This window comes from Eptesicus fuscus, chromosome 5, assembly GCF_027574615.1.
Source record: "Eptesicus fuscus isolate TK198812 chromosome 5, DD_ASM_mEF_20220401, whole genome shotgun sequence".
Lineage (NCBI taxonomy): Eukaryota > Metazoa > Chordata > Mammalia > Chiroptera > Vespertilionidae > Eptesicus > Eptesicus fuscus.
The window spans coordinates 22,339,674-22,481,068 of NC_072477.1; the positions used below are offsets into that span (position 1 = coordinate 22,339,674).

The following is a 141,395-nucleotide window of genomic DNA, read 5'->3' on the forward strand; positions in this document are numbered from 1 at the left end:
CTAGGACCTGCCATCAGGCTTGACTTTGACTCAACAGAAAGGGGACAAGAACAGGGAGCCAAGGTGTCTTGGCAGCCGCAGGTCGCTCTATAAGCTGCAGGATGGCCAAGGACGCGGCCAACTCCACTAGAGGGCGCGCGCCTCCCCAGGCGACCTTCCAGCGCTCGCCCGCGCTGTCCCAGCTCTAGCCTGCACCCCGGCGGACGCCCCCAGTGGCCGGGGCGAGAGGCGAAGGGCCCGGACGTCGGTCCCTACGGTCCTGATCCTGTCACGCCGCTCTTGGTACCTCTCCCGGTCTCCTTCAGGCCTCCGAGGCTGCAGCCCTGGCCACCCAACCCAGAGTTTGCCTCTGAGGGCAGGGGCGGGAGATAAATTCGGGACCGGTCAGCAGCTCGAGCTTGCCCAGGACAGGAGAAAGGTAGCTCCGGTGCCGCTGTTACTGCAGGCGGCACCTCCCGTACCAGCCCTCGGGTCAGCCCTGAGCCACCCCCCAGCTACTCATGGGTTAACCCCCCTCGCCGCCCGCTCGCTTCGCGGTGCCAAAGTGGGTGTTGCTGGAATTCCTCTCTCCCTCTCCCGTAATGAGGGGGGCTGAGCTGTCCCTCCGAGGAGGGGGCATGGTGTGGATAAAAGAGACGAAAAATCAGGGAGAGGTTTCCAAAAATAAAAACCTTCCAGTTCCCCTTCGGAAGGCTACAGCAAGAGGGAGAAGGCGCGAAGGTGCAGCAGCCGTGCGCTTCTAGCTGGGGACCCAGCGCGGACGCCGGGCGCAGGGCGCGCAGCCCGGGCCGCTCTCCCGCCCAGCCCTCGGGGGCCCCCCAGACGAAGAGAAGCGGGCCGCCCGAAGGGGACCCGAGCGCAGCCCGCCGGCGGCCCGGGGAACCGACTGCCAGCCCCGGACTCGCCCCGCGCGCACGGCTCTGCGGTGGCCCCCGGCGCCATGAGGCCGCCGGCCCCAGCCCCCTGCCCCGTGCGCACCCGGTGGAACCCCTGGAGGAGCTTCCTGCCGCTCACCCTGGCTCTCTTCGTGGGCACGGGTCGCGCTCAGAGGGACCCGGTGGGACGATTCGAGCCGGTTGGCAGGGACGCGAGTCGGCTGTGGCGCCCGGCGGGCAGCCGCCACGCAGCGGCTGCAGCCAAGGTGTACAGTCTGTTCCGGGAGCAGGACGCGCCCGTCCCGGGCTCCCCGCCCGCGGAGCGGGCCCAACCCGGCTGGGGGAGCCCCTGGAGGCCCGCCGAGGCCGAGGCCAGGAGGCCGCCCCGAGCGCAGCAGCCGCAGCGAGTCCGGCCACCTGCGCAGACCTGGAGAGGCAGTCGCCGGGGCCAGCAGCAGCCCGCGCCCCGGGCAAGGGCGGCCTCGGCTCTCCCGCGCTTCGGGACCCTGCAGCGGCCCCGGGCTGCGCCCCCAACCCCGCCACGAGGGCGGCTCACGGGGTGAGCACTAGAGGAGAAAGCGTGGGGGGCTGGGGGACGAGGGCTGGGGCTGTGCGCTCATTCCTGGAGGGATGTGCAGGCGAGAGGAGAGGGTGCCGGGCTGTCTCCCCGTCCCTCTGAGCTCAGTGCTGCGGGGAACCAGCACGAGCCGGGGCCTGGAGTCTGACCCGCTTTCCAAAAGTTGAGGGGAACGAGAAACACAGTCCTCACTCTTTCGTACCGGCTCGCCGAGACCCGACGTTAAATCCTTTCCTAATGCGCCTCTTCACTGGCCCGCCCTCAGCCAACCTGTGCTGCTGGGGTGCGGGAAGCAGACTGGGCATCCCAGGTGCCTCAGATCCAGGGGGGCTGAGCGGGCACAGAGCGCAGGTGGGTGGAGGATAAGGGGCGGGGGGTGGGGTGGGGGGGCTCCAGAGTGTGAAGACAGATGCATCTCTGCGAAGGGGGCTGGCAGCGAAACCTGCGCATGGGGACCCATGTTTGGGTTGGGCGCAGGTTGGCCTGGGTACACGGGTGGTTGGACGTGGGAATGGGCGTTGGCTCGGGGGGCACTTTGGGTAGGAAACCCGCCCCGGGGTGGCTGCGGCACAGCGGTGACCTGGGGGAACGGGTCTGTGTGTCTGCCACTTTGCAGGGCTAAGGTTCTTCCCACCTCTCCCCAGGCACCACCCACTGCCCGCCGGGGGGCGCCCTCGCAGCGTGGGGCGGCTCCTCAGTCGGGCGGGTCATCCTGGCTGCCAGGCGCTGGGCCTTGCCTGGGTGTATCAGGTGTCTCCAGGACGGAGGGCAGAAAGCCTCGGGCAATGCAGGGCTGGTGGGGAGGGACCCGGGCAGCCCTTTGGGCCTGGGCCCGATGGACCCATTGGGTTAGTCCTGGAGCTCAGCAGGGAGGGCTTGTACCCCCAGTTCCATCCCCAGGACCTGCCGAGGGCCTTTGCCCTGGCTGTTTTCCTTGGCTGCACACTCTTCTCCCACGCTTCGGCAGGACTCCCTTGCTTCTTTCAGATCTCTGCTCTACTCCTGCCTCCCCCCCGCCCCCTTTGCCCTGCTTTATGTTTCTTCATAGCACGTATTCTCATGTGACATATTATGTATCTGTTTGTGTTTCATGCCAATGTAAGTTCTATGAAAACAGGCTTTGTTAGGTTCATCGCCGTGTTGCCATTGCCTAGAAGCGTGCTGGGTATATGTGGTGCTCATTAAGTGCCTGTTGAATGAGTGAATGAACTCCCTGCTGCCCGGGGAAGGCCAAGTTTAAAGCCGGCGGGCAGCAGACCCATGACTGCCAAGTCACTTACACACAGAATCAGTCAACGATGGTTAATGAAGCACCTTCCGTGTTTCCGTTGTTTTCTTCCTTTTCCTGACCCGTGCAAGTGAATACATGCTGCCCAAAAGCAAGTGTGGGGAGCATGGGATAGGGGATGGGTTCCAGAGAAAAAGGCATTGTTCCTGCTGGGAGAGCAACTCAATCACGTATCATCGGTTGGAGAAATGAACAGATATGTACCAGGAGTGTGCTTTTTAGTACCAGAAGCTTCATGCTAAGTATAAAGGAACGGGACAGTTGTGGCTGAGGAGCTCAGAGGACAAGGAGGCCCTGTGAGCTGGAGTCCCCGGTGCTCGATGGGCGGCGTGTGGGGAGGCAGAGGGGAGGTGGCAGGAGTGGGGCCTAGAGGTGAAGCCCTGCCCAAGGACAAGGGCTTCTCACTGTTGGCATTGGCCTAGAGGCAGGACTACAGTGGAGCCATGGGGTGAGGCTGGGAGCACAGGTTAGGCCAGATCATGGAGGAGCTTATACTACAGGCATTTAGGTGAGGGTTAGGGGGAAAGTGGGGTAGCAGAGGGTAGGGGCGGGAAGGTGAACTATTAGAAGTCATGAAATGAGGTAGTGATGAGCAAAGCAGATTGTCACCGCAATAAGGCCGTGCACAGATGTGCACAGGTGTGTAAGAACATGGGCTGGGTGCCACCCACAAGCACCTGCTGTATGCAGATGGAGACAGGATATCACATGCCGGGTTTGGCTCCTTCCCCAGGTTATTTTCTGCAGCTTTGATAAAGGGTGAGTTCCTCTGGCACTCCAGCCAGCCACTCCAAGTCAGTTGGGGGGTGGGGTTGGTTGAGTGGCAGGCTTGTTAATGGGCTTTCTCTACCCAGGTCTATTCTGGTTAATGGCTCCTGGCCAGGCTGACCTCTCTGGCAATTTCTTGTGGGCTCCTTAGGGCCAAGGATCAAGTGCCACCTGCTGGTGAAGATTGGAATAACATTACTACTGCTGGGGATCGAGATCATTCATTCATTCATTCATTCATTCAACAAATATTTGGAAGGCCTCCTATATGCCAGGCACTGTGCTGGATGGTGGGGATACAGCAATGGCCAATCCAGCCTTTGTCTTCATGGAACTTGCAATGTAGTGAGGATTTATTGCCACAACAAGGCAGGGCAGACACAATTCCTGCACTAATGAAATTTACAGTCTACGGGGGATTTTTGAAGCCATTGTTTCTCAACATTCAGAGTTTCATGAACTAGCCTCAAGGCATAATGCCTTCATAATACTTTCCTCTTTTATCTCTTGCTTTATTATTTTTCTTTAAATTTATAGACTGTTAAAATAACAGGATTTTGTGTTTTACTTATTTTAAAGTATTTTATATTATGAAGTTTTGTACAAACACACAAAAAGGTGTTAGATATAATATAACTCACAACCCAGCTTTATCAAACCTTAATATTTTGGCACAGTTTGCTTCTGATTTTTTTAGTTGACATTTCTTCTATAAATTTGCCTCCAGCTCTACCCTAAATTTACTTATGATTCCAATGTATGTTTTTATACTATTACTGCAGATGCATGCATCCACAAAATAACAATTTCTTTTGCACATTTTAAACATAGATAAGTGATGCCATGCTGTATTATCCTTCTACAAGTTGCTTCCCTCCTCCTCATTAGAGTTTTGAGATTTAAAGATGTTAATATAATTAATCCAAGTTTATATTCATTTGAACTGTTGTATATTATTCCACTCTCTGAATATACCACAGTTTATTTATCCATTCTCCTGTTTTGGGACATTTAGATTTTTTTTTATTTTTTTTTTTTTTGCTATTACAAACAGTGCTTGACTCATTTTTCTACATAAATAAATTCATTTTCAAGGAAACTTGGTATCACTATCATAAGTTGAAAATAGTACCACTCGTCATGAAGAGAAGATAACTGTAGGAAAATTGAAATGAAAATAAAATGTTCTCATATTCTAGTCAGACATCATTATCTTAAGAAGCTCAACCCTGTGGTGTGTTCTCCCTGTTAAAAGGGGGACAGGCAAGTGTTGGGGGAAGGACTCAGCCTCAGGCAGATTTTTTTCACTGACCTAATCAGGCTAGAAAAATCACTGAAATGGGAATCACTTTCTCACCAGGTGACTCAGAATTGTTGAATGCTGTGATTGTGGAAACCTAAAACTCGTCTGCTTTTTGGGAAACACTAGATGAAGTGAAACAAGGACGTATTAAATGTATCACACGTGTCAGGCACTGTGTTAGACTCTAGAAGCACAAAGAGGAATAAGAAAGAGCCCTCAAGGTAGTCAAATAAAACCAACATCCTGAGACAATCAGTACTAAAAGAGCACAGGAAATGGAGAATGGGGAAGGCTGGGTAGATGTCAGGGGAGGTTTCACACAAAGGAGGTAACATTTGATTTGGAAGTCTTGGAGTGCAAAGGATTTTAATTGCCAAAGGAGAGAAGGAAGGCATTCTAGGCAGAGAGCAGCTTAAGCAAAGGCATCAAAATGTGACCACAGAGAGTGCAATTGGCAGATGATAGTCTTTCTGTCCTCGGAGGATCACAGCCTTGGTTATGGATGTCATGGAGACAAGGGAGAGGTGATGGAGACAATTAGACTGCAGAGGCAGGTGGGGGCCTGGTTAGCTTTGTAGAGGCCAATAGAGAACCATGGGAGGTTTTTAACAAAGGATTAGTCTGGTCAGATTTGTTCCAGGTGGAACAGCAACTGTCCCAAGCTGTTAGCCGGAAGTGCCCCCAAGTGTTGAGCAATGATGCTGCATATTGGGCTAATGTTTGCTGAGTGGTGTCACCTGGAAGGTTGGGCTCTTATGATCGCTAAGGGGGACTTCCCGGGAAGTCAGACCACTGAGTCATATACTCCAACTAGTCAGGCTCATTTGCTCTCACTAGCTGGGCAGAGCCCATTGAATGGCCACCTCCCTGGGCCTCTACTCAAGACTCCAATACTGGCCTATAAAGGACCTCAGAGGCCCTCATGGAGAACCCGAATCCCTCTTGAGTACCTTTCCAGTCTCAAACTGCTCCTCCCATCCCCACTGCCTGGCAGCCTTTGATTCTGGAACCCTCCCGATGGCCCTGAGGGTTCCACCATGGGCAGGCAAGGGAGACTCCTCTGCTGCCCTCCTACAGTCAGCTGCAAAGCCATCCTGAGGTGACAGCTGGCTCAGGGGGCCTCCGTGGTCAGGGCTCCATGCCATGACCGCCCGGCCAGGCAGGCCCCTCAGTTCATGCTATCTGGGCTCCCAGAGGCCCTAGTTCTTAGAAAACTCCCAGGGAATGCAGCCTGTTTCCTTTTGAAGTCTTCCTGGGCCTTTATCAAAGCTGCTAATGGCACATTAGCCCAATATGCAGCACCATTGCTCAACAAGGGGTAATGACTTACAAATTGGTGGGTAGTTGCCCCCTTCTACCAGGGTACACATTCAGAAACCCTGGGTATGAGAACTAGCCCCCTCCCCCGAACCGGGTGCCTGGGCCCTGATGGGGAGGAGGCCATCATGGAGCCAGGAAGCTGCTGAAGGCTTCGAGGTGGCGGAATAGCACAGCCCTTGGCTGGGAGGACATTCTGGGAGCTCCCTGGAGGTTGGGCCAAAGGGCCAGGAATGAACCTCAGCTTTTCCAAGCTGCAGGAATCTATTTTGAATGTTTTGGAAGGTTCCAAAACCACACAAGCCTTGGGGTCCACTCAAATGTCAAACAAATTCCTAAGTGGGAGCAGATGCTCACCATGCTGGCCACAGAGGTCACAGGGACGGCCCCCTGCTCTGTCCCTCGCCTTGACTCTCCGGCTCTGTGCCTTGGCCACCACGCTCACCCTGAGTTTCAGTGAGTGCTCGGTAGACGATTTCTGATGCTAATGATGGGGTCCAGGAAGCCAGGCCCAGGCTCAGCCTGAGCCAAGGAGTCAGGCTCCCAGAGGTCTTCCCCAGGAAGAGCCCCTCTAGGGAAATCACCCAGATCCGGGCATTTGGGTCTTTAGATGGAGAGTCAGGGCTGGTGACACCTGCTGGTGCTGCAGGGGGCCTTCACTGAAAGCAAAGCTCGGGTGAGTTGGGTGAGTTCCCCAGTGGTTAGTGCAGGCCAGTGTTTCCTATGGGTGGCCCCAGGGCCAGCACCAAAGAGGAGCTGGGAGAAGGACGGTGTCCCATAAAGTAAGTTCCATCGGCCTGCCCAAGTTAAGACAGAGTGCTCCTTAAGCAGAGGCTGCTTAACCCAAGTCCCCAGCCCCACCTTCCTAGCAGCTGGCCCCCTCACAAGCCCTGCTGAAATAGAAATGCTAGGGCCCAGGGCTCAGTCTTACTGTGTAAGCCTGCCGGCGGGCCAAGGCTCCCCCCAGTGTGCATTTGTGGGCAGGTGATGCATATGTATGTCCTTCAGACAGTTTTATGTGTGTCTTCCTGCTCCCCTGGGGTTGTCAGCATTTGTTGGGCAAGGACTGTGGTGCTTATTTTTTGGTGAGAGGCAATGTGAAGTTGGAGCATGACTTAGAGTTGGGCCAACTCAGGTTTGAATCTGGCTCTGGCTCTGGCTCTCACTTACTGTTTAGCCCTGGCAGGTGACTGAACCTCTCTGGACTTGCTTTTTGATCATCGTCATGATCACTGTCATTATTGACCCAGTGGGCTCTGGATTGTACAGATAGAGAGAGTGAGGTTCCCCAAAGTCATGCAGAGAATGACAGTCGGGATTTAATATTAGATCTGCAGGATCCCAAAGGGCTTGCCCCAGGCCAGCCGGCCTCCCTAGGTAAGGGGGACAGTCTGCACAGCCTGATAAGTGTTCTGCAGAGGGCAGGACCAAGAGCGGGGCTGTGTGAATAGTCCCTCTCTGAGCATCCTTATACCTGACCCCGTTTTGGTAACTCCACAGGAGGAACGTCTGCGGGGGAAAGTGCTGCCCGGGATGGACAACAGCAAACAGCACCAACCACTGTATCAAACGTGAGTGCCTCCTCCCCACCTACCCTTCTCCTTCTCTCTCCTTCGAGCATGGGGGCTCCAGACCTGGAGTGTCTTCCCCAGTGGCGCTCCTCTCGGGAGGCAACGTGCCCTGGAAGGGAGGAGATTATAAAATGCCTCAGGCTGAAAACAAGTTCTCAAATAAAAGCCCCACTTAGGTTTTTTAAGCTTCCTACATTCCCCTCCTGCTGTCCCACTGTGTGGGTGCCTCACTGGCAGTGCCCGCAGGGTTCCTGAAGCGCCCACCCCCCTGTGGTTGTAGGATGTGGCTGGCCCCAGAGCCTCTGCATTGCACATTTCCCGGGCACCATTCACGCTGTGTCCTATGGGAATCCACCCTCTGGCCCTGGCCTCTGTCCGGCATCCTGCCACATGGTCCGATGTGGCTCTGATCCCGTGTCTGGAGCAGTCTTCCTTTGGACTGCTCTGGGCCCGGCAGGCTGGCCCAGGTGAAAGAAAAGAAAAGAGAGTAGTCTTCTTAGTTAGGTGGGAACCAGGGAGTGAGGCAGGAGGAGCCAGGCAGCCTGCACCCAAGCCTCCACTGATGGTGTCAGAGGCAGTAACAAGGGCAAGAGCCAATACCCAGGCAGTGCTCACTTTGTGCATGGTGCAGTTACATTCCCCTGCGGTGGGTAGTACCGTTAGGCAGATGAGAAAACTGAGGCATAGACAGGTCACTTGCTCAAGGTCACATGACCTGGAAATGGTAGGATTTGAACTCCAGGGTCACTTTTCTTAAAAAAATTTTATTGTTTTTTTTATTGATTTCAGAGAGGTAATGAGAGAGGGAGAGAGAGAGCCAGAGAGAGAGAGAGGAAGAGAGAGAGAGAGAGAGAGAGAGAGAGAGAGAGAGACATCAATGATGAGAGAGAATCATTGATCAGCTGCCTACTGCATGCCCCACTCTGGGGATTGAGCCGGCAACCTGAGCATGTGCCCTGACTGGGAATTGAACCATGACCTTCTGGTTTATTAGGTCCACAATCAACCACTGAGCCACGTCAGCCAGGCCAGGGTCCCTTTTCTTAATCACTACACCCTCCTGGCAAAATACCTTACTTTCTGGGCCTCACTTTCTACATCTGTGTGGGGAAGACAATGAACTACTACTGCCATTACTACCACTACCACCACCATCACTGCTGCTATTACGACCACTACTACCACTACTACCACTATTACTATCACAACTGCTACCACTCCTGCTGCTACTACTACTGCACTACTAGCTAATAGCTTGGGATTTACTATGTTCCCAACCCTGTGCTAAGCTCTTCACATATATTATTTTAATTAAGCCACTCAAGTTAGTTGGGAAACATGGCCAAGGATATTCTACCCCAAGTGCTGGAGCGAGGGCTGGATCCAGGCAGTCTGACTCCAAAACCCCACACTCTTCTTTATGGAATTTTGTTCCCTGTAAACACCAACTGAGGCTGGGGCCTTCTGGAGTTTGGAATCCCCACATATAATGACAGATGTGTGGGTTTCAGGAAGCCCCTGGGATCTTTCTCTCTCACACCCAGGGCCCCTCTTAAGCTTTCATCAGCTCCCCACATCTGTATGGCATTTCCAGGATCTCCCCGCAACTGTCCCTCCTGGAGCTGCCACCAGCAGGCCCTAAACCTGGCTGCAAGGCCTCAGTCTCACCAGCACCCCTTCCCGCCCAAGGACAAACCCCTGGGCCCTTTGCAGTGTGAGGGTATCCAGGTGCCTGACAAAACTTACCGTGTTCCCAGGCCTGATGGAGGCCCTCATCTCTGGTTCTGACGCCCCCTCCCCCAAGATGGGGTGAGACAGGGACAAGATGGGGCTGCTTCCACCCTGTGGGGATGGGGATGCTGGCTGGCCAAGCTCTTGGTTCTGTCTCCGACCTCATGGCCTTGACCTCTCCCAGTCAGACAGTGATGCTCAGGCAGAATCTTGGGCCTCTCTAAGGATCTGCAGATAAGGAAATCAAAACCCCAAATTCAAAAACAAGCAGCAAGACACATTGTCTTCCTGGAAATTCCTGCCTTTTCGAAGACCCTGGGTTAGTGTGGGCTCTCAGAGGACAGGCTGTCTGTGGCTGGGGGGAGAGGGGTAACTCATGATTTTAAAGATGAAGACAGTGAGATGCAGAGAAGTGGTGACTAGCTCAAGGGCATACACCTCATTAGAGGAGGATCTGAGACTCAAAATCAGTGCCTTCCCTGGGCAGAGAAGCCAGGGATGTGTGTAGCAGGTAGTTTTATGCTCAGCAGAAGCTCTGGTTTTTGATATATTTATTTTTAAAAGCACCCTAGGTGATTCGAGCCAGAGCCGAAGACACTGAGAGTTTGGGGTTACTCATAGGAATATCTGCCTTGGCGGCAGGGGGGTGGTGGAGGACAACTCAAATTTGATTGTTCCCCTGAATCCTCTGGGACCTTATTAAAGTGCAGGTTCTGATTCAGCACATCAGGCAGGGCTGAGAGTCTGTGCTTCTAACAGTTCCCAGGGGATGCTGCTGCTGCTGGTCCAGAGACCACACTTTGAGTAGCTGGGCCTTGGGAGACTCGGGAGGCCTTGGAAGGGACTGGGGTCAGAGTTGGGAGGAGGGCTGGAAAGCTTTAGCCAGCTTCGCAGAGAGTGTTGCTGAGGTTTGAGTTGAAGTTGGAGCAGAGTGGCTTCAGAGGGGGTGGGCTTCTCACCAGCTACCCGAGAGGTCTGGGCACGGGCCTTGCTCTGCCCTCCAGTCCCCCGAGTTCTCAGTTTCCTGACTTGCACGTGATTTTCCAGCATCCGTCTCTGCCAAACTGGAGTTTCGACATTGGCAACTCGAAGTTGGGTGAGTCTGCAGATTGTCAGAACCAATGTGTGTGTACACCCTCGTGCCCCAGCAGGGGGCTGCCCCAGAATGCTGCCAATCCCCACTCCCCGCTGGGGGGTCCTCAGCTCCTGTTACTTCCCCTCCCGGGCCCTCCCACCCTGCAGCTCCCTGGCCACCCCCTGACCCACGCACACAGGCTGGCACTTCTCCCGGAGGAATTGCCAGTGGGCGTCAGCCTTTCCCACTTGAAGTCGGCTTGTCCACTGAAGGTCTGTGTGCTAATTAGCTGGGCCCTGTGCTGCTTGCTTGTTGCTGTTTCTCTGCTAACGAGCCTAACGAGAACCACGTGGACAATGGGCGTTGGCTCTGGACGACTGGGTCCTGGGCTCTGTAGAATGTAGGGCTCTTGGCTGCACACCCTGTCAGCTGGCTCTCCTACCTCCCCCAACGGTTTTCCGGCTCCCTCTCCCCTCCCCACAGCTGCCCCTCTGGCTGGAACAGAGACTGCCGATGCCCCCGGAGAATGCTCATGACTGTCCTAGAAGTTTCACACATGTGGGGTGACTCCTTGGACAGCAGGTGGGAGGGCTGACAAGGACGTGTGTGTGACATCCCGCCAGCCCCAAAACCGTGTGGAGACTCGGTCTGTCCTCTGGCGTTTCCCAGAGATATCTGTGGGTCCAACTACTGCCTACGCACAGGGGATGATGGCCCGAGCCCCTGGGGCCACTCCCTGCTGCCTCTTGCCTCCTCTCACAGAATCTGAAGTTGCGGTAACACATCAGCCCACCTCCCTGGCGGGCCCCTTCTGTCACCCCTGCCCAGTCACTGGACTTCGGGGAGCCACTGTATGTGTAGGTGGCCATTGCTGGAGCCACAGCTATTCCCTCCACCTTGGCGGAGTCCTCTCGCCTCCTCTCACCTTGGTATCTACCTGTCCTTCTGTGGCTTTGCCAGCTCTGCCGTGCGGTTTATGTATTTATGCATTTGTGGAGGGTGAGGACTGGGGCCTGCCTGGCCCACACAACTGAGGGGAAGGACTGTAGAGTGTGGGGTAAGTGGGTCCTGTGTATAATTAGGGCTTTTGGAAGATTGTCCAGTCTTCATCACAACCCCAACACACACACACACACACACACACACACACACACACACACACACACACACTGGGAAGAGGATTTGAAGAAATCTTTAAATTCTCATTTATCTCAGCCTAGCTGCCCAGGGGCAGGGGCTGTCCTAGGGGTGGGGAGGCAGAGGGAGTCCCTGTTGTTGAGGAGGGGCCTAGGTGGATCACTCCTTCCACACCCCAGGTTTAATACGAAGAGCGTGTGCTTCGAACTCTGGTGCCAGATCCAAGGAGTGGTGGGTTCGAATCCCCGCTCTGTGTCCTCAGGCAAGTGACTGGCCCTCTTTTGCCAAAGAGCCTCATCCATGCAGTGGGTATAGTAACCTATATGGAGTTGTTTTGGGGAGATTATTAATAGTAATAATAATAATTATTGTTATTATAGCTCTGTAGCTCTTAGTGTGAGCCAGGACTTTATGTTATTAATTTTTAATCCTCACAACAACCTTATAAACTAGATTTGATCTTTGTTCCCATTTACCTTTGAGGTTAGCTATTTGTCCCAGTCTTCGGCTGGGAATCAGCAGAGCCTGGAAGTTTAGCTGTTGTCTTCATCTGGATCCGGGAGACTGTGCTTCCGGTCTGGGTTTACTTAGCTACGTGACTACAGGCAAGATGCTTAAGCTCCCTGTGCCTCCATTTTCTCCCCTGTATAATGCGACTGATATTAGTCTCTGCCTCACACAGTTTTAAGGAACGAATGAGGTAACTCACGCCGAATGTTCAGTTCAAGGCCTGGCATGTTCTATGTGCTCTATCCACATTTGGCCTTGATGTTGAGAACAGGACTGTGTCTCCTGGCCCCCAGCATGCCGCTCGGTAGCAAGTGTTCACTGGACACAAAGTAAAAGCTCAGTAAGTATGTACTGAATAATACAGGGCCTAGCCTGGGTCTGTGCTGGGGCTGTTCTAGCCCTCCTGCAGCCCAGGTCTATCAGCCCTTCCAGAGCACTCCCCACGGTGCTCAGGAGTCCCTCGGGAGATCCTGGAGTGGCCTGGGCATTTGCTCCTGCCTCCTCGGTCCAGAGCCTCTGCATGGCTTTCATTCTGGTCCACATCTCAGTGCTATAAGGACTCCAACCCTTCTGATCTGGGCTTCACCTTGAGTTCACTGGGGGAGCTTCCTTAGCCCACTTATCCCAGCCCTATAATGACCTCAACCCAACAGTTAAAAACCCCAACTTTGGAGCCAGACGCCTTGAGTTCAAACTTTTGCTTCATCCCTTACTAGCATGGTGATCTCAGGCAACTGCTTGGCCACCCTCAGCCTTAGTTTCCCCATATGTCAAATGGGGATGAGAACAGTACTTACAGCAGTTATAAGAAGGAAGAAAAGAGATCCAGGTAAAGAAATCAGCCCAGGGCCTCATAATGGTAAGTGCTGAACAAACGTTCGGGAAAAGGGCCAGAGCAGGGTTGTGATTGGCAGGTTCTTCACTGACTGGTTACCAGCCACCAGGAGCCAGGGTGGTGGAGAGGAAGGTAGGAGGTGGCTCCAGGGAATAATCACATGACCTCAGTGAGATCCAGCTGACACGAAGGGTGCAGTCCCAGCAAGAGCATCATCCATCTCTCCCCCAACCACCTATGGGCACCTTAGATCTTCCTGGTGAGCAGGTGCAGCTCCTGAAGATCTCACTTAGAAGATGTTCTTACCAGGGGCCTCCTGAAGCCGGGTCTGTGTCCTGTTGACAGCAGCGTGGCGCTGGCCCTCTCTACCTACTTGGCTCATGTTTGTTAAGGGACCAAGTGGGTGAATGATCTCCTGGGTGACCTGGTAGTTTCCTCCTGCCATCCCTAGCTGCTGCTTCTCACCTCCTTGGCTGGCTTCTCGTTACCCAGCATCTCAATGTTGGGCCACCCCAGGACTTTCCCCAGACCTTCCAAGTCCCCCACACAAAGAGGGGGCCATGGGAGCCCAGCCAGCATTATTTGCTCCCCACTACTGACCACCCGTAGGGACTATGCCACATAATTAGCATGCAACAATGATAGTGCAAAGCTCTCTGTGCCAGGAGCCACACTGAACACTTCAATCCCTTCACCCTGTGAGTGGCCATCATGTCACTCTCTGTCCTGCCCCTCCTGTGTCCCCGCTGCTGCTTCTCTACCCAACAACTAAACGTGGCTTCCCAGAGCCGAGTCCTGGGTCCTCTCCGTTGCTCTCTCGCTGCACTGCTCCCGGAATGATCTAATGCATTCCCGTGGATGTAAACATCGTCTCCGGGCTGACGACGCCCAGATTTATATATATCTCCAGCCAGACCTCTCCTCCGACCTCCAGACTCCTTCGTCCCGCTGCCTACTCCACATCTGCTCTTGATGCCTCCCAGACATCCCCACCCCAACTTGTCCAAAACGAACTTGTGGCTTCCCTCCATTTAAGCCAGCTCCCCTGGCAGGTCTGACCCACCCTGGTGAAAGGCATCGCCCTCTACCTGAATGCTCAAGCCAGACACCTGGGGGCCCTCTGAGACCCTGTCCTCTCCTTCAAGCTTTATAGCCAATCTGTGGTGAGCCCTGTTTGTTTTACTTCCTGAATCTCCGGGGAACCTGCCTGCTTCTCTCTGCCTCCCCTGCTGCCTCTCTAGTCCAGGGCCCTCTAGTCCAGCACCCTCTTCTGGGTGATGGCAGCCTCCGGTGGACTGCTTTCCTCCTGCCCACCTTACCCTCCGGCTCTTTCTCCGTAAAACATCCCTCTCTGAACCTTCCTGCTGTGGTGTAGCTAGCCTGGTCTCTCAGCACTCAAACCACCCCCCTCCCCCATTCCCACTCGCCGAATCCAGCCTGGGCTCCTGGATGGAATGTGCTACCTCCGGGCTGTTGCACATGCCGCTCTCTTGGTTTGCTTTTCCTCCGCTCTTTATGAGGCTGCCTCCTTGCCGTCTTCCCAGTCTCCATCTCAATCTCCCCTCCTCACCACTCAGTCTAGAGCTTCCCCCTTCGCCCACCAGCCCCATTATTCTGGATCTCACCTCCCGCCCCAGCACTGTTTCCACCAGATTTCTGTTCTTCTGCTTGTTTACTCGCTTGTCTTGTGACAGCCTCTCTAAGTTGAAAGGTCCCTAAAGAAGAGGACAGTGTCTGTCTTGCTTACCATCTTAGGCAAATAGTAAATATCGGATGCGCAACCATTTCCTAGATGAGGATGCTGAGGCTCACAGGAGTGAAGAAACGCGCCCAAGGTCACACGGTTGGAATTCAAATGCAAGCAAGGCCACTGTCTCCTACACACTCTGCCCTGGCCTGGGCTGTGCTGCCAGTGGGGATGGTGCTCTACCCTCCGACCTTCCTGGGCCCTGAGCACGGAGCTGGTGCTGCTGTAGAAGGGCCTGGATGGCTCCCTGTCTGCACACAACTCTCTTTCGTGCCCTGGAGCTGCTCCGCTGGAAAAGACTGGCCCCCAGGCTCGTCCCTGATGGGGGCTGTCCCAGCACCCCACCCTACCCTTCTCTCATCTACAGGGACCGCTCTGGAACTATGGTCTCCTTCCAGACAAGGCCCTTGGGGCTGTGACAGGGTGGACAGTCACTCTTCTGCTTTGGAGCAGGAGCTGGAGGCGAACCCATGCCTCAGCCCGGGGCCACAGCCCTGCCCGTCGTCCCCCTCCTCATGCCTGCTAGAGCCCGTGGGAATTGGGGCTGCTCCCTGGCCCTGGCCTCCAACTGGCCCAGCATCGAGGCATTTGTTAATGCAATTAGCAGGGCGGTCCATGCAGAGGGGCTGGGGGCCAAGGTCTGACTCACACCTCCCTTTCCTCCCCTCTCTCTGCCAAACGGTAGAGGCCCGCTCAGCCTGCCAGACAGCGTCTGCAGAGAGCGCGCGAGGGGCCAAGAACGGCATCTTTCTCTCATTAGAGGCTTTTATGTGAACACAACTGCTATTTTGGAGCCGGGCGCTTGGCTGGCCCCTGAGCCCCAGTGCTGTTCCAGCCATCCTGTGCTGCGGCCCCAGCACAGCTGTGGTGGGAGCGGGGTGCGTCCTTCAGGGCCTGACTTCTCCCACTGCCTGGGGGCTTGGGCCTGAGGTCAGGGCCTGAGGACACAGACCCTGGGCAGAGCTTGGGAGTGTAGAGGACGCGTCCCCAGGTGGATTCTAAGGTGTGGGAGCCAGACAAGGATGGCCTTGGGGACCTCTGACATCTGGTCTCCTTTCTGTGAGGGAGGAATAGGGTAGCTCTGTGGGTAGGTCCTAAGTGGCTCACTGACACACATTTTAGAGGAGATGGAGGTTTAATGGGGGAGCAGCTGAGCTTCAGGTGTGGGTGGGGGGGTGGTCTGGGCCCAGAGTCTGATCTGGAGTGGAGGTTCATTTTCCAGACAAGAGGGGGTGGCATTGGAGGCCTTGGAGGAGGCCACAGGCCTGAGGGGACCACTCTGAAGTCAGTGCCTCCCCTAAGGGGTTATAGATGGAGGGAGGAGGTGTCCCTGGGCCCAGGAGAGAGATCTGATGACAAAAGCCTTCCCTGGTAGGTGGTAGCGGGTGTAGAGAGGGGACTGGCTGAATTTAACAGCTGGAAAACAGCCCTGCCTTCTGGACCACAGGGCTTGGTCTAGCTCTCTAACCAGAGCCTGCGCTGACATTGCCTTTCTCTGGGAAAAGGGTCATGGCAGAGAAGTTCAGAAGCCCCCTTGCTGCTCCCATTGGGGTTATGGTGGATTTTTAAAGCTTTGCAGTGCTGTCCAATAGAACTTTCTGCGATGATGGGCATGTGCTATCCTCTGTTCAACACGGTGGCCCTGAGCCACATGTGGCCATTGAGCCCTGGAAATGTGGCTAGTGCAACTGAGCTGAATTTTGAATGTTATTTAATTTTAACCAATTTCATCTTAAAGAGCCACATGCAGCTCGTGGCTGCAGCGTTACGCAATATTGGACAGCACAGGTTTCAAGAGTACGAAGTACTTTCCCATCCATGATCTCTATTGAGTTTCACACAACTCTTGGAGGCAGGAATTATCAGACCTACTTTATGGATGAGACAACTGAGGCACCAGTTGGAGAATCTCAGTGAGATGAGACGTGCCCAAGGTCACGCAGCTGGGATGTGGCTGAGCTGGAGTCAAACTAGATCCCACTGACTCCCACCCCTGTGTTCTTACTGTTACCAAGTGGTTGATCGCAGAGGTTCTCAGCGAATGGTAGGAGCAGCCCACATGGTGGGAGCGCTTTCCAGAACCTTCCCCAGGCCTGCCCATTCCAAATTTGGTCTCCTCCCAAAGGTGGGGGTTTTGTGTGGAAAATCTGAGCAAACCTCTGCTTGGTTGTTTTGGAGCAGAGTGAAGGTAGAAGGGGCACAGCCAGAAGGCGGGGGGCTGGAGGAGCAATGCCTTCTCTTTCTTACTTTCAAAGCAATTTTGAGAGTTTTCTTTTTGTTCCCCTTTCTTTTGGCATGGTGCTAACTCCATAGAGCTGAACTCCCAAAGCTGAAACTTTCCACATGCCCAATCCCCAGTGAGGAAGAGAGTGCCAGGAGAGTATGGAGGAGTCCAAATTATGAATGGCCAAGGCCTGGCATGGGCGAGTGGGCACAGGGAGGCTGGTAACAGCATCCATCACCTTTCGGTTGTCTGAGGATGCGGGCTTTCAACAGGGAGGGGCCAGGGTGTGTCCTCGATGGCTAAACATGGACATCGTGGCATCATGCTTGATAACCATTCACCAATAATCAATCAAGCATGGACATCGTGGCTTCCTGCTTCCTAACATTGCACCAATACTCAATCAATGAAGACTCACTCAAGCCACATCCCCCATCCTGGGGCCATTTCTCAAGTGTAAGGCACAATCTCTGCTCTTGAGGAAAAATGGAAGTGATGAGGCTCTAAAAGTAAAACATAAAGACTTCTGGGCCCACTGTGTTTGGGAGTTTTTTCCTCTTAAAGTCCCCACAGCGCCGCCGCATGGAACTGTCTCTCCCGGGCCTCGGCGTTCCCTTACGTGCTTTTAGCAGCCGCTGCCATAGGCCATTCTGAGTTGGCTGATTTCCTTTCAGATCCTTCAGTTTTGAAATAGGTGCTCACTTGACAGAGGAATGTTTTGCTTCAGTCTCCTTTAAACAAAAGGATACGTGACCATGATTGCCCCCTCCTTCCCAAAGTGTCCCTAACTTTTGGATTTCAAGCACCAGTCAAATATCCAAAAACATCTTCTGCACCAAAGTACAGTAGCCAGCTTTCCACTTGGAGGGTGTTAGAAAAACAAGCTACCACTTGCCATCCATCTTTAATTAAAAAAGAACATTTTAACAAATCCAGAAGAAGAAGAAGAAGAAGAAGAAGAAGAAGAAGAAGAAGAAGAAGAAGAAGAAGAAGAAGAAATGATATAATTTCAAATTAAAGACATTTTTAAGTGGGGGGAAAGGCATTACAAAGAGCTCAGGAAACTGTTTTTATTTCCCTTATTTTATGGTGGACCAGTAAAAACTGTCGTCAGAATGTACCCTTTCATAGGCACTTGGGGCCACCATTTGGGGCCATTTTGAGGTGATTTGCGGGGAATGGAGAGAGAGGAGAGGAGTTTATGCTCCAATCTCATAATGCAGAGGCTCAGCTCAGACCCAAACTAAAGTGTTTACTTTAGTGCGGAAGTCAGTTCTTGCTGAGACTTATGAAAACAACTCAAGAGCAGATGCAAATGAAGTCCGGGAGGGCTGGCTCAGCACCTCTGCAAACCTGAAACTTGCTGGAAAATCTTTCTTAGAAGATCTGATCCAGAAAGGTTATCTTCCCACGGAGGTTTTTCCGCCAACAAACCGGCTGGTTTGGAACCCTTTTAGGATTTTTATTTACCACAATGTTATATACATATTAAATGCCATGTTTATAGTCCCTCCTCCCCAACTACCCATTTTCCATGAGCTGTTCGTTGTACCAAGCGAAGCGTGCCAACCCTGCTCTGCCTGAGGACCTAACTCCCTGCATGGCAAGGGGCTTCTGTCGTTATGAGAACCCACCACGCAGGGCAGAGCTTCCTCCACGCAGGACCAGTCTCGTTGTCTTTGCATCCCCAGCACCCACTATGACCGAGAGGGTGCTTGCTAACTGTCTGCAGAATGTATTGGCAAGTAAGGCAGAACCAGAAGTAAGCGAGTCACCGTGAGTCAGGAATTTGGAGCCTTGGGTTTTAGAGAACGGAAGATGTTAAAGTCAAGAGTGGGCTGTCCTCAGAGCCCAGGAAGGGAAGGGAGGAAGCTAGATTGGTTCCGAAAGGCCATCTTAAAGGCAGGGACCACCCACTCAAAGGAGGAAGCAACACCTAGACTGGGGACTGCTGCATGACCTCCTCTCGCCCACACCAGGCTTTGAGTCTTGGTCAGCAGAGAGGGGTGGCTTTGAGGGACTAGGCGTGATACAGCGTTTGTGGTCCACATAAAACCACTCAGGCCTTCCCTTTCTACCCCCTCCCTAAACCGGGCAGAGACCTGGCCTGGACATACCTCCTTCCGCAGTGTTCCTTGGCCCTGGCTTGGCTGTGGGGCTGGTCTCCAGGGAGGGGGGTGTAGTGACAGGGACCTGGCAGAGAGTTAGGTGGGGGCTGCAAAGTCTGCCTCTGCTTCCCTCACTGAATACCCTCCCACTTGGTCGCCAGACCCCAGCCTCCCTGGGCCGCGAACAACCCCTAGAACATTCCATGTTCCTTGCAGCCTCCAGAGCTTTGCGCTTGCCTATCCCTCTGCCTGAAAGAGTCTGTCCATATTTTTGCCCGTCCACCTCTTTTGCACCAGTCACATCTCACTCTTCAGAGCAGCTTCCTCTGACCACTCCATCTAAAGCGCCTGATTGGACGCAGACCACTACATCACCCGGGATACCGCCTGAAACAACATTATGCTACTGTTTTCTTGTTTCTTCTTGGTTGTCCTCACTCGACTGCAAGCTCCATGTGGGCAAAGACGTTGTCTGTAGTGCCTAGCACACAGTAGGGGCTCAGCAAATATTTGTTGAATGAATGAGTGACAGACGGAGGAGACACTGGGTTTAGAGGATCCAGCATGAGCCTGACTGTGCTCTCCTGGGTTCCCACCTGTTCCCAGGGGAGGTCCTGGGAGAGATGAGCAGGGCCCAGCACTCCAGTGTGTGCTTGTATATGACTCTCCCTTGGTTACTGGTTACTGGAGGTGACTCTGATGTTGCAAGGTGATGAAGGGCAGTGAAGAGAAGTCATGGCCCCTGTGGCCAGTGGCTGCTGCACAGTGTTGGCTTGGTGGAAGGGGTCCAGGTCAGCCCCACTTTATCCCCAGGCTAGACCCAGGGCCTAGGAGATAGACTCCTTCCAGCTCCCAGTCAGGAGTACTGCCACTTGCTAAGCAGGGTGGGAGCTTCAGAGCAGATGATTTCAAAAGAGGAAGAAGAGGAGGGACTGTCACGCTGAAGACTCTCAGTATCCCCCAGCCTCCTTAGCCCATCCTCATGTGATTCATGAGAAACTGAGATTCAGTGAGGTCCAGATCACATGACTCATGGGAGACCAACAACTCAAACCCGCAGCTTTCAGGCCAGTGTTGAGCCCTTTCCCATGAAACAGACTCATCATTCATTCATTCATTCATTCATTCATTCATTCATTCAGTATTAATTGAGAGTCTACTCTGTGACAGTCTCTATTCCGAGTTCTTGAACTACCAGAGGGAACAAAACAAAACATCTGAACTCTGCCTTCATGGTAAAGAGACAGACAACAGAAAGTGGGCTCTTGAGAGCAGAGCACAATGTCAGGAGATTCTGCTGGGGGTGGCGGTGTGAGCGCCTCCACACCTCTGGTCATTCCCTCTTTGGTTGTCCAAAGATGACAGGCAAACCTCCCTGGAGGCCTGTGGGTGGCGGGGGAGGGAGCCTTGGGAGGCCAGGGAGCCTTGGGAGGCCAGCAGACGGCTTCCTGTCTGAGTGGAGGAGGCCAAGCAGCACAACAAGGCAAGGGGCCCTTCTGACAAGTGGGTGTCAGGCCCCCTGCCCCTGCCCTCACCCCTCTCCCTGTCTCCCTAGCTGTGTGCCAGCCGCCGTGCCAGAACAGGGGCTCCTGCAGCCGGCCCCAGCTCTGTGTGTGTCGCTCTGGCTTCCGCGGAGCCCGGTGCGAGGAGGTCATCCCTGAGGAGGAATTTGACCCCCAGAACTCGAGGCCAGCTCCCCGACGCTCAGCCGAGGGTTCACACAACTTGCGCAGGAGCAGCGCAGCCAGAGAAAGCACAGCAGCGGCCAGAGCACGGCCACTGACACCACAGCTGCCACCAGCCAGGTAAGTCCCCTCCTCTGGGGCTTCTTCCTTAGGACCATTTGGTGACAATCTCAGAGCTGCCCTTCCTTCCCCTCTCCCTGCCCGCACCAGTGGTGTGGAGAGCAGGAGAGCAGGGGTTGGGTTTGGGGCTGGCATAGGCTTTGCCAGGTTGAGGTGGACATGGGAGGTGGGAGGTAGAAGAAAGCTGAGGAGAGCATGTCCCTGGGACCAGGCTCTCTTGTTTCCAGTCCTGGCATTGCCACTTCCTAGGTGGGTGACCTCGGGCAAGTTACCTCTCTGATTCCTCCTCAGTGGGGTGGAGACAATGATGATAACCGTAATCATGGAGTTGCTGTAAGATTAGATTAGTCAACACAAGGAAAGGGCTTAGCACAAGGCCTGGCACATAGTAAACTCTTTATAAATGTCTCGCCTTCTCCTCCCCCTTCTCTACCTGTGGTCTGGGTGATGCAGGAAGGACTCGCCACCCAACGCTAACCTTTCTCCTTGGAGGGGCCAAGCAGGAGCGTGTGGGGGAAGGGAGTAAAAGAAAAAGTGGGCAAAGGGAGTGTTCACGGGCAGGGTTCCCTGGCCTGCTTGCCAGCTAAACTGGCTAGACTTCTTCTAGCGCAGGACAGGAAATCTGAACTTTGTAAACTGGTCCATTTCTAGAGAGCTGTGTTTTCCTTTTGGTTTCTCAGGTTAATTTTTCCATTCGTTTTCTACTTACTTAAGGTCTTTGTGAAATGTTGCAACCTTGTCTTGCTGAACTAAGGGGAAAAAGGGGGTTTGCCCTTTGGAGGCCAGGAGAACCGGGGAGAGAAGGCTGATGGGGAGGTTGGGTCCCCAGTGGAAAGCTCGGGAGAGAAAGGAAAGGAGCTTGAGATTGTCTAGCAACTCTGAAGAGGGGCCGGGCTGACCAGGGTCTTGGTAAGGTGGGGTTCCAAGGCCTGACCATCCAAGCACGTGGTTTCCAAAGGCAGCCAGGAGCAGAAAGGGCTGAAGGATGAACTCAGGTCCAAGCCTAGGGAGCTCCAAGGTCAAAACCAGAAGAGCCAAACCCTTAGGCCCAGGCCCAGGGATGCTGGGCAGAGAGAGGGGCAGAGTTAGGTGGACAACACAGGGGCAGGTGGGCAGGGCCTGAGCCTTGTTCTGATTAGTCCCAGCTGAGGGTCCCAGGTGGCGGGAAGGCACTTGAGGGAGCCCTAGTGGTACCAGCTCCAGGGCCAACCAGGGGCAGGGTGGGAGCAGAGTCCTTCCAGGTGAGCTTCCCCCAGCAAGCTTTCTTTTGGCTTGTGTGGGGGAAGCTCAGCTGAAAGGACTCTGCTGCACTGATCTTCTCTGTGTGTGTGAGTGTGTGTGTGTGTGTGCGTGTGTGTGTGTGTGTGGTGCGTGCATGCAAGTGTTGGAGGGTGGTTGTTAAGCAGGTCATTCTCCACTCACCCCCTTGAGTCAGAGCTGTGACATCCCCTGCCCCATCTTGCCAGCCCACCCTGCTCCTTGCATTCTTCAAGGCCCATTCCTGCTTTCTCCAAACCTCCCCTTCCCCAGTCACTTCTACCCAGCTGCCTGCCTTCCTGCAGCACACACTTGGCATGCATCTCTGTGGGTCTGTGCCCTGTGTCTGCAATCAGACTGTGTGGCCCGCGCCCTGGAAGGCAGGGACTCCGTCTCACACCCTGGATTTCCCCACAGCTCCTCCCATGGTCCTAGCTTATAGAAAGCACTCAGTCTGCATTTGTACTCTATCACTCGGTCCAAACTGAAGACTTGGCATTGAACCCTCACCCCGTGCCTGGAACTGAGGGCCTGGCTCAGAGTGCAGGAGGAGGGGAGGCCCCTGCCTCCCTGTGTAGCATTTTCACTCTGCCTTGGGGTGGTCTGTTTATTTGCTCACTGGACCAGGAGCTCCTGAGAGCAAGACACTGTGTCCCGCTCATTTATGAATGTGGCCCTGGTGCCTAACATGGCAGGTGCTTAACCAATAGAAGTTGAATGAATAAATGAATGAGGCTTGATGCTGGGGAGAGGAGGAAGCTGGGAAGAAAGGAGGATGAGCTAGGGAGCCCCTGATCTCCCAGCAAAGGTTTCACATGTGAAAGCGGTGCTGGGGAGGGGTGGGACGCGGCGAAGGCCCAGGGTGAGGTCCGTGGCCCACAGCAGGGCCACCCTCTTTGAGCTTCACAGGCTCCCTGGCCAGGGGCTACTGTGATGTATTTAATGAGCTGCAGCCTCCAGGCCAGCAGTCTCTCTGCTCTGGGACCTCAGTGCCATGAAATCTGGGAAAGTCCGAGTGGCCCGCTGTCGGCCCAGCTGTGTTTTGCTTTGGGAGGCCAAATCCTGCTTGCCTTGTGGTGTCAGACATTTCCTGTGAGCATAGCCAGGTTTCCCAAGCAGCCGCTTGCCTCTCTCCTGGTGGCAACTTGGACAGGCCCTCGGTGTCCAGCTAGAGGAGTGACATGACTCAGGGGCATTCTAGGAGCAAGAGAGGGGTACAAATGTCCAAGATGGGGGAGACACTGCAGGGGTTGTGACAGCCAGAGGCCCTCTTTAAGAGGGAATTAGATGGAGGCCAAAAGACTTGTGTCCCAGAAAGAAGATGAGAAGGAGGGGCCAGGAGAGTCTGAGGCAGAAGGCAGCACGCCCTACGAGAGCCAGACATGGCTAGATGTTGTCCAGCTGTGGCCTGGGCTGACTGCTCCTGAGCTCTGGGTCCAGGCTTGTTCCCCAAGTCTAGGCAGAGGGCCTCCCCACCTGGGGAGCAAGAGCCAGGCAGTTGAGGAAGGGCCTTAAGAGATTGGGGAAGGGCGTGGTTACAACAACCTGAAACCTGCAGACCTGGGAAAACAGTGCTTCTCGGTGCTTCTGAGCTCTGCAAAGGGAAGTGAATCGCCTGGGAACTTGTTAACATGCAGCTTCTGATTCAGCAGGTCTGGGTGAGTGTCAGGTCTCAGGTGATGCTGCTGCTGCTGGTCCGTACACCTCACCTGGAGTAGTGAGGGTCCTAGCCTGGGCTTTTGGACAATCCTGGGTTCCAGTCCTGGGATTTACTTACTACCCATCAGCTGTGTGATATTAGGCAAGCATCCTGACCACTCTGAGTCATTAGTCTCTACCTGATAGGATTGCAGAGAGGATTATATGACGTCATATGGTGTCTGATTTGAGTTCGTGATCAATACTCGTTAACCATCAGCTGGCTGGTTCTCTTTGCCTTGGGGACTTGAGTGGATAGAAGACTGTGGCAAAGAGCAGATAGAAAGCCAGGGTGCATACATATGGCCGTGCATGTGTGTGCGTGTGTATGCACATGTGTATGTGGGTGCAGACCTACTAGCAGATGCAGCAGTAGCACCAGTGGTGGCTTTGTGTCAGCTTGGTTGTTCCATAAGGACCAGTCTCATCGGCTTGATGGCAGATGGGGTCAAGTTGAGGTTTAACGACATTTCTCAGAAGGGGAAGGACTTCCACTGGGTTTGCTCCTTAGCCTGACCTAAGTCAACCAGGACTTACAGGTTGAGCCCTGGGGACATCTCAGCCTGTTTAGTCAGTACTTGGGCAACACGGGCCTGGAAGACAGTGCTGAGCAAAGCAAACGGGATGGCGGGGAGGTGTCTGGAACATTGTGGACCCCGTGGTGGTGGCTCTCAGTGGGCTGCTTCTCCAGAAGCCAGCTCTTCTCTTCATATCCCCTGGATTAATTTTCTGTGGCTGAGACAACAATTTGCCACAGTTCTATAGTTCAAACATCTGATACTGGTCTGATCAGGCTAAAGTTAAGGTGTCACAGAGGCTGTAGGGGAGAATCTGATTCCTGTTCATTCAGGTTGTTAGCAGGATTCAGTTCCTTGCAGTTGTAGGACTGAGATCCCTGTTCCTTTGTGGTAGCCTCTACAAGCTGCCCACATTCCTTGACTTGTGGCCACCTTCCTATCTTCAAAGCTAAGCAATGGCAGACTAACTCTTTATATTTTGAATCCCCTCTGCTTCCTCTTTGGCTGAGTCTCTCTCACGGACTCTTGTTTTCTCTACTTTAAGGGCCTATGTGATTACATTGGGCCCACGTGAATAACCCAATTTAATCTGCCTATTTTAAGGTCAGTTGATTAGAAACCCAAATTCCATCTGCAATCTTAATTTCCTTTTGCCATTTCGTGCAACATGTTCAAAGGTATAACACCAGAGGACAAAGATCACGGGGGCCAGGCACACCCACCCACTGCAGCGCATTCCAGCTCGGACCCTCTGTCTGAAGTGTGACAGCTCCATTGTCAAGGGCTTGCCACGAGGGTGGCCCTACATGATCTGACGTCAGTTCTCACCACTTGCTCTCCTCACTCACTCTGTTTCTGCCACACCAGCCAACTGGCTTTTCCCCAGATGTGCCAGACATGCTTTCACCTCAGGGCCTTTGCACTTGCTGCGTCCCCCTGGAACGCTGTTAGTGTCCTAGGTCTGTCATAACAAATTACCACAGACTGAGTGGCTTACAACACCAGGAACATATTCTCTCACAGTTCAGGAGGCCAGAAGTCCGAAATCAAGGTGTTGGTGGAAGCTCAGAGGGAGAATCGGTTCCATGCCTCCCTCCTAGCATCCGTTGGCTCCCGGCGATCCTTGGTGTCCCTTAGCTTATAGCTGCATCACCCTAATCTCTGCTTCTGTTGTCACAGGGTCCTGTGTGTGTGTGTGATGTTCTTATAAGGGCACCAGTCATTGGATTTAGGATCTACCTTAATGCAGTATAACCACCTCTAAACCTAACTAATTACATCTGCTAATTCCAAATAAGGTCACATTAACAGGTTGGGAGCTAGGACTTCAACATATCTTTTTGGCAGACACAATTCAACCCACGCCAAGCACTTCCCCCAACACACATGGCTTGCTTCCTCCCCTCTGGTCTTTCCTTCTCAGTGACACCTGGAGGCTCTACCAGGGGGACCCAGGCACCCCATCCCGACAGAATGGCAAGGGATATTCCTAGGAGATTGATGACCCAGAATCAGAAACTAGGTTCCTGGGGAGAGGGCAGCTGGGCACAGAAGGGACAAAGAGTTAATGACCTCAGCTGGTGGCCTCCAGTTTGGCTATTCAATGTCCCCCATGGGAAACGTGCTTATTCCCCCTTTACCGCTTCCAAGGTCGCAACAAGGACATGAGATGCCTTTCACCAGGGCAGACCTTGGCTGTCTCTGACAGTCTGGCCTCAAGTCCTCCCTGGCAAGGCTACGATGGGTTAAGCAGCCGCATCTTCGGTGCTGTGTCACACATTCCTGGGGCCACTGCGTGGTGCCTCCCTGCAGCGTTGACTCAACCCTGTAATCCGGACTGAGTCAAGCTTTTGGACTTGGGAATCTGGAGTTGATTGCTTTCCTTCCTTTTCTTGTCTTTTTTTTTTTTTTTTTTTTTGAGATCTTTTTTCTGATTGTTTTTATTTTATTTTATTTTTTCTGATTGTTTTTATAACTCTGAGCCCCAAGCTTGCCCCCTGGAGTTTTTCTGGAATTTCCCAAGCCTTAGGACCTTGACTACACTTTGAAAAGACTTAGAATTAGGGGACCCAATCTTGCCTCCGGCTGGGCTACTAACTAGCACAGTGACCGTGGGGACTTCATTCCTAAACCAGTGGTCGGCAAACTCATTAGTCAACAGAGCCAAATATCAACAGTACGATGATTGAAATTTCTTTTGAGAGCCAATTTTTTAAAAACCTAAACTATATAGGTAGGTACATTGTTATTAACTTAATTAGGGTACTCTTAAGCTGGCCTTTGCTAAAAACTCAAGGGGCCAAAGAGCCGCATGTGGCTCTTGAGCCGCCGTTTGCCGACCACTGCCCTAAAACTTAATGTCTCTGCCTGTAAAATGCGAAGGATAATTCTTTGCTCACTGGGAGGTCGTGAGGATGCACTAACACGGTGTGGGTGAAAAGTCTGTGAATTATTGTAATTCTTCAGCAGGCCTGACAGTGGGCTGAGGCATCTGCCTAGACCTCCTATACACGAGTGGTTACTCTCAGGAGAAACTTCTCACCGAGGCCCTGCCTGGCCCTCTTTTAAGGTTTTAACCTCAGGGCTAACCGTAGCCGCTGTAGACACCAGGAGCTGTGCCTCAGCCATAGTCTCTGGGATGGTCCCCCGCAGCTGTGCAGGGCCCAGCCCGTGTGGCTGTACATGGTGACCCTTGACCTGGCCCCTTCCCGGAGGGAGCTGTCCCCCATTTTCCTGTTATTTAACCTCCGACTTGAGAGTCCCCGTTTGGCTCTCTTTTTATTTTCCACTTTCTAACATGACATGATGTACTAATTATGTTTTTTGTCTGTTTTTCCCCAACTACAGTATGAGCTCCTCGGGGGCAGGGATCTTTGTTTTGTTCAGCTACATCCCAGGCTCCCAGAGCAGCGCCTGACGTACAGTAAGAACTTAATAAGTAGCTACTGAATGAACGAACATCCTGTCTCAGTGCATCCCCAGCTGCTGCCCGGAGCAGAGACGGCGGTCTCGGGTCCATTCCCTCCTGAGCTTGCACTCGGCCCACCCCCTAGCATGCCATTGATCAGGAAGGGGCTCTCCCAATGCCCCCAACCGGTGGGTGCCCGCCCACCCTGTGCCTGTTGGCCTCGGGGGTCATACTTTTCTCCTAAGAGTGACTGCAGGGCAGCCAGAGCAGGGCTTGGCAGACCCTTCGGAGTGCCGGGAGTCTGGGGCGGGGCTGTGGCATCTCTGGGCCTTAGAAGAGTCCCATGAGCCCCTTCTCCGGGGCTGTGGGTTTGGCAGAGGGGGGCTCAGAAGGGAGTAGTCAGAGGGAGATGCTCATGCCGGGCCTCCAGCCAGAACAAACGGACAGGGCGCTGCCGCCCCAGGTCTGAGGTCACGGAAGCCCTGCTGCTGCTTTGGAAAGAGCAGAGGGACCTGTGCCTCAGTGAGAACTTCCTTCACTGCCCACGGGATGGGCAGGCACCCTGGGTTTGCAGAGAGCTCTGGGAGTGGAGACGGGCCACGTGAGGGTTTATGCAGGGTCCCTTGGCGCTCAATCCCTGCCCACTGTGCTCATCTCTGGGAGGAACTGGGTGCGTCCGAAGCACCCCATTCCCGCGGGGAGAGGGGAAGGCAGGCTGTTCTGTGCTGGACCTTTTAGTCACTGGACACGATAGCAGGAGGCAACTACCACTTCATAGTCTCTGTGACATACTGTGCGCTGCGCAGCCTGTGCACCTGTATGTGGGGACCCTGGGCCCGGCTTCTTCCCAAAGGGAAGGTCCCCCACAAAGCACGTTGTTCCCAGGCCGTCCTCTCTGGCTGGGTTTAGCTGCAGAGGCCCCTTCTAGGTTTCTCTAAAAGGAAGGTGGCCTCTGGGACTGTTTAGAGTGTTAATGTGCGCCTCTCCAACCCCCCCCCCCCCACACACACACACACACACACACAAATACCTGAGACCCATGGCGCTCAGGGCCCGGGCAGGGCACAGCTGGCTGTAAGGTACCTGTGTGAATAGCAAGAAGACATGGGCTCCGGGCAGAGGCAGCTGGGCACGCAATCTGGCCCTTAGGTCACGAGGAAGGTGGGGCCCATGTGCCTCTCTGTGCAGCAGAGCCTGGGAGCCTCCTCCTTCTGCCATGCTCTGCCCAGGGCACTCACCTCCGGGCTGGAGAAGATGCCAGGCTCAGGCTTCTGGGTGCTCAGGGGAGAAGGGGGCCCGGGCCTTCTTGCTCCCCCCAACAAAGCAAGTGGGCAGATTCAAAGGAAGTAGTACCTGCTTCCTGCATACTTGCCTTCTTCCCTCTCTAAGCTGGAACATGGACATCTGGCCTAGATGGCCCGGGCCAGCCCCCAAATCTCTGATGGAGACTGCAGACCCCCTTTTTCAGGACTCTCCCAGAGCTGAGGATTATCAGGATGCTTCCCTCGGTGAGGTGCCAGAGGGGGGCTTCCTCCCAGCCCAGCCCTGGCCCCAGCCCTCTACAGTCTCTGACGTAGGAGCTGTTGGCCTCCTATCTGCCCACGGCTGCAGCCAAGTGATGGAGAAAGCTACAAGCCTCTTCCTCTCCTACTTCCCCTTCCTCCTCATCACCATCCACAGGGCTCGCTGCACTCTGCTCTGAGTTTCAGGCACTGTACTCGATGCTCTGCCCTCCTCTCTCCTCTCTTTTCCTCTCCTCCCCACACCAGAGTCACCAGCTCAGTGACATCCGGGAAATGGATGTTACACAAATGTCTTGTGGCCAATTATGTTGAGCCCAAGTACGGCATATACATGGAGTGGGGTGTGGGGCTCCACCTGCCGCTGGGATGGGGCCAGGCACCCAGGACCAGAGGGGCAGGGAGCCTCCCGGTGCTCACCACAGCCCTGACCTAGCCTCAGCCTAATGGGGCGCCTAGAACTGTGGCGACAGTGGTGAATGTTTGGGCCAGGACTGCGTGGGGCTGAGGTTATGGTTGAGGTGACATTCTCTTTCACAACAGGGTGGTGGTTAGGGTAACTTTGGTGTGGTGTTAGAATGAGGTTATAACCTGAGGGTTGTGGTTAGGGTTGGGTTAGGGTTATGTCACAGTAGAACGGAGGACTGTGGGTTTTTCCAGCATGGTAGGGTTGTTATTTTAACCTATCACTTATGAGCATTATTGAGTCAGCTGGCCTACTATGCGAAGCACTTTACAGGCTCCACCTAATTTAATGTTGGGAATAATACGGCATCGTGGTTAAGAGCATGGGTCATGAGTCAGACCTCAGTTTCATCTGATTCTGTCGCTGCTTAGCTGTTTGATACACCAGGGTGTCCCCCAAAATATGTATACACACTGTAGCAGCTCATAGCTCCATTTTGAAAATGAAGTGCATTTTAATAAACACTGCCTTTATAATCATTCCAAGTGCGTGTATACATTTTGGAAGGGCACCCTATATCTGAGTTTCTTCACCTCCCTGAGTCTCAGTATACATTGAGGATGCGAATACTGGAGAGAATAAAATAAAACACAGGGTTGCAGTCAGAGTAAAAGAAAATACCGTGGGTAAAGTGCTAAGCCACATAGCTAAGTGCTCAATACTTGATAGCTTATACCCTTTCTATCAGGAGTCCCAGCAGGAAAGAGATGACACCCTCAGTGGGGACAGTTTGATGAAGGGCCTATCTGCAAGGGCACAGACAGGATTAGGGGAAACAACAAAGGTTGGGGTACCCAGGGGTAGCTGTGTAGGGAAAGCCCTTGCTTAACCCTCCAGGTCTAAAGGGGACAGGGAGCAGGGGCTACTGACAGCCAGAGTGGCTCCAGCCATTGGGCCACGACAGGGCTGTGGCCTGTGGTAGAGGAACACAGCCTCCGCCCACCCGCAGTGGCCCCTCAGGAGAGAGCCGGGGGGGATCCATACCTCTGCTCCTTGCTGGGTCCCACGTGGGCCGGGGCAGGTAGGAGATCTCCAGCACATTGGCCAGGCCCCACAATGACCTGGTGAGGAGGAGACGCCTACTGCCCCACTCCACAATGAGGAACCTGAGACAGGGTGACTGCCGCCCGGCTCTGCTCAAGACTCTGGAACCCATGCGTGCAGTCCTTTTGCTAAGCAGCCCCTAGCACAGGTGAGCTGAGACAGGTGCAGACCTGCTAGCCTGGGGTGGGGGCTGCAGAGGACTGGGGCCGGCATGGCATCCAGGGTCTTTTTCAGGAAACTATGGAATGTTGGCCCGCGCCTGGAGCAGCATTCCCCACGGCCATGTGTGGGGAGCTTGCTGGGTCATTAAAACATTAATGTATGCAATTTCCAGCATCCAGCTTGAAAAAAATAGTAACAACAAACATTTCAAGCTTGTGGCTGTACTCATAGCATTCGACTGACCTAATCCTCTAGGATTTTTGTTTGAAAAGAAAGAGTTAGGGAGAGATGAAGCAAGGAGGGAATGGAAAGACAGTTAATACTCATTCTCAGATGCCTCAGGGAATGTCTGTCCCATCCGGTAGCTTTGTGCAGACCGTGGCTGCTCAGTAATGTCACCTCTGGGTTGGTGGTGGTGGTGATGGAGGTTGGAGGGTTGTGTGAGAGAGAGAGAGAGAGAGAGAGAGAGAAGAGAGAGAGAGAGAGAGGTGGGGTGTGGGTGAAAAGCTGTGCTGAGAGGTCATGGCTCAAAAATCACGATGGATTTTTTTCAGGTCCTGTGAATTTTCCTTTTAAGCTCAAGGTTTTCAAATATATATCAGGTTTCACCCTTGTTCACAACGTAGAGGAAGTCTCAGATGCATGTTTCCAGTAGTTTTTCCAGTTACGCTATGTTTCACTCTGCCACCACTTAACTAATTTGCCACCATCAGAAAAGGAACTGTACGTTTCCTGGGTGAAAATTACGTTACCAAAATAAAGTGGTACCAAAGTGGTACAGTCAGCCCTCTGTATCCGCGGGTTCCACATCCGCAGATTCAACCAACCACGAATAGAAAATACTCAGAAAAAAAATTTATGTTGTTGATGACAGGCCTAAGAGGCAGTACTGAACATGTACGGACTTTTTTTTTTTTCTTTGTCATCATTCCCTAAACAATACAGTATAACAACCATTTATATAGCATTTACATTGTAGTAGGTATAAGTAATCTAGAGATGATTTTAAAGTATATGGGAGAATATGTGTAGATTATGTGCAAATACGACACAATATTCTACAAGGGACCTGTGCATCCATGGATTTTGGTACGTGTGAGGAGGGGTCCTCTAACCAATCTCCCATGAATACGGAGGCAGCGTTGTGTTATGGTAACAGTAGGGGACTCTGAAATGTATACTTGTTTCCACTTGTCAAGCTGAGTCAACATGTCAGCATTCCTCCTTATTCTCCCCCAATCACCAGCTCACCTGTGTGCACGCATGCGCACGCACATACACACCCCACCCCTGGTGGGGGGCTACGGAGGAAGGTTTAAGTCTTGCAAGATAATTTCCCAGAAAAGGAAAATGGTTAAATGCAAAGTCATCTGATGACCATGGTTGCAAGATTGGCTGCTTAGGGCCCAGAGGGGTGTGTATGCACCCCTGTCTGCCTGTCTGCAGATGACATAGTGACTATTGCTAAATGATTTCCAATAACAAGATGTGAAAACACATAGTTCTTTTGTTAGCCACATTGCTGTGGTTTTGTGTCCGTGATTCACTGTGGAAGTGAGTAGCTGTGACAGGCATTTTGTGGTGGTTTTTTTTTTCTTCTTTTTTCTCCTAAAAAAATATTTGTGAAAGGTCTAAAATTCAAGGAAGTCCAGTGCTTAGAAAAGAAAAATCCCCATTCCTTGCAAAATGAAGACTGCAAATCAAAACCTCTGGAGCTACCACATCTCTCCTCCCAGCTGGTCACCTACGCTGCATTTTCCTCCCAGCCTCAGCCCTGACTGCTGACTAACATGTCCACCCACAGGTGCGCCCAACGGACGGTGGGGGTTGCATCAGAGGCCTCTCGAGGGAATCTGGTCCTCAGAGGAAGTGGGGGTGTCTTTCTGAGACCTCAGCCAAGCCACACTCTTGGGAAACAAATGGATTCCACATTTGGTTCTGTCTTTGAGGTTCTTGGGTCAAGGTCAGAGCCCCTACAGCAGGCAGTAGTGCGTGAGGGAGGAATTGTGAAATCATTTATGTCTTACAGTTAGACATGTCTGGCTTTGGTGCTCAGCTCTACCACTTACCAGCTATGCTGCCTAGAGAAAGTGGTTTAACCTCACAAGCCTCAGTTTCCTCATCTGCAAGAGGGGATGACATCACGACCTTCTAGAATGGTCAGGAGGATTTACTAAAATACATAAATACACCTGACACCTTTTAGATGTGCCATGAGCACACCCACTCTTATTTGTCCCCAGACTTTGGGGTTATCTGAGCCTTTTGTTTCCATCAAAAAGCAGCAGTGGTAAATAGGAACTCTGAGTTTGCCCAGAACACTTGAAGGTTATTTCTGGCCCTGGCGAGGTTTCCTGTCATGGCCAAGGGTGAGCCTCAGGGTGGGGGATGTCATCCCCGAAGGCAGACGGAGCTTGGGCCCTGCGACACGCACCTCCCTGCTGGTGGGGACCCCGAGCAGGGTAACAGCCTCTTTGTGCTTTAGTTTTCTCTTCTGAAAAATGGGGTGGGGGGGTGATAGTTCCTATAGCAGAGAGTTGCTGCTCTCATCAAGCGAGGCATCCAATGTAAAGGGCTTAACAAAAATACAAAATGAAAAGGCCTGTCGCTGATGTCTGGCATATGCTTAGTTGGTCGTGTTGAGCTGCTGTGTTACCGAGTGAAGGCTTCTCAGGTTGAGTCCCAGTTCTCGTAGAAATCGCCTTTTGTTTGTGATGCTGGGGCCTGAGCTTCAGCTCCTGAAAGAGCATGCCAGCCCCTGAGAGCGTATCCTTGACCCAGGCCCCTCGCTGCCTTTGTCTACATGGGCTTGTACAGATGAGGGTGCTAAACTCATCTGAAGTCACAGGCCTGTGTTTTTTGTCCAATCCTGCAGGCCTGTTCAGCTCTGTGTGTGTGGAGTGGGGGGGAAGGGGACGCATGTGTGTGTGGGGGGCATATTATAGAGGTAGAGGGGTACCAAAGGCCATGAGCTGGAAACTCAAGGGTTCAGGAGGTGGGCATCTCATGCTAGTTTGGTGGTAGTGAGATGCCCATATACCAAGCTCTCCCTGGCTTTGGGATGTGATCCTAGCTCTATCCCCTCAGCCTAAAGGCCTCTCCTCTCCTTCCTCCTCCTCCTCTGATCTCCTGGGACCCTTGTCATGTGTCCATAGGCCCTGACTTGTGTTTTCATTCCGTTCAATGGCTTCAGCCCTCCCACCACTTTGTTTGATCGGGGTGGGGAGTCATCGCCATTTATCGTGTGCCTCTTTGTAACTCACTTGGTGCTGAGGCTCAGAGGGGCTTCTGGACCCTTGGAAGACTGAGGCACCCCTGCTTCAGGACTGCTCTGAGGCGGGGATCAGGCCCCAGGCCAGGCCTCAGTGCCCCCCAGAGAGTCCCCCAGATGTGCACAGTTCCTGCCCACCTCTGCCTTATTTACTGCAAGGAAACAGGGATGCTGTGTTCCCCCCTGAGCAGCAGGATGTGGTCCAGGCAGGAGACACTCCCCCAGGGTTCCACCCCTCCCCACCTGCCTGGAGCATCCCCTGGGACCTGTGTGCAGGAGCTCAGACTTTTCAGACCTGGGTGTGGCTGCAGGAAGAGCTGGATCTCAGAGCAGGGGGATGTGACTCACAGGCAGCCGGGCGGGGTGGGGCCTTGGCTGACTAGTGAGACCAGGGGGGTTGGAGGAGTGGACACAGAGGGATCAGTGCCGGGGAGGTCTGGAGACACTTGGGGGAGGCTGGCTCCGGCCCTTCCAGGAGGGTGCCAGGGAGTGATGGTGCTGGTGTTGATGCTGTTGCATCAGCGTGTCAGGCAGCAGGCGGGGTGGGTCCCCCGGGCACTGCCCACTGAGCATCCACCCCACCGGTCTCTCAGAAGTTGTCAGTCTGCAGCCCTTCCCCAAGCAGGACTGTCTGTGGCTTCCTCTGGGGCACACAGGGACACAGGCCCACGATTCCAGGGCCCGGGGCTCCTGCCTCTCCGGGGCCGCCCTGTCGCTGGTCAGCTCTGGCTCTTTAGGTCCTCACACTGGGCTGAACCCTGCTCCCTGTGACATGGCGCTGGGCCTGTCCTCGGGAACCCAGTCTCTTTTCTGCCATGGCCCCGCTGACATCTGCTGGCAGATAGTGCAGTTTGGGGGCCGGACAGCAAGGCTGGGAGGGTGCTGGTTCCCCCGGAGTGGGAAGGCAGGGAACCCAAGCGCCTGGGTATGAGTGAAGCTTTCCAGGCACCAAGCATGCAGTGAGGGCAGTCAGGGGAGCCTTCTAGCCCAATAGTTATAGGCCGAGGTAGACTTCCGGGGTTCAAATCCCAGCTCCTCCATTTTCTCTGCTGTGCTGTCCAGTTCGGTGGCCCCCGGCCACATGGGGCTATTTAAATTTAATTTAATGTAAAACTCAGTTGCTCAGTCACACAAACTGCACTTCCAAGTACCCAAAAGTCACAAGCGGCCCAGCCAGTGTGGCTCAGTGGTTGAGCGTCAACCTATGAACCAGGAGGTCATGGTTTGATTCCTTGTCTGGGCACATGCCCTGGTTGCAGGCTTGATCCCCAGTGTGGGGCCTGCAGGAGGCAGCCGATCAATGATTCTCTCTCATCATTGATGTTTCTATCTCTTTCTCCCTCTCCCTTCCTCTCTGAAATCAATAAAACAATCCTATATAATAAAACCCCAATATGCAAATCAACCAAACGGCGGAACGACCGATTGTTATGACTCGCACTGACCACCAGGGGGGCAGACGCTCAATGCAGGAGCTGCCCTCTGGTGGTCAGTATGCTCCCACAGGGGGAGCACCACTCAGCCAGAAGCCGGGCTCACGGCTGGCGAGCACAGCGGCGGTGGCAGGAGCCTCTCCCGCCTCTGCTGCAGGCTGCCAGTAAGGGGCGAGGGGTCCCGGATTGTGAGAGCCTTGGACTGCAAGAGGGATCCCAGACTGCGAGAGGGTGCAGGCTAGGCTGAGGGACCCCCCCTCCCAGTACATGAATTTCGTGCACCAGGCCTCTAGTATATATAAATTTGAACTCCCTTTTTAAGTCACAAGAAGCTAGTGGTTAGCAGATTGGATACCACAGACTAGTGAGCATTTCATCAACACAGAAAGTTCCACTGGACAGTACAGATCTAGGTACATGACCTTGGACAAGTTCCCTAACCACTCTGTGCCTCAGTTTTCTTTTAATAACAATCCCAAGCCCCTAAGGTGATTGTGAAGATTAGATAACATAAGGCCGTGGTCGGCAAACTGCGGCTCGCGAGCCACATGTGGCTCTTTGGCCCCTTGAGTGTGGCTCTTCCACAAAATACCACGGCCTGGATGAGTCTGTTTTGAAGAAGTGGCGTTAGAAGAAGTTTAAGTTTAAAAAATTTGGCTCTCAAAAGAAATTTACATCGTTGTACTGTTGATATTTGGCTCTGTTGACTAATGAGTTTGCTGACCACTGACATAAGGCATATAACATGTAACACACAGCACAGAATTAGTGCTCAGTAAATGTCCATTATTGTTGTCTAGGACAAGTGGGGCAGGGTTCAAGTCCTCCCCTCCCCACAGGGAACCCACCAAGCTGGTACCTGTGATACCCGGAGGCTGGAGAGCGATGGCTGTGGCTGGGTCTCACCTGCTCAGCCCTCGAGCTGTGCTTCGCCCAGAATCAGCAGGCTCCTGGCTCTGTGCCAAGGCCACAGTATCCCCCCTCCCCCACCAGGCCTGAGTGCCCACTTGTTACCTACTGGGACAGGGCAGGGCTGTGACAGGGGCTGGGGCAGGATGTGTGACTACACCCTTGTGGGTGCCTGGGGGTTTGGCACTGACCGTGGCCTGGGCCTGAGGCCTGCCTGGCCAGCCAGGAGGACAGAAGTGAGGGCTCCCCCTTCTCTTGCCAGTGCCTAGACTCTCAGGGGAGACTGTGCTACCGGAGAGGCACCAGGGCGTGTTTGCCAGCAGTCCCGGGAAGGAGAGCTCTGCCCCTTCAGCCAGAAGCAGAGATGGAATCCTGGGAACGGCTCTCTTCCTGTTCCCCTCCTTCTTCTCTGCCTGCTCCCTCTCAGCACCTTCACAGCCTCCTGCTCTGCCTGCCCCTTTAGCGTGGGGGCTCCCAGGACTCCCGCCCCCTCTTCTTTACTCTCTCTACTCCTATATTTCTCAGTGTTTAGGTGTCAGAGCACCTGGAAGTCATAAGAAATGCCATAAACGATCAATGTAATTAATTCCACGATCAGAGCTGGGAACCGTTTTATTAGCAGAAACTATGACGCTTGTCTGTTTGTGCAAAAGAAAAGACCTGGCTGAGGGCATATACGAGTAGAATAAGCTGTCAAGTGAAGTGCGGCGGGCTGTTGCCACGTTTTCCGCTAATATTCACTTACGGCTTGTTCATGTGTTTTATCGCGTGCTAGCAGGCAAGTGGTAGCAAGTACCAAAGGTTAGAGACGGATGAATGGGAACGTAACTCAGAACTGAGACCAGTCCGTTCATTGACACGTTTCTCCCTTGAAATTGGGACGTGTTCGCAGAGTTAACACCTCAGTCCAACAGTGGAAGGAACTCTGAAGTGTGGTTTGTTCTGCACACTTTCCCTGAGTGATGTCACTCCTCCTTTACGCTGTAACCACCACCTCTGCACTTGACTCTCCCAGCCCCGCCAGCCCCATCTCTCTCCTGAGTGATTCTTCCTGGGTGTTCCCATCTGCAGATCCATCTTGAGACACTCGACACGCATCATGTCCAAAATGGAGCCATTTCTTGGATCTCTTACATTGGGATCTTGGCTCCTGGACACCCCTTCCCCCGCATCTGCTCATTTGTCTAAGCCACAGCTGGGAATTCTCTAGGACTTAAATATCCTTTGAATCTATGCTTTCCTCTGGGTACCACCCTTGGTCCTTGTAGCCTAGACCAGAGCCTTCAGTCCTCCCTAATCTGATCCATCCACCACCAGGTAATCTTTCACCAGAGTAATGATCATTTTAAAAGGCCCATCCTATCATGTCCTAGACCTTCTTAAAGACCACGAATATCTCACAGCTAATGTGTGGCTTCCACTGTGCCCCCACTCCTTTGCCTGGATGCCAGTCCCTTTGCCAAGCCTCCATTGAAGCAGACAGAGTAAGAGGGTCTTTGCCATCCCTGGACCTCAGTGCCTAGCATGTGAAGGCACTCAGTAGGTGCTTCTTGAATGAGTGAAAGAGGCTGGGCTGCTCCAAAGTCTCCAGGGACCCCCCCCTCCGGCCCCCCGCATCCAGTACAGCCCAGGATCCCCTCCCCCACATTTCAGGCCCTCCCCCATATGCACCAGACTTAGTCTTCTTAACTTCTCAATGTCCTCATCTGTAAACCAGTGATAAAGAAATCACAAGTGCTGGGGTGGCTTAGGGATGAACTTAACCTGTTTTGGTCACCTCACTCTGTACCTGGGAGTTCTGCAACCTTCAGCAAGGCGTAGAAAATCCCTCCCCTGTTTTCTTGACTGTAAAATGGGGATAATGAGTAACTCTTAGGGGTATGGAGAGGCCCACATGAGATGATGCATGCGATGTACATTGCTGGCATAGAGGCTGGTACAGAGGCTGGCGCAGAGAGAGTATTCATTACACTGTAACACTAGCTCATTCCCCATCCACCCACTTCCCACTGTTACTACTTCCCAGGGCATCCTTCCAAGGTTGCCTGATGAATATGCAAATAAATGCAACAGGTGTCCTTATTTTCTCTATTTTTACCCAAAAGTTTACATGTCCCACACGGGGAGTCAGCAGATTTTTCTCCATAAAAGGCCAGCTCGTAAATATTTTAGGCTTTGAACAGCAGATGGTTTCTGCGATTCCTCAGCTCTGCCATCACCGAGGCCTCTGACAATGAGTGCGGCTGTGTTCCAATTAACTTTATTTATGGAAACTTAAGTTTGATTTTCATATCACTTTCTCATGTCATGAAACAGCCTTCTTCTTCTTTTAATTTTTTTCCCAACCATTTAAAAATGTAAAAAGATGACTGTTGTTTCGCTGTCTGTACAAACACAGTGAGAGGGCCAGATCGGGGGCTGTTCTCCCACTTTTCAGTGCATCTCGGAGACCTTCCCTTCGGTGTCAAGGGGCTGCTTCTTTCTGTTTTGAGGGCGGATGACTCCATCCTGTGGAGGTAGCCTAGTTTGTTTGACCAATCCCCTAGGGCAGGGCACTTAAGTTGTTTCTATTCCTTACAAAATATTGTTATTACAAAATAGCGCTGTTATGAATAATCTCGCCCATCCACCATTTTTGACATTTGCAAGTGTCTTAGGTCAGATTCCCCTGGAGGTGCAGCTGGGAAATGGATTCTAGTGATTTATTGGGGGAGAGCTAAGGGAGGGAGGGAAGCAGAATGGATAGGTGGAAGTGTCACATAATCTCATTCATATGTGGAATCTAATGAACAAAATAAACAGATGAACAAACTAGATCCAGAGACACAGAAGCATGGAACCGTCTGTCGAATCTCAGAGGGAAGGCATGGGTGAGTGGGTGGGAAGAGATTAACCAAAGAATTTATATGCATATATGCATAACCCATGGATACAGACAATATGTGGTGAAGGCCTGGGGCAGGGCCGGGGATGGGCTAGAAGGGATCAATGAGTGGAGAACAGGGAATATCTGTAATACTTTCAACAATCAAGTTAAATTTAAAAAGAAAATAAAATAAAAGAATGGGCAGGTGGGAAGAGCCAAGTGAGAATTGGTTCTGGAGAAATCAAGCCAAGGCCTGATTAAGGGTGGAGCGAGCAGAGTGGTCCCACCTTGAGGCAAGGGGGTGGGGCTTTTGAGCTTCTGGTTCAAGCAGCCATTGGCTTAGTGGTCATGATAGTGGGCGGAGCCTGTCACGTGGCTGCCATCAGCCTAGAGCAGGACTCAGAAGAAGCCACTGGGGACCTGGGCTGGGCACCTGCAGCACCCACCACAGCAGGTTTATCTGCAGCACAGTCTCAGAGGTGTAACTGGAGGGGCAAAGCATAGATGCACTGTGCTGTGGGTAGACTTTGCCGAATTGCTGTCCATAAGGGCTGTATCAATTTACATCCTTACCAACAACACCTGAGAGTGCCTGTTTTGGCATAATCTATGATCTCATCAAATTAGTTTATTATTACACTTTTGGATTTTTGCTAATCTGATGGATTACAGAATGCCATCTCAGAGCAGTTTCCACTTGCACATCTCTTAGAATGAGAAAGATTGAGCAATTTTCATGTGTTTAGGAAAACTTGCATTTTTTTTTTCTGTGAGCTGTTCCTATTCCTTTGCTGATTTTTCCTTTTGGGCTATTGGTCTGTCTTTTTTCTTTGTAAGAGCTCTTTATATTTTATGGAAATTGGTCTTTTTCTATACATGAGTTGCGCATATTTTTCTCATTTTGTCATTTTACTTTGTTGAAGGTGGTTTTGGCCAAGCCTAGGGTTTTGATCATAGGGTTGTTTGGACAAGTAGATAATATATTACGTAAAACACATAGCACATACCAGGCCACTGCCTGATAGGCACTGCATGGATGTTATCTCCCTTCCCCTCTCCTCAGTTCTATGCTTTGTCTAACTGTGTTCCTTATTCTTCCTTAAATATGGCCCATGCTTCCCACCTCCATCCATTTTCTTATGTCTTGCTCCTCACTTTTGACTGTAAAATTCCTAACCATCTCTTGAATGGGTCGTTCAAGTGTCAGTCTTTCTTACATCTGAATTCCTACACCTCTGTTAGCCATCCTAATCCATTGTGGATCCTCGGTATTTACACACATTTGACATGCTTTTCCCGAGCTTCAGCTGTCTTCTCTATAAAATGGAGTTGCTGGGAGAAATAGAGATTTATTTTTATTACCAAAGGATGCATGTTTTCTATAAAAATTTTTACTGAAAAAATTCCACAGGTACAGAAACATATAACGTTTAGAGCAGTAGTTAGACATACACAGGCACCCGCACTCCCCAGAGGCAGCCACTCTTTACAGGTCCTTCCAGACCTTTCCGATGCCTGTGTAAATGTTTTTAGGGGGATGGGGGGGGAAGAGAGAGAAGTTTTCTTAAAACACAAAACCGGAAGCATACTATCCACATTGTTCTGCAACTTACTTTTTTATATTCAATAAAATAACATGAATAAGATGATGCATTGAATCAGTGCTCAATGAATGGCAGCTATAACTGTCCTGTCCACCTTGCAGTGATGTTTTTAAATGTTCTTTTGGCAGCAGACTACTTACCAAGCAAAATCGCATATGAAAGCCCACTTATAAATGAGATAAGGTGGAGTCGCCAGTGGGGGTGAAGGTGGTGGGGGGAGGGCACAGAGCCCCTTACCCACTTGTTTTCCCGTTGCCGTTTGAACACCTGAGAGTGTTGGGCAGGGTGTAGGCACATCATATTTAACTAAGGGACATCCTTATGGGGATGTACTGTCCAGGCAAGCTGGTGGTTACCCTGCTGGTCTTCAGCTGGCCCTTAAGGGATTTGAGCTCAGGAATCTTGGGACCATTAGCGTGGGGTTCCAATGAGAGAAACTAGTGACAGCATGTTAAGTGAAAAATCTACAGGTGATGACACTAGTTTAAGAACATGTACTTGAGCAAAGGTTGAAAGGAAATATGCAAAATTATTTGCTCTTTTGGGGTGGGGTGATGAATTCATTTTTTTTCTCCTTGAATGTTGCTGTTATATTATTTTTGCAATAAAATAAGTGAAAGGGATATTCTAAGTTCTGCCCCTGAATCAATCTGTGAATGTGTATATGTTGGGCACCTATGCCACAGGTGTGCTGGAAAGGTTGCATTAAGAAGTAGCAGAGGGCCGGCGTGGCTCAGCGGTTGAGCATCAACCTATAAACCAAGAGGTCACGGTTTGATTCCAAGTCAAGTGTTCATACCTCACTTGCAGGTTCCCCAGCCCTGGTGGGAGTACATGCGGGAGGCAACCAATTGATGTGTCTCTCTCACATCGATGTTTCTATCTCTACTTCTCCCCCTCCTCCTTCCCTTCCACTCTCTCTAGAAATCAAAGGAAGAAATATCCTCAGGTAAGGATTTAAAAAATAAAAAAAAAAGGAAAGAAAAGGGCAGAGGGCCCTGGCCGGGTGGCTCAGTTGGTTGGAGTGTTGTTCCATACATCAATCCCTGGTCAGGGCATGTAAGGGAGGCAACCGATCGATGTTCTCATGTCATCAATATTTCTCTCTCTCTCTCTCTCTCTCTCTCTCTCTCTCTCTCTCTCAATAAAAACATATCCTTGGGTGAGGATAAAGAAAAAAAGAAGAAGTGGCAGTGGGTAGACACAGGACTTGGTTTGGAGGCAGGGGCTGGTCCATAGCGTCTCAAAGACTCTGAAGGTTAGAGCTACATGGGACCAGTCTAACACCTTCATTTTACAGCCAAGGGAACTGAGGCCCAGAGAGGCTAAGTGGCTTGCCCAGAATACCCAGCCAAAGCCTGGCTTTTCCACATATGGGTAGGCACTCCCACTGACCTAGCTGGCTGGCTTAGCGCAGTCCTCTGCCAGGGCACCTTCATTTTCTTGGCAGCCAAAGAGAGCGCAGTCTTCTGGTGCAGGTGGGGGTGGGCATCCTGAGCAGGGATTGCTCAGCGACACTGCTCTTCAGTGCAAACCCCTGCGCCTCGGTTGTCTCCACAGGAGCCTGAGTGAGCTCAGCCAGACCCGCCCCTCCCAGCAGCGCGTGGGGCTGTCCCGGACCGTCAGACTTTACCCGGCCACCACAGGCAATGGCCAGCTGACTTCCAATGCCCTGCCCGCGGGACCAGGCCTTGAGCGGAGGGATGGTGCCCAGCAGGCAGCATATCTGGACCACCTGTCACCCCCCTGGGGTAAGGATGCCCTGTCTTGGGGCCCTAGAAGAGCAGGGCATCTAAAGCTTCGGTTTTCTTCTCCCCATCTTGCTTCTCTCCTCCATTCTCACTGAAGGGCTGAGTTGTCATCTGTCCCTCGTCCTCTCAGCCAGTCAACAAACAATTGTCCAGTGCCAGGCCCCAGGGGTCCCAAACCAGCTGATCGGGGCTTTGTCCCTTTGAGACCCTTAGACTTGGATTGCTCCATCTCTGCCCCATCTGTCACCTGTCCTGCCTTCACTGCCTTCATGTCTGGCTACAAACCTCACCTCCCTGGCCCTGGCCCTTCCAACTCATCCTTCCTATAAACCTCCTGGACCAACCCAACCAGTTGCTTCCTTAGCACCTATAACTGGTCCTCTGCTTCCCAGAGGAGACCACCGGCGGTCCCCGTGGATTCACACCTCCGCACATGATTGGCCACCGCCCAACGATCCTTCCCCGTGTGCCTGGGCACGCTCTCCCATTCCCCAGAGCAGCTACTCCAGCTGCTCCCACTTTCCCAGGTCCCAACCCTTAGGCACATGGACACGCCTGCACCGCCATGGAGCTCCTGCCTTCCTCCCTTCCTGCCCCACCACAAGCACAGTGCCCCCTTCGCCTCAACCCCTGACCATGCTGATTTCATTTCTTCTTTGTTCCACTTTGAAAACTGAGGTATAATTCACATAACTTTTTAAAGTGTACACATCAGTGGTTTTCAGTATATTCACAATCTGATGCAACTGCCACTGTGAACTAATTCTAGAACATCGTCATCACTCTGAAAAAAAACAACAACCCCAAATCCCTCATAGGCATTAAGCAGTCACTCCCCATTCCCCCGTCTCCCCAGCCCCTGGCCCCACTGATCTGCTTTCTGTCTCTAGAGATTTGCACGTCCTGGACATTTCATATGAATGGAATTATACAAAATGTGGCCTTTTATGGCTGCCTCTTCCAGTTAGTATAATGTTTTCAAGATGACCTCCTTTCTTGTCATCTTGAAAAGGGGGTGTCCCTCTTCTTGTCGAAGGCACACACACCTCCTTTCTTTTGTTGTTGTTTTGTTTTGAAAACCTTTATTGTTGAAAGTATTACATATGTTCTCCTCCCCCCTCCCCCCACCGCATTGACCTCTTCTAGCCCTCCCCCGCCCTCCACCCTAGGCCTTCACCATCCTATTGTCTGTGTCCATGGGTCACACCTCCTTTCTTGATTGCTCTGGAAAGCTAGGCCTCACAGGTCCTCCCCTTGCCCCTCTGTCCTCCCCTCCAACCTGTACCTCTCCTAGCCTGTATTTCCTGGCAGCTTATACCAGGTACACACAGACTTATTTCTTCACTTTTCTCTGGCTTTCTCTCCCTCCTCTCCCATCAGTCAAGCTTCTTGACCGGGTGACCGCATAGACTTTTCACACTTTCCCTCCTCCACCCCTCTGCCTTGCCGCTTCCCTCTCTGGACTCCCCACACCAAATGAACACCCCTCCTTTGAACGTCCACTGCTACCACCCCGAAGTGAAGAAACCTCAGCTCACACCGCTGCGTGACTTTCCCCCTTGGTCACCTGCCTCCCCTCCACCTGCACACGAGCTGGGAGGACATTCGTCCCCCACATTTCCGCTTGGATCTCTTACTGCAATTTTCAGGGACTTCCTACTACCCACCAAATAAAGTACCAATCCTTGTTCTGACAACCAGCCTCCTCCCACCCCTAAACCTGTCTCCAATCGTTCTTTCAGGCTTTATCTTCCTCAACTTCTAGAAAACTCTGCACTCCGGCAGGTCTGAGCTGCATTCTGTTCTGTGCCCTTTGCTTCAAAGCCCAGCAGCACCACTTGCAACCCAACCTTCTCCAAGCCTGTTTCCTTACCTGTGAATTGGAAATATTAGCTTGGATGTAGGAACACTGCCAATATTCAACCATCCTAATCTACAAAAGTGGCATCTTCTAATGGTTCAACCTAAAATAAGACTCAAGAGCGTCTAGAGCAGTGATGGGCAACCTTTTGAGCTTGGTGTGTCAAACTTTGCCAAAAAACTGAGCATAACTCAGTGTGTCATAACTAGTGTGTCAAACATAACTAGTGTCAAACATAACAAACATAACTAGTGTGTCATACATAACTAGTGTGTCATACATAACTAGTGTGTCAAACATAACTAGTGTGTCATACATAACTAGTGTGTCAAACATAACTAGTGTGTCATACATAACTAGTGTGCCACTTTGAGGAAAAAACATTATTTCACAAATGTTTCATCCTCAGGAGCAGCAAATGTTTCATCCTCGGCATGCGGCCGCCTTAGCGGCCGCGTGTCATCAAACATGGGTACGCGTGTCAGTGCTGACACGCGTGTCATAGGTTGGCCATCACTGGTCTAGAGTAATGTGCATAAAGCATGAGCTCATTGGCTGCACATTGACGTCCCTCAATAAATGCTCGCCTGGGAGCTTCTCACAGGTGGTACCCTGCCCCAACGATGGGACCTTGTATCCAGTGGGCACTTAGCCAATGCCCTTGGGATGGACTCACCCCTGGTCCCGGGGCCTTTCCAACCAGCTTCTGGAGGCCACAGCTGTGCCTCTCAGCCCTGCCCCCTAGACCCAAGCCCTCTCTCTGCAGGGCTGAACCTCACGGAGAAAATCAAGAAGATCAAGATCATCTTCACTCCCACCATCTGCAAGCAGACCTGTGCCTACGGGCACTGCGCCAACAGCTGTGAGCGTGGCGACACCACCACCCTGTACAGCCAGGGCGGTCATGGGCACGACCCCAAGTCTGGCTTCCGCATCTGTGAGTCCCTTCTGCCCTCAGACGACAGTTCCTGGCTGGCCCTGTCTCCCAGGTTATTGGGGGGTCGAGGAAAGGCATGAAAGGGCTCTTTAAAAAGGCAGGGGCTGGTTCTTATCTCCCCTTCTTCACCCCCGGGGCCTCCTGGAAAGTCCCTGCATTTCAGGCGACGCCGTGCAGATTTGGAGCGCTACTGCGCCCTGCTTCGTTGTCACCCACTGCGACATCGGGGAGGGAGGGGGGGGTGCTGCTATGTTCTTCCACCGCCGGTCACCTTGAGGTCCATGTTGTAGATTTCTGCCAGATCCCCTGCCTGAATGGAGGCCGCTGCATCGGCAGGGACGAGTGCTGGTGCCCCTCCAACTCCACCGGGAAGTTCTGCCACTTGCCCGCCCCACAGCTGGACAGGGAGCTTGCGGAGAGGGGCTCCCGCCACAGGGCCCCGCTGGAGGGCCCCTTGAGGCAGTCCACCTTCACCTTGCCGCTCTCCAACCAGCTGGGTGAGTGCAGGGCTGGGACGTGGGGCTGGGCGGCCTGGGTTACCCGGGAGGGTGGGAGTGGCATTGTGGTGGAGGGGACCGGCCTCCAGGCCTTTCTTCACGGTCAAACCTCCCTCCTTCTCCTCCGCCCTCGGGCCCCAGTTTTATTCCCTAAACTGCTCTTTGCCCTCCCATCTGAATTCAGCAATGTATTTGCCCTTACCCCATACGAGTGCTATGCATGGGACAAAAGAGTATGAGGTCAAGGTCCTGCCTTCAAGGAACCCATGAACCTGGACAACAGAGGAGGATGGACAGGAAAGAGATAGCATTAAAGAATACTGCATTTCCCCTGCCTTCCATTACTAGGTGTCAAATTAAATATAGGAGGTCAGGGCATGGAGAGCCCCCTAAGCCCAGGGTGCTCAGGGAAGGCTGCATGGAGGAGGTGGACTTCGGTTAGGCCTTAAACAATGGGCACCTTTGGTTATGCAGAGAGGAGGGGAGGGGTCCCTCTGCGGAGGGACTGGCATGAGCGAAGGCACGGAGGTGGGACCACACAGGCTCAGTGCGCTGGAGCTCAGGGGTGCACAGGACCATGGGGAAGGTGGAGTCAGGAAGGTAGCTTAGAAGTTGATAATGAAGGTCCTTTGTTGAAAGGCAAGATGTGAAGGAGTTTGTCCTTCATCCTGTCCTCCCTCACTGGGGAATTGTGCTGAAGTTTGGGTAGAGATTGAAGAAATGAGGGAGGGTTGAGGGGCCTCTCACGGCCAGTGGCCCACCTGGCCCAGGGCTAGAGGACACTCTTCAGAGGGTGGGGCCCTGTTTCCCCAACTCTGACCCCAGCCCCTGTGCCCAGCCTCTGTGAACCCCTCCTTGGTGAAGGTGCACATTCACCACCCGCCCGAGGCCTCCGTGCAGGTGCACCAGGTGGCTCGGGTGCGGGGCGAGGCCGAGGAGGCCCCGGAGGAGAACAGCGTGGAGACCAGACCTGTGCCCCGGCTCCCTGCCAGCCCTGGCCACAGCCACTGGGACAGCAACAGCATCCCCACTCGGCATGGAGAGGCCCCTCGGCCACTGCCCCCGGCGGCACCCAGGCCTCAGGGGCTGCTGGGCCGGTGTTACCTGAGCAGTGTGAACGGCCAGGTGAGAAAGCCCTGGAAGCTTCCAGACAGTGATTGCCCCCGCCCCCAACTCTGCTCCTTCTCTTCTCTCTCCTCCTCATTCTTATGGAACGTAAGTGTCCCCCGAGTCTCCCATCCCCCAGGTGGGAAAACTAGGCCTGCACTTGCTGAGTGCAGACAGGCTGGCCTCCTTCCTGGGCTCCACGAGGCACCTGTCAGTGCACGCAGAGCAGGGCACCAGGGTCCTCGGCCCCAGTAAATCCTGGGCTCTCCTGGAGCTGAGTCCAGGGGCCCCTGGTGCAAGGACAGTGGGGCCCTTACATCTGGCGAGAGTTTGGTATTCAGCTGAGAGTGGGGTCACAGAGATGAGGAATTAGCAAATGCAGGTTAAACCCCAAAGCCTTGGTGGGGTACAATGATGAGAGACACCTCACACCCATCTGGAAGCAACCACAGTCAGTGATGGAACATCCGACGAGCTTTTCTGAGCCCAGGCACCTCAGTACAGAAGCTAAGCCCGACCCAGGTTGGTTTTTCTTGGGGTTGCAGTTTGGTGTTTCCAGAAATCCCTCCTGACTTTAGGGGACTGGAGGAGGTCGGCAGTAACCAAGGGATAGGGACTCTGAGTCCCCAGACCCTCCCTGGCCCCTCAGCTTGTGGTGTCCCTGAGCCTGGGCCGTCCCCATGGGGAAGGTTGGCACCGTGGGTGACCATGGAGTTGGACAGAGGAAAGCCCATCCTTTGGGGTCCCCCATCGAAGGGCTGAGGCATGGAAGGAGGCAGTTTGCAGACCTCATAGAGAAGAGCTTATCCTGCCTGGGGTGTGTCCCACCCCTCAAGTTTAGGGTCTGCTGAGTGGACTGCAGGGTTGTCAGCTTCCTTCTGGAACATCAGTTGACTCTTTCCTACCCTCCCTGGGGTGGGGGTATCCTCTGGCAAGGTGTGGGGGGAGGGAGCACTTGCCTCAGGCTCCCCTGGGCCATCTCTGTGCACGGCAGGGGAGGGAAGCGGTGACACATGCCATGGCCTTTTTTCCAGTGTGCCAACCCCCTGCTGGAGCTGACTACCCAGGAAGACTGCTGTGGCAGTGTGGGGGCCTTCTGGGGGGTGACCTTGTGTGCCCCCTGCCCGCCCAGACCAGGTGAGTGCTGGGTGCCAGGGTCCAGGGTTGTGTGGGAAGCTCTCCCAGGGCCTGGCCTCTGCTTTACCCGCCACCCATCTCCTACCAGGGTCTCAGGAGCCAGGCAGGTAGAACACGCTGACAGACTGGGCAGCCTTTCCACATCTGCTTCGGGGCTGCCTCTGGCGGTTGGCTGAGGCTGCTGAGGGCTCAGACAGCTCAGCCCCTCTGCCCAGGGCAGCCTGGCCTGCCTGCTCCATCTGAGTGCCTGGGAAGGTTCCTCCCTCTTGCCAGTGTTCTTGCTCGGATCTTAGGGATCCCATCCCCTGTTGGGCCCTCTTCTACCCCTGCGCCCCTTTCCATATACCCCCTGCCCAGGTACCAGGGGCCCAGGGGTCTTGATTTGGTGACTTGGTGTCTCCCTCGTTCTCTCCCTGGAGGGGCCCCCAGGCCTTCTCCTCTCCTCCTGTTTTCTGTCTCCAGTCTTTGAGTCAGGAACTGGGTGTGTGTCCCAGAATGTCCTCAGCCTTGGGTACGGAAAATCCAGTTCCCTGCCCTCTTTTGGATAGTGTAAAAACCTGACATATTTTTATTCATTTATTCATTCATTCACTCACTCAGCAAATACTCGCTGGGTATCTCGTGCGTGCCAAGCTCTGAGCATTCAGGAGTGAGCAAAACGCTGCTCTCATGGGCATTGATCTTGCAGTCGGGAGGCTGTGTCAAGGTGCCTGTGCCTTGCGTATGGCTTCTGCCCGTGCAGCCTGTCTGCCCCTCCAGGCCTCACTCCTGGGCCCGGGCCCGCCATGTGTTTCTTTGGACCGTCAGCAGTCGACTCGGTGAGCTGGCTTTGTGGGGGGCCTGGACTGGAGCCCAAAGGTGGGAGGGGTAGGGCTGTTCTTAACTTCAGACCCGGCTTTGGAGCAGTGACCCTATTTCCCTAACTAAAAATAAGTGTGACGGTTTCGCCGGGTAATAGAATTGTTGGTGAAGCACCAAAAGGTTGTATGAAGCTCCCAGGCTTGAACGCCCAGCACCTAGCTGGTGTCAGTCCCAGCTCTGCCTGCTGACTGACCTCTCTCTGCTCTGTCTCTGATCTACAAAGGCAGGCAGGCAGTCGAAGTGCCAGCCTCACAGGGCTGCCGTGGAGAGTATATGAGATGATGCGTGTGCTAGTGTTAGGTCCATAAATGGTAGCTGTTAATAGTATTATTAGAAAGATCTCTCCAAAAAGGGAAAAGGGAATGGACCCACTGCCTCACGTGGAAGAGTGCCGTCAGGCTACTCAGCATCGCCCCCTGCAGGCCAAAGATGTCTGTGCCACTTTTCTTTTTTTCCTTGTTTTTCCTTTTTCCTTCTGGTCCAGCTGACCCTTGAGATTCCCATATCCCACATTCCACTCAGTCAACAATTAGTAAGTTTAAAGTGGCCCTAGTGTGCAGGCCCTGGACAGGCCGTGGAGAATTCCACAAAAGCAGTGCCCATGGCTTCCTGTCTCCAAGCCTGCAGCCTAGTCGGGGAGGAGAGGAGGGGGGCAAAGACAGGTAATGGGCGTCAGAAAGAGAAAAAGAATGCTAGTGCAGAGACTAGACAGTGCCAGATGCAGTGGGAACGGACAGCAGATCCAGAGACTGATAGGTCCTGCAGCACCTCTGTGCAAATCAGAGAAAGGTCCGCCTTCCACGGGTCCAAACAGCCCGTATAAACATACAGATCTAGGATGCCAATGATCCCCTTAATGTGGTGCTTTTGTGCAGGGCACATCCTGCACATCTGTACACTGTGGGTAGGAGGTCCTAGCTCAAACTGGTGAATCAGGGAAAGCTTCTTAGAGGAGGTGACATTCAGGATGAGATCCGAAGGCTTATCAGAGTAACCCAAAGACATGGGGAACTGCTTAGCAAGCCGAGGAAACTGCATGTGCAGGTGAGACCAAGAGAGTGAGCCACATTTCCCGGAGCGCAGCACACCCAAGGCTGAGCCTCACCCCCGCCCTGTCCCAGGTACCACATCCCTCAACCCCCACTGTGCTCAGCACACTCAGCAAGCTGGGCACCAGGGTGCAGGCCCTGGAATGGCGAGCATTCTTTCACACCAAAGGACATAATAACAAGGACCAGGGCAATGAAAGCATTTAAAACACATTAAAGTGCAGCTGGTCATTGTACGGAGAAGGGGCAAGAGCAGGGAGCCTTGTTTGTGTTGACAGAGTGCCACACACCTAGCTCCGTGCCCAAGCCCGGGGCCAGGCTGGGGATGTTTCTTTAAGGAGGCATGACAAGCAAGCTACTGTGCAAGAGTGGGAGGGAGAAAGGCGAGCGGCAGGGGTGGCATTAGGAATAGTGGGCAAAACTTCTGGGTTCTAGAACATTCTCAGCCCTGGTGGCTTTGCCCCTCTGAGCCTCTATTTGTCTGATAAAATAAGGCTTTGCATCTCAGGGAAGGACTTTGTCATCCTTAATGCGGAGGTCTAGCAGGATCAGGGGTGGGGGAGTGATATAGCCCGCAGCCTGGGAGCCATGTGACTTTGTTGCCTCCCCTAAATCACCTGGCTTCTGAGGCTCCTGTGCTGGACTGTGGGAACGTCCCTGCAGAATACTATTTCCCCTCCTCCTCCTCCTCCCCCTCCTCCTCTTCTTCTTCTTCTTCTTCCTCCTCCTCCTCCTCCTCCTCCTCCTCCTCCCCCTCCCCCTCCTCCTCCTCCTCCTCCTCCCCTCCTCCTCCTCCCCCTCCTCCTCCTCCCCCTCCTCCCCTTCCTCCTCCCCCTCCTCCACCTCCTCCTCCCCCTCCCCCTCCTCCTCCTCCTCCTCCTCCTCCTCCTCCTCCCCCTCCCCCTCCTCCTCCTCCTCCTCCTCCTCCTCCTCCTCCTCCTCCTCCTCCTCCTCCTCCTCCTCCTCCTCCTCCTCCTCCTCCTCCTCCTCCTCCTCTTCTTCCTCTTCTTCTTCTTCTTCTTCTTCTTCTTCTTCTTCTTCTTCTTCTGGAACTCCCACAGTAATGTAGCTGTCTGTATTAAAAGTAGAGATCAGGAAGCATTTGAAATCTAGTTTCCCAGCAATTGTCAGTTTCGCTCAAATACACTCTTTTGAAAATTCAAAAAAATAAAAAGTAAAAGTAAATATCAGAGTAGCAGAAATAGAAGAGTAGGGCTAATTTAAGAAACACTTAGGAATTAAAATCAATGCCTGACCGGCATGGCTCAGTGGTTGAGCATCAACCTATGAACCAGGAGGTCACGGTTCGATTCCCGGTCAGGGCACTTGCCTGAGTTGTAGGTTCGATCCCCAGTGGGGGCGTGCAGGAGACAGCCGATCAATGACTCTCTCTCATCATTGATGTCAGAATGCGGCTATTTCTGACACAGAAACAGGACTGCCTTCAAGTCTCAGGTACAGGGCACAGACAAATCCCCTTTCTTCCAGAAACATCCCCCAGGGCCCTCTTTCTCAGGGGGGTGGCTCCGTGGATCCAGGCTAGCCTCTGGTCCCCCTTCTTTCTTCACTGAATGGCAGATGCAGCTGACCCTCCTGACCCCATGGGAGTTATCAAAGGTCCCCACTCAGAACTTCCGAAGTCCCCCTGCCAGGGTCGGGAGAGCACCTGGCCCTTAAAGGCACTTTGATTGAAGCCACATTTCTGAGTTTTCACCTAAGACAGACATCTAGGTTGACTGAAAAGCTGGCCGCTGCCCCCTCTGCCTTGGCACTGGCTGTGTCCAGCCCAAGGCCCACTTGCTGGGGCAGCAGGGCGGGCTCGCAGCTCGAGGTTTGCCTTGGTGGCTCCAGCTGTTTGCCACGAGATCGTCTTTCCATCTGCTTGGCATGGGATGAGTTCACCTCGGAACCCGGGCCCCGCCCCGCATCTCCAGGGAGAGCTGGCTCTTGCTCTGCAGCTTCCCCTCTTCAACACAACCACAACCACAACCACAACCACAACCACCCATTTCTGGGCTCAACACCGGCACGATCTCATTGAATTGTTACCGCCCCCTGCAAGCTCAGGCTCTTTATCCCACCTGGCAGGTGAGGAAAGGAAGTTCAGAGAAGCCTGGGGAACTTGTCCAAGGCCACACACTCAGGACAAGTTCAGCTAGGGTTCAAACACCACAGCTGACCAAGGTCTCCCTAACTCTTCCGGGGAGGCCTGGGCCTGCCTGAAGACAACGAAAACCAGGACCCCAAACCACAATTTCACAGACAGGAGGATGCACCCCGGGATTGTTTCATGAGTTATATTGTGCACGAAGGACAACGTTCCTCAAGAAGATTGGGGTTGAATAGACAGGCTGGGCAGCAACCTGCAGCCCAGGCCTAAGCGTTGACTGAGACGCACGGAGAAGTGTCGCAGGGAGAAGTGAGGAGGCTCGTTCCGTGCGGTTCAGGAGGGCAAAGGCCGATGTGTGGATGTCTCTGGTAAGCAGAGCTCAACTCAAAGCAACAGCGTGTTAAAAACGGCAGCTGGGACTTCTGGTCCAGACAGTGGAGCAGGTGAAGGCTGTGCTCACTTCTCCCACGACCACATCAAAATCACGACTAAACGAGGACAATCACCTTGCAGAACCACCTGAAGACCAGCCAAATGGAACTCCTATAACTAACTGAGGGTATAAAGAAAAAGCCACATGGAGACTGAATTTTTTTTAAAAAAAACTGCAACTGCCCAGCAGTATAATGGGGTGTGCCCGGAAGTGCTGAGCTCCCCGCCATGAGGAGTGTGCTTACCTTAGCAAGGTTTGTAGGAGTTGGGGAAGGAAATCGATTTTTGAGGGGATGGAGGTTTATATACACTGAGTGGCCAGATTATGATGATCTCTGAACGCATAATAATCTGGCCACTCAGTGTACTTCTCTTAAGCACCTCATTTATTTGATATCAAAGATACTATAAACCGTGCACCTGATCAGTCTTCCCCTTTGCACTGGCTGATAGAAAGCTCAGGGCAAATAGGTGGTTGATCTCCAGCAAAAGTCTAGAATACTTTTGGTACCCATTGGAGATACGAGTACACTGAGTGGCCAGATTATTATGCGTTCAGAGATTATCATAAGCTGGCCACTCAGTGTATACATCTGAAAGTTTCTTGGAAACACTCAGTATAAAGAAAGCTTGGGTTTGACTTGGTTTTGTCAGGCCCTTGCCCACGAGGAGTGTGGCAGGCACAGTCTGTGACGCCAGCCCCGAGGGGGTGGACGTGTGAGGGTGATGTGGGCATGACGCCAGGTTGGAGCAGAGCAACATGGGTCCGGTCACAGTAGCAACGTCATTATTGTCACCGTCGTCGTTATTCGGAGCATCTCCTAAGTGCCAGGCTCCATGCTCAGTGCTTCCTCATTTTGTTGTATTCTAACAATATCTCCAGGAGTTTCCGGTCTCACTATCTTCATTTTACAAATGAGGAAATTGAACCTGAAACCTCAGGTCTATAACACCTCAGACCTCTGCTTCTAGCCGCTCTCTAATCTGCCTCCTGTCCGTGCTGCTTCTTGTGTTCTTGGCTTTTGCTAGAGGACCGAGCGTACTCAGCCGGTGTGGCTCAGTGGCTGGGCATTAACCTATGAACCAGGAGGTCACAGTTCGGTTCCTGGTCAGGGCACATGCCAGGGTGCGGGCTCGATCCCCAGTAGCGGGTGTGCAGGAGGCAGCCGATCTATGATTCTCTCTCATCATTGATGTTTCTATCTCCCTCTCCCTTCCTCTCTGAAATCAATAAGAAATATATTAACAACATTCAGTCCGAGTACCCAGCTTGGGGAACAGCTGTGCTGGGGTGGGGTTCCTCTTCTCTGGGGCTCTGGATGAGATGCCCAGTTTCCTGCTCTTTGAAAATGAGATTGTCAAAATTTCAGTTGTTGGGCTGAAAAAAACACAAAACTATTTCTTTGGCTTGGGGATTTTCTGAGAGCTTCTCCAAGGAACTTGGAGCATCCTGGGAACTAAGCCTGGGATCATGTTAGCACCTCCCTACACAAGCGGGAGTGTCCCTGACACGTGGCGTCTCTGGCCTGGAGCTCCAGGACGGGATGGGGTAGGGTGGCTGGATGGCACTGTCTGAGCCAGGGTTCGGACCAGACCTCTCTCCGCCTCACTGCTTGTGGTGACTAAGATGCCCACTTCGGCTCCAGTGCCACCCTGAGGAAGCGGTCCGAGCCCATCTTTGGGCAGAACTTCTATAATGATTGGGAGGAGCCGTTAGGACTTCACCAAGGAGGGAAATCTGGAACAATGAATATTATGATAATTACCAACATGTGACAAGAATCGTGCTCAGAGTTTTACATACTGTTCAGTGTTCACAATACCGCCCCCCCCCCCCCCCCCGCCCCACCAAAGGAAGGAGGTTTCATCCCTATTTTACTGATAAAAAAAATGAAGGCTCAGAGAAGTTGAGAATTTGCCCAAGTCTCTCAAGCCAGTGACAGGCAGCAGGCTAGCTTGCTATCCTTCAGATTGTGTGGAAGGAAGGGAGGGAGGGAGGGAGGGAGGGGGGGAGGGAGGGAGGGAGGGAGGGAGGGAGGAAGGAAGGGAGAAATCCTTGGGGAACGCCTACAGGCTGTGGCAGGCAGCGTGCTAGCTCAGTCTGCATTGATTGTTTCAGTCAAGTTAATCCTCACAACAACCCACGAACTGAGTGTCTGTCCACACGTCCACAGATGAGAGAAATTAAGACTGAAAGAGGATAAGCAATGTGCCTCAGGTCACATAGCTCTTCAGACTGAGCCAGGAATTGAATGCGGGTCCGGCTGCCCCAGCACCCGCCCTCTTTCACCCACTCTGGGACGTGGAAGTTTCTCTCCAGCTTACCTGCCCGAGGTTTACAAATGGGGGGTTTCAGCTCCAGCCTGATCACGTGCCCCTACACATCGAGCTCAGCCTCATCTGGCGCGTGCATGCGTGTGTGTGTGTGTGTGTGTGTGTGTGTGTGTGTGTGTGTGTTCTCTGGGCAGAGGGGTGTGTGGCAGGCCATCTGTCATCACAGCGGAGATCGGCATGCTTGTAAAAGCCCTGTGGCCAGACTTATGTCTCCACCTCCTCCTCCCTGAGCTCTGTCATGGGGTCAGGACCAAAACTGTCCCAGCCATTGGTTTGCTCTTGCTGAGGCCTTCCTGGGAGTCCCGTCAGCCAAGGGGGAGAATGCGCAGGGCAGGGGCAGGCTGCAGCCAGCGGCCCTCTGCTTCCTTCCCGGGGTGTACCCAGGCTGAGGTGCCGCAGGGAGTGGACAGGGCCTGGGTCAGAGGCCAGAAGACCCGAGTTCCAGGCCCACATGTCCCGGTTTCCTCACATGTGTCTGCCCTACATGATTCCCGGGCACTTTGTGATGTTCAGACTCCTTGGAGTTCAGGGGGATCCCAGCTGACCCCTCAGGAGCTGCTTTGGCCTCCTTGGGTCTAAAAGTCCCAAATGCAAGGTCACCTGCAGCTTCCAAGTGTCTCCGTGGAAATCATGGGTTACCAGGCACTCTCTCTCTGTCCAGCTCTCACAAAGCCCTCTCTGTCTACTCTCTGATCCTTGAGCTGAGAGGCCGTGAGGGCAGCACAGCTTCTCCACCGTTTCCTCTATCGATGCTGCATAGCACTTCGGTTATATACATTGTGGAGCATTTGCGCAGCATCTAATTAGTTCCTCTGACCTCCTCCTTTTTGATCCCTTGTAAAAAAAAAGGGGGAGGGCGGGGGTCAAGGAAGAGGGAGAGTTCCCAGAAAGGGTGATACCCTTCCTGCTAGCAGGCATCTTCCTGTGACCTCCAGACCCTAGGATTCTCAGCTTAGACACCTCCTAAGGCTTGCCGCGAAGTCAGTCATTTATTTATCTGGAGGCAGTAGAGAGGAATGGTTCAGAATTTATCCTCTGGAGGCAGATGCCACGGATCATAGTCCCGGCTCCAGCCACCTGCTGGGTGACCGAGGGCATGTTTGCTAACCCCTCTGTGCCTCGGTTTGCTCATCTATAAAATGGGGATAATAACAGTAAGTGCCTCCAGAGCTGTTATGAGGATTAAACAAGTTAACATATGAAAAGCCTTCAGAACAGGGCCCGGCCCCTAGTGAGCGCTGTTTTAGTGTTTGCTATGATTATTCATCCCACCGTGACTGAGTGCCATACTGTCCCCGCTGCTGCGCTCGGCTCCAGAGACAGAGCAACGACGAAGAAGATAAGGGCCTTGTCCTCACGAGCTTACACTTTATGGGGGGAGACAGGCAAGCAAACAGCCCGCCGTGTTAAGTGCTATGACACGGGGAGGCCTGTGTGTGTTGGGAGCACTCGAGAGGCGTGCCCGGGGCGGGTGCCGGGGGCGGGTGCCAGGGGTGGTGATACCTGCCCTCCCTGCTCACTAGGAACCACACGGCTCAAGGGCTGTAGGCTGAGCCTAGCCCCCACGGTGGAGCAACACGCAACCCCTGAGCAAGACCTTCCACAGCGGGCACAAAGGTTATATCCACATCCTTTTTATCTTAAAAAATGAAGCTTTACTCATGTATGTCCTCACTTGATCCGTGTGTCAGACGGTCAGCGGTCATGTTTGGCACACGCAGTGCAGGGAAGAGTGGGGTTCCAGAAAAGGTGGTTGCGCGTGTGTTTGTCGGGCACATCACAGCACACAGCATACGGCAATGCTCGGCTCACGGGGTGTTTCAATTATGTCGTCTAGTTTTAACCAGCAACCCTCACCAAGTGGAGCCCGGGATCCAAATGATGAAGAAGGCCATGGCACTTTAGTGATACACATTGTGGCAGATTTACCCAGCATCTAATTAGCTCTTCTGACCTTGCCGTGAGTGTATAATGTGCCCAGAGATAGCAGCTAATGACAGGAGTCAAACTGTCTTGATTTAAGAAACATTTAAAAACGAGCCACGCAAACTTTGCTCTATAGGTGTACCCGTCTCTTGGTATTTGCAAGGATCCATTTCAACCATAAAATATATAAAGAACTATCTTTTTTTTTTAATCCTCACCAGAGAATATGTCTACTGATTTTTGAGAAAGAGAGGGAGAGAGAGAGAGAGAGAGAGAGAGAGAGAGAGAAGAGAGAGAGAAAGAGAGAGAGAGAAACAGATTGGTTGCCTCTGGTATGCACCTCAACTGAGGATTGAACCCACACTTAGGCATGTGCCCTGACCGGGAATTGAACCCACAACCTTTTGGTGCATGGGATGACACTCCAACCAATGGAGCCACCCGGCCAGGGCAAGAACTATCCTTTTGTAAGCCATTAAAGAAAGGATGAACCAGAGGACATATAATCTCGACAGTAAATGACTTCTTGAGTAAAAATAAGCTTTACTGAACAGCTCTGGAAGTTTACCCACTGATGTTATGACTAGGAAGGTAACAGCGGTGGAGAGGACTGGGTGTAAAATTCCTCCACTGCAGACTTCATGGGCCAGCTATGGCTGTAAACGAGTCAAAGCCAGAAGATCAATTGCTACCGGAAGTCATCACGCAGATAACTTTACAAAACAAGACCTTGAAAGTCTGATGGTATCTTTACGGAACTTTGTGTTGGAATAGTGTCTGTGAAAATCCCTTGAGCCCTTTGAGAATTACTGGCTATGTCTTTCTTGGCAGAGGGATTGTCCAACTTAAAGATGAGCTACTCTTTGTTAAAAAACAAAAAGATGGATATTCTACATTTGCTGCCTTTTTCTGTGATGACAGATGGCTGTCAGTAGTTTGCTACCTGCTAGAGCTTTTCAGCAAGGTCGACACACTAGTCTGTCCTTCCAAAGTAATGGAGACTTTTCCCTGTGTTTTCTTTTTTTTTTTAATTAAAAAGTTTTTAATTTCTCTATAAAGGGGAATGTTGTGAAATCAAGGCAGGAGGTGTACCAATACCGAAACACTGAGAATTATTTCCTTATTATGGGATGCTGTAAACCATCTCCATTTGCACACTTGAAAAACTTGAAAGTTGGAATTTTCTAACTTAGAATTTAATTTGTAAGAACAACTAACTGACCTCCCTACGGGAAGATGGAATTTTACTAGCCAGATTTCAACAGCATCGCATGATTGGCAAATGTGAGTGAAAAATGAATGTCATGGTTTTATAAGGGCAATCACTAATGAGTTTCTTCCCTCTTGATCTAGGATACTTTGTCAGCTAAACCAAAGATCAAAATAGACTGAACTGAGCCGGGGTGTGAATTGTATCCAGATGTTTAAAAAGTAGTAAAACAGCCCTGGCTGGTGTGGCTCTGTTGGTTGGGTGTTGTCCCGTGCACTGAAAGGTTGTTGGTTCGATTCCCGGTCAGGGTACATGCCTGGATTTTGGATTCGTTCCCCGATAGGGGGCATGCAGGATCAATGTTTCTCTCTCACATTGATGTTTCTCTCTCTCTCCCTCTCCCTTCTTCTCTCTCTAAAAATCAATTAAAAATATTTTTTAAAAACATCAGTAAAACAACTCTAGTTATGTAAGATGTAACCATTAGGAGAAACTGGGTGATGGATACTCAGGGACTATTTTTTTGCAACTTCCTGCAAACCTATAACAAAAAAAGTTTAAAAAAAGTAATACATGTGTCAATCATATGTGATATTGTATTACATTGATACAGAGTAATATATATGGTATGTAATATAATCATATGCAAAATATATAGGGACTTAGTATCATTTTTATTAAGAGCGAGGTGGACTGAGAGGAGCCTGGTGGGAGCCAGGGCAGGGATTTCAGCTAAGGAGACACAGCTGGACATCCAGACTGCGCCCCACTTCCCAGCGTGGGTGACAAAGGAGCCCAAGGGCCCTCATTGAACCTGTCTGTTCCTTCACTCCTCAGCCTCTCCAGTGATTGAAAATGGCCAGCTGGAGTGTCCCCAGGGGTACAAGAGACTCAACCTCACTCACTGCCAAGGTAAGGATGACCAGGGCCACGGCTGGGCTTGGGGAAGGGAAATGATGGAGGCCTGATGCTGCAGGAACACCTCTGCCCACCCTGCATCATCGGTGGACACTGCCTGCGTGGTCTCCACTGGGGATCTCTAGACCCCAGCTTGGGGAAGCTTTGGGGTTTGCTGGTTCCAGAGGCCTAAGGAAGTCGGGGGATGGGCTAGATCAACCTGAGAAAGGACCTGCAGCCAAGCCCATCCCTTCCTCCCCTTCTCTCCCCACCCTCTCCCGGACCTGGGCCAGGTGCCTCTCTAGGAATGCGTGATGCCATATCTGAGGGTGTCACCCCACTTCCCGAACATCCACCCACCTCCCGGGCTGACCTCCCTGATGGGAGGACTTTGGACTCCAGGGTGGGAGACCAGGCCAGCCTGAGTTAGCAGAGACTGTGGACTTTGCCCAACAAGCACCTTCAGGGCTTCCCCTGCCTCAACCCACGGCCGGGCGGAGGTGGGGGGAGGGGTGGGGAGGAGGCACAGACGGAGAGGGGACCATGAAGCACACTCCTGTCCTTGCTGGGCTGGCCTGGCTGGCAGGCTCGGTAAGGCCAGCGGAGGCCCAGAGTGCTCTGCATTAGAAAGCCCCCGAGCAGCCAGGCCCAGGGGCCCCTTGCGACAGAGGGTGGGAGGGGGGCTCAGCGATGGCTTCTGCAGGGGATTCCAGTGGGGTGGGCAGTGGGACCGGGACTGAGGGGTCCAGAGGCTTCACTAGGGAGGCAGCCGCCATTCAGCAGCTCAGGCTCTGAGTGAGGAGCCCTGCTGGCTGTGGGCCTGGCAATAGGTACGACAGGAGCGGGCCTTTCCGCCGTGAGAGGCTTCCGGGGCTGGCGGAGGTCAGCGAGGAGCTAAGCTTCCCACAGGGGAGGCTGCCTTGCACCGACCGCTGTCTGTATGGCTACTTTGGGTGAAGCTGGGTCAGAGACCAGGGCTTGACCCAGGTGGCCTCCTAGGTGCCTTCCCCCTGGAGGCTGCTTCAGGCGGGTAGAGCCTGAAGACGCTCTGGGGTGGCTGGGCTACCTGCCTGTGGGATGCCAGGCCCCAGAGGCGATTTCTGGCCTGTGGATAAGGAAAGGTGCTTGCACCAGGCAAAAGGGCAGGCATCTGACCCAGCCCAGCCCAGCCCAGCCCAGGGCCCGCCTCCCTCAGGGGCAGTGGCCGAGGGCCTGGCGGACAGTGGTGTGGAGATGTCTTGGTTTTGCCCTTGGAGGGTGCGGTAAGGCTGTTCATACCTAACTGTGTCCAGTGGTTTCCCAGCCGGGGAAGGTGAAGTTATTTCCAGAATCTCAGATGAGCTCTGCCCTCCAGCCACTGAGCCCCAGGGTACAGGATGCTCAGGGGCCCTCCCCAGGAGGCCCTGCCCCTGAAACCTCCCCCTTCCTGAGTCTGGGGTGGTGGTCTCCGTGTCTGCGAAGGGATCCACCCAACTCTGCACCCACGTGTGCCACCTCCGCTCTCTCTCCATCCTTCTCTACTACTCCCACGGGGTAATTTTGGGGTGTTACTCTGAGCTGCTTGCATTGTGCCAGGTGCTGGTACACAGGGATGGCTTAGACATGGCTGCTGCACAAGGTGGAGACAGACACCTAAACGATTGCACAGCCCCTGCCTCCTCCCCCTCGTCGGTACCTCCATCCTGCAGCTCGCTGCGGGCCTGTTCCCCAGACGTGGGCCCGGGAGCTGCTTCTGGGGCTGAACGGGAGGGACCAGGAGGCCCTTTCTCCGCCCTCCAACCCAGCTGTCCCTTATCCTCTTCCCCTGTTTGCATCCCAGCATGCCACGTACTAGCTGAGTGGATTTGGGCAAGTTATTCCCAGAGCCGCCATTTCCCCACCCATAAAATGAGGACAGGTGGACCTATTTGGTGAAATTGTTTGTGAAATTAAATGAGGTACCACATGTAAAGCACCGGGCACATAAGAGACGCTCGGTAAACATTAGCTCTTAATATCATGATCATTATTACCAGTTCCAGGACCAAGTGATTTGCCATTTTTAATTTGTTTTGTTCTCCTATGTGAGACTCTCTGGTAGTTATTCTTATTAACCCCATTTTACAGATGGGAAAGTGAGGCACAGAGAGAGGGATCAACCTAATAAAGGGCAGCTTCTCTTATTGTTGTCCCTTTACTTGGAGAAAGTATTTAAAGAGCTCTGCCCCAGCCCTTCCCTCCGTCAGGCCTCATGGGGCAGGTCCATGGTCCTCTCCTCCAACCCTGCAGATATCAACGAGTGCCTGACCCTGGGCCTGTGCCGGGACTCGGAGTGCGTGAACACCAGGGGCAGCTACCTGTGCACCTGCAGGCCCGGCCTCATGCTGGATCCGTCCAGGAGCCGCTGCGTGTGTGAGTGCGGGGTGGGGGTGGGGGGGGACCAGCGGTGGGGGACACTGGGCGGCAAGATGGGACCCTTGGGGTTCACGGGCCAGGCCCAGAGCAGAAGTTTCCCCCAGGCCCCTTCCCAAGGCCCAGTGGCTGCTACTCAGCCTGGAATTGGGCCCAGCGTACAAAAACGGGTCCGTCCCCTCCTGCTGGGACAGACAGCTGCTACTCCACTTCGGGCTTTCGGCATTTCTTGGGACTTTGCAGTTTGGGATTTTTCTACTCCTGTTTTTTCTCTAATCGTTTCTGCTCCGTCTTTGGCCTCATTTACTTTGGGGGATGTGTGTTGCCTCTGTGCTAACATCTGGCTGAGCGGAGGCTGCCTCTTCGGCGCCTGAAGGGGCCTGTCTGCAGCATGAATGTCACTGCTGCCAGCCCCAGGCCTTTCCACAATCCTGTGATCCCCTTGGTTCTGCATGTGTCTCTGCATCCGTGAACACATACGTGTCACGAGTCATATTGGCATCGTGTCCGTGTGTGCGTGCGTGTACACCCGGGCAGCTGTTTCCAGTTGACCTCTGTGGTTTCCAGCGGGGAGAGGCCCAGGCTGACAATCCCTCTCAGATGGCAGAGCTGACGCCACGGTCCGGACGGGGCTTTCCTGGGGCAGGGAGGCCTGACCAGAGCTGAATAAAACCAGTACTGACCGGTCTCTGCCAAGTGACAGCCCAGGTCAGGTCGGCCACCCCACTCAGCAGAGCTCCCTGTGGCTGGCTAAGCCCTCAGTCTGCAAACGGCCAGGCACTGGGTCTGAGGAGACCACAGAACGCACACGACTCCAGCGCCACCCAGAGGGAGCGCCCCTGTGAAGGGAGGACTCAGCCCAGTGTGTGTCTCCACAGGGAGGGGACACCCAGGGGAGGGAGGGGCCCAGGGTGGGGAGGATATGTCAGGCCGCTCTCAGAAGACCTCATGGTGACAGAGACAGGCAATCAAGGCCTTGAGGGGCATACAGCTCTTCTCCTCCCCACCCCACCCCACCCCACCCGCACTTTTATTAGGCAGGTGTATTTAATGTCGGAGGTGACGTATTAGTGCCAGAAAGAGAGCCTTACTGCAGGGAAGCAGAGATGGCCCTTGAGTGTTCTCCCTCTCCCCTCCTTAGTGTTACCCCATCCAGCCTCCTCTGATGACTCATATCCATGAAGGGGGCAGGGAGAAGCACGAAGTTTCTCTTCCCTTCATTTCTGAGCTTTGCCCCCCTTCCTGGCACTGACCAGGGCTAGTAGAACAGCTATAAGGGCCCTCTGGGCTGGGCAGCCTCCTGATAGTCCCAGCTGTGCCACCTCGAAGGGACCAAGCCCTTCCCTACAGTAGCCCCAGGGAAGTGGCTGCTGGAGGCAGAGACTGAACCTGGAGACCATGGCTCGTGGACGGGCTAATAACTGACATGTGTCTGGCACATGACCTTGGACAGGACCCTTTCTCATATATCACTGTGAAGAAGGTTTATTGGTCAGGAGTCTTTGGGTTGCAAGTGACAGAAACCCAACTCAAACCACTGTAAGCAAAAATGATTCATTGGTCCACACAACTAGGAGGTCCAGAGGTAGGTGTGCCTCAGGCTTGGCTGGATCCGGGCACCCACAGTGTCATTAGGATGTCTCTTGCTCTCTTCCTTCGGTGTTGATTTCTTATTCCTTCAAAGGTACCCACCAGACACTCTAGGCCTATAACCTCCCACCCTTGAAACTCAACAACAACAAATAGGAACATAAAAGGCATCTCTTTTCTAATAATCCAGGAAGAGTCCCAAAGCTAATTAACATCATGGGCCTACTTATCAAGTGCCCATCCCTGATTCAATCACTGTGAGAAGGATATGGACTAGACTCCTTCAACCAGGAAGTGGGGGACCAAGACTGAGGGAATAAAGGGTGGGTCCCACAGGAAAACCAGGATGCTGCTACCAGAGTATGAGGGACAGGCAGAAATACCCGCATCCACCACCCATCGCCCTTAGTATGAAGGAGATAAGACCCAGGAGGTCATGTAGCTCATGGTGGGGCAGGGAGTTGAACGTGGGCTGTAGAGTCCTGACAGGACTCCCAGAATCATCAATTCCTCAACTTTGAGTGTTGCCCTTTTCACCCCACCCCTTCTTCCCCTCATCCGTCCCTCTGAAGATTTCAGTCTCTTCCAATGAGGCATGGCTCCTCATCTTCCTTTGAGGTAATTTATAAGAGAATAGTCTATAATATTTACTATCAAAGTACAATCAAGGAGCCTGGCCGGTGTGGCTCAGTGGTTGGGTATCAACCTATGAACCAGGAGGTCATGGTTTGATTGTCGGTCAGGGCACATGCCTGGGTTATGGGCTCGATCCCCGGTGGGGGGTGTGCTGGAGGCAACTGATCTATGATTCTCTCTGATCATTGATGTTTCTATCTCTCTCTCCCTCTCCTTTCCTCTCTGGAGTCAATAAAAAATATATATATATATTTTAAAAAGTACAAGCAAGGGGACAATGGTAGTGGCACTGTTATTATTGAAACCCAGCCTAGCTCACCCTCACTGTGGTCCACCGGATTGATTCATGGGTCCAGCCATCCATCAATCCATCAGACGCTGTGCACGGTGCTTGATTACAAAGATGACAGTGTCCCTGCCCTGAAAGCTCCCCTCAGGCCTTTGGTTCTCACCTCGTCTGTGGCCCTCAGAGCACTCTGCTCCCCACTCAACCCCAGGCCCATGTTGGACTTTGGTAAACACTTGTAACTCAGCACTTGTAAACAGGTTCTCCATGTGGGTAGGCGTCAGGGTCCCCTCAGACAGGTAGCATGAGGAGGTGCTGAAGCATTCCACTTCCGCTATTCTTCCTAACACTCTTGTGAGCATTTTCAGGGCCCCAAACTCCCAGACTGTGACGCAGGCCAGGCCAATCCGAGTGCACGACCAGCCACTCCTCCATCCTCTGCCCTCTTGCCTGTGCTTTCTCTCCCGCTGGCCACCTGCCCATCCCCACCTGCTATGTCTGTTTCAGCGGACAAGGCTGTCTCCATGCAGCAGGGGCTGTGCTACCGGTCACTGGGGCCGGGCACCTGCGCCCTGCCTCTGACCCAGAGGATCACCAAGCAGATATGCTGCTGCAGCCGAGTGGGCAAAGCATGGGGCAGCAAGTGTGAGAAGTGCCCCCTGCCTGGCACAGGTAACCCTCTGTCCCCCTCTCAAGCTTCCTATAAGCAGTAGCCATTTCCCCCCACCTGGACCTAACCTTAAGCCAGAAGACCTTAGTCTTCCTGCTCAACTCCTTAACCCAACCTAGGGCCCCTCCCTCCTTGCTGCTGCAATAGCTTTGTCTCCCAAAGGGAGGGCAGGGAGGGCCCTGGGTCCCTGCAGGAACAGCACCTTCAGTGTGTCTCTGACCATTGACCTTGTAGAGGCCTTCAGGGAGATCTGCCCCGCCGGCCATGGCTACACCTACTCGAGCTCAGACATCCGCCTGACCATGAGGAAAGCCGAGGAGGAGGAACTGGCCAGGCCCTCGAGGGAGCAAGGGCAGAAGACCAGTGGGACCCTGTCCAGACCAGCAGAGAGGCAGCCACTCCGGGCGGCCACCAGCACCTGGCTGGAGGCCGGGACCATTCCTGACAAGGGTATCTGGGTTGGGGGAGATGCCTGAGGGGCTCCCCTTCCACTTGGATTACAGCACCTCAAAGAGCCACTGGGAGTTTATCCTGGATGCGTGGCATCCATCTCCGGAGTCTTAGGAAAGGGACTTTGGGGCAGTAGCACCCAGCCCTGAGACCCTGCTCTCCTGGCCTGGCATGACAGGAAGGCCTCACCCACTTCCTCTCCCCTGTGGGGTCAAGAGGTGCCCACATCCCAGGGAGTTGCTGGTGGAGGTGGGAGAGGTCAACAGCAGCCCCCGCCCCAGCTCCTCAGTCTTTCCATCCCCTGCCCCTGGCCATGCAGTTTCTGAGGATGGTGCTGGCTTCAAGGCCTGAAAGAGCTGGCGGGTGGATCCTGGGGAGTCTGGGTGCTCTCGATCCCCAACCCTAGCCTCAGAGTCAAAGCACGAACTCCAGCTCAACTGCCTTGGGCCCAGGAGGCAAGGGGCTGGGAGGAGACTGGGCTTGAGGCACCCCTGGCAGGTGCCCTGGGAAACCAGGCAGAAGGCATGCCCAAGTCACCGGTAACACAGAGTGCAGGAGGCCAAGGTCATATTAGGACCAGGAGAACTACTATGTGATGGCCAAAATTCTCCAGGAGAGAGGGAAGTCAGGACAGAGCCCTAGTCATCATGGGAACTGGACCCTGACTAGGGAGGAACAACTCCTCTCCTCCCTGGTGAGAGGGAGGGGCAGAGTGACCTAGTGTGACTGGCAGGCTGGGGAGGGAGGAGGGTTATAGCTAGGACCACAGGGTGGACTGGCCCAGGTCGGGTGGGACTCCCATCACAGGAGGCCTTGGAGGAACGTAGGAGGTTTCCTCCCACCAAGTGACACACCTTGTAGACCCTCCAGATCTGGGATTCTGGGGTCTGTGGTGGCCAGTCCCAGTGGGGCAGGAGGGGCAGAGGCAGGCATAAGAGTCTGAGCTCTCTCCACTGCTGACCTCTGGGGACAAGGTTAGGAGGTCACAGATGGAACCAGCCCTGGCTGTGGGTGGAGGGGAGAAGGCGGCCAGACTACCCTCCCTGAGCTCATGTTCTCACATTTCCTTCCCAGGTGACTCTCAGGCTGGCCAGGTGAGTGAGTCTTCTCACCAAGGAATTGGGCAAGTGTGGCAGAGGGGGACCTGGTAGCCACCAAGGCCATGAGGCAGTGTCCTATGAGGGAGGAAAGGGAGAAGGACGGAGTATATGTAGGATTTTGGTTGGAGAGATGCTGAAGTGGAGGGTTGATCCAAGGACCCAGTTTTATCCTAAAGGAAGTAATAATAGCTGCTGTTTATCAAGCAGCTTCTATGCATTTTCACTTGGGATGGTCTGGGGCCCCCTTCAGAAAGGAAGTAGGCACGTGTCCTGTTAGTTCTGGCTGTCACTCAAGCAGCTAGGGTCTAGAACTTGTCCTAGATTAATTTCAGATTTGGCATTTTCTGAGCTTGATTTGCTTAAACCTCAAGGTCTCCTCTGTGAGTGGCTCATGGGGAAGTAGAGGCAGAGCTGTGGATAGCCTCAAACCACTTCACTGAGAAATGGGGATCCCACCCGCTTCCCTGTGCCAGGCAGTCCCCTGTAAAGAACTGAGCGTCCTCCTAGAAAACCATTCCAGAAGAATGAATCTGCTTCTTCCCTCGCCAGTCTGCCAATTCCATCCCTGTCCCCTGCCCCTCCAACCTTCATACCTGACTGTCCCCAAACACTTTTTATTTATTTTTTTAAATTTTTTTATTGATTTCAGAGAGGAAGGGAGAGATGGAAACACCAATGATGAGAGAGAATCATTGATCCTGACTGGGAATGGAACCGTGACCTCCTGGTTCATAGGTCAATGCTCAACCACTGGCCCAAACACTTTTTCTAATGAGCTCTTCTCTCTCTGGAGAGCCACGTGTTGTCTTCCCAGACCAAAGTTCCACTTCCAAGTCCTCACAGTCCTGAGCCATGCTCCTGATCCTCTGTCCTCCTCTGCCATCTCCCCTCCTGGTTCCCCATGGCTTACCTACCTCTGTCCATGGGCTGTGGTGAGGGGACAGCAGGTGTGGCCTGGGATCTCGCTTCACCACACTGGCCCTGTGACACTGGGTAGACTAGTTAACCCCTGGAGCTTCTGCTGCTGTCTCTGAGGTCACAGCCTTGATGTGATACTTGCTGAGATGACACGGAGCTGGCACATTACATGCATTTAATCATTAGAACCTACTATGACGGGATAGTTGAGATTAATAAGATGTGGACGTAAAGTGCCTAGCAAAATGCCCAGCATGTAGTAAGAACTTAATACCAGGAATGCACGAAAAGTGAGTGAGAGCCTTGGATGGGAAGCCTGGTAGAAGGGAGTGAGTCAGGGGGGTGACAGCCGAACCAAGAGAAACAGTCTCTTATTTCTGTGCAGGTCACAACCAGTGTTACTCAAGTCCCTGCCTGGGTCCCAGGTGAGTCCCTCCTCCTATCGGCTCCCAGCTCACAGGGAAGGGAGGGAAGGAGAGACCTTCATCCAGTAGTGGAGTTAGTACATGTGAGCTGATACATGGGGCTCAAATCAGATGAGGTCTTGGATGACAATGTGACCTGTGAATGCTTTTCCGGGAGCTCCATGCACCTAAGGAGCCGGGGGTGGGGATGGGGCACTGTTCCGAAGTCAGAAAGCTGGCCCCCTGCTGCCTCACTATAAAACGGACACGGACGCCTGCCCTGCTGCCTCCCAAGGCCGACGAGATGTAGATGTTCATGGCAGAGCTCTGTGAACGGTAAAGCGCTTTGCAAACAGGAGAAGAATGCTGGCGTGGGAACCAGGAGTCCGGCTTTGGCTCTGTGTCCAGGAAGCCAGGTGGCCCTGGACAAGTGGCCCTTTGTGCAAGCTCAGTCTCCTCGCCTGTGAAATGGAGCGTGAGGGGCTCTAAGACCCGATGAGCTCGCAGATCCTCGGACTCTATTTGGGGCCAGGTCAGGCCTCAGGAGGCTAGGAGGCTAGGAGGTGAGGGGTCACCCGCCCCAGGCTCCACGCCTTGCTCTTGGAGTTGGGACAGCAGAGAGGAGCGCAGGCCACTGCCAGGAACCTGGAGGGAGCACTGGCCCAGGTGGGAAGGCGGCAGGCCAAGGGGCTGTGCCCACCTCCTTCCCCTCTCCTCTCCCTCCCCCCCCCCCCCAGGAGATGCCACAGGAAGACCAACACCACCACTGCCTGGACAGGGGAATCCAGAGACCCCGGAAGAAGAGCAAGTGACCACCCCCACCGACGTGCTGGTGACCCTGGGCCCCCCAGGTACCTGCAGCCAGCCCGACTCGGGGCCTCTCCACCAAATGAACGCACGGTCTGCAGCAACTCCCCCCAGGCTCAGCCCCGGCTCCTCTCACAGAGACCACAGGGCCCCAGTGAGCACAGGAGTCCCGTCTGGTGCACGGGTCCAGCCAGGAAGGGGAAAGAGAGGGTCTCACTCAGAGCCCTTCCGGGAGAATCCAGGGGCCTCCGGAGGACAGGGAGCCTCCGGAAGCCTGGCTCTGCCAGGCTGTTGACTCTGAGTCACCTGAGTGTCCTGGCAGTGGGCAGCCTCCTGCCCACGGGAGGGGCGACTTTCGGGAAGGTCGGGTTCTCCAGGTTGTTTGACTGCCGGGGAGCCTGTGTTCCCCCTCCACCTCGGCCGGCTGCAATGGTGAGGGGGGTGCGGGTGGGGAGATTCCTGGCAAATCCACCTCGCTCTGGAATGTGCCCTCCTCAAGGCTCATTGTTTGGGGACTTGGCTCAAGAGAAGCGAGGCCGTGTTACCTGCCGCTCCCTGCGCACGTGTGAGCGCACGTGTGCTCCCGTGTGTGCCCTCAAACGTGCCCAGGTGTGCTGATCTCTTAACCTCACAGACTGAGGCCACCTTGGCGGAGACAGGTCTTTCTGGGTTTCCCCTGGCAACGGGAGAGACCCCGCAGCCCGGTGGAAAAGTCCAGAAAATGTGGGGTGGAGTCGGGGTTTGTCTTCCTGGGCTTGAACCAGGGCACCCCATGGCCCCTCCCAGGCCCTCTCTCCTCTGGGCTCAGTGCACTGCTCCTCGTCCCCCCTCCACCCGACAGCAAGATGAGCTGGGAAAAGGGGCTCAGCTCACGAGTCCGAGTCTCTGACAAAGAAAATGGGCCTGGAGGCGGAGGCAGAGGAGAGGGGCCAGGCCAGCTCAGCCACAGCTCTAAGGGGGACAGGATCCGCCCAACCACCACCAAAGCCTTGTGCCTGATCCCCCGTCTTCCCTGTCATCCCCCAACCTCACCCCCCTGGGAGGACATTTAGAATCTGGCTGGGGGTCCCCATGAGTCCCGAGGCTGACGCTTGAAGCCAGGCGAGCGACAGGGTAGCCTTGCAAACAGGCCGGTGTGGAAGTTCAGTCCCGTCCAGTTTAGCAAACGCTGTGAAGCCCCACTGCGCACCATCACAGGCCACATCCCAGCCCATTCCCTTGGGGCCGGGCAGGGAGCCCAGGGTGTGTGGGCTTCCCGCTCAGACATCCGGGCAGACACAGGGGCTAAAAGCATCGTTCATCCCGTCAGTGCTGTGTCCGGTCAGCATGTGCTGAGTGCTGGGTACTTTCCTAGTGCTAAGGACACAGCTCGACAAAGCGGGGGTCTCTGCCCTCAGGCAGCCTCAGCCCTGGGTCCCGGTGAGTCTCCAAACCGTTTCTGCATTCAGCACCTGTCTCCTCACTTCACCCCATTACACCACCCAAGAGGTCCATGTTGACGTGGTTTCGGCGGGTTCCTAAGGGCCCCTGTGCCTCCCTTCCCATCTTGCTGAGCAAGGTGGCCTGGCAAGATGAGTGGTGTTTCTGAGACGGCTCTGATCACACCCCACCTTGCGTGACCCCGTGCTTCCATGTCTCAAGGTGGCATTCAAGGCCCTGCTTGGTTGGCCCCACCCCGCTTTCCCTGCAGTTCTTCCCAGCACCCTGCTCACCAGATCTGTCTGTCAGCCTGTCTGTCTGTCGAGGGGAAACTGGGGAGGATTTGCCAGGGAAGGGAATCACGGGGCACTGTTGTGTGAGCCGTGCCTGTATTCAGGGTAAGGTTAGGCTGGAGACCTCAGCGGGGCGGGCCCTGCGGGGACTCAGGACATGGGCCATTGGCATCTGCTTGATCTTGGTCAGAGCGATGCCCTCCTGAGAGCTCCATCCTGGTGGGGCTCAGGGCCCTGGGAGTAGGTGTGGGGGGCAGCTTATACAGGCCATGTGGATGTGGGAGGGCCCAACTAAGGGTGAGATGAGGTTTCTGTGGGTCCTTTGAGGCCAAGGTACCCTGACCCCACACTCTTCCCACTCTGCTCCACTGCCTTGGCCCCTCCCCTGTGCCCCCATAACGTCGGCTTTGCTCTGTCTCCCACAGATATTGACAGATGTGCCGCTGGAGCCACCAACATCTGTGGCCCCGGAACCTGTGTGAACCTCCCAGATGGATACAGATGCGTCTGCAGCCCCGGCTACCGGCTGCACCCCAGCCAGACCCACTGCACAGGTATTCACCTGGGAGTCCTGGGCTCCCTCAGTGTCTGGGTGGATAGGAGCAGGGCTGCTAGGGGACAGAGTCAACAGTCCAGGCAGCAGAAGGCCCAAGCAGTGCTGTGTGGTTGGTGGGTTGAGGAGGAGCATAGACCCTGTGAACAAAGCTGACCTTAACCTTGGGGAGACCAATCTCTGGGAGCAGCATCTGATGAGTCTCCAGGACTCCAAGAGTGTGGGAAGCCACCCCAGGGCCCCCAGACAGGTGCCCGGCGCCCTCAGCTCTGAGTTCAGCCCACCCCTCAAACTGGCCATCTTGCTGCCTACAGGGTGGACCAAGGTCTGTCTTCGTAAATGTCTCCACCAAGGCCATCCCTGGTAGAGGTTTGGGGGCCAAGACAAATCATCAAATGTTGGCCTGACCGCCCCCTGCAGCCCCCCAATATTATTATACAAAGGGGACACATCCACTGCCTCTTGAAGGAGAAAGGAAGTGATCACGGGGCCACTGGGGGAGGGAGCCATGGGTCAGGGAGGGGGCGTAGGGCAGCCACTCCAGGCCCTTGGTGCCTGAGTGGGCCCAATGGGCTGACTTCATGGCTCCCAGCCTTAGAGATATTTCATCTCTCCAGCCTCCTCTGCTCCCTCACCCTCTTCTTGCCCCACAGCACCATCCCCTGTCCAGCCCTTCGCATGGGCAGGTGCTGGCACAGGCCCAAAGAAAGGCTCCCCTGATCTTCCTCCCCTCCTCCCTCTGCTCAGATGACAATGAGTGTCTGAGGGACCCCTGCATGGGAAAAGGGCGCTGTGTCAACCATGTGGGCTCCTACTCCTGCCTCTGCTACCCTGGCTACACACCGGCCACCTCAGGGACCACGCAGGAATGCCAAGGTAAGCCTTGCCCTTGGGGTGGGCACAGGACCCCACAGAGAGCTGAAGTGGAAGAGGATCCAGGCATCCTCAGCACTCGGCTCTGCGGTGTGGGAGTGCGGGGCCCAGGGAACCGAGACCAGGGCTCTGAGCTAGACCTGGGAGAAAGCCGACTCCCCTGACACCGAACTTGAGAGGTCAGGATCTGAAAAGCAGCAGCATGCCCAAAGGCTCGGGGAACTGTGGCAAAAGCCAGGCGTGTGGGGGTCCAGGGAGAGGAGGACTGACAACCAGGTCCCCAAATTTTGAGTGACAAGGAGCTGCTTTCCTTGTGGTAAGGAGGGCGACCCGTGAGGATGCCGAGTGGGACTCCTGGCAGACGGGGAGAGACCGCGGCTTTGGGAGAGGAGCGTGGGTCCTCTGCAGCTGGTGCCTGCAAGGCTTTGAGCTTCCCAAGCAAGCCCTGCAGGGGTCACGGCGCTTCCAACACAGACCCTTTAATATGCAGCCATCACACTGCGATGCCTACATTTTCACCGAAGAGACCACAGGGAATATGGCGCAGCGCTTTCCAAGCCGGGACTTAAGATTCTTAACACAATTGGGTTCTTCTCCTGGAGAATGGCACTGCCTTCTTGGGGCCCACATTGCGGTTCTGGCCCGGGCAGCCCAGCAGCCACTCGAGGGCCCCTCCGGAAAGCTGTGTATCCTCCCACTGCCAGGGACTCTCGGGTTCTAACTCTAAGGATCTGGTCCCCTCACCGATTGTGGGGGGACAGGGAGTAGAGGAGACAAACCACTTCTTTACCCGAAGGGTGGCAGACTTGTGTGCATCATTCATTCAGCCCTCAAGCACTGAGCACCTCTGTGCCAGGAGCCGTGTAAGCTCCGGGGACAGCGGGGAGAGTAAGACGTAAATGGTGGCCCCAGGGGGTGAGGAGACAACTGGTTCTGTGTGGAAGAATGGGAAGGTTTCCCTCTGGACGTGTCTGAGCTGGGGCAGAACCGCTTCATGAGCACGTACTACATGCTGGCACTGTCCTAAGCACTTTATGAAGCTCATTATCCCAACCCCATGCAATAGAAATCCTTATACCCATTCTATAGCCTAGCAAACTGAGGCTCAGAGCGGTGGACTGAAACACCAGGGACCTCACATCTAGTTGTGGCAGAGCTTTGCTTCCAACAACACACTCCCTTGCACACAAAGTGAAGGACGGGAGGGAGTGGAGGGAACCATTTCTGCAGGGAGCAGAGCAGTGGACAGGCCTGGCACGCTCTGGGAACAATGACAAACCCAGTGTGATGGGCGTGCGGGGCACGTGGAGGAAGTGGCAGGGGCGGAGGCCAGTGGTGAAGTGTCCTGAGTGCCAGGCTGAAGTGCTTGGACGCTGTCCCACAGGCAGTGGCAGCCCGCAGAGATCTGAAAGCAGAGGGTGGCGATTCGGTCAGCTGGCTTTCAGGGACGTGACCCAGGCAGCAGTGCTCCCAACAACTGGAGTTGGCGAGGGGAGAGGCTGGGGCAAGGGGCTTCTCCAGGCTTCACAGCCTTGGCAGGTGTTGTGGGCCAGAGGCACTGCTCTCGGCAGGCCCAGCCCTGGGCGCTGGCTGCTGCAGGGAATGCTGTCACCAGGACTGGCCCAGATAAGGGGTTCTGCTGGGTGCCAGCCTGGGTGTCCGGGATATCTCTGCCAGACCTGACAGCTGGGAGAGGAGGGAAGGAGCTCAAGGTCAGCTGTCTCCCAGTGGGGTCTGGCTGCCACTTAACGAGGCCAGGATAACACTTCCAAATGTTACCAGTCTCAGAAAGCAAAATGTCATTATTTTAATTGCTTACTTTATGAATTATATCATTAGTGTGCAATTTCTAGAATTCAAATAATATAGATGTAATGGATTAATATAAGTGATTTGACTAGTAAATATATAAAATAAGTTACTTTATTAATTAGTATGAGATCTCTTCGTAGGTTAGCCTTTGGGTTTCCTTACCTGGAAATTGCCTGTTCCCGTCTTTCGCTCAGTTTTCCAGTGGTGATTGCTGGTTTTCCTTGTGACTCTTTTGGAGTTTTTATATATTCCGGATACTTGCCGGAGTTTAGATACTGTAACTCTCCCATTTTGTCCTCTGTCCATTGTCCTTATTCACACACCCTTTTTAAAATATATATATATTTTTTTTATTGATTTCAGAGAGGAAGGGAGAGGGAGAAAGAGATGGAAACATCAATGATAAGAGAATCATCAATCGGCTGCCTCCTGTATGCCCCCTACTGGGGATCAAGCCTGCAACCCAGGCATATGCCCTTTACTGGAATCGAACCCAGGACCCTTCAGTCTGCAGGCAGACGCTCTATCCACTGAGCCAAACCGGCTAGGGCTCACACACCCTTTTTAAAAACAGAAATCCCCAGAAGAAAACAAAACGAAACAGAAATCCTTAATTCTGATGTATCGAAAGTCACTGTTTTGTCTTATTTTTATGCTTTTGGGGCTTAAGAAGTCCTTCCCCGCCCTTAAGTCACAAAGCTATTCTCCTACATGTTCTTTCATTAAAGTTATAGTTTTGCCCTCTGTGGCATGTTTAACTCTTCTGGAGTCCACCCTTGTACTAGTATGTGTGTTAAGAGCCAGGCTTTTTCCATTTCTATTTCTCTCCATAGAGCACATCCGTGTTCCAGCCTCATCCATCACAGTCATCCTGGCTCCCCCCTCCCCCGCCCCCAGTTTGTGGGTCCTTTATCAAGTTCCCACAAGGGGCTCTGCTGCTGAGCTCACTCTTCTCTTCCATTGGGATTAGAGCTTCTAAAGGGAGGACCAGCTATTTCGGCATTGCCTGGAGAGTTACTAAAATGCAAGTTCCTGGGCCCACGCAGTGCGGGTCAGCATCTCCAGATGTGGGCCTGCGAGCATGCATTTTACACCTTCTGCCCGGGCCTCCCTGTACACTGAAGTGTTATGAAAGGAAGACACCATCCATGAGCAAATGATTATTATTCCATTCATGCAATATGCATTTTTGGGGTTCTGTGCTGGGCCCTGGTGGTCACTAGGATAATAAAGCATATTCTTGGCATTTGGGGAGAAAAAAAACAAGTAAATGAACAGCTACTGTTAGGGGCTGGGTCCTGAGGGAACCCTGGGAAGGGGCATATGGGTCAGAAGGGAGAAGTCAGGCTCACCTGAGAGATGAGTAGGAGACAACCAAGCAGGTGGGCTGCAAGGCAAGGAATCAGCATGCGCAGAAGCTCAGAAGCAAGACCTGTGTGGATGAGGCTAGGAGGTGTATGGGAGGCAGGAACCAGGGTGAGAGACTTGGCAGGGGCAGCGCATGAGAGATCTTACCTGCCAGGCTGAGGAGCTTGGGTGTTATGGGGTAGGTTTAATGCTATAATAACAATAGCTAACATTTCTTCAATGCCTACCTTGTGCCAGGCCGGCACTGAGCTAAACTCTTCACCTAGATTATCTCATTTAATCTGCACAAGGACTCTATGAAGTATTTGAACCCGGGCTGGGGGTGGGGGCAAAGGTGAGTCCTCCAGTAATTTGAATGTGGGGCAGGGAATGGGGTGGGGCCACAGAGACACGGAGTTGATCAATTGAACCAATCTTTGAAATGGGAGTAGAACTCTGCTGGCCATCAAACCAAGCAGAAGCATTTGTGTGAACAAAGCCTTAGAAGCCGGACCAGTGGGGTTCAGTGAATATAGCAAAACTGAGGCCAGGCTGAGCAGTGGGGAACCTCCCTTAAGCAAGGGAGTGGCATGACCCGGGTTGGGCTTCTGAGCCATCATGGGCACTAGTCTGCTTTGGGACAATGGAATAAACCTCATTGGTAGTTCCTCAGCTGCCTAACATGCCGTCTCTCACTTGCTGCTTAATCCCTAACCTTTAAGGAGGCTGTAAGAACTCTAGGACCAGATCAATACAGGGGATGTATTGGGGTCAGGAGGGCTACTGTTGGCTTCCTCAGATCATGCCCTGTGGCCACCTGACCTCAAGGCCAGCCCTTGCACTGTGGTGAGGAGACAGCTATAGGGTCCCCATGGGCCCCAGAAGTAGCTTTCCTTGGAGAAAGGAACTTGAGAGTTTTCAGGGGCCTGAGCTAGGTCAGTCTCAGACCTGGCATAGAAGCCCCCTGCCAATCATGGCACAGCAAGGATGCCTTCCCCTCCTGGGCCTCAGCATGGGTGTCCTTGTCCTTGGCCTCTGAAGGAAATGTCCCAGGACCCCCTGCAGGGCTGGCTCCAACTCAGGCCTTTTCCGTGTGTTTGCAGACATAGACGAGTGTGAGCAGCCAGAGGCGTGCCGTGACGGGCGGTGCACCAACACGGAGGGCTCCTACCACTGCGAGTGTGATCAGGGCTACATCATGGTCAGGAAGGGACACTGCCGAGGTAAGGAAGTGGGTGCTGCCCCACCATCTCCTGTCCCTCCCATGCACTGATTGTCCCAACTCCCCTTTCTGCTTGTCCCTGACTGGGCCCCTTGATGCCAAGCCCACTCCTATAGACAGAGGCCTGTCTGGGAACTTTTGAACCCTTCCATCCCCTCAGCAATATTTTGGCATCCCGTCTGCCCCCTGAAGCAAGTTTGTGTACATGAGACCCCGGAGCATCCCCGTGTACGCCTGTGCCCCTCACCGCGGGTCATAGTACTCGCCTTGTGCAGAGAGAAGGAATCAGTCTACCTGGGAGGCACCTGGGGCCTCAGCCTTGGCCTTCTTGCTAAAGCACGTAGGCTCTGAGCTCCTCAGAACTGGACCACATCCTCGATGACCCATAATAATTGTCTATGTGTTGGACACCCCAACGAATTTTAGTTGAGTGAATGAACGAGCCCCTATCCTTACTCCATTTTTCAGGCCAAAAGATGGCTGTGACATTGCCAACTGGCTTGAACCTGCCACTATTACGCCACCTCCTGGCAGCTCTGCCACTGCCACCTCCCTGCCGGGCTCGGGTGTCAAATGCTTGCAAGAGGCTTGGGTTAATGTGCTTCCAAGACTGGCTGAGAAAGGAATACATGAGGGTAAATCAAGGTTCTCTCTGGAGAGAAATCCTGCCCCAGATCTGAGGTTAGGCCCAGCCTCCAAGCTTTTTTCCTGACCAGGACTTGCCTGGATTCAGAGGGTCATGGAGGTGAGGGGTAAGCGTGTGTGCCTTGTGAAGGGCGAGCCCCCTTCCCAATGCCACGACTACAGAAGCGAAGTCCATAGTCCTAGAAGGTCCTAGCAAAGGTGGCTGGGGTTGTAGGACAGAAAACTCAGCGCTGCATGCCCGCCCCCCCCCCCAATATGTTACCTTCCACTCTCAATGCCTTCCTCTTGGTGCTCCCCCTTTAAAACTCAAGGCTGCACGATCAAAGCCAGAGCCCCTTGTTTTCATTAGCACGATGGAGGCAGGCAGCCTGGCACCTCCAGGAGAATGGAGAGGGATGGGAGTTGCATTTGAGGGGTGCCTACCATGGGCCAGGTAGTGTGCTAGGTACCTGTCAGATTGCCTCATTTAAGCATCACAGTATGAATTTGACCTTGGACTTTATTAAAAAGGAAAGCAAAACTATAGGAAATGAACCAAGCAAACACCAGGACATCAAAAAGATCAGATATATGCTAACCGGTCCATGATAGGGGCACAGGCTCTGGTGGAGGTGGGCTTGGGTTTGGCTCTTGTCTCAATGTCTGAAAACTGAAATCATCATGGCCATCTCAGAGGCTCTAGTGAGGACCGAATAAGCCATACAAGGTGCACATGCAGAAGTGAACACGAAGAAGTGTTACTATCTGAGAGCCCCATTCTTTTTCACATCTAGACCCCCGCCCCCGCCCCACATGCCCCAGATCACACCTCTGGGTTGTCTCCTCTCCTTCCGGAGGAAAGGTTCCAGACACACACCTCAGCTGGGAGGCCAGGCTGAGCTCCTGGCCCAGGGCAAACGCTGAAGCTGTTGAAAGAAAGACTGATGCAGCCTGAACACTTCTCCATGTTTCCATCAGTAACCACAGACCCGGCCCAGCACCCCAGGAGCCCAGTCAATTTCCTCTCCTTCTTTCTTCTTTTCCAACTAAGAAACCACTCTCTCTGCCGACACTCAAAGTCTCTGCTGAAAGGCCTGAGTGGTCTGGACGGCAGCCCATCTAAAGTCTCAATGGTATGTCTTCCGTACCAAGACTCGGGGTTCCCACGGAAAGGGGTTACATTCCCCTGCAGGCTGCCAGGGCTTTGCTGTCCCCCACCCACATCCAAGGTCACCTGAGCCTCTAGCTCCTGATGAAGCACCTCCCACCCTGCTTTCTCTCAAGGAGCAGAGGTGGGCGCCCTTCCATCTCCTGGTGCGAAGGCTGAGGCGCTGGTGGAGAAGCTCCGGAATTCTCCCCGCGTGGACAGCAGGGTGGCAAGCTGGTCCCTGGAGTGACTGTTTCCCTGGGTCGTCTGGGGTCTCTTCAGCAGCCTCATACCAAGAGGGTGTGAAGCTTTAGTCACATGGTCTCATTGTGTGATCCACAAACATTTGCGGAGTGCCAGCTGTGTCCCAGCCATGGGCTAGGGCAGTGATGGCGAACCTATGACACGCGTGTCAGCACTGACATGCGTAGCCATTTCTGCTGACACGTGGCCGCATGCCGAGGATGAAACATTTGCTGCTCCTGAGGAGGAAACATTTGCGACTAGAGTCTTGGAGTTAGTTTTTTCCTCAAAGTGACACACTACCCGAGTTATGCTCAGTTTTTTGGCGAAGTTTGACACACCAAGCTCAAAAGGTTGCCCATCACTGGGCTAGGGATATAACAATAAGTAAGAACGATAGCTCCCACCCTCATGACCAGGTGAAACCTACCAAAACATACCATAATCTTAGGTTAAAATTCAAACCCTAGCCCTGGCTGATGTGTCTCAGTGGTTGAGCATCAATCTATGAACCAGGAGGTCACTGTTCGATTCCTGGTCAGGGCACATTGAGCCCAGTGTGGGGGCATGCAGGAGGCAGCCGATCAATGATTCTCTCTCATCACTGATGTTTCTATCTCTCTCTCCCCTCTCCCTTCCTCTCTGAAATCAATACAAAAAAATATATTAAAAATTTTTCAAACTCTAGACTAGGCAGAAAACCAGGCTCCACTCCAGGCACCAAAAGGTTAGTGGAACAGCCTCAGTAAATCTGGTGACAATGGAGGCAGTGCCTTTAACAGGGACTGGTTAGCTGTGGCAACTGCTTTATGCAGAATCTGTATCTGGCTCCTTGTGATTGGTCAGCTAATGGCTCCCATTTAGAAGAGGCCTTCCCCGGCTCAGGTGGAGACTAAGAGCTGCTCTGCTCTTCTGCCCTCCCTCTCCCACTTGCTGACAGACCCCTCGGTGTGATCATCGCTGGCTGGGGCTCTGAGGAAGGAAGGCAGCGGTGGCCTCCCAGGACAGACTAGGTTAGGTTGCACTAACGAACAGCTCCAATCTTTGCGACTTAGAACACAGCGAACTTTTTAAAAAAATGTTTATGAGTTTATCTGAGCCAAACTGATGACATATGCTGGGAGCAAGATCCCAAATGCTCCCAGAAGATAGCAAACTTTATACCTGACCAATGCCACATGCCCATCACGGGTCAGCTGGGTTTCCTAGCTCTAGAACCAAGCTAAATGAATAGCCAGCGTCTTGAATGCGGCCAGAAGATGTCATTATAGAACAAAAAGAGCGCTCTGCAGCGTTGCACACAATTAAATGCCTTGGTCCATAAATCACACACTTCGTGCACCACCTCCGCAGATGTGCCCAGATAATTTGGGACAGGACAGACCTCAGGGGTTTGTGCTGCTGGCAAATCTAACCTCCTTCCTACACTGCCAGAAACCTGTAGGCGAGATCTGAAGACTTCATTATTCTTCTCAGTGTGGTCTTAGAGGCGGAGCCTTGCCTCCCCCTTGTTCTCCTTGCCTTTATACCTGAAGTCTCACCTTCCTGAAGAAGGGATCATTCCCAGTGGCTTGGCCCAGCCTCCTTCCCATACCTCTGCCAAGGCCAGCAGGCCATGGTGCTGGTTGCTGTCTCCTGGGTGGCCAAAGAGGTGGTCTTAGATCCTTCATTCCCTCCTTTTCTGTCTCATTCTCTCCATCTCTGTCTTTACAAAAATCCTTAGAATAGTTTAGCTTGGTGTCACCACACCCAACTAGAGCCCTCGGCTGCCCTCTTTCCAGAGATGAGCCTTGTCTCAGTGTCCCCAAGATTACGTAGGAGTGCTCAATATTTCCTGGCAGATACCCACCTGACTAGCCACCTGCCCTGTGAATGGAATGTCTTCCTCTTCTTCTGGACCCTCAGGATGAAATTTGGTCTTGAGAGGGCTTTGATGTGTCCGGTCTCCTGCAGGCCAAACAACCTCAGGAGACACTCGTTTTCATCCTCCACTGCAGTGCCCAGGTCCTGTTCTATAGTGACATCTTCTGCCTTTAGTCCCTTGGCAGAAAGCCTGTGTCTGACCCTTGGCCCTCCCTTCTGCATTTCCTCCATGGGGCTGAGTAGGTCTTCCTCCTGAACAGTAGGGCCTCTGAGTCTGCATAAGCAGGTAGACTTCCTCCAAGACAACGACAGTCACCCATTTAGGGAGAGTAAACGCCCCTGTTTCTTCTGGAGCTCAGTCAACCTGTGTGTCAGGACCGGGAGCCTTGACACTGGGCTGGAGGAGCATAGTGTCTTCCTGCAGCCCCAATCCAGAGCTCTCTCCCGGTGCCAGGACTTTCCTAGCTCAGCCAGGTCCCCTGGGGTCTTGGACATGGACTCCTGAGATGCCAAGTCACATGGGGAAGAACCCTGTGTGCAGTTCCTGGGAGCAAGATATCCATCCTCCTCCGTGTTGTCACTCTTCCTCCCACAGCTAGTGGTAACCACAGCCTGCTGCTCCTCTCCCTCCTGGGTCCCCTCTTCCCCTGCTTGTCTGGTTGGTGCTCGGGCTCATCCTTTCTGGCTCAGCGTGGGTCCCGGGAGCCCTACATGGTCCATGGCTGGAAGAAGTCTCCTCTCCAGCATGAGAATCTTGCCAATATCCACCCTTAGCTCTGCATCAGCCTCAGGGCTGGTCTTGGCCACATCCAAGACCAGTGGTCCTCTTCGGTCCTCATTTTCTGGTACAGGAAGCCCATTTTGCCTTCATCACCTAGTTGGTGATCTATTCTGGGGCTTGCTGTGCCAAGCACATACAATCCCAGTAATTGTCACCACTTATAAACAAACATGAGTTCATCAAGGGAAATAAGAAGGCTGTTCCCAGCCTAAGTGCCCATCAGCAGATGAGTGGATTGTAAAACTGTGGTACATCTACACAATGGAATACTATACTGCTGTAAAGAAGAAACAACCCCTACCATTTGCAACAGCCTGGATGGGCCTGGAGAGCATTATGCTAAGTGAAATATCATAAGCCAGTTGGAGAAAGATAAATATCACATGGTATCACTCATTTGTGGACTATAATGAACAACATAAACTGATGAACAAAAATAGATCCAGAGACAGAGAAACATCGAACAGACCGTCAAACCTCAGAGGGAAGGCAGGGGGGGGGGGAGGGGGGGGCGAGGGGGAGTAAGAGATCAACTGAAGGACTTATATGCATGCATGCATATAAGCATAACCAAAGGACATAGACAGTAGTGGGGGTGAGGGCATGTACTGGGGGGTTGGGAGCGGCCGGGGAGCAGTCAATGAGGGGAAAAGGAGACATATGTAATACTTTCAACAAGAAAGAATTTAAATTTTTAAAAAAAGGCTGTTTCCAACAGCCCAGGTCACTAAGCAGCCCCAACCCAGAGGTCTCTCCCTGTGCTAGGACCTTCCTAACTCGGTCAGATCGCCTGAGGCCCTGGATATGGACCCACCCTCCCACAGCTAGTGGTAACCACAGCCTCTCACACCCACCCACCCAGGGGATCTCCCCTTCTAAAGCTCTTCCGCCTCTCTCTTTTTCCAGGACAGTGGGTGGGAAGCAGAGCTGGGAACACAGGACAACACTCACTTTTTCCTACGTTCCGTCTGTACAGACACTGACATTCTTCCCTCCCAGCCAAGGGCAGGGTCAGGATTTGCTTCCTCACAGACCTACCCATGTGCTGTGGTTCCCAGGGATGACCAAGGGAGGGGCTGTTATTTTGCAGATATCGACGAATGCCGTCGCCCTGGCACCTGCCCCGATGGGAGATGCGTCAACTCCCCCGGCTCCTACAGTTGCCTGGCCTGCGAGGAGGGCTACAGGGGCCTGAGCGGGAGCTGTGTAGGTGAGGGCTGCTTGCCAAGGTACTAAGAGGACTGTTTGGCCCTGGGACCTCTGGTTGAGCCCACACACAGGGAGAGAAAGAGGTGGGCAGAGGGAAGCGGTTTGGAGGCTATGGTCCTTCATGAGCCGGCTGGGTTCCCAGATGACGTTGGGCATGAGATGGGTGTGCTTCAGTTACTGATGCTCCGCTCTCTGAATCAGCTAGGGTGGGGGCCACTTTGGCTCCTCGGTCACATCCGTTCGGGAGCTACAGCCCAAGGTCCCAGAAGCCTCTGAGGCTGGATCCTGGGTAGAGTGAAGTGCCAAGCATCTTGGGAAGAGGCAGACTCTGGTGGTGTGAGCTGGCAGCCAGGCCCTGCATCCCAACAGCAGTATCTAGACAGCACCGCCTAGCTGGACAGTGGGTGCTCTTCTCCCTCCGGAGGGGGCTGCGTGTCAGCTGTAGGAGGAATGTTCTTTCCCTCCGCCCCTGCAGGAAGGAGGGCCGGGGGTGCAGAATGCCAGGAGGGACTGAGCTGTGAATAGATGCTTTGAGGCTCTGGAGAGGGCAGACATTTCCCAGGCCCTTGACACTGCCCTTCAGCCACCCAGGCAGAGCGTGGCCTTTCTTTGCATTGCCCACTCACCTTTTGGAGCTGGTTGTGAGGCTGGGAACATGAGCTCATAACATGTTGGCAGGTAGGAAGCCAGAGAGGTTCAGGACCCCTGTAAGGTGATTCACAGGTCTCAGACACTTCACTCCGGGTGTCCTTGGAGGGGCCAAACCAGGGCTGAGGGACCTGCCCCCCTTTCTGGGACATATGCAGGGTTCTCCGTGCTACTAGTTAAAGATAAAGTGAGCTCCGCGGGGAAGGGCATCCTGCCCTGCCTAGGTGAGTGGGGCCAGGAGCCGGAATGACCTCGTGGCCTTCGCAGGGTGGCCTCTGGGTCCTCTGCATGGTGGGTCCTCGGCCTCATAATGGAGATTCTCTAAGCCTGACTAGGGACTGCCTGAAGGAGAGGAGGCCAGCTCGCTACCCTGGACTTCTCCCCACAGATGTGAACGAGTGTCTGACCCCCGGGGTCTGCGCCCATGGAAGGTGCTACAACCTGGAGGGCTCCTTCAGATGCTCCTGTGAGCAGGGCTACGAGGTCACCTCGGATGAGAAGAGCTGCCAAGGTACCAAGATGCGGAAGCAGGCTTCCTCCACAGCACAGCAGCCCGCAGCTCCTTCCCTCTGTACACACACTCCCAGCCCACCCTGGTCCCGCATCCCAACCACGCTACCCAACACATCGCTGCAAGTCCGGCCTTTCCCCTGTCCCCACCCACCTGTCAGTCTGCTGTCCTGGCACGTCTGTCCCGCAGAGGCCCACACAGCACTCGTGACCTGTTTCAGATGTCAACGAGTGTGCCAGCCGGGCCTCGTGCCCCTCAGGCCTCTGCCTCAACACGGAGGGCTCCTTCGCCTGCTCAGCCTGCGAGAGTGGGTACTGGGTGAATGAAGAAGGCACTGCCTGTGAAGGTAACCCTGGGGGGGGGGGTGGCAGAGAGGGACCGAGAACATAATATAGTCCCTCCCAACGAACACTCCATTTGTCCCCTAGCTTTGGGCTAATGCTGAGGGTCTCCAGGCTTAGGCTAGAAGACCCTGTATATGGACTGGGCCCCAAGGAGAGCTTCTCCTGTCATAATCCTCAAGTTTAGAGGTGAGGACAGGAGGAAAGGGGAGCCCGAGACCAGAGGGAAGCTTACAGTAGAGTTGCCCAGGAGCATTCTGGGGAAGGGGTGCTGAGATTGCCCTAGAGGTCCACAGCCAGGGCTGCCCTTCCCCAGGGGCCTGGAGAGAGTCCTACACGCTCAGAGAGGGCGGCCAGAGGCCTGGGAGGTTCCTGCCTGACCAAGAGGAGGGAGCCCTCCCCAGCCCCCAGGTGACGGCTGCTGTCTGCCCCAGACCTAGACGAGTGCGCCTTCCCGGGAGTCTGCCCCTCAGGAGTCTGCACCAACACCGCCGGCTCCTTCTCCTGCAGGGACTGTGACCAGGGCTTCCGGCCCAGCCCCCAGGGCCACACCTGTGAAGGTAAGAGCCCCTGTGGCTGATGAGGGAGACCAGGCCATCACCCTTAGAGAAAGGAGTCGCTGGGACACAGCAGGGGCTGTTTCCAGACTAGGGGCCCCTCTGTCCACCTCAGATGGGGGGCTAGCTATAGACACCTGCAGATCTGGGGCCGGGGGCCAGTGAGCCCTGGGTCACATGCTTCAGTGCACATCAGCATCGCTGAGGGGTGCAGCTCCCCGGGCCTTGTCCCAGACCTGCCAAATTAACCTCTGATATGGGGTGGGGGGTGGGATCTGCTTTCTAACAAGCTCCCCAAAGGTTGCTCTTAAGGATGGGCACTGGACCTCTATTTTGAAAAACACTGGCCTGTACCAGGGGATCTGTAGGCCAACTTGAAGACTCTAGTTTCTGTTATCTTCTCAGGTTCTGTGTATCTGTTTCCTTGGTTTAGTTCTCATTTGTGTTCCTATTGCTTCTCAGTAAAATCTGAGCCATAAGGGCCTTGGGGTGAGGCCATCCTAGGCCGGGTTGCTGAGAGAGGCCAAGTGTCCCCAAGGTGAGCACTGTACGGGCAGCTGGAGAAGCCCAGCCTGAGGCAGCGGAGCCTGCCGGGCTGGGGCAGAAGTGGAGGGGGTGTCAGCCTGCCCGAAGGCTCCCTTACAGCGTCTCCCAGCTGGGCTGCTTTGTAAGCGGGTGATGCCGCCATGGGACAGACTCCTCGGGCAGATGGCAGGCCCTCCGGAACCCTCCCCATTGGCGTCTGTCTTTGGGAGGTGCTGCCACGGGCTTCCTTCCTCCCGTGTGACCCTGCAGACGTGGATGAGTGTGAAGACCTCCAGAGCAGCTGCCGGGGAGGCGAGTGCAAGAACACGGCTGGCTCCTACCAGTGCCTCTGCGCCCCGGGCTTCCAGCTGGCCAATGGCACTGTGTGTGAGGGTGAGCGGCTCAGGTCTCCCCACGGGGACCCGGGCCAGTGAGTGTGTGGGGAGGTGGGACCATTCCCAGGAGATACCACCGCCTGCCTTCTCCCTGCAGATGTGGACGAGTGCGTGGGAGAGGAGTACTGCGCACCCCACGGCGAGTGCCTCAACAGCCATGGGTCCTTCTTCTGTCTCTGTGCCCCCGGCTTTGTCAGCGCAGAGGGAGGCACCCGCTGCCAGGGTGAGAAGCCAACTTGTCCGTGTCCACTTGTCAGCAGCAGGGGGTGCTGCAGGCTAGACTAAAATGCTCCTGGTCCCACCCAGGGAAGGGAAGATGGGAGGCTGACCATGATGCACCCTCTGAACTCTTCGAGTGTCACCCTTCTCCCCTTGACAGAACCCCAGTTCCAGGGCTCCTCCCCGCAGCCTGGCCTCTGGCTTCCAGCTCTGAACTCTTCCTCAAACCTTCAGCCCTTCCCTACCCTGAGCCACTCCCTGGCCCTCCTATGGGCTACGTAGGGCCCAGGGCGCTAGGGACCCGTGGCTGGGTCCACTGACAGATGTCCCTGTTTCAGATGTGGACGAGTGTGCAGTCACAGACCGGTGTCTGGGAGGGCACTGTGTCAACACCGAGGGCTCCTTCGACTGTCTGTGCGAGACTGGCTTCCAGCCCGCCCCAGAGAGTGGGGAGTGTGTGGGTAAGGGTTTCCCGAGGGAACGGACAGGCTCTGCCCCACGTCTGCGCACCTCCCCTGCTGCCTGGTCCTCAGCTCCCTGGGACCAGGAACTGCAGCTTCCCGGAAGCAGGCGCTTTCCACACATGCATCACCCAATGGCTAACGCATTTACTGAGCCTCTGCTGACTCAGGGACTGTGCGAGGGTGACAAAATGCAGACAGTCATCATCCTTGTGCGAGCAGAGCACACAATCTAGCTTTTAAAGCCAAACTGATTCAATAGACATTTATTAAACACCTGCTAGGTTCGATGTCTTTTGCTAGGACAAATAGACAGCTACAGGCAATCTTGAAATTGAGCAAGGGAGACAGATACGAAGATAACTCGCTGTAATACACTTTGGTGAAGGTTTTATATACAGAGAAGTATCAAGTGCTCCACTCTAGGCAGACGGGTGGGGGAAAGGAGGCTAAGAACTCGGTGCTTTTCTAAATACTGTAGTGTAGAGCTCTTTTTTAGATGTTCGTCCCTGCTGGGTCAGGGGAAATGACCCTGAACTTGACGTTTGGGGGTTGACCCGATCACAGTAATTTGGAACAGATCAAGGACCCCAGAGGTGGTGGGGCATGGCCTGGGGATGCTGGGAAGGTGGGGCCAGAGCCGTGACCTGGCCCCTCCTGTCTCCTCTCGTGGCTCTGGGGACAGATATTGACGAGTGCGAGGACCACGGAGACCCGGTGTGTGGGGCCTGGCGGTGTGAGAATAATCCTGGCTCCTACCGCTGTGTCCTGGGCTGCCAGCCTGGCTTCCACATGGCCCCCTCTGGCGACTGCATAGGTGAGTAGGGAGGGGAGGGGGTCAGAGGCGGGAGGGCTGAAGCACTAGTTCTCATTTCCCCCTGAGGACATTATTTTTGCAGCTGTTTGAAAGTTCGTATATTTTCCATATAGCTGGGCTTGCACAAAAATTGAAGAGGAAGGCTAGAGTTTTCTTGTCCTGTGTTTAGAAGTTACTTTTTCACAGATCTTGGTGTTATTAGACCGAATCAGTAAGTATTCCCAACAAGTAAAGCGGGTGCGTGAGAGCACACCCTCCACTCCCGTCTCCCGTCCCGCAGACATAGACGAGTGTGCCAACGACACGGTGTGTGGGAGCCACGGCTTCTGCGACAACACGGAGGGCTCCTTCCGCTGCCTCTGTGACCAGGGCTTCGAGACCTCGTCCTCCGGCTGGGACTGCGTGGGTGAGAAGCCTGGGGGCTAGCTAGGCCCTGGGCCAGGGAAGGGGAGGCTCTCGGGCCCTTTGTCCCATTTCCACAGATCTTGGCTGTCCTGGATAGAGGCCCAGGGCCCTCCTCCTGAAATGGCCATGGTCACACGGCTCCATAATGGGTCCTCAGAGTGGGCAAGGAAGGGAGATGTCAGCTGGGCCAGGCGGGTAGGGGAAGCATGGCTACAGTCCGCCAGGGGGAGCAGGCACATTCATGAAGGCGCCACCCTTCTCCGGAGACCTCGGGGTCTCAAGAGGCATGTCGTTCAGAGAATGTGCAGAGGGAGAAACCCTTCTTCTCTGTCCGTTTAGTGACCCTGGTCTGCCACCCTTCTCTCCCTCTCCCCATGCCCTCTGTTCATCTGTTCCTCCTCTGGCTAACTCATACCCACTCCTGCTCTTCCCCCAAGACCCAGCCTCTTTTGCTTGAGGGGATAAGTATCTGCCTCCCCAGGCTGGAGGCAGGGGCAGAGGGCGTGGGCTGCCTCTTCTCCACCATGAGCCTGTCCTCGTGCCTGGCAGACGTGAACGAGTGTGAGCTCATGCTGGCCGTGTGCGGGGCGGCGCTCTGTGAGAATGTGGAGGGCTCCTTCCTGTGCCTGTGCGCCAGCGACCTGGAGGAGTACGATGCTCAGGAGGGGCACTGCCGCCCACGGGGGGGCGCAGGTGAGCATGCCCCAGGCCCCACCCAGCCATTCCGCACAACCATTCTCCAGCTCCTGAGAGGGAGCCTGGGCCAGGACTGGGGCAGTGTGGGCAGGGGTAGTGTAGCTGGGGGGTGTGGTATGTCACCTAGCCTCTCTCTCTCTCTCTCTCTCTCTCTCTCTCTCTCTCTCTCTCTCGATTGCCTGTCTGTAAGAGGGTGCTGATGGTAATAATGCTCACCACGTGGCGCTGTGGAGAGCACCAAGTGAGGAAACATAGGTAAAAGCGTTTTGTGCCCTGTGACGTGGTATTTAAATGTTAGATTTGTAAAGGCTGGGGCGTCCCAGAGGGCCATGAACAGACAAAACCAGGGGCCTCTATCACGCACAGGTCAGAGCATCCCCGAGGCCCCGCCCGGGGACCACCTCTCAGGCCCCGTCCGCACGGAATGCTACTCTGGGCACCAAGACCGGCCGCCCTGCTCCCGCCTCCTGGGCCGGAACACCACGCGGGCCGAGTGCTGCTGCACCCAGGGAGCCAGCTGGGGAGACGCCTGTGACCCCTGCCCAGCCGAGGACTCAGGTAAAGCCCCAGTGGTCCTAAGGCCTCTCAGGGTCAGCTCTGCAGGGTGACCCCGAGAGAAGGGGACAGAGCCCTCCTCTCTCTGAGCTCCGATGCCTCCCTACAGTCGAATTCAGCGAGATCTGCCCCAGTGGTAAAGGCTACATCCCCGTGGAAGGAGCTTGGATGTTCGGACAGACCACGTACACAGGTAACCTCCCTGCACATCCTGCTCCCCAACCTCACTCACCTGAGCGGGCCCAGCGGGCCCTCCAGCAGGTCCCGGGAAGCTCCTGGCTGCACGCAGGCCCAGACTCCCAGGTCACTTTCATCCCTCCTGTCCTGGGGCTGGTGACCTGCAGAGTTTGGGCTGGAAGTTCTGACCGGAGCTCCTCTGGGAATGTTCATACAACCCCACCTTGGTTTTTCTGCTCCCCCGAGGCTGAACCCTCCAGGAACAAGCTAGGATGCGTTGACTAACCCAGTTACGGGCACAGGGAAAGAGCGGGGCATGCTCTGTGCAGAGGCCAGCGGCAGCTACTTATCTCCCTGCCCCACTTACAAAGCCAGCAACTTTGGGGAACCGATACTCAAATGGGTAGTTTAGGTGTGAGCACCCTAATCCCAGAGATGGGGGAAGAAACGATAGAAAACCAAGCACTATTTTAAGCACCTCACATGTATTAATCTTTTAATCCTCATAACAACTGTAAGAGGTTAGTCGTATCTACATTTTTAGGCAGGAAACTGAGGCAAGAACTGAAGCAAGTTGCCTGGAGTTACCCAGCTAGCAAGTGGCAGGGCCAGGATTCAAACCCAGAGCCTGGCTTTGGAGCCATGAATCCCAGGCGCTGCTTCTCGCCCCCCCCCCCCACCCCCCACTCCCCTCACCTCAGCCCTGCCCTCCACAGATGCTGATGAGTGTGTGATGTTCGGGCCTGGTCTCTGCCAGAACGGCCGGTGCCTCAACACGGTTCCCGGCTACATCTGCCTGTGCAATCCTGGCTACCACTACGATGCCACCCGCAGGAAGTGTGAGGGTGAGGATACACTCCCCCCAACCCCCACCCCCGGCCCACAGCTGATTGCTCACCCAGCCCTGTCAGCCAGCCCCTGACTTGCTGGGAGTTCCCCTTCCAGGGACAGACACTAGCTGGCTGCAGCAGGCAGGTCTGAGGTGAGGGGAGCTGTGGCGACGTCGGGGATTGTATGTGAGGACCTGCTGGAAAACTATCCCTGGGGAGGGGTCTCCCAGGCTGGGCTGGGGGCAGGAGAGGGGGAAGCAGGGTGCTACCTCTCCTTTATCAGTTACAAGCAAATCCCTTTGCCTGAAAGTGGTCCGTGGGCAAGCCGCCTTGGCACTGCCCCACACGTCCCTCCGTCTCCCTGCCCCCACAGATCATGACGAGTGCCAGGACATGGCCTGTGAGAACGGCGAATGCGTGAACACGGAGGGCTCTTTCCACTGCTTCTGCAGCCCCCCGCTCACCCTGGACCTCAGCCAGCAGCGCTGCGTGAACAGCACCAGCGGCATGGGTCAGTGGGCCTGGGATGGCGGGGCCGCAGGGGCCGTGGACCTGGACTGGGGGCTCAAGAGCCTCTGTCTGTGCCACCAGAGGATCTGCCTGACCATGACATCCACATGGACATCTGCTGGGAAAAAGTCACCAATTACGTGTGCAGCCAACCCCTGCATGGGCGCCGCACCACCTACACGGAATGCTGCTGCCAGGATGGCGAGGCCTGGAGCCAGCAGTGTGCTCTGTGCCCCCCCACGAGCTCTGGTGAGAGGGCGGCCTGTGCCTGCAGGGAGGGAGGGGAGACCCTGCAGAGCCGGCTGGGCCACAGGGTGGAGAATGCCCTCGCCTTGGGAGGGGGGTTTAGAAAGGAGTAGGGCAACCAGAGTCGTGGCCCTGTCTTAAGTCCCTGTTGTTTGGGGATAAAGTGGGGCAGGCGGTGGGGCACGGCCAGGAGCTCTCAGAGGGCACCGGTCCCAGCATGCGCCTCTCCCCGGGGGAGTGAGCCAGGGGATAGCACACCAGGCTGTCGCTACCAGGAGCCGGGCCCAGCTTCCTCTCTCCCTCCTCCCTGACAGAGGTCTATGCTCAGCTGTGCAACGTGGCCCGGATTGAAGCAGAGCGGGAGGCTGGGGTCCACTTCCGACCAGGCTATGAGTATGGCCCCGGGTCTGACGACCTACACTACAGCCTCTATGGCCCAGAGGGGGCCCCCTTCTACAACTACCTGGGCCCTGAGGACGCCATCCCTGAGCCGCCCTTCCCCAACACAGCCAGCCACCTAGGAGACCATGTACCAGGCCCTGAGTCTCCCCTGCAGCCCTCAGAACTCCAGCCCCGCTACGTGGCCAGCCACCCAGGTCTGTGTTACTGCAAAAACGGGGGCGAGGTGGGCACCAGAGTTGCTTCGCTTCCGTCTCCTCCACCTGCTGATCACTGCCAGCAGGGTGAGGACAGGGAAGGGGAAGGTGCTCCAGGACGCCTCACGGGTCACTCAGGGGACAACTCTGCATGCCCAAGTTGGACCCTAACAACTCCCTCCGGTAAACCAGCACAGGAGACACAGAGGTACAGGACACCACCGTCCCAACCTCAAAAGCTTCCCAGCGGGAGGAAGTTGAGAGTGGGAGAAAGCGGGTAGAGAGAGCAGGTACACACCGTACTGTCCAATTTTCTCCCTCACCCTTAGGTATACAGAACAGCCTGCTCTACAAGTTCAAACTTGTGACCCGAAATGTTAACTCGGGATTTACAATCACTTCATTTACTTATTTTTATTTTTATTATGTTTTTTGTTGATTTTAGAGAGAGAGAGAAAGGGAGAGGGATAGATAGAAACTTTGATGAGACACATCGATTGGCTGCCTCCTGTACACTCCCTACTGGGGACCGAGCCCACAACCTGGGCCTGTGCCCTGACCAGGAATCTGAACTGTGACCTCCTGGTTCATAGGGTGATGCTCAACCACTGAATCATACCAGCCGGGTGGGATTTACAATCACTTTTTTATTTTTTTTTATTTTATTTGATTTCAGAGAGGAAGGGAGAGGGAGTGAGAGATAGAAACATCAATGATGAGAGAGAATCATTGATTGGCTGCCTCCTGCACACCTCCTATTGGGAATCAAGCCCGAAACCAGGCATGTGCCCTGACCCGGAACCGAACCTGTGATCTCCTGATTCATAAGTTGATGCTCAACCACTGAACCATGCTGGCCGGGCTACAATCACTTTAAAGGCCCACTGTGGTGATTTGGTTTGTAGGTGGCAATGACCCCAGCACTCAGGACTCGGATGGATTCTAATGAGGAAGTCAGGCCTGGCATCTGTCAGTGTACCTGCCCCAGGCACAGCCACCTTCCCAGACTGATTCAGTCTGCAGTGAGATTAGGGATGGCGTCTTTTTCAGGGGTGGGGAGTTGCTTAGAGAGAAGTGGGTTAGGCAGACCTGGTAGTTTTGCTTTGTGTTGAGTAAGAGTAATCTACTTTTGCTGCCTATACCCTCCAAGCAGGAAAAAAAAAAAAGTGTTTTAACAAAACACCCTCCCACCAACCACAACAAAACCAAAACTATATAGATACCCACTGCTCAGGAGCCCTGGTGTTGTGAAAGCAGTGAATCCCATCCTTCTTGGAGGCCTCATTTAAAGGTCTACCCCACCTAAAATGACTCTTATTTTTAAAGAGCATTGCCTTTTGTTTTAGCATCTTTCTGTGAAAGTTTTATGACCCTCCCCACCCTCACCCCAGGAACTCAACAGGGGCCACTCTCTGTAGTGGAGGGTCAGGGTCAGGGGTGGGGTCCAGGCCTCAGCTCCCTGCTCTGACTTCCTACCAGAACACCAGGCTGGCTTCGAAGGGCTTCAGGCAGAGGAGTGTGGCATCCTGAACGGCTGTGAGAACGGCCGCTGTGTGCGTGTGCGGGAGGGCTACACCTGTGACTGCTTCGAGGGCTTCCAGCTGGACATGGCCCACATGGCCTGTGTGGGTAAGTGTGGCATCAGAGTGGCAATGCCCAGGAAGCAGACTGGCCCTGACGCCTCCACGTGGGAAAGTCAGCCTGGCCCCTTGCTCACCTTAGGGATGCACAACTAAACTGGGGTCCATAAATCCACGGTGGCCCCCTAGTGAGGCTGCCCAGCGCCAGGTCACCAGGTCGGGTGGTGAGAAAGCTCCAAAGGAAGGCGGCATGCAGTGTTTAGACAGCTTTCCATCAAGGTGCCCAGACAGAAAAAGGCAGGGACAAGAGTATGGTCACTCTCCTGGGCACAGTATGGGCTCACTACCACCTGCTTTGTGTCCTGGAGTTGTTTAGCTTGGGGCAGTGACTTCAGCCTCGGGCTGCCGTACCTAAGATTGCCCTGCAGGGTGGGGGCCGGGATTGGTGATCAGGGGGCCAGAAGCAACAGGCCAGAGGCCCTCGGGCTCCTGCCATCTCTCTCCTGCCTTCCTTCTCCTTAGATGTGAATGAGTGTGATGACTTGAACGGGCCTGCTGCACTCTGTGCCCATGGTCACTGCGAGAACACGGAGGGCTCCTACCGCTGCCACTGCGCCCCAGGTTATGTGGCCGAGGCAGGGCCCCCCCACTGCACTGCGAAGGAGTAGCAGTGAGGGGTCAGTGTCGGCAGCTACCTGGAAATGGGCCTCAGGCAGGGGCCTTGAGGGACGCTTTCCTCGCTGGGAAGATACCATGAAGTCATCGGGCAGGAGGCCCTGCGGCCCCACTGCCAGCCAGCCTTGCCTGCTTTTCATCTCTCCCAGTTTAGGCTCGGGCTGTGAGCTTGTCACTGCCTCCATGCCACCATGCCCTTGCTTGGCTCAACCACCACCAAATGCTTTAATGCTTCAGCCACTGGCCACGAGGCCCAGTCCGCCATCTGTCCTGGCCTTACTATGAGATGCTTACCAAAGGATGGCCCTCATTCTCCCCCTCAAGCTGTGCAAACGTGCAAGGTCCTTTGGCCTTACACTACCTTTTCCAGCCATGATGCACATATCATCCTATGACTGCAAAACTGGGTCAGAGGCTACGTCTGTCTTAGGATGGTCCTTCAGAATCTATGGAGCACAGAAGGACTGGAGAAAGTTTGGGGAGTGACTCCAACGCCTCCTACCAAGAACCATCACTGCCACTTGGTCAGTCTCATCTGGACCAGATTTTGCCACATCATCTTACAGCCACTTCGGTGGCCCCTGGGAGGGGCAGAAGATCCCCTCATCTCAGAAAAGCAAGACTGCTACTAGCTTGCTGAGTGTAAGAGACACAAATGAAGGGGAGCAAGAAGACTGAGAAAGCAAGAGGGAAATGTTAAAAATAGAGGGAATTGAGAAAAAGAAAAGGGGTGGGGAGCCAGGGCTTCACACAAATCTAAAGAAAATAGTCCGTTGCTTTGAGTAAATATTCAAAATGTACCCAGCGGTAGCTCCTTTGCACAAGGGCTGCCACAAGACAGGGTGCCCGTCTCGGGAGATCTGTATTGAATACACACTGCTCCTTACAGGAAACACATTTCTCCTGGGCTCTCCTTTTGTGGACACCAGTTTGATGTGCTGCAAGTAAAGAGGTCTATTTTCTAGCTTGTGGAATGCAGCGTAGTCCTGTTTGGGGGGAAGCCAGATTTCCTATGTTGTTTCTCCTCTCTTCTCAGAAGCCTCTGCCCTCTCAACCTTCATAAAATGGCTGGCTGGCATTCCTCTGAGTTTACAAGGAAAGACCCACTCCAACCTTGGCTAGCTGGGAATTTAGTTAGAATAAAGACATGTACATCCGGGCCCTTCTGTTTTTGTTTCACATGAAACCACATTTCTATACCATGTCGGCTAAGTATTAGCGAGGAGGCTGCGCCTACCTCTCGCCAGCTCTGCCAGTAGCCTGTGAGTGGGTTCCAGTGGGAAAAGGTCCTTTACTCTTCTGAGACGAGAAAGCTCTTTGTATTCCTCTAATGAACAGCAATGTAAATGAGCAAGGCTCCCTGTGCCTGGAGACATGGAAATGAATACTATTTTCTTAATTTAATCTGTCCTGTCCTACCTGCTGCTCTGATTGTCAGCCATCACATAATAACTTATTGAATGCTTGCTCTGTGCTAGGCAATGTTGAGTGCTATACCCAAATTTCATTTAATTATCCAACAATCCCATTTACTATTTTTATTCCCAACTTAGAAATGGAAATATTCTGACCTTCACTCAGAATAAAAGAAATGTAAGTTACACCACCCTGAGACACTCTTGTCAGTTGGCAAGCATCTGGGGAAAGAGGCACTCACATACATAGCTGACAGAAGGATAAAGTGATACAACTTCTGAAAAGGATATGGAAATGTCTTTCTATATTATAAAATCACTTACTCTTTGAATCAGTAATTCCACTTCTAGGAATTTAATCTTCAGCTATTTTCTCACCAAATGTGAAATGACATATGTAAGAGGTTATGGTATAGCATTATTTGTAATAGCAAAAGATTAGAAACAATTACTATTAATTGCTATGGAGCCCTAAAAAGAAAAAGTGGCTCTAAATGCCTTGATACGATATCCAAAATAGATGAAGGGAAAAAGGAGGGTTGTATAGCAAAGTGTAACACATGCTGCTATTTGTCTAAAGAAAGGGGAGAATTGGGTATTTGCTAACTCCATCTTACACCCCATATTTCAGAGAATGTCTCACCATTCCTCAGTATACCCTGGTGGCACTGTGCTTCCATAAATGCTGTTCCCATTGCCCCTCCTCCTAACTCACCACACTGCTTGCCCTTCCAGAGATATTTCATGCATATACACACATTTCTATGTACTAAAAACACAAACAGCATGCTATGCATGCTGTCCTACACTTGCTTTTTTCACTTAATTGTATGTTTTCTCTCTTGGGCCGTGACCAGCACGCCTAGAGTCCTGAGTAGTGGCAGCTGGGGATTGAGAAAAGGAAAAAAAGAGACAGACACAAAGACTTTAAGTAAAGCTGGGACCAGGTGGAACGCTGCCTTTGGATGGAGAGACAGTGACCCAGAGCTAGTGCAGCGCATTTATTATATACAGCATGATACCAGGAAGTTTTACTAGAGTTTAAGATAAAGGAAATTATGTGAAATCATGGTTAAAGATCAAGCTACAATTCTTCATTCTTGTGACTTCTTTGTAATTGTCACTCCTGGCTGAGCCCAGATAATTGTGTCTGTTCCTGGCGCCTCGCTGAACTTAGATAATGAAACCCACTCCCTGGCGCCTGAGCTAAAGGTCAGGCTGACAATATACCTGCCTCTGGCAAGGTATATTTCCAGGCCGTGGCTCTGCCGACGCCACTGGACTCAGCTGACAATCAGCTCATGTGCCTTCCCACTCAATACATACTTGCACATATGAGCTCTCTCATCCTGTTTTATAAGTGTATACTATTCCATTGAATGGATAAATCATAATTTATTTAATCAATCCCCCACTGGTGGACATTTCCATTGTTTTCTAACTTTTGCTATTAGAAATAATGCTATAATGATTATTCTTGTGCAAATCTTATTTCATATTATTTCTATGGGATTATATACCTGTGGGCTAAATTCTTAGAAACAATGGTAACTTGTGGGGAGGAACACAGGGTGGATGGGTACAGGATTGGAATACATTTTCATTGTATCCCCTTTTGTGTCTCTTGGAATTTTGTACCATATGTATTACCTATTCAAAAAAATAAAATATTTTTAAATACAGCTGCTGGCCATAGACTATTTAAATGTTTCGTCTCTCTCTATATTTACCTGACTATATTTTACAAATAAAGCCAGATAATAATTATTTCAAAACTTTTTTTTAATTCACTTTTTTTTATTTTTTGTTAATCCTCACCTGAGGATATTTTTCCATTGATTTTTTAGAGAGTGGAAAGGAGGGGGAGAGATAAACAGAAACATCAATATGAGACACATAGAATGGTTGCCTCCCACATGCACCCCAACCAGGGCCAGGAATCGAGCATGCAACTGAGGTACATGCCCTTGACCGAATCGAACCTGGGACCCTTCGGTCCGCAGGCTGACACGCTATCACTGAGTTAAACCAACTAGGGTTCAGAACTTCTTAAAGCAAACTTCCCTTAAGCAGTCCTGTGGTATTTCCATAGAGAAATGGCAGAGGAATTTTTAAAAAGCAATCGTAAATATCTATCCTAGATCCATAGAAAAGTAGTTTCCTGCTTGACACAAACATACAAAACCATAATGCTGCAGTGAACAGTGTTAGGCCCTGCCCACTGCAAGCTGTGTGATATCAGCTCAGGGACAGAGTTTAAGGGAGAGCCATCCCATGACCATCAGTGCTGCCCACTTCTCTCCACAGGATGGTCCTGCCAACGTCAACCTTCCACTAGGATGCTTTATAACAAAAGGCCAAAAGAATAGCACTCAGCTCTCAGAAGAAAAAAAAAAAAAAAGAGTATCTTCTATTATTTTCTCCTAATCATAGAGAAACAGAGGGTGGATGGGAAACCTATAGTTTTCAGACCACTAGTCACTATCAATCACACAACTAAAGCATCATGCCACAAGGTAAGATCTGGACATTGGCCAAGAGGACCCCACTCTGGAGCAACAACATAAAGCTATTCACAACATAAAGCAGATCCAGGGCTCCCCGGCCTTTGGTTCCTGCACTATTATGTTTTGCTAAGGCAAAGGGTAGGGCATGATGCCCCAGGCATTCACTACCTGCATATGCAGTTAAATAAAATCAAGTCTGCAACAAATAGGGCCTTGATAACCTCCCCTTGAAAGGGAGGCAAAAAACCTACCTTCTGATGCTAAAAGAGTGTAAAGTTTTCCTAAATGAACTGCAGTGAGCAAAATTTGTGAAACTATCTGCTGGCTTTTATGGCCTGCCAGGAAGAGGACATCTGGCCAGAAAATGCCTGCAAAAGATCCTAAACCTGTTTTACATTGCTTACTATTTATTCCCAACAAACTGCCCACTGTCCCCATGCCCTGTGTTCTTAAAATTTCTGTCACCCACCTCCAATGAAGACTTCTTGTTATTTGAGGTTCCCCCATAAAGCTTTCTGTGTGAAATAAGGTGATTTCTCCCAAATCCATTCTTTCTAAACACAAAATTCCAGTTTTCCCACTAACAGTAGGTACTTACATATAGGCATTCTAAGAGACCTTGTTCTGCCTAATAAACCACCACAATTCAATGGTTTATTTAGCTACTAACGCTATTATGCTTATGCTCACTATAAATTTTAAAATCACCAAATCAATAAGTAACCCACAAAAATATTCTGGGAGAATATTTCTAACACTTAAAATATAGCAAGATCTCTTTTTTGAAGGAGGATGAAAGGACTCAGACTGAGCTGAAAATCTTATTAGGCCAGGTACTGGCTGCAATTTTCAATGTCTTGGTAAAGTTACACACAGATGCTTCCACGGTACACTGGTTTCTGCCTCCTTCCATGAAAATCTGCTAAGAAATCTGCTCAGGTTTCTGAGTGTCCCCTTCTTTCCTCTTTGTACACATTGTCTACACATGATCGGTTTGTTTTCTCTAAGTCCTAGATTTTCCCATGTTAAATATGTAAGCATCTAAGTTTCTATCTCAGATACTTTGTCTCTAAAGTCTATATTTCCATTCTTTAATGGTAAGTTCTTTTATTGAATGACCTTAATTCTAATTCAGTCTAGAAATGGTCCAATCCAGTCCTGAAATGCACATTTTTGCTGTAACGAACTTTTACTAGTAGGCTTTGGAGGAAAAGGTGGGTTTAACCAATAATTCTTCCAGAATCAACTTGGGTCTAGTTTCCCAAGATTAGCATTTATAAATCATTCATCATGGGGGTGGTATTTTTGACTTTTTTTAGTTGTCAGTCCATGCAATTCTGGCTCCCCCAGCAGTCAGACACATACCACAACAATTTCTAGCTCTGTAGCCTATATAAATGCTATACTCAAATAAGTACTTTAATTTTTTTTTTTTAATCCTCACCCAAGGATATGTTTTTATTGATTTCTTCTAGAGAGGAAGGGAGAGGGGGAGAAGGGGGAGGGAGGGAGGGAGAGAGAAGAGAGAGAGAGAGAGAGAGAGAGAGAGAGAGAGAGAGAGAGAGAGAGAGGAGAGAGAGAAGCATCGATTGGTTGTATGACTGAACCCACACCCCAGATATATGCCCTGACCAGGAATTGAACCCATAACTTTTTGGTGTACGGGACAACGAGCCACCCACCCAGGGCCCAAATAAGTACTTTAAAATTCATTGGAATTTGAGGCTTAAAATGCTTTTACTTCAGTAATCCTAAAATAAAGTTGCCAGGTTTAAGAAATAAATATACAGGATGCCCTGTTAAATTTACATTTCAGACAAACAACAAAGAATTTTTAGTATGTCTCATACAATATTTGGGATACACTTATACTAAAAATTATTTACTGCTCATCTGAAATTCAAATTTAACTGGGTATCCTGCATTTTATCTGGTAATTCAACCTAAAAGAAAATCCCTGAATATCTATTATCTATTCCAACAAAGGGACCAGTTTCTGCTATGCGTGAGACCAGAGGCGTTTTACTCCATAAGGTAAATGAAGCAACAGATCCTTAAAAGATTCAGTCACTAAATGATCACAGAATCTTGAAATGTCTGTAGGAATGTGGAGGCTATTTTTCAAGTGATTAAGGTATCAGTGGGAGTTGGGTCTGTTTTCTGAGGGATGGGCTTTTGGTTTTGTGAATCTAAATTCTGAGTGTGTAAGAGGGATAGAGGGGATAAATGATGATGGAAAAAATAAAATAAAAATAAATAAAATAAAGAATTTTGAGTGTGATAAGAAAATCTATCTGCCCTAGCACATGGGAAGTGGAGCATGAGCTGCATAGGAAATAAGGATAAGTCAACTAGCACATTCAGGAAGGGTGAGATGAAGATGAGAATTTCATTTGCCTTTCTCATCGTCTCTGGCCTAGAATTGAGTGTTCACGCTATTTAATTTGCGACTGATTCAAAACACAAGCAAACAGGACTTGCTTTAAAATGAAGCTTTTATACACAGTTATACATATATATACAAGCAGCTCTGAAGGCCAGACAAGTAACTCACATTTTGGGACCTTAGAGGCTCTACAAATTACACTGGGTTTCAACCAGTTATTAAACCTTAGGTAACAGCATCTAGAGCCTTGGCCTTAGAATTATGCAGGAGAAATTAAGCCAAGAGTCAAGATTGCTTCACATTCTGAAAATAATAGTGGCGAAACACAACACTCCTGGATTGTGGGAAACAAAATTGTGGGAGGGACATGATTGGAAGGAAACCACTAAAATTCCACTAATTCCAGGTTCCTCACATTGGTACCAATGGCAGCCACCTCTGGGTCCCCTGTCATCCCATCAAAGCTTGACAGAGAAGGAAGAGCCACAGGAGCAGCCTTTCTCCGCTTGGGGATTGTTCAGCACTTGAAATGAGCTTCGGATCAGCTCTTGGCAGAAGTCCACGTGGGCCCCTTTCACGAAGGCCAAGCTATCAGAGTCAACCACCACTCTTGCCCCACCCTGTTCAAATACCCTGGGGAAAAAAACAAAAACAAACACACACAGAAGAGCATTAATGACTATCATAAACACCAAAAACATGACACCCTGAGCCCTGATGTGAGAGGTGCGCATTCTCGGTTTCCTGAAATAGAGGAAGCATTCCTTATTGCCTCCCAAAGGTGCTGGTTTTGAGGCAAAGAGATTCAATGGAATGACTACTGGGAAATGTTTAGAGATTTAGACCTGGCATCTAATCCAGCCTAACTCGTATCGACTACCCTATGGACCCGGGAAGGCCAATCTTCCTCCTATAACTTGGTTCTTTTGAAACAAGACAACCCATCTTCACTTGTGTCCCCTCTGTGTGGGAAGGGTGGTGTGTTAAGCATCTTGAGCAAACCTTTTACATTTGGAATAAAAGTGCACCTTAAACGAGACACACGTTTATCCCTCCCGCACACTCCGAGGATCCATCCAGCCCTTCCCTTCCTCCTTGCCTGTCGTCGGGGTTGATCACTGTATCCAGGGAAAATCGGTACTGGAATCCGGAGCATCCACCTCCCTCCACCTCCAGCCTGAGGAATTCTGCCCCTTGGGTGATTTCCAGGAGCCTCTGGAATGCAGGAAGAGGGGATCAGGAGTGCCAGGCAACGGGTGGTAGAATGGGGGGGCCACGGGGAGGGCCCCAGGCCGGGCCCCGCCGCCCCTCTCACCTGGACGCAGCTGTTGGTGAGGTGAATCTGCCCTTCGCCCGCCTCGGGGCCGGAGGACGACGCTTCCCGAAGCGCCGGAGGTCGGGCGGACGCCGCGAAGAGCCTGCCACACGCAAGGGAGGGCGATGAGCCCGCGAGCAGAGGGACACCTGGCGACCCCCCACCTGGGCAGCCTCCCGCCAAACCTGGCGACTCCCACGGCACTATCCTCGCGACGAAACCTGACGACCTCCAACTGGACAGCCTCGCGCCACACCCTCCCCTCCCCCGAGGACCTTAGTTTCCGCTTAGTCCTGGGAGTCACAAAAACCGAACACACTTCCCAAGTGTCCTTCTAGGCTTGGTACCTGCTCCTCCGCCAGGGGGTGGCCGCTCTCAGGGCCGCCGCCGTTAGGGACAAGCCCCTGGCGGCCGCCATCTTCCTCAGCAAACCCCGCCCCTCGCGTCGCCCCAATCCCCGCCTCCTCCAGCGCCTCGGAGGCGGAGCCCACAGAGACCCCGCCCTCCGAGCACGCCTATTGGGTGGTGCGAGAAGCGGAGACATTTTATTGGCTCGGAGTGCTCCCACTGCGAAAGCGAGACTGCACCCACAAAGCCGAGAACTGGAGAGAGAGGCGGGGCGGAGATGTATCCTCGTCCGCGGGGCGGCCGAGCGGCCAGTGTGGGCGGAGACCGACCGGAGCCTGGGCCCAGCAGCCGTGGGGCGGGACGTGGGCGGGCCAAGGCCTTGTGTGCGGGTGCCGGGTCGCCGGATAGAGCTCCTCCCCGACCCCGCCCCGGCAGGTTTATCTTGTGATTCCGGCGGCCGCTTCTTCCTTCCTTGGCGCTTGGAAGTTCCTTAGCAGCAATGTGTTACTTGGCCGCCGCGTTCCTGCTCCTGGCGCTCGGCACCTCCGCCCTGGCAGAGCCGGTGCACTTCAAGGATTGCGGTGAGTCCCGGGCCAGCCTGACGTTCCGCGCTCTCGGCCGGAGCCTCCGCCAGAACCTCGCGCTGAGACCCGAGCCAGGTGGGGCGGGTCCCCGTCGGCGGCCGGGCTCAGCCTTGGACCCCTCTTGGAGTGGGTCGGTTCGGGTCGGGGAGAAGGTGCCGTCCTCCTCGAGGAAACTCGACCACTCACAGCGTTGTCTCTGTCCTTGGAACGCGGGTGTGGGGGGTCCCTGGACGTCCCTGGAAATGGGTGGACCTCTTGCTGGAATTTCCTAAAGTTTGTAGCGCAGACAACTGAAGGTCCACAGACGGCGCGGCGGGGAGGGGAGGGGCGCAGAACTTTCAGTTTTGCCTTGTATCTTGGATGACCTCTCCTTCCCCGCTGTGTTTGCTTTTCTCTTTTATCTTACCTTTTGGTGACAAGTCAAAAGTCAGTTCTCCTTTTCAGGATTAATTCCGATAGCGTTTCCTTTGGGCTAGGGAATGTTGTCATTTCTTCCTGTCTACAGAACTCGTGTTTCTGGTCGCAGCGTGTGACACACAACCCCCTCTTGCCGCCGTGGTTGGCGTCTTGTTGGGAAATAACAGGGGAGGGGGGTGTAGAAATTGTGAGTTCGTTCCGTCAGGTCTATAGGGTTCATTGCTCCCGCTGAACTTTTCTGAAGTGAAGAGGTATAATGATAAGTGAAAGGCATGAAACTGATTTTCTAAAATGTGTGAGCTGGAAGGAAACTTGGGAGATCAGATAGTCAGTCATTGAATTCCAGAGACGTTCGGAAACTTAACCAAAGTAACAGAGTAGAATGGGAACCAGCATACGTTTGCTCCTTTATCTCCAGTTCCCAAGTAATAGTAAATACTCGATAAATATTTGTTGAAAAAGTAAATGAGGGGATACTCTTTCCACTATTATGTCAGCAAAATTCATGTTGAAGCAAAAGCAAAGTTGGGGGCTAGGGGACAGATTGATTAAGGAATGAAGACTGCTGGCCTGTTATTACTTAACAAATGCTGATCCACTGAACGAGGATACTAACACTTGAAAGGCAGGTTACTACCTTTCCCTCCATTAAATTTAGGGGCCAGTTTGGATGAAGACACTGTATTAACTCGTTCAGACCTCATAACCTGTTTTCTAGATGAGGAAACAGGCACATAGAGTACCTTGCCCGAGTGCTCACAACTAGTAAGCAGTAAGAAACTAGTGTGTGTTTTTGAGCCACTTTGGGTTTCAGTGGTAACCTTGAAAAAAAAAGAAAAAGAAAATTAAATCCAAACATTGTTCTACTCCTTTGAAAAAAGCAGGTGTATACCTATGGCAAGAACTTCTTAAGGGAAGGAGGGTTTCCGGTACAGATTTTCAATTTACTTTTGAATTGGGAAATACAATGTAAAAACTTTAGTGCCCACATCAAAAGTTTTTTGAGTTCCACTGTATGCCTTCTTTTCCCTGGAGTGGCATCTCCTCAAGTGAGAAATAGAGCCAAGCACACTAGTTTTGCAATTTTTGCAGGTTAGGACTGCGGAGTTTGTTCTGTTGACATTGGAAGTGCAAGAACCTCTTGTCAGCTGAAAAACTGGATGAAGGAGCTACAAGTATTATCCTTTACTCAGTTCCTTCTACATCATGTGACCCAGCCTTGAAAGAAGCAGGCAGAAAAGCTAAATTCAGAAAGCTTTGGTATAAGCACTGATTTTCAATAGGTTGTTGATTCAAGTTCTGGATCTCCACCCCCCCATCCATGGAGGTTATGACAGAGTGGAACAGAGTGCTTAGAGAAGAGAATTCTTGAGTGTAGAGTTTGAGAACTTGGCCATGACGGAGAAGCAAGCTGGGGATGAGGTACTTACAGACTAGCTGGAGCAGTGTTGGTCAGTATGATGACAGTTACACCCAAGAGCAGGCTCAGGCTGAGAAAGCAGAGGCCATCCATGTGAGCTTCTCAGTTCATATCCTACAGGACGGCGCTAACCTGGTGACTACAAAGCAAATAACGTGCCCTCAGCCTTCAGTTTGCTTTCTGTCTTCATGCATTCTACTTTAGAGACAGAGTCTGTTCTATCACCTGGATCCATAATTTCTACCCACAAAGTATATTTGAGATGAGAGGCCCACCTTGTGTGGCAAAAGGGAACATGCCGATCCACCCAGGAGCAGCTATTCTAGATTAAATTTATGGACTGAATCCTGGTATGATTACAATAATTAGTAAACAGTTATACAGTAGCCCCCCTTTATCCATGGGAAATATGTTTTAAGACCCCCAGTGGATTTCTGAAACAGTGGATAGCACCGAACCCTATGCAAGGTGGGAAAAACTAGGTTTACAGGTGTTCATATAGGAAATAATACAATAATTAATAAATAGTAATACAAGAATAAACTCTGTGTTTTGTGTACCTACAACTGTAAACCTACTTTTGTCATCCCCCCCATATATACCATGTTTTTTCCTATACATACTAGTACATATCTTTTCACATAAAGGAAGCACTATACAGCTTCTCTTTGTCATATATGAATATATGAACTGCCAGCGTCACTACTCTTGTCCTTTGGGGACCATCTCATTATTAAGTAAAGTGAGGGTGACTTGAACAAGAGCACTGTAATACGGGGACAGTCAGATGCTCAGTGCCTTGCTGAACAAAGGGGTGAGTCATGTCCTGGGTGAGACATGCTATTCTCAATTTATTAAAGCTTATGAATTGTTTATTTCTGGAATTTTCCATTTAATCTTTTTGGACCACAGTTAACCATGAGTAACTGAAACCGCAGAAAGGGAACCGTGGATAAAGGGAACATGCTGCATAGCATGACTATGTTCCAAACACTTATCTCAGAGCTCCGTGTGTGTTAGCTCACCTACTCTGTGAGGTAGGTACTGTTACTATCCCCAGAGGTTCAGTATCTTGCCTTGAGGTTACACAGTAAGTAATGGAGCCATTGTTGAGGTTAGTAAGATTTCAAACCCAGGCATCAGGTCTCAGAGTCTACCTCTCAACAGTGGTGGCTGGATTGGAGAGCTTACCCTTACCTGTTACAGGCAGTGTTATCAGGCAGTTCACTTGCATTCCCTCGCACTCAGCTGTCCAGTGTTGCGGCCTGAATGAGATGACAGGATTTTTAACGATTTGTACCTAACCTTTTCTGATCAAGCATTTATTGTGAACAAACAGCACTTTCGTCCTTTTTTATACTGAATTTTTTTTAAAGGACACATACCTTGCCCCCAAAATACTTATTTTGAAGAACACAGGTTTCCAAAGTGGAGTGTACACATCTGTATATTGCAGATGAATGCTTAAAGTTGTTCTTATTGGTGGGCGTATGCAAAGCTTGGAGATCACTAATTTGGAGAGATACCAGTACTCTGATTGAAAGATGGTGAGGGAGGGCAGTTTGGAAGCAGCCAGTGTCCAGATTCCAAATGGAGGCAGTAGTGCTGGGACTTGAGCCATCACTTGTATGATATGTGTGCTACTTTAAAATCCTGTGCGCGGTTGGGCTGCAGGGGATGGAGAGCGGGGAAGAGGGGGGCGTGATTTTTCATGGTATAAACCTCCCCGGTTACAGAGCAGTGGAGTGGCTACTGGTATATAAACTTAATAATTTCCTTAATTCCCCTTCACGCATCAAATATGAGCAGTTCCCTGGAGATCACTGGTGGTCAAAGGAGAAAGAAGAGCTCACCTTAACTGGGAGAAGAGAGCATCTTCACATTAGGTAGGGACCGCCTATGTGCTTTATTTTTTCTCCTTTTTCAACTCATTTTTCTTCTTTTGCAGGTTCCGGGGTTGGAGTTATAAAGGAAGTGAATGTGATCCCATGCCCCATTCAGCCCTGCCATCTGCAGAAAGGACAGTCTTATGCTGTCAATGTCACCTTCACCAGTAGTGAGTAAAAGTGGCTCTTACCTTCAGCTTCATCTTAAACATAACATCAGTCTCAAGTATTAGAATGAGCATGGGGATGTGGGGGAGGGGAATTGCAGTCAAGAATTCTGTGATGCCATGCCGGGGCTGACCGGCAGACCCTGAACGATGGATGAATGATGACTCTAACACACGTTTCTGTGAAAGAGAGGGCTAAGGCACTACTTGGCTGTCTCTGCTGAGTAGCCCTGTTGTTCGCCTGCCTCCTTAGGCTTTTATTGTCATAACAGCTTGAACTAAAATCAACCTCTAGATTCAGTCAGCAGATAAGTATCCTTGAGAAAGTATATGCTTCTGTAAGGTCGGGTCTTTAAAGACTAAACATAGAGATTCTAGCAAAACACCCCGGGGGATCGGACTTGTTTGGAAAGTCAAGGCAGGGGCTGCCGCCTTCGGCAAGGTCCCCTCAGAGGCCCTCAGCCTCTTAGAGAATCCTCCTTACAGACATTCCAACCAAGTCCCGTGCTTCCCCACACTGTGACCCTCCTTCCAGCCTGCGTATAGCTAGGATTCGCTATATCCTTAGACATCCTTCTCATACGGGGTTCCCATATGCCTATTTCCCAAAGTCCAGACTCCCTCAAAGCAAAGAGATTTCCATGTGTTCACAGGTGAGAGAAGACAGCCTGGCTCTCTGTGCCCTATTTCGGACCATATTGCACAGTAGGCTTTTATGGAAATGTCAGCTCTGTTCAGCTACAGGCTGCAGAGTATTAGTACAGACCCCGATTCTGTAGACTTTGGAACTCCTCCAAATGTTATTTTAAGCAATATACCTTCTAGCTATTAAGTCTGTGTTCTGCCTCAGAATACAAGAGTAGTTAATACTTAGGTTTAGGGAACTCACTGGGGACCCAAGAAGCAATCAAGAAATCTGAGAAATTGCTTCAACTTGAAGAAATATTGGAACCTGTTGCTTTATGGTACCACATTCATCACCTTCAGATTTCCAGGAATCTAGATAACTGCATAATCTTTATTTCTAGAAAGGTATCTACCTTGAATCCTCCTTTTATTTTCTATCCTTTGGAACTAGATTAGACAGTCTAATAAGAAATATCAAAACACACTTTCCCATTGCACTGAAGACTGGAGAATGGGTCTTCCTGGCTGAGCTGAAAGAGCAGACCAGAGCAGACTGACAGGAAGCAGAGCAAAGCAGATCATGGAGGTGCAGAGCAGAGCTGTCTAGCACACAAAAAGCAGAGCCAATACTCCGGATCTCCAGAGTGACCTAACAGCTCATAATTCTGGTTGCCCTCATTTTATTATATTTATTCCTCCTGCCCATCTTTTCATGTGGAGGTTAGAACTTAGCAAGAAATGCACCTCTTTCTAATCTTACCCAGTTTCTAAAGGGTTACCTCTTTTTCTACTGCCGCAGTGCATGGTGTGTATATAGATTCTGTATTCCTTCTTTCTACATTGCCTCCTATGTTATTCTGAATTTCTAATGGAATCTTTTGTGTGGGAGTATTTGAGAATTCAGAGACCAGTCTCCTAAAACTCTATAATCCACTTTGACAGAAGCTGATGGAATAGTAAATAGAAAGTTAACGGCCAAAAATCAGTTACTTTGTTGAATGAGATTATTTATCCAAGTAGCTCTGATTCTCCTGAGAAACTGAAAGGCAGTGAGGGGCAAGGTGGGGTAAAGAGCAAAGAAAACAATTCTCTGTGTTTTTTGCACTGATACCCTTTTTTGTTGTTGGTGCATAATTCAGTAATTTTTCAAGTTTTGCAGTGAATGCTTGCTCTGCATTCACAGAGGTACAAAGCATAACTACAAAGAGAAATAGGCCCTAGGAATGAAGAGCTACAAACGTTATGATTTGCTATCATAGCAATGCTGTTGCTTGAGAATATATCTGAATTTTTATTTAGAATTTGGAAATAGGCTGTTTCCATCACTATTCTCTTTTTTTTTTTCTTAGGTACTCAGTCTCAAGGGAGCAAAGCCGTGGTGCATGGCATCGTGATGGGCGTCCCAATTGCCTTTGCCATTCCTGAGCCTGATGGTTGTAAGAGTGGAGTCACCTGCCCCATCGAAAAAAACAAGACTTACAACTACATGGCTAAACTGCCAGTGAAGAGTGCATACCCCTCAGTAAGTGACCTTGTTGTTGAGGACACTGGAGATAGATATCTGAGGAGGGGGGCAGGAAGAAAAGAGTGGAATTGAGTCCTACTCTGTGAAGGAAAGGTGCCCGAGGGAAGGAGATAAGTTAGAGTGTTAGGAATCACGAGATGCACAGATATTTTTTAGTGCCCCTTTGTTCTTTGTCTGTAGTCTAATGGATAGCCATTTTTATATACAATATTTCATTGGACCACCCTTTGTAGAGATGATATTATCCCTTTTTTACAGGTGAAGAAATTTGAGACTCCAGTATTATGCAATATGAACAGAGTCCACTCTACAAAGAAATATTATAGCCTAGATTTAGAGCCAAGTCTTGTGATTTCAAAACCTGTAAAGTGTCAAAAGAGTTTAGCCAAATATCAAGTAATTCAAGATTTCAAGTTGTCATAGCATTATCATCAGAAAAATCCAGGTTTCTCCATTAATCTGTTAACAAGAGAGAAGTAGCTTGTTAGGTCCATAGCAGAGAAGTAGCTTTTTCCACTCTTCTTTCTCCCCTCCACACCCCCCCCCTCCAACCTCTACCTACCTTCACCTCTGACTCCCCTGCTATGCCTACTTTTTCTTCTACCAAACATTTATAAGATAGAGCCTGCTAGAATGGACCTGTATTAAAAATATGAATCTTGAAAAGAATGGAGAAAGTAAAGGGATTACTTTTTTCCAATCAAATAGAACCCAGGAGCAATCTGGCCATTTATTTTCTGGAAACGGCAAGTAATTAAAGAACATCCTAAAAAGTCTCTAATATAGGGAGTCTATGTGTAAGGGATGTCAAAGACCCTAAAGGTTAGGGACAGGTTTGTAGATTAATATGCAAAGTAGCCTTATAATCGTGGGCATTTCGGAGCCTCAGTTATTTATACAGAGTGTCTAGTTAGGGCCTGATACATAGTAGGCACTTTCTATGTGGTAGTTATTAAGTGAATTAAATTTATTTGAAAAACAGCTTAAACTAAAACTATGTTAATGTAAGCACTAAGGAAAACAGTAGTTAATGTGTACTTGTTCTTGAAAAACTTACAAAACAAGGTTAGAGAAACCTGGGTATCACTGTCATTCCAATGTGTTGTAAAGAAGCAGTTGAGTACAAAAGAGAGGTAAAAACAAGAAAGCTAATGTCCACATGAGAAAGGATTGGCAAAGTGTCAGTAATAAGAACTAAAAAAAAAAAGAAAAAAAAAAAAGAACTAGAAGGGACAGCTTATAGTATGAGTATAACTATAGGCAGAGATCTCTAAAATAAAAATGTGGTTTAAGCCCTGGCCGTTGTGGCTCTTTTGGTTAGAGCTTCATCCTGTACACCGAAAGGTCTCAGGTTCAATCCCTAGTCAGGGTACGTGTGGGAGACAAGCGATCAGTGTTTCTCTCACACATCAATCTTTCTCTCTCTCTCTCTCTCTCTCTCTCTCTCTCTCTCTCTTTTTCTCTAAAATCAATTTTTTTAAAAGCAGTTTAGAGAATTTAACTGAAACTATATGCTACAAGGGTTGTCGTTCCTGAAATTATTCATATGGCAGTAAACTTCTTTGGACATCCTTTCTGCTTTGATAGTTTCATTTCCAACGAACAAGTAAATTTCCTTATACTTAACAATCTCTGCTCTTCATGGTTACAGTTGGAAAAAGCTGAATCAGATTGCCAAATACAAGAGAAATTGTCTTAGTGTAAAATTATTTTTTATGTAACCTTCATTTATGGAAAAAATGCTTTAGAAATTATATTTGATAAGTTAACTAGGTTATTATTCTAAAGTTTAAATACACAGGCTGTGTCCACTTCCCAAGCAGCTTTCCTGATGCCATGATTTAAGAAAAAATGCATGAGGAATTAGGCAGTTTATTACACTGTACTCCTAGGATTCATAGTTAAACCAATGCTGGATTGAGATGATATCCTAGTTTCATTTTTTCCCAATTCTTTTTCTCTTTCTCCAGATAAAACTGGTGGTGAAGTGGGAACTTCGGGATGACAAAGACCAGTGTCTCTTCTGCTGGGAAATCCCAGTACAGCTTGAAAACTAGAGCTAGTTGATGCCAGTATGTCCATCTGGGGATGAGAGCATGAGTGGAGGGAGGGGAAGAGAAACCAAGTCTAACCTAAATCAGTGCCAAAAGAGGAAAGGAATTTCTAAACTGTTTATGCCTCTCAACCTCCAACTGCATCTCAGACCCTGTTTCCGGAGACCTTAGAACTGCTGCCCTGGTAATATCTTTTGTAAAAGGGTTGAAGGAGAGAAGAGAGTGTGTAGGGATTGATTTAATTGTCTTAAGTGTTTATGCTGTTGGAATAAGGAGGGTCCAGCCGAATGAGGTTGCTTAGGGATATTAGATAACCTGCCCTGGGGTTATTGGCCCTTGTAGTGGAGGACAGGTTCCAAACCACATTCCTCTAGCTGGGGTGTTACATCTCCAAGTGCCTCATTGAGTTCAGTGCATCATTGAGTCAGCAACAAGCCTGCTGACTCTTGACAGCGCCTCCAGCTCCACTGCCTCAACAGTAATGACTTGGTCTCCAGTGGCATCCTGCGTTTCAGCAGAGGGGGAGGTGGTCTGCGACAGAAACTCAACTCTGGGTGGCTGGTTCTCCGTGGTTATCTCATTTCTCCTTTTCTGTCTTAGGTGGTTTTCATTAAATTCAACACTTGATTAGCAGATGTTTGGTTTTTGGTGTGGTATTTTTTTTGGACATTAATTTGACTTCTTTATGCACCTGGAAATGTCCCTTGGAATAAATAAAAACTTGGCAGTCTTCTGCATTTGTGCTTAGGTCACCCGCTTCCTTCAGAGTATTTCCCCCAGACCCATGGAAGGTGGATACCCAGTCCCATGGTCCCAGAGAGTGGTAAAGACACAACTCTCAGAAACTGCCATTTGCCCCCTTCTTGCCCAGTTAGACCTCACCTATCTACTAGTATTTTATAGGAAATGACCTTGTTCTGCTTTATTTGCATAATCTTACACCACCAAGTGTGCTTGAAATAAGCAGTGAAAGCCAACATCTCCTAGTTGAACAATAACATCTGAAAGGTCGAGGAAACTGAATTGAAGCGGGCGGGGGTGGTGAGGAGTTTGGTTGCAAGTTGGCGTGAAGCATAGTAGTCTTTTGGGAACCTTCTTCCACGAGGCAAGCCTAGAAGCTTAAAAATGACATGTGAAGTTGCAAGTAATGGCCACATTAATTAAATCTTGTTATTTCCTGCTTTTGAAGTACAAGTGTAGTCATGGGGCATAGATTGTGCTGCCTGTTTTAATCAGTGTACTACCAGTCAGCTTGTAGCTGTCACGGGGAGCACCTGCTAGTCACAGTGAGTTGGGTAATGTGGACCTTGAAAGGCTTACCTGTTTGTGGTTAGGGTGTTTGTACAGCAAATAAGTCATTTGGTCCAGTTCTTTTCATCCCACTAATTTCACTTGGATTTCTTTGGCTGGTGAGTTTCCCAGGAAAGCCACCAGGGGACAGCCAGGGATCGGGAATAAAGTTATCAACAGCCAAGATAGTCTAGTTAATTCCCGGAGCCATTCAACCACTGTACTCTGTGGCTAAGTCCTTTTGTGCATCCCATCACATTGTGACCGGAGGGACAGCCCCCTCTGCCTCCCAGTGACGAACACTAGGTGTGTCAGACTTGTAAGGATTCCAAAGGGATTCTGTGGTCACTGGCTTCAGATTGCCAGTAGTTGGATCCTGGCTTCACCAATTAATAAGACTACCAGTGCGATCTTTATAAATCCCTATGCTCTCCAGTGCTTCAGTCTCTTACCTGTTAAATAGGGATAATTACAATAGGGCTCTGAGGAATAAATGAGATGAAGCATGTAAAACCTTTAGAATGACCCCTGGCGCATAGCACAGACTCAGTATATGTTAGCAGTTACTCTGGGAGACGGGCATTGCTCTTCACCTAGAAACATCAGGAATGTCAAATTCAGTCTGATGTGGGGTATGTCACGTTGGAAAGATGAGGCTGTCCTCTGTGCACGGAACTTTGTGAGGTGCCCAGGAAAGCTCAGTTCTCGTGTGTGTCTGCTCTCTCCCTATCCCAGAAGACTCTTCATGTCATTGAGCTCCTTTGAGGCTAAAGGCTACCCGCCCTGCACTTCATACTCCCACCTTCATATGGGACACGACAGGAGAAAAGCAGTTCCGCTAACCTGTACCCTTCGGTCAGAGCAGAAGGGTAACACAACAGCTTATACCTGCTTACCGGCCAATGTGAGGCCACGTGGATCCTGCAGCAGTGAGCTAGTTAGGGCTCCTGCGGGGGGATTAGTTTGAAAGGTCATCTTCAGTACAGATGGTTCACAGGTGCCCCCGGAGTCATTAAAACATTGAGAAGCACTGAATCTTAGGCTGTATAAAAAAGGTCATGTTCTTTCCAACAACAGTCTCATACTTTTCTCGTCCACTGAGCAAGCCATGGAGGCTTAGACACATTTCTCTTGTATGAATTCCAGACTCTAATCATTAAAAAATAATAATAGTAAATGAGAGGCACCCCTGCTTACGGAGTAAAGGGAACACAATACCTACTATCCCCAGTTTGGTGGAGTGCTAGGTGGGAGGCCTGGCATTTAGTCACATCAGGCCAATAAAAAGCAAAAAGCATGGAGTAATTTCCAGTCCTTGGTTTTGGAATCTCAGTTGACTTCTTAAAGGAAACAAATTCATCTTAATGATGCTTTGCAAAGGTTGATAAAACAGTCTGTTCTCTGAGAACACCCACAATATAGGGAGGGTGGCTTGACACAGGTGAGGTTCAAGCTAAGGGAAGATGATCTGGAAATAGCCATTCACATCAGATAATCCAAAAAGCAAATGTTGCTTAAGTGACTGGGTTGGTTATGAGGACAGGGTTATGGTACATAGGAAGAGACTGACACAGAGGAAAGCGTTATGTGTGAGAAATGTCACCATCGTAACAGTCATCTTAAACAAGTGTTTTTCCCAAGGGCCCTTTGGAGAAAACACAGAACAGGAACTAGGGTTTGGGGTATTTAAAGTCCTGAGATACTCAGTTTAGGGGGGTGTATGAGTGTGTGTGTGTGTGTGTGTGTGTGTGTGTGGAATGGGATGGGCAGTGCTGTGTGACCTGAGTTTGAAAGTGGCGCTGGATCTCCACAGATGCTGCCTTAAAGAATCTTTAGACAAGTTGAGTCATTTTGGGTGGTTGTGTCTTTTTCTTTCTAAGAAGAGAATCTCCTGGCCTATCCCTTGAATTCTAAACTGAATCCTATTCATTTACAGCTGTCAGTTGACTAGCAACTAAATGGTCTGGGTGTTGGTTGCCATGGAAACAGTTAAAAGTCCCATTGCTATGGGAACCTACCATGCTCTTGATATCAGGGGTTTGGTTCCAAAAAAGTGGAGGGGAGGGTAGAGGGTGGAGCTCGGAAGATGGGCTGTGTAGTTGGCTGGACGGTCCTGGAAGAGAGTGAGCAGTGTGGTGAGCCTAGCCAGCTCCTTACGCATGTGGCGGAAGAGCAGGGACTTCTTCCGCTTTCTGCAGGCATTCCCCGCCTGTCCTCTGCTCGTTGCCGCATGGGAGCCACAGAGCTCGGATGTTTGCTGTCCCAAATGGAGAGTAAGGGCACGAGGTCCTGGGGTGGACCTAGCATGCCAGTGCCGCTACTCCTCATCTGCTTACGCTCAGAGAGGAAACGTCTTGGCTCCTCTCCGCATGGCAGCCTGTTGTCCACACATCGTGTGTCTCAGATGAGCAGCCAGCAGGTGAAAGAGTCCGCTTAGCTCTGACTGCCAGTGGGTCAGGCTGATAAGGAGCCTGGCAGACAAAATGGATGGCTGCTGGCCTTGAACGTGGCAGAGACGCCGGGGCTTCCAGGGGAAGGAGCAGAAGGACAGGCAGGCTACAGTAGTCTCTGTTTGCAGCATTAGAGAAATGCATGGCTTTGCTCTCAAACCCCTACCCGCCCACGTGCCTCTACCACAAAAGGGGGTGCTGCAAATGGAATAAATACTAAAGACAGGTTTGACAGAGGCTCTCAAAGGATGCACACAAGAGTTGTAAGATTCTTTTCTGGGTTTTGCAATCAAGGGAAATAACTTATATCAGTGTTTAGTGGTAAGATGACCTGCTGAAACAAAGAGAAAACATTCTAGTTTTCTCCACATTGAAGGGATTGGGTTAGATAACCTCTAGAGTTGCTGTCAGAACTAATAGCTTCTGATTCATTGAGACTGTCAACAAAAGAACAGCCAGCCTATAGAAAAGTTTTATTCGAGTTTATTTGAACCAAATGTTAAGGACATGCCCAGAAGCAAGATGTCAAAGGATGGAGAAAATGCTCCCCAAATAGCAAGCTTTACAGCTTATTTTATATATTTGCAGCTTATTTTATACATTAGAATCAAAGGAGAAAATGTAAGGAAGGTTACAGGAAATCCATTGGTGGTAAGTTAAGAAAGCAAAGCCGGAAAATCTGTAAAATTGGATAAAGAACTAAACGGAGAAACACATGCTTCATTTACATCAGTGGGTACAGGATAGTTAACATTTATAGCACATGGAGATGGTATGTGGGGAACAAGATAACAATGTGGCCTTGTGCTTATGCTTTGAGGGGTCTAGAGAAGAAAATTACTCTGACATTTCAAAGGCAGGTTATCTTACATGCGTAAGAGCAATGGACAGAGCTCAGTTACGGTGAAAACTGGCCTTTGCTAAGGAAGCGATAGGCCCGGGACATGACTGCCTGCCCTCGTCCGCCCAGTCAGGAGTTTAGAATCAGACCATCCATGTGGGTTTTTTGGTCATTGGGCTTGTCAGGTATCCCAGACAATGCCCCGAGTCCCCAGGTTTGCTACATAGTCCCTTTTTCGTTCACGAGACACTGAAGGCAAGTTTGGACACCAGGGGCAAGCAGACACAGACTAACCATACCTGTCAGAAGAAAGAAAATCCCTGGAGTCGGACGGACTTTCCCCTGGCTCACCCATGGGACTTCCACCTGATTCCCCAGAATTCTGAAATCTACGGGCTTGACTTTCTCTGCTAATCGTGCCTTCTCCTGCCTGGAGTTGTTGGTCTCTGCCCCTCCCAGGCAGCTTAGAGTCTAGGAACCTGGCACCAGAGAGAGAGAGATGCCACCCAGAATTTGGGCTGTTCCATAGGCAATTTGAGCATTGCCCCAGCGTCTGTGGGGACGTTTTCACTGTCGGGTCATAGTAGTTGTTTATAGATTTCTGTAATTTTCAATTTTTCAGTATAAGCACGCTTTGTATCCCACCTCCAACTGTTTCTAGCTGATTAACTTTGGATGAGTTATTTAACGACTTTTGGGTTTTGTGTGATAAGTACTATTAAGAACTACTCTTTATTTAACGTCTTAAGTCCTCAATTTTCTCAGCTGTAAAATAGGATAAGAGTGCCCACCTCGGGGTGGCTTAATGATGACCTGAGGTGGTATAGGCAAAGTGCTAGTGCAGTGTCTGACTCTAATAAGCACCTGATTATTATTATCCTCCTAGATAGGGAAAGAAGGTTGCAGCCATGGAAACTGCTCAATGGCCCAGAATCATAGGCCTTTGCCACGGATTTGTCTTCCAGACTTAATCCCAGGTGCCTTTCAAGACTGTAGCCACCCTGACCGCCCTCCCTGTGGTTAGCCTTCATTAAGGTGGATTCTAATCCTCTCTTTATGACATTTAACCACATTCATGTTCATGTATAATTTTGTGTGTTAGCTCACCTTCCTTCTAGACTGTAAACATATTAAGATTAGAGACTGCCCTTGCATCTTTAAGTAAATGCCCAGAACTCAGCACTGAGCAGTTGTTTAGTGAATTCTTCCAATATGAAAAAATGTCATGATTCCTGAGGTTTTGCATCTGACCACTTAACCCTATAGCAACCTTGGTCTCCAAAGGGACAGGAAGCTACCAGTTGATTTGGATTCATTCTTCTGAAGAAGGGCACACAGTGCCCTATCCTGGGTGGGCAGCTCTAGAGCAGGACTTGAGCTCACATCTTGTAGAAGCCAGCTGTCATCTGTGTCTAGGACTCATTGACAACACTAGCTTGTCTCCAGCCTGCAGGCTCGCTGGCCCTGGGCTCAGGAGGAAATGGCTCCCCCCTCCCTCCTGGCTGCTGTCTGTCTCCAGTTCAGTTCAACAATCCTCCCGCCTCCCGGCTGCTCTTGGCTGCCCCTGTCTGGGTCATGGCTCTGTAGCTGCATATTGTATCAGCTTCCCTCTGAGAGGGTGAGAGAAAGCAGATTTGGCTTACCCAACTCTCTCCCCTCTCTGGTACACTGAATCTCTGCAGCCTCTGGCAGAACCCCCTCGGCTTCCCACCAGAGCTTTCTCAGCAGGAACAAGGCCCAAGGAACTATCCAGAGCATCTCCCCGACTGTGGCCACTGAGGTTTTTTTAAAAATATATATTTTATTGATATTTTACAGAGAGGAAGGGAGAGGGATAGAAAGCTAGAAACATCGATGAGAGAGAAACATCAACCAGCTGCCTCCTGCACATCTCCCACTGGGGACGTGCCCGCAACCAATGTACATGCCCTTGACCGGAATCGAACCTGGGACCTTTCAGTCCGCAGGCCAACGCTCTATCCACTGAGCCAAACCGGTTTCGGCTGAGAACCATCTTCTTGTAAGGTGGGTACCAGGGAAAATGCTGGGTAGGAAATAAAGGCATTGAATGAATGTAGGAGAAAAGCCTCTAGGCCTGACTGATTTGCCCTGACCTTGGATGAATCATTTAACCACTTTTAGCTAAATACCTCATAGAAGTGTTGTATGAACAAAAGGAAATGACAGGTGTGCGCCTGTAGCTTGGAAAAACAAAGGCTACTCAAGTCAGAATATCCATATCAGAGGCTAGCGGAGAAGACTGGCAGACAATTCATCCTTTGGATTTTCCGGCTTACTTCCTGTTGACTTGATGAACTGAACACACCCACAGAAAAAAAAAAAAAAAACGCACAAGAAAAGCAAGGTCCTCAGTTTGATCCCTATAAGAACAAGTTTAAGATTTGGCCACAAAACAGATGTCTAACGCAGCTGGCTCTCCTGAAATGTTTGCTATTAGTCCTGAGGGTGTAGAAGGCTTAGGCAACTGCTCACTTCTATTATCCTGACCACCATGCAGTCTAGTTAAATTTATATGGGCGGGACCCTGTACATTCCTTCAGGCAACACTTACTGAGCCTCTAGTATGTGCCAGGCACTATGCTGGGCCCTGGGGATGAAAAATGAGTAAGGCAATGTCCCTGCCTTCAAGGAGCTCAGAGTCTCGTGGGAGAGACAAGCAGCAAACCATCACTGGGATGTGGTGGGATACCGCCACGACAGTCACATACACAGAATCCCACGGCCGCCCGAAGGCAGAGCACTGTGGGCGATTTGTCATGGAAGGGGCAGAGCCAGGGCAGGGGCTTCTGCTGGCAGCATGACCGGAAATGGAGATGTCTAACACTGTCCTAGATCTTTATTCATCCATCACTTGGGATTCTTTCGTTCATGCCACAAGCATATCCCTGACCTTTGTCTTCTGAGATTTGGGGGGAAATATTTACTGTAGTGAATTTACCTCCTCCTTAATTATTGATCTTGGTTCATTTGTTTTTTTTCTTTTTTACTTCTTTTGTTTGTTTGTTTGTTTAAATATATTTTTATTGATTTGAGAGAGAGAAAGGAAAGGAGAGAGAGAGAGAGAGAGAGAGAGAAACATCAATTAGTTGCCTCCCATATGCACTCTGACTGGGGATCAAACCCACAACCCGGCTTGTGCCCTGACCAGAATTGAACTGGTGACCTTTCAGATGCACGGGACAGTGGTCAACCAACTGAGCCACACCAGCCAGGGCTTAGTTAATTTGTTTTTACTTAAAGTTTCTCCTACTTCATTTTCTGTGGAAGTAAGTAAGCATATTTGGTTATGTCCTGACTATGCACCCAGTATATATATAAATATCCAGCTAAAATTATCTCTTTGGATTTTAGAGTTCTGGCCCCCACCTACCCAGCCCAGCTGACCCACTTCTCCTTTCCCTGTCTGTGCTCTAGCCACACTGGTCTCCTTTCAGTTCCTAAAGTTGGTTGTGCTCCCTCCCCCTCAGTCACGGGACTCTTACAACATACTGTTTCCTCTGCTTGGAATGCTCCCCCCTCACTTAGTTAACTTTCTTTTTAAAATATATTTTTATTGATTTCAGAGAAGCAGGGAGAGGGAGAGATAGAAACATCAATGATGAGAGCGAATCATTCATCAGTTGCTTCCTGCACACCCCCTACTGGGGATCGATCCCACAACCTGGGCATGTGCTCTAACTAGGAATTGAACGTGTAACCTCCTGGTTCATGGGTCAACACTCAACCACTGAGCCACACCAGCCGGCATTAACTTTCATATCGTTACCTCCTACTCAACTTCCACATTTCTGCGGAAATGTCTCTTCCTCGGGGAAGCAGTCCCTGACCACCTCGGCCAGATCAGAGCAAGTGCTTTGCTCTATATTCTCATATCCTCCACCTATTCTCTCCCTCCCTCGAACAATTCAGAATTCCATGTGATGGGATTATTTGATTAAAATCTGTATCTCCAGGAATTTGTACCCACCATTAGGGTAGGAAACATTTAACCACTCTTAGTTTAAGGAGAAGGTGGCCAATAAATATTTTTGAATGAGTTAATAAATTAATTAATGGAATGATTAATGACTATTTGCCTTGGGCCTAAATGTGTCCAAAACTAAAAACAATACAAACATAAAAACAAGGACAAGAACTGAACAGGGAGCCTCCTCTAATTGAGGCACAAAAAGAAGGTAGGCCTGACAGGTGTGACTCAGTGATGGAGCGTTGACCTATGAACCAGGAGGTCACAGTTCGATTCCTGGTCAGGGCACATGCCCAGGTTTCAGGCTCCATCTCCAGTGGGGAGAGTGCAGAAAGCAGCCAATCAATGAGTTGAGTTTCTCTCATCATTGATGTTTCTATCTCTCTCTCCCCCTCTTCCTTCCTCTCTGAAATCAAGAAAAAATATATTTAAAAAAGAGAGAGAGAGAAGGTAGACCGGGCAGGATGTCCAGGACTAAGAGGCTCCTGGTTTGAAGGAGTGGAGGGCCAAGGAAGAAAAAATTGAGAGACCAAAGCTGCCTGGCAAGGTCAGACCTAGGCGGTGTCCTGAAAGGAGGGAGAATTGATAAATAAGTACAGAGTATCTGTTACCCGGCTTGTCCCTCAGAGGTATTTGTGTCCCTTGGGTATGGGTATAAGATAATGTGCAGGGATTCAAAACTAAAGGATATAACTGTCACATTTTCCTACTGTGGTAACCGGACAACCAAGGGGTCCAGGCTGCCTGTGAACACTTGAGCCAAGGTTCAAAGTAGAGACAGGGTTGAATCATTTATGAACGTTTATTCCAATAATGCGGGCACTATGGGAGAATAGAAGGTCATCCACAAAAATCTGCTCTACCTCTCCTCATAAGCCAGCTGCTTATATTGGGTAGAAGGGCAAAGATTACGTGGGAATGTAAGAATTACAGGCATGGAGAGGACATAAGGAAGGCCAAGAGACATATGAAAACTTGCTCAAAATCACTAATCATCCAAGAGATGCAAATCAAAACGACAATGCAGTACCATCTCACACCTGTCAGAATGGCTATTATCAACAAATGACAAGTGCTGGCGAGGATGCGGAGAAAAAAGGAACCCTCGTGCACTGCTGGTGGGAATGCAGACTGGTGCAGCCACTGTGGAGAGCAGTATGGAGTTTCCTCAGAAAACTAAAAATGGAACTCCCATTTGACCCAGTGATCCCACTTCTAGGAATATATCCCAAGAAACTAGAAACACCAATCAGAAAGGACATATGCACTCCTATGTTCATAGTGGCACAATTCACCATAGCTAAGATTTGGAAACAGCCTAAGTGCCCATCAGCAGATGAGTGGATTAAAAAACTATGGTATATCTACACAATGGAATACTCTGCTGCAGTAAAAAAGAAGGAATTATTACCATTTGCAACAGCATGGATGGAACTGGAGAGCATTACGCTAAGCAAAATAAGCCAGTCAGAGAAAGATAAATATCACATGATCTCATTCATTTGTAGATTATAATGATCAACATAAACTGATGAACAAAAACAGATCCAGAGACAGAGAAGTATTGATTAGACGAGTGATGGGCAACCTTTTGAGCTTGGTGTGTCAAACTTCGCCAAAAAACTGAGCATAACTCGGGTAGTGAGTCACTTTGAGGAAAAAAACATTATTTCGCAAATGTTTCATCCTCAGGAGCAGCAAATGTTTCATCCTCGGCATGCGGCCGCCTCAGCGGCCGCGTGTGCTGACACGCATGTCATAGGTTCGCCATCACTGAATTAGACTGTCAAACCTCAAAGGGAAGGCAGGGAGGGTGGGGGTAGGGGGGAGAGATCAACCAAAGGACTTGTATGCATGCATATAAGCCTAACCAATGGACACAGACACCAGGGCAGTGAGGGCTTGAGTGGGAGGAGTGGGGGGGGGGGGGCGCAATGGGGGGATAAGGACACATATGTAATACCTTAATCAATAAAGAAAAATAAAAAGAAATAAAATGCAAATTGAAACAAAAAAATGAAAATGGCTCTTACCTAAAAAAGAAAAGAAAAGAAAAGAATTACAGGCATGGGAAAGTAAATAAGGTATAATAGTTACAGGCAATAAAGCTGGGGGTTGCAAAGGGTGGGTGCCTCCAGGACTAGATTGTTTTGAGAGGCAGTTCTCAGGAACGGAGGATGGACTGCATTCCAATGTTAGCTCCCATGTCCCAGGGCATACAACTCCCAGCCAGGTTAGAATATGCTTTCTCTAATCAGAACAGAACCATCATGGTTAACAGAGCATGATTAATATTTCTTATAACTGTAGCTAGTCCCCAATATTCTATTTCTGCCGCTAACACTGTTTCAGTTATAACCAGACTTTAACGAATTGAAGGAAAGGATCATTGTTTTATATTAAAACCAGTACTAAGTAGGATATAATTTCATATGAGTATAAAAATTCATGAGACTTCTAAAGACGCTAATGATTTTAGAGGTAGTGCCATGAAAGAGTCTGAGAAGCATTAATATCTTAAAGTGCCTTTTTCCAAAGGATTCTGTCTGATTGAAGTTTTGTCAATCAAATATTACTAGAAATGGAGGACATGCTTTTCAGAAACGCTTCTTGATCATTTTTGTACCACCCACCACTCCCGAAAGACCCAGCACAGTGTCCTGTAGGCCGAGTAGTTGCACATTGAGTGTTGAACTGACTCAACAGCTCTTAGTCTGGTCTAAATTGTTCGTTGGATTTCATTATCCAGATTGCTCTGCCTTCCTGCTCCTCCAGAGAGAGTTGGGACCACTTCCGTGTCTCTCTGGAGAGGCTCTAAATAAAGAAGTTTCATGGAGTGTTGTGTCCAAACTGTTCCATGAAAGAATTGTGGGGGGACAAGGAGGAGGCAGCAAGAGTGAGATGAAAGCAGAAAGTACAAGAGAATTTAGCTTCCTGCCATTGCCTATAAGGAAATTATTCCCTCGTTTCTCTGCATGTTTCCATTGTTATCTTGACTCCAGGAGAAACTATGAACTCCTTGAAGTCAGGGCTGTTTTTAAAACAAGGCACCTTGAAACCAAGTGCATGCCCACTGTCCAGCCCCGGGAATCCTGGGGATCAGCGTGGATAGACTCTTGGCAAAGATAACCATCGTAATTGCAGAGCCGTGACGAGCAAAGTTCTCAGAGGGAGGCGGTAGGTAGCAGGACGTTGGAACAGTAGGTGTGTGAGGAAGGCTGGGGAGCAGCGGTGGGACTAGGAATGGTGATTACTGGAATTGATTCTCCGCAGGGGCTGAGATGAAGGAGACAATGTTCTCGGACTTAATCGCTGCTTTTAACTCCTCCAATGTAATCTCTAATGGTCCCTGGCTGGTGTCGTTCAGCGCTTCCACCCCCAGGCCCCCCACTCTGCCTACCTGAGCAAATTCTTTCCAGCTCCTCAGCACCTCTCTAGCTCAGAGCCAAGCCTGCTCGCTACCTTTCCAATGCACCCGCGTCCCTTTGCATTCAGTGTTCAGGGACAGGGAAGGGGCGAGTCTGCATCTTTGTAGTCTGGAGTATTCTTTCAAGAGCAGAATGAATCAGTCATCCCAGAAGCAGCTCTGATGAAAGGATCGGACCCACTGGTAAAATGTAGCAAGCCAGGGGTCCCGGATAGCCAGTGCATGGGAGGTACCAGCAGGCAGTGCTGTGGTTCGGAAGCAACAGGCCAGGCTGCCCTCATGTCAGAAAAGGGCTGGGAATAAGCCAAATAGAATAGAATGGAAAAACAAGAATCATCGCGGTTAAAGAAAAAAAAAGGGAGTGGGGGTGGGGGAGGGATGGAGAGGGTCAAGGGCATGAGATTTGTTGCCAAAGAAGTTAGAGATGAGGCAAGACTTAGGCAATACTTCTCCACTCCCCTCTTGACTGCGTCTTCTCCTTTTCTCATAACTTCCATGATAAATCACCTGCAAATGGTAACCGCGCTGGTTGCAGAATTGCAATCTGGCAGCCCTGAGATTGGCATTCAGGGACCGTCTTTGTCACGAAAAGCAGAATTCTTGTTTGTTTTGGCAAATTAATTGCTGGCAGAGAGGGTTTTCATTTTCCAACCAGAACAATACAAAATGAAACTGCAGGGTTGGAAAGCACCTAAGGTTGCTGTGGGTTAAACTGCCAGACCTCTTGGCAACAAAATCACTGCTGCTGCCATCTCGGAATTTAAGAACCCAAATAGGCCACGGCTGTGTGCTGAGCCCTGTGTGTTCACACAGGCGGCCCCTGAGCCTTCACCCCTTAGCATTGTGCAGGTGGGCAGAACCAGCCAGCCTGCCGTTCTGGGGAAGGGTGGGGATGTCTGCACCTGATCCCTGACCCCTGCCACAGCTCGCAGGCGATGAGTGCAGAGTGGCATTAGAGGAGGTCGCCCTGGGGCCGTCTTAGTGAAAAGGCTCTGGGAAGTCGCTGTGATAAAGGTCACTGTGGCCTCTGCACCTGCCATCTTCCCCAACACCAAACCTGACCTGGTCATCTTCCTACATAATGAGTCTGCTAGTTGGTCAGCAGCCTGTACCGTTCCCACCATGGGGAACCAGTGGGTGTGGTGCCTGTGGGAAGGACAATCCTCACAGAACTTACCAGAAGCCACAGACACACCTCAATACGCACACACTACAGAGATGCCAGTCCTATTCTAGGAAGTGAAGGGAGGTCTAGATTTCACTGGGTTATTTGGGGAAGGTTTCCTGGAGGGGAGGAGATGTTTGACCAATTATTCAAAGTGTGTTTGGTTGACTTAGCAGAAAAAGGGAGGAAGTTCGGGGAGTGGAGGAGGGGATGGTTGGAGGCAGGAGGATGTAGAAAACTGATTGTCCACAGCGGGGCCTAGCATGTCAGATTGGTGCCCGGCCTGGTCAGGTCGGTGAAAAGAGAGTGGGCCTGGGCCGGTCCTCCAGGAGTAACTCGGGCTCAAAGTGGGATGCTCACCTGAATGAGCTGGAGCTGGAAGGTTGGAACAGGGGGTCCAAACAGGAACTTTGCCTTATTGGGAGCTCAGTGCCAGAAGTCAGACCAGGGAAACGGCTGTGGAAAGACAGGGGGTGGGAGGAGGATGCCTTTGAGGAAGAAGGGGAGGAAGTTCCAAGGAGGGAGAGAAGCAGGCCTGGGCTTCTCGGAGCAGGAGGAAGGAGAGCCTAGAGGAAACAGGGCCCTGCAGTTAAACCCCAGCTCTCTGGCCACCGAATAATAATGCCTGTTTAAAAAAAAGAAAAAAAGAAATGAATAATACCTGTTAAAAAAAGGGGGGGGGGGGAATGAATAATACCTGTTAAAAAAAAAAAGGGGGGGGGGAATGAATAATACCTGTTAAAAAAAAAAAAAAGGAATGAATAATACCTGTTAAAAAAAAGGGGGGAATGAATAATACCTGTTAAAAAAAAAAAAGAATGAATAATGCCTGTTTAAAAAAAAGAAAAAAAAAGAATAATGCCTGTAAAAAAAAAGGAATGAATAATACCTGTTTAAAAAAAAAAAAGAATAATACCTGTAAAAAAAAACGTGGGGCAGGGGCTGGGTAGAGAGGGAAGTCAGGGGGAAATAGGGGACACCTGTAATAATGTCAACAATAAAAACTAAACTTAGCCCAGCTGGTGTGGCTCAGTGGTTGAACATCAACCCGTGAACCAGGAGGTCACAGTTCGATTCCTGGTCAGGGCACATGCGTAACCCCTAGCAGGCAGCCGATCAGTGATTCTCTCTCATCATTGATGTTTCTATCTCCCTCTCCCTTCCTCTCTGAAATCAATAAAAAATATATACTTTAAAAATAATAAAAAAAATAAACTTTAAAAAATGGAATGAACAATACCTGTAAAGCAGATTTAACATTCAAAAAGAATAACTTTCACATCTGTAATCTGATTTGATCAGAACATCTCCTTGATGTAGGTCAAAGGTTATTCCCATATAACAAGGTAGGAAAATGGAGGCTGTAGGACTAAAGTAATTTGCCTGAGGTCCCAGTCACACCCCATTCCTTTTGTAAGGCAGGCCAAGTGGAAGGAAAAGCTCCATGGATCAGGCTTCCCTTTCCCCAGGGCCTTCCTGCTTTGCTAATAACCTTGTTCCCTGGGCTCCACTGGGTCAGCACCCCCAGGCCTCCAGGGCCCAGGACACCAGGCTGCTAGACCCCCCTTGGAAACTCAGACAAAAGCCTGCTATACCTGCCCACCTCAGGACAGACAGAAGAGGAGAGATCCGACTCACTTCCCTCCCTGGCACTTTCCTCTGGCCTCTCTCTGCCCCTAGTTTCATTTCTCCCCTAGGTCTGGCTGTGGGTTTGGATCCGCGAATCAGTTCCTTTCAATCTATCCTTTGACTGCCCTGCAAAGGCCTCTTTCCCCTCTCCCCTCGCCCCCCCACCCCCCCGCCCCCATCCTTTCTTGGACACTTCACCTTCTCTTATTGGAAAAGAGAATTGGCTGCATAGGAGCCTGCCACTGTTTTATTGCTCGGATTAGAGATTTTCATATCAGTTCTTATGAGAGGCAGTTGAGGGGCTAGTCTTGCCACCTGCTGAAGAGGCAATTTGATTCTGACTTCTCAAGTCTGGATGCGCTTGGGGAACTGAGCTGCCCTTTGTCTAAAGAATTCTTTCCATGCCAAAACCGGTTTGGCTCAGTGGATAGAGCGTCGGCCTGCAGACTGAAAGGTCCCAGGTTCGATTCCGATTAAGGGCATGTACCTTGGTTGCGGGCACATCCCCAGTAGGGGGTGTGCAGGAGGCAGCTGATTGATATTTCTAACTCTCTATCCCTCTCTCTTCCTCTCTATAAAAAATCAATAAGATATATTTTTAAAAAGAAAGAAAGAAAGAAAGAAAGAAAGAAAGGAAGGAAGGAAGGAAGGAAGGAAGGAAGGAAGAAAGAAAGAAAGAAAGAAAGAAAGAAAGAAAGAAAGAAAGAAAGAAAGAAAGAAAGAAAGAAAGAAAGAATTCTTTCCAGGAAGCTCATTACCCAGAACTGATAAAAATGACTTAACACCAGCCCTAGCCAGTTTGGCTCAGTGGATAGAATGTCAGCCTGTGGAATGAAGGGTCCCGGGTTCGATTCCAGTCTGGGGCATATGCTTGGGTTGCAGGCTCAGTCCCCAGTAAAGGGCGTGCAAGAGGCAGCCAATCAATGATTCTCTCTCATCATTGATGTTTCTCTCTCCCTCTCCCTTCCTCTCTGAAATCAATAAAATATATATATATATATATATATATATATATATATTTTTATTTTTTTTTAAATGACTTAACCCCAAAGGAAGGGGAAGGAGAGCCTTCTCAGTCCATCATTTCCCTCTGTCCAAGTCAAGCCCAGCAGCAGTGCCTTGTTTATGGAGGTGGGGTGGGGGGTGAGAGGTGGTGGTGGTCCATGGAGGTTGTCTGAAAACTACTTATCTAGTTCCCTTTTACAAACGAAGACACTGAGGTCAGGAAGGAAGTCGCTTGCCCAAGATGATGCAGCGTTCCTTCAGGGTCCGTGACTCGGTCTGTGGACCACTTGGCCTTGCTCTCATCCTCCCTCTGGGGCCTCTGCTCCATCCGCCCATCCATTCGGGCAGTATGGGTGGAGCTCTGTGCTTGCCATTGCATCGGCCACAGCTGCAGGGATGCACAGACATGGGCCCTGCTCCTTACAATCGTGCCACCCTCTCGGCAAACCTGGTAGCTGCACATTTTCCCCACCCCAGCACAAGCCCCCACCCTGCCTGTCACTCAGGCTTCGGCAGCCAGAGCTAAAGATAGAATTGAGGGCAGCGTTTTAAGTCAGCAGCGAGCAGACCTGGCTAGCCGGGTGGGGAGGGGGAGCTAAGCCGAGTTGGGAGACCTCACAGCAGCCAGGCTGCGTTTCTCTGATAATGGCCCATTCCCATGAGATGGGTGATAACCCCTGCTGGTCCTCCTCCTCCTGGGGACAGAGCCCTGGACAGGGCTGGTGGGGCCTCTGTCTGTCACCTCACTCCAGATGCCAGCCTTCCCTGGGCATCAGATATCTTCTCCTGACCTTCTCTCCTCCCCCCACTGTTTCACTGACCCTGGGGCTTTGATAATTCTCAAAGCCAGTGAAGACCCCACTTCTACAGATCTGTTCTGCCCCCATGCTGACATTCACAGGTGGGTGTTAGGGACACTGAAAGGAAAGATGAGGCCCAGATGTGGGGAGGTCAGGCGCTCTGCTGGGAGCCTGCAGGGCTTACAGTCTGGAGGATTCTGCCGGCTGCCAGAGCCTGGATGTTGTTTCCAGAACTTTATGAAGGATGGGGTCACCATCAGACCCCACCCATCTGGATTTCCTCTTCCTATTCTCGGGCCACCTGCTTCTCTTCACTGCTCCCTCGTCCTGGGCCAGCTGGTGTACACAAGCATCACACTGGCACCGCAGGGAAGTGAGTGATGTTGGGGAGGAGAAACACCTGGGTTTATTCCCACTCCCACCCACAGCTCCTCACTCCCCAGGCAGGGTGGGCTGCAGGCGGTGGAGGTGCCATGGGGAGAAGAATAGGAAAAGAGATAGGATGAGCCTCCTTGAGCTGTTCACTCCTCCTCAGATATGCAGAAGGGGCTGGCCTGGCGTGGCTCAGTGGTTGAGCATAGACCCGTGAACCAGGAGGTCATGGTTTCGATTCCCAGTCAAGGCACATGCCTGGGCTGTGAGCTCGATCCCCAGTAAGGGGGCATGCAGGAGGCAGCCAATCAATGATTCCCTCTCATTGCTGATGTTTTTATCTCTCTCTCCTCTCCCTTCCTCTCTGAAATTAATAAAAATGTATTTGTGGGTTAGGGGTAAAGAAATGCAGAAAAGGATGCCCTGACCGGTTTGGCTCAGTGGATAGAGCGTCGGCCTGCAGACTCAAGGGTCCCAGGTTTCGATTCCGGTCAAGGGCATGTACCTTGGTTGCAGGCACATCCCCAGTAGGAGGTGTGCAGGAGGCAGCTGATCGATGTTTCTCTCTCATCGATGTTTCTAACTCTCTATTCCTCTCCCTTCCTCTCTATAAAAAATCAATAAAATATATATTTTTAAAAAATGCAGAAAAGGAACGAAAGCTGCTTCCCTACACCCAGATTGGGGTGGGGGCTCACGGAGCACCTCTCCAGCACCACCAGGCATCACATCTGATTACAGAGACAAGATGCTGCCTGCAACACTGTCTTAGTGAGAGCCATCAGGCGGGGCAGGAGGGAGAGCTGGAGAGGGTGACAGCTCTACCCGACATTCACCCCCTTCCCCACAGTGGCAACGCGGGACTACCACTCCAGGAACCTGCTTTCCAGAAATAGTATGGAAGGGTGGGGCTCGGGGGCTGGGGCTGCCACAGGCTGCTTTTCCATGGGCATTCTGGGTAAGAATAATAATGAGGCTATTAATAACTTCTTACCTCTGTTTAAGTCTTAAAGACCTTTCTCTAGATGTTTTCATCACCTGCACAACCATTGTCTCCTTTGATTTTCGAGCTCCCCTGTGAATCTGTGGGGTCATCACCCCCATTTGATAGATGAGGAAACTGAGGCGTGGAAAAGGGATTGCCATGTGCTAACCAAGTCCTACTGCTGATAAGTGGCTGAGCAGGGACTGGAACCCAGATTTCCTTGGGTCATCTCTTCAGTCATCCTATTGGAATGTGGTTCCAAAAAGCCAGCGCTTTTTCCTGGGCTAACCTGAAGTCTCCTCGGGGGACGATGTAGCACAAAGTCCCCCAAGGCCCTGTCCCCTGGGTCAATTAGTCAAGAATTATTTATCCAGTGCTTCCCCTGGTCTATGTCCTGTACCACATCCTAGAGACAACTATTAGCAAAACGTGGTTCTTGTCATCAAGGAATTAATAGTTTAATGAGGAGAGAGAGAAAGACCCTTAACCCATCTCAGTGCCACAGAATTAATCTAAGCACCAAGATGGCACAGAGTGTTTGGGAGCCAGGGAAAAAAGCCCTATGCCAGCCTGGAGGTATCAGAGAGGGCTTCCTGGAGGAGGTGATGCACCAACCAGCTCCTTAGCCAATGTCATTTTCACTGATTGTGCTTCTTTTCTAAATACCAAATCAAGTCAGTCCTCACTGCACTTCTGCCTACATATAACCCCAGCCTGTGGCCTCTCTGGGCCTGGTGCAACCAGGCAGCAATAGCTGGAGTGCCCTGACCCTGCGGGTCAGAATGCAGCCCTCCTGCAGCCCAGGGTTTGCCGCAGTCACACTCCACTGTTGAAAATGGACAGGAGAGCAGGTTCTAAGCTCAGTTCCACCTTGGACTTGCCCCTCCATAGAAGGTGTGGATCCTGAGGTGTCCTGGGTTACCCAATCCACCTGCCCAGCCTTAGCTCAGTCGACCCCAGAATCACCTCCGATGTGCCAAATCCTAACCTACTTTTAAAAATCTGCTGATCAGATTCTACATTGCTCTAGCTAATTCCTGGCATTTAATGCTTCTCTGTCGCTAACCCGGATCTGCCTTTTCCTACCTGGTCTTTGGAGGAGACAGGGCAGTGGCCATAATTCCCAAAGCCAGGGGCCTCTGTAGACTTGAAAGCAGTAATCAAAGCAGCCCTAAGCTTCTCCACCTGAGGCTGATGAGTCTCAGTTACTACACCCCTTAATTTATGGCCTTCTCTTTTTTTTTTTTTTAATTTCTTTATTGATTAAGGTGTCACATATTTGTCCTCATCCCCCCGTTCCCATCCCACACCCCTCCCCACGGATGCCCCAACCCCCTGTTGAACTTAACCGTTGGATAGGCTCATATGCATGCACACAAGTCCTTTGGTTGATCTCTCCCCCCTCCCCCTAACCTCCCCTATCCTCCCTCTGAGGCCCGATAGTCCGATCGATGCCTCCTTGTTTCTGGTTCTGTTCTTGTTCATCAGTCTATGTTGTTCATCATTTCCCCTAGATGAGCGAGATCATATGTCACTAGAGATATACTTATAAGAACTGAATGTGAGACGAGCAATAATAGTTATGCTGACAGGCAGATGAATCAGTCTGTAGTGAGTTTCTTTCTGGACCAACAGTTCTTTAGAGACCCAATTTCAATGTCCACCAGTTCCTTATGTGTACATGTCAGCACTGACCCCTCAGCTCTAGATGGTGGACAAATGGTGGTAACGGAGGTCCAACTCCCTCTGGTTTGGTCTCGGCCGGACCCAGGGGCACGGCTTCACCCGGACTCAGGGGCACGTGGCCTCACCCAGACCCAGCAGTGCGTGGCCTCTCCCAGACCCAGGGGTGCGTGGCCTCACCCGGACCCAGGGACTCATGGCCTCACCCGGACCCAGGGGCACGTGGCCTCACCCAGACCCAGGGGCGCGTGGCCTCTCCCGGACCCAGGTGTGCGCGACCTCACCCGGACCCGGGACCCAGCCTCCCCCAGATCCAGGGACACATGGCCTCACCTGGACCCGGGGGCGCGTGGTATGGCCTTCTCTTTACTTCCTTCAGCCCTCACCCTTTAGTTGAGGAATCCAAGACTGGACAGAGTAGCCCTGAGGAGTAGAAAGAGGGCCGGCGCCAAGGGACATCTGTAGGGTTAGTAGGTGGAGTGCCGAAGGGATGCAGGCAGTGTCAGGGGATAAGGCTAGCAGAGGCTAAAGGATACCCTGAGGTGTAGCCACCTAAGGAAAGAACAGATGGGTGAATACGATTGAGAAGGGCCAAAAGGTAAAAGAAAAAAAAAAGAAAAACAGGAGCCTGTGGCATTGAGGCAAGATAGTAAGAAGATAGGAAAATTCTTTGACCAGTGGAATAGGGAAACTGAGACAGATAGGTAAACAGCAGTTTGTAGCCATCCAGTAAATCCTATTTTCCCTAAACCAAGTACACTTTTTAAAAAATCCTCACCCAAGGACATGTTTTTATTGATTTTAGAGAGAGATGAAGGAGAGGGATAGAAACTGATGGGCTGCCTCCTGCACATGCCCTGCCTGGAGATCGAACCCAGAGTATGGGTGTATGCCCTGACCGGAATCAAACCCAGGACCGGGTCGATGCTCCAAACAACTGAGCCACATAAGCCAAAGCTAAACCAAGGATACTTAAGAGTAAATGGTTTGCACGTCTCCTTCCCAACCAGAGGGTAAATAGCTTAAATCACCCTACTCAGGGAGACAGATAGCAGAAATCCAATTAGTGCCCTTTGCCAACCACATCCAAGGACAGATGAAGTTAAGGGAATAAATCTCATTTTGGCACATCAGCATAAAACTAATGAATATTCTATTAAGGTCCTTCCCTAAGACCTCCCTAAACTCCCAGCCTTTAAAACCCCCCAAAAACGAAGATTCTAACACAAGAGCACGCCCCCCTCACCTGTCCCCTCCCTCTCACCCTCACCCTCTTCTTCCCCAACAGGCATGCACCTCCTAAACTCTAAGGGACCCCACGAGGCTTGCAACCAGGGCAGCAATGACAATGGCAGTTCATCCTAGGCAACCCCCCTAAACCTGGCCCCAAAGCCCCTTTTCTCTGACTTCTCAGTGAGCCAAAGCAGCCCAGCCCACGCTCATTTCCCCATCTAGTCCCGCTCCTGTTATCCTAGGCCCCTCCTCGTTTCACTGTCCCCAGCTTTCATAAACGTCCTCTAAAATTCACCCGGACTCGTGACATTTTTCCTTCATTGAAGAACCCACACACCACCAGCCAACCCAAGGCAGACCCGCTAGGGCCAGGTGCCCTTTTCGGTAACAGTATCAGAAGCCAAGGAAGAAAGAGGGAGGGGGGCTCACCGAGGTGGGATGCTGCAGAGAGGTCACTTAAGACAAGGATTGAGAAGTAGCCATTGGATTTCAAAATAAGGAAGTCCCTGGGGACTCACATCCAAGGACAGATGAAAAGGTGGCAGCAACATGTGGAGCCAGCAGTGTGCACAACTCTTCAAATAAGTCTGGCTGTGAAGTATGGTGGCCAGCTTCCAAGTTGGCCCCCCAATGTCCCTCACCTCCTGGTATCCTCACCCTTGCTGTCCCCTCCCACGTTGTATCAGAGATTGATCTGCGGGACCAATGGAATATAGCAGAAGTCATGGAACGTCATTTCCAAGATTCTAGTATAAAAAACATTGCAGCTTCCATTTTAGCCACTTTCTCTCAGATCACTTTGCGGGGAGCTAGCTGCCACGTCACGAGGCTGACATGACAAGGAACAGGGGCGCCTTCAAACAACCGAATGAGTGAACCCCAATGGAAGCAGGTCCCCCAGCCCTGGTCAAACCTTCAGATAATTGCTGCCCATCTTGACTGCACCCTCATGAGAGAGGCGAGCCATCTTGCTTAGCTGATCCCAGATTCCTGACCCTCAGAAACCGGGTGAAATAATAAATGTTCATTGCTTTGTGTTGGCTGTTTTAAGTTTCGGAATGTTGGGGCAAATTTGTTATACAAGCAATAGATAATGAACACAGATAGAGATAGAATGTGAGAATAAGGGGGAGGATTTTTTTGTTTTGTTTTGTTTTTAAGGAGTGAATCTCAAACATGTTTAAATGCTAATGAGAAGGAGCCAGCAGAGAGAAAGAAATGCAAGATAAGAGACGAGGGCATGGAAAAGCAATTGAATGAGGTTTCAAGGAGCTGGAAAGGGAAAGGGTCTGAAGCATCTGGACCCCTACTTCTCCCAATTGTAACCAGAGAAGGAAGGAGGAAAGGATAAAGTCTATCTGATATCAGGATGTTGATGGAATTTCTGCCAGATAACTCTAATTTTCTCTAAGTTTACCTGCTGCAAATATAGAGAAAGATGCTGGGGAAGGTGGTGTCTTTTTTTTTTTTTTTTTTCAGAGAGCCATAGAAACATCAATGATGAGAGAGAATCATTGATCGGCTGTTTCCTGCACACCCCCTACTGGGGATTGAGCCTGCAACCCAGGCATGTGCCCTTGACCGGAATCGAACCTGGGACCGCTCAGTCTGCAGGCCGACGCTCTACCCACTGAGCCAAACTGGCTAGGGCGGGAAGGTGGTGTCTTGAGGAGAGTGGAAAAGGCCTGAAATAGCTGATGATGAACTCTAGAGAGAGAGTTGACTAAGGAAAGGGAAGACAATTATAGGCCATTTGAAGGCCTGGTTGTGATGCAGGCTCTGATTGTGTAGTCCCCGAAATCTGTCAGCTGTCTGACTTTTTCCAACAGCACCCAGTATCTTAGACAGAGGTGCAGATCATTGAATTAACTTTGGACTGGGTCTTTGCCAAAAGAATGCCATAAAGAGACAATGGAGCAGCCTGGCAGGCATAGCTCCGTGGTTGAGCATTCACCCATGAACCAGGAGGTCCCTGGTTTGATTCCCAGTTAGGGCACATGCCCAGGTCGCAGATTGATCCCCAGTGGAGGGCAAGTAGAAGGCAGCCAATCATTGATGTTTCTATCTTCTCGAGTTTTCTATCTCTCTATCCCTCTCCCTTCCTCACTCTCTAAAATTCAATAAAAACATTTTTATAAAAAGAGAGAAAAGGGGGCAATGGAGGTGGGGCTGTGGGATTGTGGCCTGCCTGCAGGAAGTCTCGATTTAACATTCCAGATGTGGGGCCATTCCAAGATGACTAGGTTCAGGGGGTGGCTATGGAGAGGGGGGGATAGCAAGAGACCAAGCTGTTGAGGGAGTGGCCCAAATGTCACCCAGATAATGATGACGTTTAGGCTTGCCTCTGGTAAAGTTGTCCCCAGAAGAGGGAGAGCAATGTCCTCCATGAATGAGGTGCACGCATTCAGAATGCACTCCATTCTTCCTTGGCCAGCACCAAGAGAGAATGGAGTGCCACGCAGGCAGCAGGAACCATTGCAGCCAGTTTACACGAGAGAGGGCAGGGCTTCATGGTTTGCTGAGCCAGAGGCCACCATCCCATCTCCTGAGCCACGGCTGAGAGTGAAGAGCAGCTTCCACCTGAGATGGCCCAAAGGGAAACCAAGTCACAGTCCATCAGGTCACGGAGGGGAGGGGGAGGGAGAGCCCAGGGGACATCTTGGAGGGAGAGGGGCCATGGAAGGTGAGAAGAGGGAGCTCAGAGGGATATGGGGTGAGAAAGAGCCTAGCTGGCAGAAGGGACTCCAAACTGGTGGCCTCAGCTGGCTACTGCTTCTAAAGTAATAACTCACTGTGCAGTGTGGCTCTGTGGCCTGAGGACGCAGGGTACCAGGTGTGGTTTGGGGAGGTGATCTGTTGGGCCCAAGGGTAGCAGAGAGTAAAAACAAGTCCTTGCTAGGCTCTTGGGCTCAGAACCCCACGTTCAGAAGCTCCCACCACCACATATACCGTGTCTTCTCTTAGGCCGCCCCACTTCCTGCTGGTTTCTAACCAAAGCGTTTGCCAACACCCTGACCCACCAGGCTTCCTTCCCTCTGGAGACAGAGCTCCTTGTGCTACCCCGGCCTGCCGCCTGCCGGGGGTGCCCTGCTGCTCTCAGAGCTCTACCCTGACTGTCCCAATTATCTTCTCCTGTCATTTCGTTCCATCTCTCAAGATGCTGCCTATGGCACATGCACACTCACACACAGTCTGCCCCCACTCAACCCCAGCTTCCCATCAGGAAGATGAAACAGGTGCACTCCCCAGCCCGCTGCAGAGGGGTGGAGGGCAGGGAGGATGGGAGGATGCATGGGAAAGCGGAGAAAGCAGACAGAGTTCCCCAGACTGTTTTCTGGGTTTGATCTCCTTATCCACAGAATGGGGCTAATCACATTTGCTTACCTACCTCAGAGCACTCATGTGAAGATCATCAATAAGATAATGTATGTATAAAATTTTTTAGTAGCAGAAATGTTCAAAAGCACCCATTTAATTATTTTCTGGGTACAAAAGAGAGCCACGTAGGTGCCATAGTGGCTTTCTGGGTTTCTCTAGAATAACTGGCATTTGCACAGCACTTTCTAATTTACAAAGCACTTTCAGAAACATGCTTCAATGCAATCAATATTTGAAAACGCCCAGCATGGAGCCCGACATACAGAATATACTCCCTAGGGGGGGAAATGGGGGCATCTGTAAGAGTGTCAACAGTTTTTAAAAAGAGGAAAGTAAGAATATACTCCTTAAATGATAGCTATTCTTTTCTCACTCAGCCAGCACAGCTCTCTTTTATAGATAAGAGAACTGAAGCTTAGAGCGGTTAATGAACCTACCCAAAGTTCTCTCAAAAATCAGTCCCCAAACTAAAGTCTTCTGATCCCAAATCTTGGGCCCTATATATTTAAATATTTAAAATAGCTGTAACCAGTTTGGCTCAGTGGATAGAGCATCAGCCTGTGGACTGAGGGGTCCCTGGTTCGATTCCGGTCAAGGGCATGTACCTTGGTTGCGGGCACATCCCCAGTAAGGGGTGTGCAGGAGACAGCTGATCGATGTTTCTCTCTCATCGATGTTCCTAACTCTCTATCCCTCTCCCTTCCTCTCTGTAAAAAATCAATAATATATATATTTTTTTAAATAAATGTTTGTTTATTTTAAAAGTAAAATGCTCAAGAAACTTTAAAAAGGTCCAAAGGCGTAGAGATATGCAGGTTTCAGATAAGATTATAGGCAGGTGCTTATTGTTGGCTTCTCTGTTGCTGAAGCCTAAATTTCAATGTGCTCAGTTCTATGCCTCCATGATTCTTCTAGCTGGGGAAGTGGTGAATGCCTCTGACTCTCGGCTACATCAACGTTTGCCACACTAATAACTGACCGTAGCCAGCAATCATTGTCATTGCCAGGGGGAATGTTTTATGATGCAGGGAGAAAGCTGCCACAGCAATTCCAAAACTCAAAATTATTAATCCAGTAGAGAAGAAAAAGAATGTTTGCAGAATCTATATGAACACTTTTCTTGGATTATCCTCTGCAACCAGGTCTGTTGACTATAAACTTGAGGTGCCAAGATCAGGAGGAGTCTTATCTGCTATTAAATGCAGGTCTTGGACAATGAGAAAAGTCAAACCCCTTTGAAGATGAGATCTTGAGCCCTTTAAATTGTATAATGTGCCTCTGCAGGCAACTATAGCCCTTCTCCTTGAAAATCCTAAATGTTGGAGAGGGAGAAGAGTCTCATCTGGGGAGGGGAAATGAGCTTGGCTTTGGGCCTCTTTTCTGCTCCATTTTGCAGAACAACCCTGATAAGCAACCTACAGAAAACCCAAATCCAGCAACAAGTGGGGGAACGGGGAGTAGGAAGAGGGGAGAGGACAGGCATAAACAACCAAGCTGAAGACAGCCAGGGAAAGTAACTGTGACCAGTGAGGCAGAGAGCTGATGGATGGCACCGTCTCTGGAGGAGGAAAAGCAGGGCCCAGGGGCCCAGAGGATGGAGAGTGCCAGGGCCCCAGGGAGGGGCTGGCAGAGCAGTTCTTGGTGAATCAGGCTTGCAAGGAGCTATGTGTTCCTTGCCAGGGCAGGATATTGATGGCTTATTGATCCAAGGCAGGGAGAAAGGTGACTGCAAGAAGAACTCTGCTGAGGGCTGGCTGGGGGGAGTGGAATAAGCAGGGGCTATGGGCAGGGGTGGGAAAGGAGGCCTTGGGAGAGAAGTGAGGGAGGGCCAATGTGAAAGGGGGACGGGTGCAGGCAGGGGGAGGGGTGACTCCTTGTGGAGCAGGAGAGGGCACTGACCCAACGCCTAGCTTGGTGGCCTACGGTTAGCTGGGGTCTTGTCTGGCCAAGCAGCTAGACTAGAACCGGCCAGCAGCTCTGTCCTGCCCACCCCGTGCCAATCTCTCTGAAGGCTTTGGACACCCTGGCCCTACTCACAAGCCCACGCCAGCCCTAGATGCTTAGCATGCATCGGACAACATCCAGACAGTTGCGACAAAATTAGCCAATTTCCAAAACCCATTAAATACGCCTCCTGATAGCATTTCTCTAAGTGCCATTTTCAAAAGCGTGAAATGCCTGGGGAGGCTTCACTGTGAATAGTTCTGGGCTGCCCTCTCCTCCCCTCAGCCTGAGTCTCTGGACTGAGTGGTCTCCCTGGGCCTGCTCATGCAGGGGCGTGGCCCTGGCTCCTGGAACCCCGTGGCTGGGACTCTCAGTGCCTCCCGGGGAAGTCTAATTGCACTCACCCAGCCCTGACTGATGAGCACTGCAATGTACCAGGCTGCTGGACTGTGGGTTCCAGCTCCAACTTGGCAGGAAATTGGGTGACACCCCATCACCACCACCACCACTGAGTTCCTGACACTTCTTATAAGATGGAAGCAAAATGAATATATGACTTAACTGGGAAGAGAAAATGGAATTTTAAAAAATCATAGAATTGAAAAGAATCTTTCAAATTACCTACCCTACCTCCCTCACCTTATTTTTTAAATTTTAATTTATTTTTAATCCTCACCCATTTTTCCATTGATTTTTAGAGAAGGTGGAAGGAAGGGGAGAGACAGAGAAACACATCAGTTGATTGCCTCCCACACGCATCCCCCTCCCCGAATGCACCCTGACCAGCACTGGGGATGGAGGTCCAGGATTGAGCCCGCAACCAAGGTACGTGTCCTTGATCAGAATCGAACCCGGGACCCTTCAGTCCCCAGGCTGATGCTCTATCCACTGAGCCAAACTGGCGAGGGCAACCTCCCTCACTTTATATGTCAGAAGGGTCCAGAGAGAGAACATGATTGTCCAGAGTCACACAGCTAGTTAGCCGCAGAGCCAGGACCAGAAGCCAGGCCCTACCTCTGGGGTTTCTGCTCTCCGCAGGGCTCAGTCAGATGAAGAGCGCTGGGTGGGATATGGACTAACCATCAGGCTCATAGAAAGCACTGGAACTGGAGTCTGAAGACCTGAATTCAAATCCTGACTGTGCCCCTTATTAATAACTATATCACCTTTGGCAAATCATTTAACCTTGTTTGCCTCTATTTCCTTTTGAGGTTATGTTATTAGGAACATATAATTTGGGAATTTTCGCTGTTGTTGTTTTGACTAGCGAGTTAAAGTTTTAATCCTTAGGCAGTGACACACTTTATCTGTGATTATGCTATTTTTTTTCTTTTTGCCTTAAATTTTATTTTGACTGTTATTAATATCGTGGCAACGGAGGGGTGTTTTTAGTCAGCAGTTGTCTGGTATATTATTTTCCACTTGTTTTTTGTACTTCTTTGTTTTTGATGTGTCTCCTTTAAATAGCATATAGCTGAGGTTTGTTTTTAAATCGAGTTTGAGACTCTTTTACTGTAGCATTTGGTCCATGTATATTTATTGTATTATAATCAACAATATTTGGATTAATTTCTATGTTGTATTTTGTGCATTTTATCTGCCTCCTTCTTTCTGTGTTTTTCCCCATTTTTCTTGACTTCTTTTGCATTAATTGAAATTCTTTTCACTCCATTTGTTTCTGGTAATAGTTTGGAAGAGACATTCTGTATCTTTCTTTTGGTGATTATCTTTAGGAAAATGCTACATGCTTGAATTATCGAAATCTAAAGTGATTTAGTTTTTTTTTCTTTCTTCAAACTTGACAAAAACCTTGGAACACTTAGGCTCTGTCTCCTGAGCCTGGGAAGTCTGTAAAATCTCAAGCTTTAATTACTAAGGTTGCGGGACATCCTCAGGGTGATAGCCAGCTTCAGAATCTGTTCAGTTATTTGAATTCCTTCTTTCACTCTCGATGCCTTACTTTCTTGCCAAATCATTGATGCATTAAAAATATTTTATGCACAACTTTTAGTTGTTTTCAGTACAAGGGTAGTTTAGTGTATTTAGATTTTCATGTTTCCAGAAATAGTAGTCTGTCCAATCTCTCTGAAAATTTTCCTGTACATTAAATGGGGATAATAATAATAACCTCATAGGGTGGTTTGGAGGAATACATTATAATGAATCAGCCCTGACCAATGTTACTCATTGGTGAGAGCATCAATGCACACACTGAAGGGTCTCGGGTTCAATTCCTGGTCAAGGGCACGTACCTGGATTGCAGGCTCCGTTTCGAGTCCCAGTCAGGGTATGTGTGGGAGGCAACCAATTGATGTGTCTCTCACATCATGTTTCTCTCTCTCATTCTTTCTCCCTCCCTCTTTCTCCCCCTTTTCTCCCTCTCTCCCTTCCTTCCACTCAGCTCTAAAAATCAATGAAAAATATCCTTGGGGAGATTTCAATATATAGTTGTCATATTTGTATTTCCACACACATATTAACACAACGAAAGCCAGCTTATTCTCTTGACTAGCTCATTTTTGTGCACCTTAGAATAAATGTCTTTCTGCCATCTTTGATTAATTAAAGAGCATCCTGGCATTTCAAGATAAAACTGTTGTTATCTGCAACTACTGATCTGAATAAATCAAGATTTGGGGGATCTTTTATAGTCAAAACAAAATAAACAAGTTAGTTTCTGAAGCAAATAGAACTCCTGAATTCCTTTAAAAAATAAAAACATTATCAGAACAGCCTTGTTTTTTTTAAATTTACTTGTTTTATAATAAATAACAAAAATTGAACTTATAAAATAAATCCCTTACAATCAATATCATTTTATCTGTTGGATTTGTTGGATTCTCATATAAACTATTGGTAAATTATATAGGGTGCTAAGCGCTACAGGAACTCATTGAGTTAAAATGGTTGATGAAAGCTTCATGGCTTTTGACTGAAGAACACTGAAGGAGGAGAGAGGCTCTGGAGGTTTGGACCTTCATGGGGAAATCAGCCCTCCTCACCCCTCTCCCCTAACCACAGTTATTAACTCTGCTCACCCTGCCTGACCTGGGGACCATGTGACTCCTGAAGAGTGTAGCTTTCCTCTGTTCTGTTCCCAGCTGCATTCCAGGTCTCACTTTCAAGAGGGCTGAGTTCATTCATAGTTCTAGAATGCATGCTTCACTAATGTCAGGTACCTGAGTCATTCAAAGAAGTCACGTCTTTTTCTCTAAAGCAAATACCCTCAGTCACAGTTCAATCTGTGAAGGACAGTCCTAAGCATTTTATTTATTTACTTTTTTATCCTAAGCATTTTATACCCATCATGTAACTTGCACCTTCCAAGAATCTCAGGCTCCTGCCCAATCTCTCTCCTTCCCTTCACAGTTGTGAAACACTTCTACATTCACTATGATCATTTCTCCACTTCCCACTCTCTCCTCAACCTTGGCTTCCACCCCACCACTCCCTATCTACAGCTCTGGCTAAGGTCACCAATGATTTCTGTGTTGTTAGATGCAACGAGCATCTTTCAGTCCTCATCTTACTTGACCTTTCGTCTTTGCACATGACTGATCACTCCTTTCATGAATCCTTCTTTCCTTCACTTCTGTAACCTACAATTTCTAGGTTTGATTTCCTCTCCCCCTCCCCCTTGTCCCCCTTTCAGGTTCATTCTTCTTACCCAACAATTAAATGTTGGGTTTCCTTAAGGTTGAGACCTATGCCCTCTCTTCTTTATACTATACTATTCTTTCTTTCTTTTTAAATATATTTTTATTGATTTCAGAGAGGAAGGGAGAAGGAGAGGGAAACATCAATGATGAGAGAGAATCATCGATCGGCTGCCTCCTGCATGCCCCCTACTGAGGATCAAGCCCGAAAGCCCGGTATGTGCCCTTGATTGGAATCAAACCTGGGACCCTTCAGTCCGCAGGCCAACGCTCTATCTATTGAGCCAAACCAGCTAGGGCTCTTTACACTATTCTTGATTCCTGGGGCATCTCATTCTTATGCAGTGTCCACTGCTGTCTTTGCTAATTTTCCCCAAATCTGTATTTCCAGTTCAGACTCACACATCCAGATGCCTGCTGGACAATTCAACTTGAATAGCTTAGGGCCGTGGTCGGCAAACTGCGGCTCACAAGCCACATGCGGCTCTTTGGCCCCTTGAGTGTGGCTCTTCCACAAAATACCATGGCCTGGCCGAGTCTATTTTGAAGAAGTGGCGTTAGAAAAAGTTTAAGTTTAAAAAATTTGGCTCTCAAAAGAAATTTCAATCGTTGTACTGTTGATATTTGGCTCTGTTGATTAATGAGTTTGCCGACCACTGGCTTAGGGGGAACCACAAAAAATAAAAGCCAACAAATCCAAAGTCACTGAGGCTCTTTTCCCAACATATGCGGATTCTCTGGGAATCCCTCTCTTAGAGAATGGCACCTTCAGCCATCCAATTGCTCAAACCAGAAATCTGGGCATCATTCCTGACAAATTCCTCTCCCTCACTACCCCCACTTTACTATATATATATATATATATATATATATATATATATATATATAAAATCTATTACTAAATCTGGTCGATTTTATTCTCTAAATTATATATATATATATATATACATATATATATATATATATACATATATATATATATATATAATCTATTACTAAATCTGGTCGATTTTATTCTCTAAATAGTTTCTGATCTTGTCACTTCTCTCTAAGTCCCCCTATTCTCACCCCATTCTAAACTACCATCTTATTTCACCTGGACCACAGTAGCTGATATGCCTAAACTAATTTTACCACTTTCCCCCCAAAGTCTATTCTTAGCTAGGAGTCTCTTCTAAAAGCAAATCTGATAATAGTGGCCCTGCTTAAACCCTCAGTGTCCTCCCACGGATTTTAGGATTAAAAACTAAACGCTGTGAGACCTTGCTTATCTCTCCACCCGGACTTGGTCCTTGGTTCCCTTTAATTCTCTTCCCTCCAGCCTTACTGGCCTTTTTCCTTGACTGCCACCCCAGGACTTTTGCACACTCTGTTTCCCCTCTTATCTAGTTAGCTATCCTCATTCTCTAGTGCTCAATTCAAGCATCACCTTGTCCAAAATTTCTTATTACATCAGATCCCTCTATTATAGGTTCTCAAAACACCATGTTGCCATTCTTAGGCACACTTGTCATAGTTGCAATTTTATATTAGTTAATATGATTATTCAGTCATTGTGTTCCACACTAGACTCTAAGTTACAACTTGCATTTCTCATAATGGTATCCAGTGCCTGGCTCATAGCGATCACTCACAAACATGTGCAGAATGAAAGATCAAAAAAAGACAGGTACTATTTTTAAGGTAGACCACTAATATTAACCCATGTTACATAATGAAGAAATTGATGTTTAGAGGGGTTAAGTGATGTGCCCAGCTAAGGAGTGGCTGAGTCAAAATTTGGACCTGCTTTTCTGATTTCAGAGTCTGCAATGCTTAAGTAGAACTCTGCTTTCCAAGTGGACCAAACACCAAAACCAGACTAACCAACAGCTTTCGAAGGACAAGAGTTCCCTGCAGCCACATCTGCATAGACCTGGAGATCAAAAGCAGAATCCTGGAAATCGGAAGAGAATCTTAGAATCCTAGAGCCGGATGTGATTTAGAAATCCTCTGGTGAGAAGTGATCTGTCCAAAGTCACATGGCCAGTTGGTGGCAGGTTTGGGATTAGAACTTCTAATTCCATACTCAATGCTTTACCCGCTGACTTCACTATATCCACCTGCGGCCTTTCCCAGGGCAAGAGCTTAGTGTCCAAGGTCCAAGGTCCAATCTGCCAAGAGCAGTGGCCTCCAAACCCTTTTTTTTTTTCCCTCCAAACTTTTTTGACTATAGTTGATTGTGATGGAGGGAAGGGAGCAGAGAGTAAAAGACCCCTGGATCCACCTATTATCACTTTCCAGGGTAAAAGAATTCAGTGCTATCAAGCAAATTTAGGGGTACCCCTATAAATCTACTTGAGCAGTAGGAATGTGGCTCTGAACTACATAATTTGATCTGCCCCAGGCACCATACTAAACTGCTAAACCTATGAACTGCATTATACAACTTGCTGAGGTAGGTACCACAATTAAGTCCACTTTACAGGTAATGAGTCTTAGAGAGATTAATTTGTCCAAAGTTAGAGAGTTTATGAGGGACAGAGTGGGGATTTGAATACAAAATGCTCTAGGTCTAGGCTCTTAACCACTTTCCTAAATTCTTTCAAAAAGCAAACAAACAGCCATGCATCACATATCTTAAAGTCTAGTCATTGGAAATTCATTCCTTCCATAACTGTTTGCCATCATTTCATTTTTAAAAAGCTAGTTTAATAAAAACAAAATGAGGTATTCTGTATGTTCAAATATGGAAAGATACATCATTAAGGTAAAAAAATTTCATGGTAAACTATGCATGATCTATGCACACTAAAAAGTCCTATTAGGCTAGCTAACAAGTACATATGTACTTCTGGAAGGGCACACAATAGACCACTAATTTGTTGGGAATGGACCTGG

The 141,395-nt window shown here is 51.0% G+C and overlaps 3 protein-coding genes across 4 annotated transcripts; 2 read left to right on the forward strand and 1 right to left on the reverse strand.

Annotated features, from left to right (window-relative positions):
• Positions 1-617: 617 nt before the first annotated feature.
• On the forward strand, positions 618-95,106 carry LTBP2 (latent transforming growth factor beta binding protein 2). Its single transcript, XM_054715918.1, is given in 38 exon segments — positions 618-665; positions 667-920; positions 922-1,434; positions 7,629-7,699; positions 20,622-20,871; positions 42,088-42,278; positions 44,906-45,076; positions 45,367-45,573; positions 46,412-46,698; positions 47,715-47,817; positions 58,577-58,651; positions 60,905-61,027; positions 64,047-64,211; positions 64,444-64,659; positions 65,734-65,753; positions 67,063-67,102; positions 67,819-67,932; positions 70,026-70,154; positions 70,901-71,029; positions 75,289-75,408; positions 81,156-81,275; positions 82,311-82,433; positions 82,654-82,779; positions 83,209-83,334; positions 84,127-84,249; positions 84,349-84,474; positions 84,809-84,931; positions 85,617-85,748; positions 86,029-86,154; positions 86,703-86,846; positions 87,216-87,407; positions 87,514-87,597; positions 88,298-88,426; positions 88,785-88,922; positions 89,003-89,170; positions 89,482-89,850; positions 91,243-91,392; positions 91,866-95,106. Coding segments are annotated over 38 exon segments (5,871 nt in total). The 3' UTR covers positions 92,012-95,106.
• Positions 95,107-98,417: 3,311 nt separating this feature from the next.
• ISCA2 (iron-sulfur cluster assembly 2) lies at positions 98,418-100,095 on the reverse strand. 2 transcript variants are annotated; one of them, XM_008138834.3, is made up of 4 exons: positions 99,989-100,095; positions 99,642-99,744; positions 99,426-99,541; positions 98,418-98,959 (listed from the first exon to the last, which is right to left on the reverse strand). In XM_008138834.3, exons 1-4 carry the CDS (start codon positions 100,057-100,059, stop codon positions 98,785-98,787), a joined length of 465 nt encoding a protein of 154 aa, XP_008137056.2. In that variant the 5' UTR covers positions 100,060-100,095; the 3' UTR covers positions 98,418-98,784. The 2 variants fall into 2 exon arrangements, with proteins under 2 accessions (XP_008137056.2, XP_054571891.1); XM_054715916.1 differs by lacking the exon at positions 99,426-99,541 and having other exon boundaries at positions 98,872-98,959.
• Positions 100,096-100,357: 262 nt separating this feature from the next.
• Positions 100,358-109,304, forward strand: NPC2 (NPC intracellular cholesterol transporter 2). Its single transcript, XM_008138835.3, has 4 exons — positions 100,358-100,570; positions 104,359-104,466; positions 106,440-106,612; positions 108,586-109,304. The coding sequence occupies exons 1-4, from the start codon at positions 100,489-100,491 to the stop codon at positions 108,670-108,672; spliced, it is 450 nt and encodes a 149-aa protein (XP_008137057.1). The 5' UTR covers positions 100,358-100,488; the 3' UTR covers positions 108,673-109,304.
• The last annotated feature ends 32,091 nt before the right edge of the window (positions 109,305-141,395 follow it).

Coding starts and splice junctions, on each gene's coding strand:
- NPC2 (XM_008138835.3), top strand. CDS start 100,489: ATGTGTTACTTGGCCGCCGCGTTCCTGCTCCTGGCGCTCGGCACCTCC. Junction 100,571..104,358: donor GGTGCACTTCAAGGATTGCG/GTGAGTCCCGGG, acceptor CTTCTTTTGCAG/GTTCCGGGGTTGGAGTTATA. Junction 106,613..108,585: donor TGAAGAGTGCATACCCCTCA/GTAAGTGACCTT, acceptor CTCTTTCTCCAG/ATAAAACTGGTGGTGAAGTG.
- ISCA2 (XM_008138834.3), bottom strand. CDS start 100,059: ATGGCGGCCGCCAGGGGCTTGTCCCTAACGGCGGCGGCCCTGAGAGCG. Junction 99,542..99,641: donor TCACCAACAGCTGCGTCCAG/GTGAGAGGGGCG, acceptor CCTGCATTCCAG/AGGCTCCTGGAAATCACCCA. Junction 98,960..99,425: donor GTGATCAACCCCGACGACAG/GCAAGGAGGAAG, acceptor TTTTTTCCCCAG/GGTATTTGAACAGGGTGGGG.